The sequence below is a fragment of the Pelodiscus sinensis genome, chromosome 24 (assembly GCF_049634645.1).
Source record: "Pelodiscus sinensis isolate JC-2024 chromosome 24, ASM4963464v1, whole genome shotgun sequence".
Classification (NCBI taxonomy): Eukaryota; Metazoa; Chordata; order Testudines; family Trionychidae; genus Pelodiscus; species Pelodiscus sinensis.
Window position 1 is genome coordinate 344,441 of NC_134734.1, and position 128,526 is coordinate 472,966.

At 58.9% G+C, this 128,526-nt stretch overlaps 3 protein-coding genes and 1 long non-coding RNA gene across 5 annotated transcripts; 3 read left to right on the forward strand and 1 right to left on the reverse strand.

Annotated features, from left to right (window-relative positions):
• The first annotated feature begins 6,615 nt into the window (after window positions 1-6,615).
• LOC142819479 (uncharacterized) lies at window positions 6,616-10,934 on the forward strand. Its single transcript, XR_012897399.1, has 5 exons — window positions 6,616-6,690; window positions 6,922-7,032; window positions 7,676-7,810; window positions 9,481-9,639; window positions 10,588-10,934. It is a non-coding gene; the product is annotated as an uncharacterized LOC142819479 (long non-coding RNA).
• A 4,536-nt stretch (window positions 10,935-15,470) lies between these two features.
• On the forward strand, window positions 15,471-23,853 carry LOC102458082 (phospholipase A2 inhibitor and Ly6/PLAUR domain-containing protein). Of its 2 annotated transcripts, none has more exons than XM_075907340.1 (6): window positions 15,471-15,708; window positions 19,647-19,782; window positions 20,962-21,075; window positions 21,928-22,086; window positions 22,727-22,861; window positions 23,455-23,853. In XM_075907340.1, the coding sequence occupies exons 2-6, from the start codon at window positions 19,722-19,724 to the stop codon at window positions 23,658-23,660; spliced, it is 675 nt and encodes a 224-aa protein (XP_075763455.1). In that variant the 5' UTR covers window positions 15,471-15,708; window positions 19,647-19,721; the 3' UTR covers window positions 23,661-23,853. The 2 variants fall into 2 exon arrangements, with proteins under 2 accessions (XP_075763455.1, XP_075763456.1); XM_075907341.1 differs by lacking the exon at window positions 15,471-15,708 and adding an exon at window positions 16,688-17,433.
• A 5,386-nt stretch (window positions 23,854-29,239) lies between these two features.
• On the forward strand, window positions 29,240-92,213 carry LOC102458237 (uncharacterized). Its single transcript, XM_075908203.1, has 14 exons — window positions 29,240-29,295; window positions 31,324-31,453; window positions 32,436-32,558; window positions 33,076-33,234; window positions 33,751-33,888; window positions 34,648-34,794; window positions 42,711-42,833; window positions 44,123-44,281; window positions 63,691-63,786; window positions 71,410-71,532; window positions 73,399-73,554; window positions 79,626-79,643; window positions 90,369-90,497; window positions 92,032-92,213. Exons 2-14 carry the CDS (start codon window positions 31,393-31,395, stop codon window positions 92,211-92,213), a joined length of 1,614 nt encoding a protein of 537 aa, XP_075764318.1. The 5' UTR covers window positions 29,240-29,295; window positions 31,324-31,392.
• A 2,510-nt stretch (window positions 92,214-94,723) lies between these two features.
• On the reverse strand, window positions 94,724-100,157 carry LOC106732552 (phospholipase A2 inhibitor and Ly6/PLAUR domain-containing protein-like). Its single transcript, XM_075908204.1, has 4 exons — window positions 100,130-100,157; window positions 99,590-99,748; window positions 95,911-96,051; window positions 94,724-95,160 (listed from the first exon to the last, which is right to left on the reverse strand). The coding sequence occupies exons 1-4, from the start codon at window positions 100,155-100,157 to the stop codon at window positions 94,868-94,870; spliced, it is 621 nt and encodes a 206-aa protein (XP_075764319.1). The 3' UTR covers window positions 94,724-94,867.
• Between the last annotated feature and the right edge of the window lie 28,369 nt (window positions 100,158-128,526).

A 128,526-nucleotide genomic window follows, 5' to 3' on the forward strand; every position in this document is an offset into this window, starting at 1 on the left:
TTCTGGCCAGCGATGACCCTCGCTCCGCCCACTGCAGCTCCTCATCACTCCTGTCAGCTTTGCCCGTGCAAACCCCTCCAGCCGCAGACTGAGGCTTGAGGCCCCTACGGGCTTTGGCTTTTCCAGGAGGGTGGGATCCAATTGAGCACATGGCCCCGAGAGGGCGCCAGGCACTGAGATCTGCCCAGCACTGGTGATGAGAGCCGTCTCGTGGGGACTCTGCCCTTCGCGCTTTGGGGGAAAGCCTGGGTGTGAAGTTGCCAGCTGTGGTTTGGGTTCAAGTCATTGGATCAGGTTTGGAACAGCCCCTGGTTCTGCCCCAAGCCCCCTGCACGAGCCCTTTCCTCCATCTCACCGGGCCTGGGTCCTCGCACTGGCAGGAGCTAATACAAAAATGGTGACGAGCCAAAATTCCACCATGGGACACCAAATTCCTGCTTTCAGAGGGAAATTCACTCTCTGGGTGAGTTTCCCAGCTGAGGGCTGAACTTCAGTCCCACAGCAGAAGGTCCCATGGGCTTGACAAGCTTTCAGGGTGATGAAGGAAACTGAGTCACGGAGCACGGACGTGACCTGCCCAAGTTACCCCACAATCAGTGGAAGAGCAGACCCCATGTGTCCCCCATCCCAGCTTAAGCTGCGACTGTCCAGTCCCCCCACCCCTTTCACTGTCCATTCCCCGGCAGGCTGCGCATGGTCAGCAGTCTTTAAGAACCTTTGGATCCCAATCTTGCTGCAGGTGGGGGTGCCGGGTGGGGGTGAGCTCCTCCCCTGCACCGTGTGCACTGACTGGCCATATCCATTTAATAACGACAAATGCAAAGTGCTCCACTTAGGGAGGAACAATCACTTTCACACTGTCAAAGTCAGACACAGGACTCCCAGATTTGTCAGACCGCTCTGTTTATTAGCAAAGCCGCTCTGCTAATGCACCCAGAAAATGTGAGTACCATACAAGGTTCAAACCCCTTGATTTATACAGTCAAAAGAAAGACAAATTAACAAGATTAAAAGGTGGAAAAACTTCACAGGTTAGTATGAGGCTAGTCAAGTATCTTCATTTCCACATCAAGCACACAGCAATCTCCTGTCCATATCTCCCTGGGTATCTCAATTTCTTTCTGCCTAACACCTGGGCTACATCTAGATTGCATCCCTTTTTCGGACAAGGGATGCAAATTAGACGTATCGCAATTGCTAATGAAGCGGGGATTTAAATCTCCCCAACTTCATTAGCATAAAAATGGCTGCCGCTTTTTTTCGGCACAGATCTTTGCCAGAAAAAAGCGCCAGTCTAGACACGTATCTTTCGGAAAATAAAGCCTTTTCCAAAAGATCCCTTATTCCTCTTAAAATAAGGGATAAGGGATCTTTCGGAAAAGGCTTTATTTTCCGAAAGATCCGTATCTAGACCGGTGCTTTTTTCCAGCAAAGCTCCGTGCCAAAAAAAAGCGGCAGCCATTTTTATGCTAATGAAGTTGGGGAGATTTAAATCCCCGCTTCATTAGCAATTGCGATACGTCTAATTTGCATCCCTTTTCCGAAAAAGGGATGCAATCTAGATGTAGCCCAGGTGTTAGGCAGAAAGAAATTGAGATACCCAGGGAGATATGGACAGGAGATTGCTGTGTGCTTGATGTGGAAATGAAGCACACAGCATCCAACCTCCATCTCCCTACAGCTCCTCAGCCCGTTCCCGGTCCCCCATCGGGGCCTGGAGAACACTCGCTCCCTGGCTGTGCTATAAGAGCCGCTCGCACATTTCAGGGCTGTTGTTTGGTCCCCCCACCCCCACGTCTCTGACTGAGCGCGCCCAGGTGCTTCCACCTCCTCTCCTGGGACAGGTCTCCCAGACCTCAGAGCCCTTCTCTGGCCTCTCGGGGTCTCTTTCCTCGAGTGCAGCGCCCCTCACTGGGCACAGTCCATGGGCTGCAGAGGTGCCGAGCCGAGCCAGACAAGGGCCTCCCAGGGCTTGCCAATGCCACGCCTCTTAACATGCCCCCACCGTGACATTCACTTGCTTGCAACAGCCTCGCGTTGTTGACAGAAGCAACATTCCTAGCCAGGACCTGGGCCACCCCTCTGCAAAGGGTTTGACTTCAAGGGTTTTGGGGGGGATTTGTTAGGCCCCTGTCCATAAGTGGATTTAATTTACAGATTCTGCACTGAATTTAGGATTTTCTGGCTGCTAAAAATCTCCTGGCTGCTTTGGCTGTTGAAATCTTGAGGTATGTGCTAAGTTACTACACAGATGGGCAGAGTGTAAAACCTTGAGCAAGACAGAAAGGGAGATTGCCCAGCACTGACTCTAGTATCCCACCACTGACACCAGCATCCCACCACTGACACCAACGTCACCCTCTCTGCTGAGTGATAGAGTAACTTATGACCTTGAAAGCCAGTTTCCCATCATTCTCCACAAGCTCTGACAGCAGGTGTATTTTATACTTTCCATTGCTTAGGCATGTGGACTTTCCCCAACATTGCTGAGCCAGGGCCATGTCAATACAATGGGCCATAAATGAGCTAAGGGTGGTGTGGAAGGTTTTATCCCCTCTCGCCCAATAGCCAGGCAACTTCCTCTTACCAGGCTTTGGCCTCAAGGCCAGGAATGTGTCCTGTAAATATGACAATTGCCCTGAGCTCCTGTGTAATGCTGCTGCACAGCTGAGAGTCGGCTCCCGGGCCTCACCCCTTTGTTACACTCACTCTGCACAGCCACCGCCCCCCAGCCCAGCTGAGTCACACACCACCTGGAGAGAGGCTGTTCTCAGTGGGGCGGGTGGCAGAACAAGGAGCAATGGGCTCAAGTTCCAGCAGGGGAGGTCTAGGCTGGATAGTAGGACAAACTATTTCCCTAGGCGGGTGGGGAGGCACTGGGACAGGTTCCTTAGGGAGGGGGTGGAATCTCCATCCCTAGGGGTGTTTAAGTCTCATCTTGACAAAGCCCTGGATGGGATGATTGAGTTGGGTTGGTCCTGCTTTGGGCAGGGGTTTGGACTTGATGCCTCCTGATGTCTCTGCCTGCCCTGGGAGTCTCTGGTTCTACGTGTCAGGGTTGGCAGTGGTTGTAACAGGGGTGGCAGGACTGTAGGTCGCCTGTATAAAGAGGCATCTGGAGTCTCCTGGTCGGGGTGTACCAGGTTTAATTCCCTTTGCAGACACAGAAGTGCAGCCTTTTGCTTGACGTGGTGAAAGACTTGTCCCCAGGGGAGAAAATCAGCCTGTTATTGGACACAGGCAGCTCCGGCTCCTTCTCTGCCCCCCTCCCCTCTGTCTCCACCAGCCAGCGGTTCCCCCTCTGCCTCCCCTTCCCACTCGCCTGCGCGTCTCCCTGCTCCGGCTGCACCAGGCCACAGCAGGGCAAGCACCTGTCGTCCTCTTGCCTCCCCCGCATCCCACAGGAGCCTGGCGCTGGGGTTGGGAACAGAGCCGTGTCCGGGGCGGCTCCTTCTTCCCATCCTCGGCAGCCCCCGCCCCCTCGGTTCAGTTATTTTATAACCACCCCAGAGCGCCGGGAGCCCTGGGCCACACTGAGAGCAGGAGCTGCCTCACGGGGCAACAGCAGCTTAGCTCCACAGTAAACATGTCATGGGTGCAGGGGTTTTCTGATGGAGCCAGGACTCCTGGGTTCTCTCCCCACCTCCGCATCACTGACACAGAATCATAGGACTGAAAGGAACCTGGAGAGGGCATCAAGTCCAGTCCCCTGCCCTCATGACAGGACCAAGCACCATCTAGATCAAAGTCGTGCGTTGGCCAGCGACTCACACCACGATGAACAGCAGCCTAGCTGAATCTAAGAGTCCTGACTCCCAGCCCCCAGCTCCTCCTGCACTGTAACCACTAGACCCCACTCCCCTCCCAGAGTGGGGGCTTGAACCCAGGAGTCCTGGCTCCCAGCAGAGAGAGACAAGCTGAATTCTCCACCCTTAAATCAATCTCTCAGTGGCCACTTGATACCGAGTAGGACATCTTCCTGCCACCCTCCTATTTGTGGATCTGTTGGTGGCTGACCCGCCCGATTCTGGAGGCGCAGGTCTTATCGCAGAGGGGGCAGGCTGTTGGAGGGCTGTCGGGTAGTTTCAGCCGCTCTTTTCTCCTTCTCCACCTCTCCTCGGCTGCGCTGCAGCAGGATCTCTCAGATTGCACCACCCCTGCGCTGGGGACGTCCCAGTCCAGGTTCTCCCAAATGTCAACACGGAGGCTGCACTTTTTCATGTTTGCCTTCAATGTGCCCTTAAACCGCCCCCTCTGGCCCCAGCGCTCCCCGTCTGAGATGAAGGGTCCTTGAGACCTGGGACATCAGTAAATCAAAACACCTCTTTCCAAAGCCTGTGGCTCATCCCCCCCGTCCACGGTACGGGCTGCGTGCGGAACTCCCCCGGGGCCGTTATGTGGCACAAGATGCCCAGGAAGTCAGAGGGGACTGTCTCACCCGCCCCTTCCGGCCTTAGTGGCTAACACATGAAATAAAATCAGCTTTAAGAACCCAGGCCCCCTGCTCGGCTTCTGCTCTATATATCTGACTGGTGTTCCCCTGTGTCAGCTGGCTTCCTTGGGTGGGACCCCGGAGACACAGAGCGGGAGGGCAAGCAAAGGGTTAAATCCGACTCCCGAGCAGGGCCCTCGGGAAGGAGTGGCACCTGGGAAATTGTTCTTTTCTGGTTATCAGACCTGGGAATCAGAAAGTGATTCCACTTTCCATATGACAGGGGGCTGCTGTGTATATATGTGGGGAGCTGGGGCTGGCAGGCAGAAGCCCCATCCTGCGAGTGAACTCACCTGGCTGAAGGTAGAGATTCCCCTGCACAGAATTTAAGGCCAAGAACATCAGAGCGGCCAGGCTGGGTCAGACCACAGACCCTTCCGGCCCAGTGTGCTGTCTGCCCACAGCGGCCTGTGCCTTGTCCCCTGGAGGAGAGTGAACAGAGCAGGGAATCACCAAGTGATCCCTCCCGTCGCCCACTCCCTGCCTCTGGCAAACTGGAACCGCCTTGTAGAACGGTTTGATTTCCTCACAGCCTGAGTTGGCACACGGTGAGTTCCCTGTCCGGGCCCTGGCACAGAAAGAGGCGCCCCGATGTGACTGGCTGTGGCATCTGTGATCCGACTTGGTCTGGGCTGAGAACTTTCAACAGGACAGTGGCAGAAGCCACGTGCCACGGCCGCAGGCTGCGTCTACAATCGGGGCGGTGCCGGCGTCACTCTGGGGCCACAGCTGGGCCAAGGCAGTGTCCATGGGGCAGACACAAGCTCAGCTCGACGGCTCTTCCTGACCGTCCGGCGCTAAGTTTTGAGCCCCACATCTGACCAGAGCAAACGTCCAGGGATGACCGAGGCATCAGTGAGCAGCTTCCGACTGACAGGGGGATCGGAAAACTGGGATGGGGAGAGGGGGGCACACACAGGGCCCCTGTGTCTGGGGAGCAGGCCCCTGCTTTGAGCTCCTCCACAGCTGGAGATCTGCAACTCCCAGAGCCGGCTGCAACCTTGTGGTGTCAAAGCAGCCTCCCCTCCCATCTCTACTCACCCCCCCACTGGGATGGGATGGGGGGCCTGGAAGGGAATAGTGGGGGGAGGGGACACATGGAGTGAGGGGGTGGGAAGTTGCAGGGTATCTCTGAAATAGAGGGGGATGGGAGGGGCACACATGGAGCTGCTGAGGGGAGTGGGGGTGCAGGGTGCCCCAGCAGGTGCCACGCTCTCAGCCAACGCAAGCAAGGGGGTGGAGACCGCGTTGCCCACTAAGTGACTTCTCTCCAGGGCTGGTCTGGGGCAGGGGGGGAGGGTAGAAGGAGGGGGAGGGGCGCAGTCAGCTGAGGCCAGCAGCTGCTCCCTGGAGCTGGGGTGCTCGCTGCCCCCTTGTGGTGATTCATGAGTATGACTGTCCCTGCTCTCACACCCCTCCCTTTCCGTTTGATGGGAAACAGTCGCGTTCCAGGCACGTCCCACTGTCCCGGCACAACCAAACCCCGACCTTGCCTTCAGTTAGGAGCCAAGGAAGCTGCCTGCTGAATGTGGTGATCCTAGCTCTTACCATGTTGGAAGAATTATTGAACAAACGGACTCACAGACGGCTGGATGGACACCCAGACATGCAAACGCTCTGGAAGTCCACGACACGAGGCTATGGTACGCTCTACGATACCTTGCTAATGCTTTTTCCAACTTGGCTGGATAACATTTATTTTGAAGTGTTTTTCTATTTTGATCAATCTAACTGCCTACACTCATCCAATGTGCTGGAGGTTTCAGCCTTTTATCGACTGAATGGTGCACAGCTGCAGGGGATTGTGGGCGGGTCAGACAACGGGGGGCTATGACAATAGCTATTTAAGGAAAATCCACCTCAGGGTTCAAAGAGGTGAAGCACAAACTGGCGTTGTCGCATGGCCAAAGAGACATCGGCAATGACCCCAAACCGACTCTCCGAAGTTCCCCAGCAGGGTGTTCCTGACTTCCGGCTGCACCCCAGGTGTGTGTGGTGAGATCGCCAGGAGCTGTTGTTCCTGACCCCTGTGCAGGGAGCGGCTGTTCTGCTGCTCACAATATCTCTGTGGGGATTCTTCTCTGACCTCTGCTCCCCCCTCCAGCAGTGCAATTCCTCTTCCAGGGCCGTTTGTCCAGGTGCTGGCTGCATTCGTCCTCTCCCTCCTCTGCGGGCTGCTGGCTACAGGTGATTCCCAGGTGAGCCTCTGGACTCCAAAGTGGTTTGGGTCACACCCATACATGGTGCAGCTGCTGGTGACTCAAACATCTGTACAAAGGGCTTGGGGGGGGGGGGGTCAGTCCTTAAGCTTCCCAAATATCAGGGGAAAGGGGAGAGATTTCACACCAGTGTGACGGTGGGGTGGGGGTAGAGAGGGGGACACCCCCAGGAGAGAGCATCAGACTAAAACGTGTTTTCTTTCCTACCAGCCACTGCTCTGAACTGAGCGCAATGCTCAGGGTCATCCTGCTCGGGCCAGACACCGTCAGCTTGCAGTGCTGAAGACATCTGCTTTGGGTCCGTGGGGGAGAGCACGATGGGTATGTGAGAGGCACCTGCCCACAGGCTGTGTCCAGCGCTGGGCGACTGCGGCCCAGCATCACTGAGGGCTCATCTCAGCAGAGCTCACTGACCCCCCCAGGCTCCCTCCATTTCTGCACCCCCAAGCTCCCTGAGTGCTTTTTTTAGATGGGGGTCACCAAATCTGCATATAGTATTCAAGCTGGGGGCATCCAATGATTTTATATAGTGGCAATATGATATTTTCTATCTTGTCTGGTCCTTTCCTAATGATTCCCAATATTCTGTTAGGGTTATTATTATTATTAATTTTAATTATTATTATTATTAGACAATCTTTCCATTAAATGGCCACTGTTCTTGTCTGTCTGTTATGGGATTTTCAACTTTCACACACATGCATATATGCATATACACCCATCATTCCTGCCTTGGGGTGGGCTCTGGAGTGGCCGAGGGGGTAGGGCATTGGTATGCAGAGTGGTGGATTTGAGTCCTCCCCACCCAGGATGCAATTGGGAAGCCAATACCTGCTGCCCCAGGGATGAACTGGGCTCCCCCAGGAGGAAGGCAAAAAAAAAAAAAAATGTGTAAAACAATCTAGCTCAAAATAGTTGCTCACTGAATAACATTCCCCTTTTGTCCTTCCTCCTCCCCACACAGCTGTGCAACACACAGGCAGTCCGCGGGGTTCTTGCAACACAGGCACATTCAGCGTGAGCATCGGATCCGCACTCACTCTGAGGAGTGTAATTTCCTGTTGCCAGCAAGACAGCTGCAATAGCAGACCACCACCATGTAGGTATTTGTATCCCTGCCGCTCTCTCACTCTGCTCTTGCTCTCTGTCCCTCCTCCAGCAGCTTTCCCCCGCAGGATTCCCACCCGGTGAGTTGCCACCGAGAGGCCCGAGGGGCGGAGGGGCAAGAGAGGGGAACCACTGTGTGCTTCACTCGAGTTAGCTGCCAGGAGGTAAAAGCGCAGCAGGCCGTTCGCAGTCCAAGTCGCAGGTTGAGTTGAAGGCCTGGGGTGGACTCAGGGTGTAAGTTAACCAGCAAACCCACGTGGACGCCTGTGTCACTCCTGTGGCCAGGACTCGAGTTGGAAGTGACTTTCAGGGGAGACAGTGCAGCTGGTGGACGGCATGTGACCGGGTCTTTCTGCACTTCTCCCACTAAGACGTAGCAAGCAAAGCAAAGCTGGGCTGCCGATACAAGCCACCTGGCTGGAACTAGGACAGAGGAGCTATGGGGACCGGGAAGGGTCTCTGAATTCCCATGCTCCGCAGGGTGGAGGTGGTTCCAGGGGAGACAGGGAAGTGGTAACACCCTAGGGCAGGGCAGGACCTACCTCACCCAGCAGCCCGTCTCCAGTTGGAAGGGTTGCTTTGCAGAAGCCTCCACTGCTTCTCCCCCCGACGCTGCTGCCTCTGATAGAAGGCATGCCGGGCACCTGGCAGCCCTACAAACACTCAGCTCCCGGCCTCCCCCGAGCCTCCTCAGCCCCCAACACCCCAGCCCCCGAACCCATGCTTACCTTGTTCCGGCCAAAAGACCTAGTGGAAGCAATGCTTTCCCTGGGTCTTAGTGCTCAACTCTCCCCTGTTCCTAGCCCTGCACTCACTCTTAAAGGGGACATGCTGTTTAATTTTTTTTATTTTACATTTTTTTTTTGGCTTTTTAAGTCCTTGGAGTCCTTTGTTTTTTTGTTGCACAACAACTTGGCTTCCCCTCCGTTTTTTTCCCCTTTCAACAGAATTTTTTCCCGATGTTTTTTTTGGGGGGGTGGGGGAGGGGAGTTGTTCAGTATTTTTGTTTCAACCATCTGGCAACCCTACTTGTCTTAGGAAGGCCCACAAGGACGGGTCCCGAGAAGTCAGCTGTGTCTCGTCATTGGGTGACAAGTGTTTGCCCATGGTGGGCGGGAGGGTCTTTACCAGTCTGAGTGTGAGCTCATGTGACAGCACAGGGGGTGGCTGGGTTCACCTGCCCGGTTGCTGGTGGGGTGCTCAGTGCACAGGAAGAGGCCCCCCCCGCGCTGACAGGTGTAGCAGGACCCCTGGGTCTGGAGGGCACACTGTGGGGGTGTCGCTCAGCACAGTGGGGGCCAGATGGCTGCAGGGTTTGCCCCAGTCACTCTGGCCAGGGGCCAGTTGCAGGTTTCTCAGCGTCAGAGGCTGGATGCTCTGGAACAGCAGTAGGAAAGCAGCCCCCGCATTGTGAAGGAGTGTGACGTGTCTCCCAAGGGGATGTAATAATGGAGTGTGGGGCAGGGGCTGGTCTCAATAAGCCAGGCCCTAGGCCCCTGTGAGAGTCAATGGAGTCACTCTGGTTTAAAACCAGTGTGTGAATGGGTCTGGCTCCTTTTGCAGAGCTTCTTAGCTCTAGGCCGGGCACTCAGCTTCCATATGCCCCCCTCTCCGCCTGCCTGGCTCTCGCCTGGCCCAGCAGTGTGTCTGCTTTGTTCCCAGTGCCTCCGGCCAACACCACCCCGAATGGGCTGCAGTGCCCAGTGTGCTACAGCAAGGAGTCTGCAGAGTGCGAGGGCAAGGAGACCATGCGCTGCACTGGGGCCGAGGACCACTGCATCAGCACGGCTGGGACAGTGATAGTGATTAGCTGTAATACGGGTAACGCTCACCTGCTGCTGGGCAGGGCCGGTTCTAGGCCTGCCTGGAGCTGCCCGGGCATCTAGAAACCCCACAGAGCCAGCTGGAGTCTTCTCTGCCCCAGGGCTCATACGCGGTGTATCGGCTGGGCCGTGGGGCCCGGTGCTGGGCCTACTCCCTGCCCCAGGGCTCATACATGGTATATTGGGTGTATGGACACAGCTCTGCACTGGGGCTATTCCCTGTCCCCAGGACTCATACATGGTCTATTGGGTGTGTGGACACAGAGCTCTGCACTGGGGCTACTCCCTCCCAGGGCCCAGAGCAGGCAGAGGATAAATAACAGCAGCCCTGGTGCTGCTCCGACTTACCTGCCCTAACCCCCTTGTGCTCCCCTTCCCCATGTGCCGGGAAATGAGAATTCTGCCCCTGGCTTCTCTGGGCTGTGGTTCACACCCCAGCACCGAGCTGCTCATGGGGCTGGGATGTGACCATGGACTTTGGAGCTCGCCGTGGGGAGCAGTGCCAAGCAGTGGGTGTTCGGAAGGCGCCGGGGGCGGGGAACTCAGAGAGGGGAGAGGCCTGAGGCTGTTCTGATACAACACCAAAAACTTGGCCCCAGTCAAAAGCTCCGTCTGCACCGGTCCCTCCTTTGGGCAGAGAACACGCGGGCAGGGCCCCTGGCGCGGGGCGAGACAGCCGGGGAGCTGGCGGGGCACGGCTGGACTGAGTAAAGGTGTGCCAGAAGGGTGTGTACAAACCCTGCACCTCTCTACTGGCCCCCCGTGCCTCCCCGCCTGCACCCTGTGGGGCTCAGTGACACCCCCCTCCACGCTCCCGACACCGCTGTGCTGTGTGCACGCAGCCAGAGCCGGGTGGCTGGGAGGACAATCGAGGTGCCGCTGGGAGGTTTTGGGGGGCAGGACCCAGAACTTCCCAGGCTGATCCCACGGCTGTCTCTCTGTGCAGATGTCCCTCGGCCAGTAACACAACTCGCCGTGAGCGGCTGCGGACCAAGTGCGTCTGTGATCTGCAGAAGAATTTCCCTGTATTCTCTGGATTGTACAAGTACAGTGGGACAGTGGACGCTTGCACCAACGCAGCAAACAGCACCCAGCATTTCCCTGGGCCCGGCTCCTTGGCCTGCCTTTTGCCCAGTCTCCTGCTCCTGAGGGATGCCCCTGTGGCACCGGACACAGCCCATGCCCTGGGGAGGGGGGAAGGCAGCTGCTGGGTTTAAATCCCCAGAGGGGAGGCTGCTGGCTGGCGTCTGTGTCTTTACTGAGGGAAATGCACCTAATAAAGCAGGACCCGGAAAGGGAAACGCCCTGGGACGGCGTCTGTCTCATTGGGATCCGGTCTGCACAGCTGGGCTGGGACAGCTCGGATGAGGGTGTCGGTGTCTAAGGCTCTTCTTGTCCATCCGCTGATCCCCTCGGCCCAGGCTGCTCTGCAGGGTCTGCAGCAGCATCGTGCTGCCAAAGCAGCTGCGGGCGATGGAAGGGGCTTGTCCTTGCTGTGGACATGCCACCTCCCCGGGCGATGGAGGGCTGGTTCTCCAGCCACTGGGGCAGAAGCAGCCAGGGACTGTCCTCCAGTTTTCATTGGGCGTCCTCTTCCCGTGCGGATTGATTGCTCCTTGCAAGCCTCCCTCTCGCTCAGTCTCTTCCTCCTGGCTTCACCCCACGCCAACCCCTCTGTCCTGTCCTCGTCCACTAGCTCCCCTTCCCATTCGGTAACTAACCCCCAAATCGTGGTGCTAACATGCCATTCGCTGCACACTCACGGCTCGCTCCACAGGGGGTAACCCCTCCGCCCGGGTCTGACTAGTCCAGTTGTTGCTGGCCCTTCAGGGCGGGGGACATCCACACCTCTGGGTTTGTACAGCCGTACAGAGGGCACCGGCTCTGGGCACAGCCTGACTGCCCCAGGCAGTGAAGAACAACAGGACACAACCGTGTGTCTCCCAAACAGACCGTCACTCCGGGGGACTGTGAAAAGCCACCTGGACAAGGGACGGCTCCGGGTTTGTTCACGCTTCAAATGCTGCAGTGGCCCAGCCGTACCACCTCGGGGCAGATACCGCCCGCCCTGCTGGAAAGGCACCTCCCTCTTGGCGGTACCTGGCTTGGCAGAGGGATTCTCTGTCTGGGGGCTGCGAGCGGAGGGGTGCATGGTCCGCGTGGTGCCAAGGGCTGCATGGGGAGGCCTGTTTTGGGACTGTCATGGTTCTCAGGTCGTGCCCACACTTGGCCCTTGGCTCCTGGGTGGGACCCCCCCACTCCAGTGCGGCAGCCCCTTCTCAGCGAGCCCCCTCCACACCAGGGAGTCCACTCCAGTGCGGCTCTCTGCCTCCTCTGTGCCTGGGCTAGGCTCTCCCTGGCCAGGCCCATGAGCTCAGCGAGCCTTTCCCGGTGGGTTTGTCCATGTCCCGGGCCTGCGGGTGCTGGGCCATGAAGGGTTCCAGCATTCATCTGAGCATCCCATTAAACCTCCCCACCGGCCCGTTGGTCTGGGGGTGCTACACAGAGCCCCAGGTGAGCTGGACCCCTCACTTCTCCCACAAGTACCAGAGCAGGGCCCACGTGAAGTTGGACCCCTGGTCTGTGAGGACTCCTGGGGGAACCCCCCCGCTGAAAAGGGCCAGCAGCGCGTCTGCCATCATGTCTGCCTCGACTGAGGGCAGAGCCACGGCCTGGGGTAGCGAGTAGCAAAATCCACCCCCACCAGGGTGTATTTCTTCCCCGTCCAGGTCGCCCTGCTGAAGGGCCCCCCTAGATCCATCACCCCCTTCTGGAAGGCTCCTCTGTGATGGGCAGGGGCCTCGGACCTGCTTCGCACTTGTCCTGGGCTCCCCCCACCCCCGGCAGGAGCCACGGGCCCTGCAATCCCAGTGAACAGCGTCAAAGACCCAGGTGAATAGAAGTTCTGCAGCAGCTTCTGCCTGGCGCCGGACTCCCTGGTGCCCCGCAAAGGGGATCTCGTGGGCCAGGAACAGCAGCCGGCGGCAGGACCCCTGGGGCACCCCCAGCTGCCTCCTCCCCTCCCAGGATTCCGTTTGTCCATTCCCGGTCCAGGAATCCCTCCCTGCGGCCCTCCCCAGGGACCAGGACCCGGCACTGCCCTGGGCAGCCAGGGCCCTCAGCTTCTCTAGAGGGATCCTTACGCTGCTCCATCTGGAACTTGGCTGCTGGGCTGGTGGTTATGGCCCCGGAAGGTTGTGCCTCAGTTTCCCCGCCCTGGGCTGGAGGCTCTGGGCGGCCACTGTCCAGCCCTACCCCCATTGCTTCCCTTCCCCTCTCTGGGGGTCCTGCACCCCCCGCTGACTCTGGCTCCGGGTGAGGACCAGGCATTCCGAGTGCTCCCTGCCAGTCCCCCAGATCGTCTCTCATTAGCGCCTCCGTGGGCAGGTGATCCTGCACCCCCACCTCTCTGGGCCCCATTTCAGGTGTATCCTCGCCACAGGCACCGTGACCGGGGTCCGAACACGCCCCCCAGGGTCAGGCCGGGATCCGGCGCCAGCTGGGTCAGGCCCCCCTCGGGCTGCGCCAGTGTCACCGCCGCCCCCGTGTCCCAGAGCCCCGGATGCTCCTACCCCACCTCAATGGGGGTGATGTGACGATGGCCCCCCGGGGCTTGTCCCCCCCTCACCCGGCGGATTGAGTACGGCCGCTCGGGGCTGGGGCTTCGCCCCCCCAGCCGGCCTGCCCCACCGGTCCCCTCCCCCCGGTGCAGCCCAGTTAACTGCACCCCCCGGACCGGTGGGTGTCCTCCAGGCGTGCACCCAGCCAGTTGATGCTCCTGGGGCCCTGCCTGGCTCCATCTCCATCCCCCTCTGGCACTGTGCCACCTCGGGCCCTTTGGGCTGCAGAAATTGCATCTCAGGCCCCTCAAGTCCCAAGGGGGGGGGGGGTTGTCCTGGCCTGGCATTCTGCCCCTCCCCCCCCGGGCTGGGCTTCCTGGAGTCCCACTTTCAGGGACACTGGGGTGGGTCTCCCCCCTGTCCCTGACCTGCTGGCCACACACTTGCCCGCCAGTATCCCCGCCCTGCGCTGGTCTTTGGGCTGCCGGTCGGCCAGCCACACCTTGAGGTCTGGGGGGCAAATGTCCTACAGCTGCTCCAGCCCCACCAGGTTGTACGGTGGTTGCCCCTCCCCCCACGTGTGGGGCGATTCCCCCAGCAGGTTGGCCCCCTCCTTGTCGGCGGCACGTGGGGATTTGCACAGGCCCCAGAACCGTGTCCGGTCGCCTCGGGGTCAGCCCCCCCCAGCAGCCAGGCCGGTGTGAACAGCTCCTAGTCCCCAGTCTCAATCCCTCCACCTGGCCGGATGTCACCATGGCCTTGGCCCCAGCAGGGGGGTCAGGTTGCGGCGCCGTCTGCAGGGTCGATCCGGGGCACATCACAAGCCCCCCCCAGGCTCGGAGGTCGGCGTCCACGTCACCCACCCAAAACAGGGGATGCAGCTCGGAGTCCGGCTTCCCCCCAGGGCCCTTCCCCACTGACCCCGGATAGGCCCTCTTGGCCTCTCCTCCAGCTCCAGCTGGTGCTGCTGGACTCGGTCCTCTCGCTCTCTGCCTGTCCACCAGCCTCTGCGCCTCCAGCTCCAGCTCCAGCCACTGCAGCTCCCCCGGGGAGAACCCAGATTGGGGCTCCCCTGGGCTGGCTGGGAAGTCGGCTCTGACGGACTCCAGGCTGCTACACTGACTCCACCCCCCTGCTCCCCCTCTCCCTCCCCGGCTACTCCCTGGCTCTCCAGGTATCCCGGGAGCCCTGCTGGGACCCAGAGCCTGCAGCTCCACCTGGTCATTCTCCACCAGCTGTTAGCTGCTCCTCAGTGAGCCCCCCACGCTCAGCCCCTGCCCTGCCCAGACGGGCCAGGTCGCTCCTAGGAGCTGGGCACAGGCCATTTCCCTGCTGGGTCCTTCAGCGCCTCGCTCGTTTCTGGCCATCGCTCTGCACTGCGCCTGTGCAGCCAGCGGTCTATAGGGTGCACCCCAACCATCCTCTGCCTCCACGTTGTCATGGCTCCCAGGTCGTGCTCACACTTGGCCCCCCGGCTCCTGGGTGGTTGTGAGCCAGACAGGAGAAGTCCTTCTTCCACTCTACTCCGTGCTGATTAGGCCTCAGTCGAGTGTTGCATCCAGTTCTGGGCATCACGTTTCAGGAAAGCTGTGGAGAAATTGGAGATGGTCCAGAGAAGAGCAAGACAAATGCTGACAGGCCTAGAGAACAGGAGCTAGGAGGGAAGGCTGAAGGAATCGGGCTTGTTTAGTCTGGAAAAGAGCAGACTGAGAGGGGCCATGAGAGCAGCTTTCAAGTATCTTAAAGGGTGTCACAAGGAGAAGGGAGAAAAATTGTTCTTGGCCTCTGAGGATAGAACAAGAAGCAATGGGCTTGAACTGCAGCAAGGGAGGTTTAGGTTGGACATTAGGAAAAACTTCCTGCCTGTCAGGGTGGTCAAACACTGGGATAAATTGCGTAGGGAGGTTGTAGAATCTCCATCACTGGGGATATTTAAGAGCACGTTAGACAGACGCCTGTCCGGGGTGATCAGACGGTGCTTGGCCCTGCCGTGAGGCAGGAGGGTGGATCCAATGACCTCTCAAAGCCCCCTCCGGATCTGTCTATCTAGCAGTCCCTGGCACAGCGGGTCCCTGATCTCCAGGCACTGCCCTAGGCTAGCACGTTTCGTTCTTTCTTCCATGCCAAGGAGGTTCAGTTCTCTCCAGGCTGGTGTAGCTCTGAAGTGAGCGAGCCCCATCCGGGGGAATGTCCAATGGCAGCAGCACTTAGGATCTGTGATTAACGCATCTCGGGGCTGATCCCGGTTGCTTTCCCAGAGCCAAGGGTGGAAATTGGCGACGGTAGGAAGCTCCGAGACCCGCGAGAGAAACGAGCAGTAAAATCCCACGGGCCAGCGAAGGGTTAACCTGAGCTCAGTTATTGAGATCATTTGCAGCTGGCTGCCACCTGGGCTCTTATCAGGAGCCACCAGGCCTGCTGGCTGCTTCCTCCATCTATATAAACGAGGTGCCCAGCCTCCGTGCCAAGAGAACCTGCTTCCCATCCCCGCGGGCGCCAGGCTGAAGGTAAGAGCTGGCCCTGCCCCTCCCCGATGGGCGCTGAGCCCCAATCCCCCTGCTGAGGCCGTGTCCTGAGCGGGGGCCCAGCCGTGTTCAACGCCCCCGAGAGACGTGTCCCCGGCGCTGGCGTTTTCACCCAGCGTGTCTGGGTCCTGCAGCATCCCAGCGGGAGCCTGCGCCTGGCTCCCTGCCTGTCCCAGAGCCCTGCCCCCTTGGCGAGGGAATTCCCTCCGCACCTGGAAATGCAGACTCCCTTCCCACCCGTATCTCCCCCTGCCAGTCGGAGGGGGCCGCCCGCGGGCGCAGCCCCCCAAAGGGACCACACGGGGCGCCAGGTCGCTCGTGCCCGGGGGGCAGAAAACGAGTCGACCGACACTGGGGGAGGAATCCCCAAGCTGAGCAACAGAGACGTGTGGACTGAAAGGAAACGCTCCTCGGGCTGCCTGGGGGTTTAACTGCAACTTGTGAGCAGCCCTGCTGCTGCCCAAAGGCTAAATTCCATCGCTGATCTCACCGGGGGCCTATGTACTGCCTGGGAGGATGCTCAGCGTCACTGGATCCGGGGTGGGGCCCGGCCATGCCCAGCACAAGAGGATCCGGGGTGGGGCCCAGCTGTGCCCGGCATAAGGGGATCTTGGGGGGGGGACTCGGCCATGCCCAGCACAAGAGGATCCGGGGTGGGGCCCGGCTGTGCCCGGCATAAGGGGATCTTGGGGGGGGGGGGGCTCGGCCGTGACTGGAACAAGGGGATCCTGGCGGGGGGCTCGTCCATGCCCGGCACAAGGGGATCCGGGACGGGGCCCGGCCGTGCCCGGCACATCCAGGAGCATTTGTAGATCTCAGGAGTGGCCTGAGGGGTGCCTGCCCCGGGTGGTGGGGGGGGGAGAACCTCTCCCTCCCTGGCTGTGGGGGGCCCAGGCATGCAGGACAGAATGGGACGACCCTTTGTGCCTCAGGCAGGGTCCGTGTGGCGCCTGCCAGGACAGGGAAGCCCCTGGGAGGTCGGCAGGCTCCAGACATTGTTCCCGTGGGAACTGTAGGAAAATGCCACCCTCTGGCTGGTTCCCGAACAGCCCTCTTCTGGAACGGGGGGAGGGGAGTGTTTTCAAACACTGAAACCCAGAGCGACAGGGACTGAGCCCAAACAGACCTCGCACGGCCCCTCGCCCGCCACGCCCTCCGCCAAGGACGATCAGCGTCACTCGCGCTGCTCTGTAGATGGGGAAACCGAGGCAGGATGGACAGGGGCCTGCAAGCCGCGCAGCGAGGAACAGCTCATTGGCACGGTGACGCACAGCGCTGGGGTCGGTTCACTAGGCCCCGCTGCTCTGTCTGCCGGTTTCAGTTTCTCTTGGTGTGAGTCTAAGTGACCCCTGGGAGGGGTTTTTGGGGTTGCACGTGGGCTGGGGAAGTCTGGGCAGGGGAAAGAACTCAGCCTCCCCACCTGGCTCCTGGTCTCAAACCGGAGTCAGTCCCGGAGTGAGGACAGGTTGGTTCCCTGCACCCTGGATTCTGGATTCTTCCTTTTTTCAAATTTTCACATGGGGAAAAATTGTCCTCACCGGACGGGGGAAAACACTGCGCCTGCAGATTGTCCATGCCCAGGGAATCCAGCGGGCAGAATTCCCGCGTCGAGCCAGGTCTGCTGCCAAGGCTGCGAGATTTCGCCCGGGGCTGGACGGAAGCAGCCGTCTCTTGTGTTCCTTTATCTGGCAGATAAGAGAGGGCGCGGTAAGAGTCCCCCGGGAAGGCAGTGTTCCCTGGGAACCGGGCGCTCGTGAGCTGCTCAGCAGAGCCCAGAGCTGCCCAGCTGAATAGCAGAGCGCCCGCAGCTCGGTTTTGTGGGTCTCCGGGGGCCCATTCACATACAGATTATTCTGCACATGGTCGGGAGGGATTAGAGGGAACCGCTGCTCTGCAGTGGAAAGTGACAGTTTCAGTTTTCCCTGTCTCCCAGCACTAACTGGAGTCAGATTTAAAGTCTCAGGAACCTAGTGGAACTCTCAAAGAGCACCTAACCCCCTTGGTTTCGGTGGGAATTAGGAGCCTCACTCAGTTCAGCGTTTTAACATTTTCACCTCTAGGTACTTTGGAAAAGTTTATCCTAGGTCTGGCTCATCCTAAATTCCCAGATAGTTTCCTCCTGGAAACTTAGAGGGTCCTGGATGAATGAAAGGATTGTTTCCAGACATGCTTTCTACGACCATCGCAATGCAAAGGGCCCATTTTGCTTCAGCTTTGAAATAGCAGGAATGTGGCTATCAGTAGGGTTCAGAGTTAACCTGCTGTCAGAGGTTGCTTTTAGCTCCCAGCACCTCCTGCAGCTGAGTCTGTCTCAATTTCCCCTTGGTTCGGCCAGTGACTGTTTGGTCCTGAGTCCTTGCTAGGACTTCACCTGGAGGGGTTGCGTGCATGAACGCACCCCCCCCCCTGCCAGCAGCTTTGGGCTTTATTAATGACCTGGAGGAAGGGATGGGTTGCACCCTCAGCAAGCATGTGGATGACACTAAGCTGGGGGAGAGGTGGATATGCTGGAGGGCAGAGATTGGGTCCAGAGTGACCTGGACAGATTAGAGGGTTGGGCCAAAAGAAATCGGATGAGGTTCAACAAGGACAAGTGCAGAGTCCTGCCCATGGGATGGAAGAATCCCAAGTATTGTTACAGGCTGGGGACCGACTGGCTAAGCAGCAGTTCTGCAGAAAAGGACCTGGGGGTTACAGTGGATGAGAAGCTGGATGTGAGTCAACAGGGCGCCCTTGTACCAATGGCAGATTAGGGGCATTAGGAGGAGCGTTGCCAGCAGATCTAGGGAAGGGATCGTTCCCCTTTATTGGGCTCTGGTGAGACCACAGCTGGGCTACGTCTACACGGGCATGATTTTCTGGAAATGCTTTTAATAGAAAAGTTTTCCGTTAAAAGCATTTTCGGAAAAGAGCGTCTAGACTGGCACTTTTTGTGGAAAAGCGTCCGTGCCAATCTAGACGCGCTTTTGCGCAAAAAAGCCCCGATCGCCATTTTCACCATCAGGGCTTTTTTGCGGAAAGCAAATCTGAGCTGTCTACACTGGCCCTTTGCGCAAAACTTTTGCGCAAAAGGGACTTTTGCCCGAACGGGAGCAGCACAGTATTTCCACAAGAAGCGCGGATTTCTTACCGTAGGAAGTCAGAGCTTTTGTGGAATTCAAGCGGCCAGTGTAGACAGCTGGCAAGTTTTTCCGGAAAAGCGGCCGATTTTCTGGAAAAACTGGCCAGTCTAGACACAGCCCCTGGAGTACTGTGTCCAGTTCTGGGCCCCCCACTATAGAAAGAATGTGGACGCTTTGGAGAGGGTCCAGTGGAGGCAACCAAAATGATTTGGTGGCTGGAGCTCATGACCTATGAGGAGAGGCTGAGGGGTTTGGGTTTGTTCAGTCTGCAGAAGAGCAGAGTGAGGGGGGTTTGAGAGCAGCCTGCAACTCCCTGAAGGGGGGTCCAGAGAGACAGGAGAGAGGCTGGTCTCAGTGGGGGAAGGGGGCAGAACAAGGAGCAATGGGCTCCAGTTGCAGCGGGGGAGGTCTAGGTTGGAGATTAGGAAAATCTATTTCCCCAGGCGAGTGGGGAAGCGCTGGGCTGGGTTCCCTAGGAAGGGGGTGGAGTCTCCATCCCTAGGGGTGTGAACATCCCAGCTGGACCAAGCCCGGCTGGGCTGATTGAGTTGGGCTGGTCCTGCTTTGGGCAGGGGGCTGACTTGATGGCTCCGGAGGTCTCCGCCAGCTCCCATTCTATGCGTCTATGATTTGGGCTTCTGCTGCTGTGGATTCGGAGCCATAAGGAGAGGTTGGGAGCCCCTGCTCCGTGCTGCGGCCTCAGCTTCCTGCTGGGCTGGCAACCGCCCCGGCCATCCGCGCTGGAGGGGCTGCTTCCCCTGGGGATCCTGGAGTCTCCTCTTCCCGTTATTCCCCCAGCTCGCGCCAGTGGTGGCTGCAGAGTCCGGGGATCCGTGGCCAGCAGGAGCTCCGGCCCTCGCTTTCCCGCTCGCCATGCAGGGCTCCCTCGCGCTTGGCCTCCTGGCCGTGTTCCTCGCTGCAGTGAAAGGCCAAGGTGAGTCTCCCTGCCAGGCGCTTCACAACAGTCCTATTCGCCCTGGCTCCAGAGGTCACCCCCATCTGCCCCACTGGACCCATGGACTCTACTGGAGTCACTCCAGATTTATCCCGTGTCACCCCACTGGCTTAACTGGAGTCACTCCGGATTTATCCCGTGTCACCCCACTGGCTTAACTGGAGTCACTCCGGATTTATCCTGTGTCACCCCACTGGCTTAGCTGGAGTCATTCCTGATTTATCCCAGTGTCACCCTATTGACTTAACTAGAGTCACCCCTGATTTATCCCAGTGTCACCCCACTGGCTTAACTGGAGTCACTCCTGATTGATCCCAGTGTCACCCTATTGACTTAACTGGAAACACTCCTGATCTGCTCCAAATGTGGGCTCAGATGGTATGTCTAGACGACAGGCTTTTGTCGACAGAAGTTTTGTTGACAGATACTGTCGACAAAGCGTCTGTCGACAAAGAGCGTCTAGACGACAGCCAGTTCTGTGGAGAAAGCAAGCCGCTTTGTCGACATAACAGTGTGGACGCAAAGGACAGTGTAGATGCAATAATGCCTTCTATCAACAGAACTCTGCTGACGAAAGGCGTTATTCCTCGCAGAATGAGGTTTACTGCCGTTGACAAAACTGCTGAGTTCTGTCGATGTTATGTCAACAGAACTCAGCGGCAGTGTAGACGCAGGTCTAGTTATCTCGACAGAAGTCTAGACACAGCCAGACTGTCTGGCCACACTTCAGCCAATACTCTGTAACCCTCTGATAAGGCCATGTCAGGTGGACACTCTGGAAAATTAACCCCAGAATGAGGTTTTGAAATGGGTGAAACCCATCTCACTTGGAATGCATGTGGCTTTCCTTCAGTTTCTTCATTCACCTCCAAAGTGAATTAAACGGAATTGAATCAAGGCCACTTTAATCCCAACAGAAAGTGCCCACAGAGGAGTTTAACCAACCCAGTTTAAATGCACCTTTTGGTGAATGCAGATTAAAAATGGACTTCAGTCACTTTCCTTCAGCACCACTGTGCAGTTCAGTGAGTGTTTACACTGGGGTTTAAGATGGTTTTTTAAGTAATGTGGATTGGTGAATTAAGCCTTAGGGACACACAAGAAGGGAGGGACCTTTGCACCAGAATGACCCTGGCCCGGGGGCGTTTCTCCCTGCAGATGTCTGTTCGAGTTGCACTGGGTCCCCCGAGCAGTGTTTAAGCAACATGCAGAATTGCCCTGTTAACTTCACCGAGGGGGCCTGCGTCTTCACGCTGGAAAACACCTTCTCAGGTGAGTGAGCGGGGCCTGGCGCTCCCCGGCCCACCCCAACCGGCCTCGTTTTCAGGCCCCCCCTGCTGCCCCTCACTCCCAGGGGCTTAGCCGAGTTCAGGGCCATGCCGGGCGCTTCCACTAGCGGGAGACATAAATGAGGTCGGCCCGGTCTGGTTTTAAGTGTGGAAGGGGCTGTGGTGTGGGGGGAGGAGGCTGCGTTGTGTGGGGCGTGTGGTGTGGTGGAGAGGGCTGTGTTGCGTGTGGTGTGCGGGGAGGAGGCTGCATTGTGTGGGGTGTGTGGTGTGGAGGAGAAGGCTGTGTTGTGTGTGGTCTGGGGGGAAGGGGCTGCGTTGTGTGGGGTGTGTGGTGGGAAGGGACTGCATTGTGTGGTGTGGGGAGAGGGGGTTGCCTTGTGTGGGGTGTGTGTGGTGTGGGGGTCAGGGGCTGCATTGTGTAGGGTGTGGGGGGAGCGAGCTGTGTTGTGTGTGGTCTGGGGGGAAGGGGCTGTGTTGCGTGGGGGGAGGGGGTTGTGTTGTGTGGGGTGTGTGTGGTGTGGGGGGACGGGGCTGTGTTGTGTGTGGTGTGGGGGGAGGGGGCTGTGTTGTGTGGGGCGTGTGTGAGGGGAGGGGGCTGTGTTGTGTGGGGCGTGTGAGGTGTGGGGGGACGGGGCTGGGTTGTGCGGGGCGTGTGTGGTGTGGGGGGAGCTGAGTGTGTGTTGGTGGGCTGGAGGAGTTGCGGGGGGCTGATGGGGAGGGTTGCACACTGAAATGGGGGGGTGTGTTGGGGCTGTGTGTGCGGGCTGTGTGGGGTGTGGTGCTGACAGGGGTGCGGGGCGCATGCAGACCACGGTTGTTGTCGTTCTGGCCCCAGGCGAGCAGGACACGGGGTTGGTCTATGCCGCGTGCGTGCAGAACAGAACCGCCTGCCGTGCCAGCCTCACCAGCCTGACCGTCGAGCCGGACAAACAAGTGAGGAGCAACACCGTGTGCTGCCGGACCAGCAAGTGCAACCAGCAACTCACCCTGGCTGGTAGGCACCCGGCGCAGCCCCGCCCGGCCCAGTGACTGGGAACGGCTCAGCCAGGAGCTTCCGGGCACTGATCCCCGGCCGCTTGGCTGCTTGGATTCGATGGAAGGAGGGAGGGACCTGGGCCCCCGTGACAGGCCTGGAGAAGCTGTAACCAGACGGGGCGCTTGAACGGGCTTGGCTAAACTCCTCGGTGGGCCCGCTCCGTCGGGACTAAGTGGCCTCGTTTCAGTCGGGTTGATGCACGTTGGAGGTAAATGAAGAATTCCTGCAGCAGCCTCTGCACAGAGCCGGGTGGCGCTGGCCACGGCCGGAGAGCAGGATGCTGCGGGAATCCAGAGGCGAGGTCACGAGACCAGTGTGCCCTGTCAGCTGAGCGCTTGGGTGGCCCCACAGGAGAGAGTCAAATGCCTCCCCGCTGATTAGCAGACTGAGCAGAGCCCAAGGCCTGTTCCTATTAGTGGTGCACACGCCTTGGTGCACAGAACAAAATTTATTCCACACATATGGTGGGGGGAAGAGGGCACATTAGAGACACTGGAGAAGTGTAGCCGTGCGAATGGATAGGTCAGTCGATTCACTCTCAGGAGCTTCTTTATGTCCTGAACTTGCGACCCATGGTGCTTTCTCCAACTGTCCCCAGTGCCGCAGAGAAGCGCGCAGAACAGCCGGCAGTGCCCAGCCTGTGTGGGGGAGACAGCGGAGCAGTGCAGGAGCGACGCCAGGGTCTCCTGCTCGGGCCCTGAAGACCGTTGCTTTGACTTTGCGGGGACGCTCGGTAATTCCTCCAATCGCAGCGTGGCCGGAGCTCGGGGCCTGGGCTGCTGCTGCAGCACGGCCGAGACCCACAATTCCCGACCCCTGGAGCTGGCGCCGTTCACCACCCGACACCGCTCTTTTCACGGATCCGTGCCTCTGCTTTTCGGCCCCACAGGGTCCTGAGAGTCGGCACCTGGAGCCCTGGGGGTTTCTGGGTTGTCCCGGCTCTGGGGCGGGAGTGAGGGCCGGCGGGTCAAAGCAGTTGAGGCCAGTGGAAGCATTTTGGGAATCTGTCGAATTTGTCAATTCTCTTCTGCCCTGAAGCCCCCCAAGGATCGGACTCCAAAGCCCATTTCTGTCGGGTTTTATAGCTTACAGAAGCCCCCGTAAACCCCTGAAAGATTTCCCGTCAGCCCGGACGCCACGCGGCTGTCACTGCTTGCTGCTCCCCAGAGCCCTTCATCTGGGGAAATCGGGGCTTTCAGTGACGCGCCAGGCTGGGAACGGACTCCCCGAAGGGGCTCTCGGCAAAGCTCTGCCACCCAGGCGGGCGTGGGGGGGGGAGAAGGCCGGAGCTGCCTCCAGTCTGACCCCGTTCATTCCCGTCCGCAGTGAACTCCACCACCACGCAGGTCTGGAGAGGCTGCGCGACCGAGAGCATCTGTCAGCTGCAAATCAACGAGACCTTCTTCTACTCCAACCAGACCTACACGCTGACCAGCACCCGCTGCACCAACAGGGCCCCTCCCACCGTCACTCAGGCCCTGGCGTCCTCCCCGCTGCTGGCCGGGCTGCTCCTGCTGAGACAGCTGCTCTGATCTGCCCTCAGTCTGCACGGCCCTGGAGAAACCGCCCCACGGGGAGCTCTCAGGAGTGGGGGGCTGCGTGGGTGCCAGGCGCCATAGGAGGGGGGAGATCTTGCATAATTCTCCTGCGCGAGTCACGCAGGGCAGCTGACCCAGACGCCTGGAAATCGGCGAACCCAGTGGGCCGAATAAAAACGGGGTTGAAACCATGGAGGTGTCTGCTTGTTTGTTGTGATGGGGAGGCGGCCGAGGGACTTTCCCGGCGCTGCTTCGGGAGGAGGTGGGGGGCTTTGCATGCCCCTGTCAGAACGGGCCATCCCGGGCCAGCCCAGCGTCCTGTCTGCGACTGTGGTGGGTGTCGGACGCCACCACGGGAACAAGGAGAACAGGATGGCTAGCGAGGGATCCGCCCTCTGGTCCGGCCCCAGCGGCTGCGCCGCTCGGTCTCCGTCCCTGCCGGAGGGACACGCACATTGTGACAAATGGGAAAAGCAAACGCCTCCGTGTTTTGGGCGCCGACTCTTACACGCGGTCGGCAGCCCACATTGGAGGTTTGGCGGCTGGGCTCGTTCAGTTCAGAAATGCTGCCCCGGCACCTCACTCGGCCAGTCTCATTTGGCCAGGCTCGCTGGCTAGACTACAACTCCCATGATGCAACAGGGCTCCTCCTCTTGGAGAGAGGTGCTGCTTCATGGGAGTTCAGTGTCCCCTCCTCCCACTGCTGACTCCATGTTGCAGCCAACAATTTTAGTTACTAGTCACATCTTGTGTCATGTGATTACGTTACGTCGTGCATGTGCGAATCAGAGTTAATTTGCAGGGGTATGAAAGTATTCGACAGGTCCCTCCCACAGCCCACGCGGCGGGACCTGCTGAGCGAGGCATTAGCCATAACGAGAGGCGCTGAAATGTACGAACTGTAGGTTGCCACCTGCAGGGCCTTAGCTGAGCTCTTAGGCTACGTCTAGACTACAAGCCTCTTTCGAAAAAGAGTGTCTAGATCACAAGCAGATTTTTCGAAAAAGCGAGCCGCTTTTCCAAAGACAGTCTGGAGGCTCTCCAGAGACGAAAACCCTGGTGAAAACCGTTCCCACCATTCGAAAGGCTCCGTGAACAAGTGTGAAAAAGCGGCTCGGTCCCAATTCGGGGGAGATGATGACCCTGCAGAATTGTCAACCCAGGCGCCTGGGACGGGTCATAAGAGCCCTCCCCAGGCCATTTCCTCGTCTGTTTTCTAAATCGTGTCCCTGGCAAACAGCCTAACAAACGGGCCCCGCACGCACTAACCCCCGCCACACCCCACCGCCTTCGAACCCATTAGATGCCCTCAGCCCAAGCTGGGAAACCAACTGGCTTTTGGCCAGACTCAGGCAACGTGGGTGGTTTGGCTTCAGGAGTTGGCATCCAACCCTCAAGCGCCTGCAGGCCTTTAGAAAGTCGATACACACCAAAGTTGTGGCTGCAATAAAGGGCAGCCATGATCACGAGGCGTGGAGGGGTTGTGGATTTTTTGGGTAGTAAAACAGCAGATAAGAGCGATAGTAAAATAATAGGAAATAAAAAAGACCGGCTCCTTCTGGAGCTCCAGCAAAGGGGAGAAACAAACAACGAAACCAACCACCCAAACAACAAGCAAAGCTCTGAACCGACAGGCGGCTCTGAGTCATCTGCCCGCCACGTCAATAATTGTCCGTGAAAACTCGGGGAGACGCAAGAAGCAGCTGCACCGTGTGCAAAGCCGACGTGTTTAACGCGTTTCACAAGCGGCACTAGGGAACGGCCGAGCACTGTCCCAGGACTGGCTCATGTTGCATAAGGGGAAAAGGAAATGAAACAAAACATGCGGCTTAGTGCGGGCTCCAAACAAGAGCCAGGCTTGGTCCTGTTTGTCATTTTGGATCCCTTTGGGATTGGTCCTGCCTTGGGACTTGATGGCTCCTGAGGTCTTGGCCCGTCCTACGATTCTATGATCCTAGCGAGCTTTGAAAGCAGAAGCTGCAAGTGGAAACGGGGGCGGTTGACTGTGTCCCTTTAAGGAGGAATTTCTGAGGTGCTAATGGCTTCGGGTCCAAAGCTGGCCAGAAAGCCTCCTTGCCGTGGGGGAGGAGAGCCTTGCCCATAAACAGAACTGAAGGGCGCTGCAGACCATGAACACGCCTGGTTAGCAAACAAGCTACCGGAAATCAAAAGGCTCCAATTCTGAGCGTGCCGGAGGCTTGTTGGACTTGCCGTCCAGCCGGGACAGCGGGCAATAAGGAAGAGCCAGGGCTGGCTCAGTTCGGTGAGGGATGGTTTTGCAACATTGCCAAGAGGAAGTGCTGGGAGCCGGAATCCTGAGTCCCTGCCTGGACCGTACTCTCACTCGGGGGGTGCAGGGCCCGGGCCATCCTCCACCCCCAGGCCCCATCCCGCCTCTTCCCGCCCCTGCTCCTCCTTTTCCCTCAGACCCCTCCCCCAAGGGATGCGCCCAGGGCCCTGCTGGGGTCTGGTGCCGGCAGCAGGGGCCAGTCCCCCCATTCCCCATGAGGGAACCCCACAGGCTGGCCTGCACCCCCGAGGCCACCTGAACCGTTCTGCCAGGCTCCTCAGAAGGAGACTCTGTCCCCCTGGTGCCCAGTATCACCCGATTCAGGAACAGGTCTCGAGATGGGGAAAGGAAACGAAGAGACGACGAGCAGCCCGGTGGTTCTTCAGAGATGAACCAAACTGCACAGAGAGCACCATGGCCCGGACTGTGCCCACACCAGCTCATGAGGCTCTCCATCTACTCTTCTTAGTCTCCAAGGGGCTGGGAAGGGGTCCCATACCGGGAGAGATTAGAGAGATGGGGACTTTTCAGTGTGGAAAAGAGGAGACTAAGGGGGGGGACATGAGAGACAGGTCTATAAAATCATGAGTGGTAGGGAAAAAGTGAATAAGGAAAAGTTATTTCCTTGTTCCCGTAACGCAAGAACGAGGGGTCACCAAGTACAATGAATAGGTATCAGGTTGAAAACAACCAAAAGGAAGTTTTTCTTCACTCAGCGCACAGTCAACCTGTGGAACTCCTCGCCAGGGGATGTGGTGAAGGCCAGGACTTTAACAGGGTTCAAAAAAGAGCTCGATAGATTCATGGAGGTTAGGTCTATCAGTGGCTATTAGCCAGGATGGGCAGGGAGGGTGTCCCTAGCCTCTGTTAGCGGCTGGGAATGGACAACGGGGAGGGATCACTGGATAATTCCCTGTTCTGTTCACTCCCTGGCACTGGTGCTGTTGGAAGAGAGGACACGGGGCTGGATGGGCGCTTGGTCTGACCCAGCCTGGCCGCTCTGGCGTTCTTACGATGCCACAGGACCGCTCCGAGTTACAGAGGAATGCGGCCACCGCTCCGAGTTACAAAGGAACGCGGCCACTGCTCCGAGTTACGGAGGAACGCGGCCACCACTCCGAGTTACGGAGGAACGCGGCCACCGCTCCGAGTTACGGAGGAACGCGGCCACCGCTCCGAGTTACGGAGGAACGCGGCCACTGCTCCGAGTTACAGAGGGACGAGGCCACCGCTCCGAGTTACGGAGGAACGCGGCCACCGCTCCGAGTTACGGAGGAACGAGGCCACCGCTCCGAGTTACGGAGGAACGTGGCCACCGCTCCGGGTTACGGAGGAACGCGGCCACCGCTCTGAGTTACAGAGGAACGCGGCCACCGCTCTGAGTTACAGAGGAACGCGGCCACCGCTCCGGGTTACGGAGGAACGCGGCCACCGCTCTGAGTTACAGAGGAACGCGGCCACCGCTCCGGGTTACGGAGGAACGCGGCCACCGCTCCGGGTTACGGAGGAACGCGGCCACCGCTCTGAGTTACGGAGGAACGCGGCCACCGCGCCGAGTTACGGAGGAACGCGGCCACCGCTCCGAGTTACGGAGGAATGCGGCCACCGCTCTGGGACGTTTGCAGAACACGACGTCCGGGAGCATTTCTGTCCGACAAGAAACCGCTTATCAACAGCTGGGGCCGTGGCCTCCTCCGTCCTGTCCTGTGCTCCATTATGGGCCCCCTTCCTATTGCGTGTCTGTCCAATCTCCCTCTGGGGCTTGGCTTGTTGCTCTCGGCTGTGGGATTGGGGTAAACCAGCTGTGGCAGGCGGGGGCTGGCTGGTCCGGGAATTCTGTTGCCGCATGTCAGGGCTGGTGAGTAAAGGAATCGGTTACGGTGCAGCTAAGCGGGACCAAGTTTCACTGTCTAAACCTGGGTCCCAAAGGACGTTCTTTGGGGACCGACTCCAGGGATCAGCACCAAACTCAGCGGCCAGGCCTCAGCCCTGGGCCGATGGTGCTGGGCAGGAACTGGAGTGCCCCCGGCTGGCCCGAGGCAAGTTCCTCTGTCTTATGGGCACTGGTGAGCTCTGTGTGCCTAGCGGGGCCCTCTGCGTTTGGAGACTGTTAATAAAAGTGTGTGTGTGTGGGGGGACTATTTCTGGGTCACTGGTGAAAGACCCGGGAACCTGCAGAGTGAGAAGAGCCCTCGAAAGGGGTCAGAGGAGAGCGTGTGAACCTCAGAGGAGTAACGAGGTGTGGCGTAGTGGGGGGCTGTCTGCTCTGTGACCTGGGGTCCCCCTGCGTGGTGCGATTCCCACTGTCTCACCCACATGTGGATTGGCCATGACGCCTCGCCCCAGCCTGGGCAGTTAGCAAAGCTCTTCCCAGGGGGAGAGGCAAAGGGAGGGAGGCGGAGACAGACACCAGGTGTCAGGGGCAGGGGCATGGCTGGAAAACATGAAGGGAACAACCTGAGCTGAGGATGGAGGGTCTGGGTGGGGGGGCGATGGACCCCTAACCTCAGGGCTCTGGGGCATCCTGGCCTTGACTCCTGTAGCCACATCCCGTCTGTGCTGGGCTGTGCCCTGGAGAAGCAATAAACCCCCTGTTCTACTGGCTGGAGAAGTCTGTTCTTGCAGCTACGGGTCTGCAGGACCAGGGGGACCCCGACTTGGCGTCACACAAGGGTAACACAGCGATTCCCTAGCGACCCTTCCCCAGGCGGGTGCAACCTCACAGGCAAGAGGCCCAGTCAGATGCGACGCCTCGAATTGGGGCGGGTAAGACCTGACCCCAGTGCCCAGCACCCAGGCGCAGGAGGAGGAAGTCACCAAGCTGTTTTGGGAGTGGGAGGGGAGCAGAGTAATGGAGCCAACACTGGGGCCACCCTCTTTCCTTGGGACGGTTTCCCTGGAGCCCCGTTTGGTGCCACGGCCGTGGGAGCCAATAGCAGCAGATCCCTCGCGCACCATTCGGCTCCACTCCACGGGGTCGATTGGCTTTGCTGCGGCGCTTCCATCCTCTAATGACCTGGCTCAACACCTCTGCTGTGTAAACAGTCGCACCTCTCCCCTGAGCAACCCCTCACCTCTTATCTCGGGCAGGAACCGGCAGAGGTTGTAAAACACAAGCTGATGGGTAGAAAAAGAGCCAGTCTGGATTGCACCTAAGGAGGGAGCGCCCGGGCACCAGGAGTGTGAAATTTATTGTGTTTCAGTAAATCATTCACTCCTGCCTGGGTTGGATTCAATGTTTGGGCGGTATAGAAAGGAAAGGGACGTGCTGGCTGGCTTAGTGTGTCTCTTCCACGTGAGAGAGAAGTCGGAGGGAACACGACCGCCGTGCGGCTGACGGTAAGAGGTTCTAAGCCATGGCCAATGAAGCCCGTAAAGGATGGCAAGCCGCTGTGTGCGCCAGCTCGTCTTGCCAACCCAGCGGCGCTGAGAGAGCCGGGCCGAAGCGGCTGTTGTGGCAAAGGAAAAGACGCTGCAACAACGAACGTGGGTGAACCAAGGAGGGAGATTTTCAAAGGCAAAACCGGCAGCGCGGCGGCCAGTGTCCAATGCATCTCGCTGGGAGCCGGGTCTCCAAGTCCCTTCGGTTGCTTTGAACGCCCCCGGGCGAGGGAGCAGAGAAGGACCCATGGATGGAGCAGGTCTGGGTTGTCAGAAAGTCTGCGGCCGCCCCCTACCCTGGGCAGTTCTGGGGAGGGAGGGAAGGGCCAGGCTGCCATGGAGGAGGAACAGGACAGTAGCCAGAAACCGGAGCGGTTTGCGGCGCTGTGGTAGCCGGGTGGTGCCAGGGTATTAGACAGACGTGGTGGGGGAGGGAAAAGCTTTAATCAGACCAACTTCTGCTGCGAAGAGGCACAAGCCCCCAAGCTCTGTGGCAGGAGAACAGAGCAGGATCTGGGGGCCATGTTGTGCGCTGGCCAAGCGGGCGTGTGGGGCCAGCAAACAGCTGCTCTGATTCCCTCGCTCGAGGGACCCGACGGAGCGCCTGCCTGAGGGGCGAGGGAGGAGGGGAAGGAACGCAGAGGGAGAGGTCAGCTAGGGGGCTAACGGGCCACGGCAGGGGAAGTTCCTTCTGGACCCCTGCGAGGTGACATGTCGGCAGGGGCTGGGCGGGTTTGGAGCCCCCCGAGACCGGACGGGCTCTGACTGCGCCGTGTGGATCCAGGGACGGGACGGAGAGTCCCTGTCGGAGGCTCAGTGGGCCCCTCGGCTCGCTGCGCCTCCACAGGAGAAAAGCCAACAAGCCGCTGGGGAAGGAGACCATGTGGAAAACCCTGGAGTGTCCATCCTCAGAGCAGCAGGGAGCTCGGGCCCGGGCGCACCCCGGGCAGCACCGGTCGCCGCATTTCAGGAGGGACAGTGCAGCTCCAGAGCACAGAGGGGTGAGGGAGTTGAAAACTGGGACCCCCGGAGATCCCAGCAGTCGGACTGGGACCTGCGAGTCCCATAGGACCTGTCACCAACATAGCAGAGAGGGTGAAATGTGCTTTCTGCAGGTGCGACGGGGGTAAGAAAGCCGACTGCGGTAACACGGGGAGCCACTAGGCAGCAGCTTGTGCTAAGCAGCGTTTCAGCACCACAAGGCACGTTCTGAGTGCTAACCAAGGGTTGACTAGAAAGAGATTTGCCCTCTGGTCTCACGATTTCAGCAAGATTTGTTTTATACTTTTTGTAGACACCGGGTCTGGCTTCGGTCTCCGTGCAGCCTGTATTAACCAATGGGGTTTTCTTTGGGTAGCAGCAGGAAGGAAAAGCTCTCTTGCGGGATCTGTGGGATCTAGGCTTTTGTCGGGGCGAGAGGATCGCAAACACAATGTGGGAGTGGGATTAAAAACCCATCCACATGCGGGGATCCAACCAGAGCTCCCACCCTGGTACGTCCGGGGCACGACGGAGCGGAGAGACATTCTCGCCCCAAAACTTTTCTCCACCAAAAAGGTGTTGGGGGAGACTGACCGGTTCCACGCAGTTGTGTTAATTTTGCCATGCTGCTGTGGGAGCAAAAGGAAATCCCAGCTGATATCTGGAAAAAATGGAACCGCTTTGTCGTCACACCGCCGGGACGAAACGTTTTGACCTTTTTCAACTCAACATGTCATTTCAAAGCGGACGGAAATGTTTCTATTTAAAGAGTTTAAACGATTTTTCAACCCAAGCTCATTTGCATTCGACTTTTCAGCCAGACGAGAATTCTGGCTCAACCAATAGCTATTGTTATTTCCTGATCTTTTAGACTGGCCACGGCCTACAAAAGTGGTTATTTACACAGCTCAGTTATCTGCTGGTAAACCTCCTCTCCCCCCCCCCCATCTCGCTGTTAATTCCCTTTCCTGTCAAATTTTGTCGTGACTCTCTCCCCTCCGGCAGAGCTCACTGTGCCAGCCGTGAGAAGGCTCCGTTCAGCTCCCAGCTCGGCCCCGGACTCCTCCCAGCACCATGGGGGTTTCCTTGCTCCTTTGCCTCCTCCCTGCTCTGCTAGCGACAGCCAGTGCCCAAGGTGAGTCGTCCGCGGCTGCAGCCACTTGACTTGGACCCCATGCGCCCCTCGGCTCCCCAATCAGGGCCCCTCGCACACGTGCAGGGCGCTGGGACTAGCCCTGGGGGCACAAGGGCCTGTCCACACGGCGGTTATGGCAGCGGCTTGGCCACGGCACTGGAGCGGGGCCGGCAGAGCCCGTAGTGCAGACACCGCCTGCCCCAGTGGAAGGGGGTTTCCCTCGCTGGAGGGGTCACCTCCCGAGCCAGGGTAGCCAAGTACGGTAGCTCCATCCCCCTGTTTAGTGCAGCCCAGGCCTGGGGGTCACCACGCCTGGATACCGGCCCGAGGCTCATTTCGGCAAAGGCCCCGTGCTGCGGCGGCGGTGGCTGCACAAAGGCGACTCCATCTCTCCATACGGTTAGAGAGTTGTGCCCCTGAGTGTCAGTCTGTCTGCGAGTCCATTTGTCCAAGAACTCCTCCTAAATGGAAAGAACCAGAGCCCCCCCATTGGGGGGCAGCTTCCTCTTCTCTGGCCCGAAAGCCAGGCACGTTTGGTTGTGCCAGGACAATGGGAAGTGCTGAGAATGGGACTGGTTTCCACGGAAATGGAGGGGCACAAAAGGGAGGGATGTGATACTGAGCGTGCTCACTGGGGGCAGCTACACCGCCAGGGCTGGGGCTTCACCATCTTGCCACCAGACCAGGTCCATAGATGCTTGCCCCAAACCCCTCCCCCCGTGAGTACCTGCGCCACGGGAATGGCATGTCAGGTGGGTGGAACTAGTGAGTGTGGGTGGAGTTTGGGAAGAGCACCAAACCATTCCCCTGGCCCCGGCTGCCCCTGTGGCGGAAACGATGCGACTCGCGAGGGTCCCGGAGGCAAGGGGGCCCTTTCGCTCCTCGGCTTGTTGGCAGCAGGGGAGACTGGGGCAAAGGGACGTGTCCGAGCTGGCACTGCCAGCCCACAGGGGGAAGGACACGCTTGCTCTTCTCTCTCCAGCGGGGACCCTGACATGCAAAATGTGTTTCGGCTCGACGGAGACCTGCAGTTTGCTTTACGGGACCTGCCAAGACGACCCGGCGACGGGCGGCTGCCTCTCCGTGGCAGAAGAAACTTCCCTGAGTAAGTGACATTGCCCTCACCCCGGCCACATCTCACCCTGCCTCTGTCCCCTGTGGGGCCACGGTGCTACTGACGGGATTTCATCCGCTGGGCTCCCAACCCCACCCAGGCCGGCTGCGCAGCAGCAAGAGAAGCTGCACCGGAGAGAAACGCACTTTCTGAGGGGGGTGGAAAAGGAGATTGCGGGGTGGGGGGATCCCTTGGGCCCTGCTGGCCACTCCTAAAGCCAGTCCGACGCCCTGGGCCACCTGCTCAGACCTGGGGCCCTTCCTCACACCTCACTGCCCCCTACTCTCCACTCACAAACCCTTTACCTCAGCCGGGCTGACACGATTCGGGGTACAGTTTAGGCCTCGGCTCCTCTTCACCCTCCTGAATTGTGGCCCCAGAATCAGACCCGGGATCCCAGCTGCGTCGCCCCAGGGCCACACAAGGAGGTAAAATCCCCCCCTCGCCTCCACACGAGGGTCCCTCCCACCCTCCCATTTCCCGTTTTGCTTTTCCGCATGTGACAAAGACGGGACGGTGAAGAAGTTCTTCTCCAGACAATGTTTCCGTGGCTATAACAATCAACTGAACGTCCCCCTCACGTTCTCTGTGGGGAACGGCCAGCGCGTGATTATCAACGTCACACAATGCAACACCACCGATCTCTGCAACTCGGCCTTACCGCAAGGTACGTTGTGGGTCTGTCTGTGTTTGTCTCAAAAGGCTGGCACAGGGCAGATTCACACCCCGGGCACTGCGCACACCCCTCCCCCTTGCTACAGTCAGACTGTTCATGTGGCACAACCGTATATGTTCCCCATTTTCCCCTTTATTGCCCCAAAGTCCATTTCCTCCTGTGTCACTTGTCTCCAGTGAGATCCCTGTAGCGGGCGGGTCACAGGCGGGGGTAGAACAGTCGGGGCCCGTTTGTCATCAGACGGGTGGGGCTGCATGCGAAGGATGGAGCAGCCGCCGGGACAGGCTCAAATCTAAACTTCCCGGCACCTATCGGCTCCCCCTTCACTCTCGCCGGGATCCAGAACTGAGCCAGTGCAGCCGTCGCCGACTGTTGTGTCCCAGACAGACGGAGAAATGCCCCCGGCTGCAGGGAGGGGCCTGCACATGCTGGGCGAGGCAGGGCCCAGCCCCCAGCTGGGACGAGGTTTCACCCACCCGGTAACCGTCTCTCTGTCTTTGTTCTCAGTGTCCCCGGACACCACCCCGAACGGGCGGCAGTGCCCAACCTGCTTTGCTCTGAACTCCGATACCTGCAACAGTGTAATCACCCCCTGCACAGGGCTGGAGACCTATTGCCTGGATTCCACTGGCGAGCTGTCTGATGGTAAATGCTGCCAGCTGGTCGCAGGGCGGGGGGAGGGGGGGTGCCTGGGAATGTCCCTCCCTGAGAGCCCCCTCAGAGCCGGTGGGACCTGGAGTCTGTGCTGAGCCCTGGGCGGGTGGGGCGGCCAAGAGGGTTTCTGGCCAGAGGCAAGGAGAGAGGAATTGGGACTTTTCCCTCCCAGCTCAGCTTCCCACCACCCAGAGTGGTGCCGCCCTGCTCCGGGGGTGATGGCAGCGGGGTACTTGCCAGGGGAGGGTTGTGATGTCAGGGATGCAGAGCTGGGAAGGGAACCCAGGAGTCCTGGCTCTTCCCCACCCCCCACTGCTCTAACCACTAGTCCCCACCCCCTTGATGTCTAAGGTGGAGCTAAGCTGCTGTTGCTTCGTGAGGCAGCTCCTGCTCTCAGTGTGTCCAGGGCTCCCGGCACTCTGGAGTGGTTATAAAATAACTGATCCGAGCGGGGGGGGGGGCGTGCCGGGGGCGGGGAGAGCCGGCGTGTTCCCCGGTGGCGCCGCGCTGGGGAAGGAGCCGCCCCAGCCACAGCTCCGTTCCCAACCCCAGCGCCAGGCTCCTGTGGGATGCGGGAGAGGCAAGAGGACGACAGGTGCTTGGCCTGGTGCAGCCGGAGCAGGGAGACCCCAGGCGGGCGGGAAGGGGAGGCAGAGGGGGAGCCGCCGGCTGGTGGGGACGGGGTGGGGGAGGGGCAGAGAAGGAGCCTGAGCAACTCGCCCCGAAGAACAGGCTGAATTTCTCCACCAGGTTCTTCTTCGTCACCATTTGCTGCAAAGGGCTGCGCGTCGGCGTCTGCAGAGCGGGTTAAACGGGGAACCACCCTGGTTACTGCAGCCTACAAGCTTGAGTTCTCGCAGGGGAGCATCAGGCCAGCGAAGGCAGAACCCGCTACAGGCTCCAACCCCTAAAAACAGCCAACCCCCTAGCACTGTAGGCACCCTGCCCACAACATCCGACACCGTAGCACTACAGCCACCCTGATAATGCTACAGCCACCCCTCCCACAACACCTACCCCGTGATGCTCTCCTGGCCCTCGGCCTGCCAACACCTGACGCCAGCAGAGAAAGGCCTGACGTCCCAGCTGCACCCCCCCCCCCAAATCTCACCAGGGTGGTGCTGAGGGACCGGTGCCCAACAAAGCGACTGCCCTGTACGTGTGATGTGTCTGCCCCGGTGCCTGCCCCCGGCCGGGCGGTCTCTGTGCACAGCGCGTTCTCTGAATAAATCCGGACCCTACGCGTGAGCTCTGGGTGTGGTGTGAGGCTCAGGGGACCTGGCCTCAGCTCGGCCCTGCCAGACGTGGGCGCTGCCCACGCGGGAGCCGCACGGAGCTCGTTTGGCGCCTGCGCGTGAGCGGCCGCGTGTGTGCGGGAAAGGCCCGCTCCAGCCGTGAGGCAAGGCCAGACCACGCACTGCCAAGGCCCGGGAATTCCCCTCCCTCCCCCGCGCCACCACAGGCTGTTTGCTCTACAGCAGCCCTGCCTCCTTCAGTGTCTGGGGGGGGGGCACCCCAGGCTGTATTTCCCACCCCCCTCCATGCCTGCGCCGCACTGAACCCCCGACTCCTCCTGGGCCTCTCTGCGGGGCACCCAACACGATATCCGAGGGTGACACGAACAGTCCTGGCTTGGTCTTTGCTAGGGCCCCATGGGACCTGGGAAACTGAGGCACAGAGGGCCCCCCCCCCCATATGCAGGAAGTCCTGAGATGCATCTCCCCGGGGACATGGCCACACTCCTCTCTGCAGCTAGAGCCGGGCTAGGGGGTCCCTCTCCCCGAGCTGGGCCCGGTCCCGCCCAGCCACAGTGTGGATGTCCCCCAAGGGGCTAACAGGCCTCCCATGGCTGGGGAGAGGAAGAGCTGCAGGGCCGGGGGGGGAGCAGTGGGACCCCTGGGGGCAGCAGCCTGGCTGGGCCGCCGGAGGCAGAGGCTGAGCAGGAGTGGCAGGGCAGGCGCCGATTCCCCCCTTGAACCGCGGCACTTTCCCGCCAGCCCGTTCTCCCAGGGCGCCCCGGCAGCCCGGCGCGAGAGAGCTCCAAGGCGGGAACCCAGGGTTGGTGCGGCCTGGGCCGCGGACGAGACCCCTGCTCTGTCGCCGGCGGGCAGCGCGGCTCGTCCCCTCGCGGGACTCCTCCGGCCAGCGGGTCGAGCTGTGACCTTAGCACTGCGCCTGCGGACAGGGCGCCGACTCCGCACCCACAGCTCCAAGCAGCCCGCTGTCCCAAAGGCTCCCTTCATCCCCGTGGAGCGAGGGGGGCAGAGCCCGGGACGTCACGCACTATTTCGAAAGAACGGGCTTGGTCAAAGACGCGGAACAGCTATTGTGGGATACCGGAGGCCACTGTCTAGATGCACCCTCAGAGAATATCTTAGTGCCTCTCTAGAACTCCATGGTACACCCACAGCTGGAATCCTGCGGGCAGATGTGGACATCATCTCAAAAAAGCTCTCTCGGCTTTGGAAAAGGTTCAGAAAAGAGCAACCAAAATGATGAGGGGCTTGGAACGGGACCCCCAAAAGCTGGGACTTTTCAGCTTGGAAAAGAGGAGACAAGGGGGGATATAATAGAGGTCTAGAAAATCTTGACTGGTGGGGAGAAAGTGAATAAGGAAAAGTGATTTACTTGTTCTCATAACACTAGAATGAGGAGTCACCAAATGACTAGGTAGCAGCTTGAAAACAAACCAACGGAAGCTTTTCTGCACACAGCACACAGCCAACCTGTGGAACTCCTTGCCAGAGGATGTTGTGAAGACCAGAACTTTAGCAAGGTTCAAAAAAAGAGCAAGACAAATCCATGGAGGGTAGGTCCATCAATAGCTACTAGCCAGGCTGTGCAGGGAGGGTGTCTCTACCTCTGTTTGCCAAGGGCCGGGCGTGGGCAACAAGAGGGATCCCTGTTGTGTTCGCTCCCTCTGGGGCGCCTGGAGTTGGGCACTGTCGGCCAACAGGACCCTGGGGGTATGTCTACACTACCCCGCTAGTTCGAACTAGCGGGGTAATGTATGCATACCGCACTTGCTAATGAAGCCCGGGATTTGAATTTCCCGGGCTTCATTAGCATAAGCGGGGAGCCGCCATTTTTAAATCCCCGCTGCTTCGAACCCCGTGTAGCGCGGCTACACGGGGCACGAACTAGGTAGTTCGGACTAGGGTGCCTATTCCGAACTACCGGTACACCTCGTTTCACAAGGAGTAACGGTAGTTCGGAATAGGCACCCTAGTCCGAACTACCTAGTTCGAGCCCCGTGTAGCCGCGCTACACGGGGTTCGAAGCAGCGGGGATTTAAAAATGGCGGCTCCCCGCTTATGCTAATGAAGCCCGGGAAATTCAAATCCCGGGCTTCATTAGCAAGTGCGGTATGCATACATTACCCCGCTAGTTCGAACTAGCGGGGTAGTGTAGACATACCCTGGGCTAGATGGGCCTTTGGTCTGACCCGGTTTGGATGCTCTTGTGTAATTGTGTTTCTCAACAACACGAGCCAGGCCAGGCTGTAAAGTAAACTGATGCGGGGGGGGGGGGGGGGGGGGGGGGCGTTCTTTGGTTTTTAACAACACCTAATTCAGTGAACCTGCCTGAAGCTATTTCCCTCTGGCTTTGGAAAAGGGCGTCAGTGTCTGATCTGAACCAAAACACGTCCCTTTCCAATTGGGAAACACCCACCGAGCCAGCCCCTCCCGTCCTTCAGCGACTTTTCAAGTGGGCAAAAAAGAAACACGGGGGCAGGGATGGGGATGGTCCTTGTTCCTCAACCCTGGTGCTGGCGGGTGAGGGCGTCGGGGAGGCCAGAGGAGCTCTGTTGGCCCCAGTGCGCAGGACGGAAGAGGGTCTGTTCGGCCCTGGCGGGGCCATAAACCCGTCCCGCCCTGCAGGCGGGCGTCAGCTGGGAAAGCCTCATGACTGGCTCGTGGCCCTAAGTCGAGCCCGTCAGACTCGTTAGCCGCCGATCCCTGGTACACAAAGGCTCCTTGACCCTTCCAGGAAGAGGCGATGTTGTCCTGGCCGGGTTATTTGGCTACATTTCCCTATAACGCCTACTCGCGCCATCCAACGCCCCTGGGGGACACAGCTTTGGTGTCTCCAACAAAACTGGGCGGAGGCCTGATAACCCCCCGGGACTGAGGCATCGGTCGTCTCAGGGAGAGGCTTTATCACACACAGCTTCTACCTTACGGGCCCTGAGCCACACAGCTCCACCTGCAAGTCTCTGGGCAGGCCCAGCCTTTTCAATGGCCCAACAGAGCAGCCGCTTTGCAAAGCGCCATTGCAAAACTGTCTTCTGCCAGCTGCACCTGGCGCTCCTGCACGGGTAGAAATAACCCCCAGGTTCTCCATCGTGCTGTTCGCCGGTCGCCCTCCCGCTGCTCTCTCTCCAGCCTCCTGGAGATCCGGCCCCTGCATTCGGCCCGGACGCCCCACCTGTCTCTACAACCCAGGGAGCAAAGCCGGCCCGGCACGCAGCCGAATCGCGTGTCTCCACTCGGGTATCGTGACCGAGCTCCCCCCGCTGGGGGTGGTGTCGTGCTCCTGGCACCCAGCTGGACGCAGCCCCCTCGATGCGGGGCGAGGAAGAGAAATCTGCCACCCAGGAATGTTTACACAGGTTTACACAAGGCCAGGGATGTTAACAAGCTGTGCTGAGAAATGGGAGGGGTGCGGCCGTCATGGCACCTGCTTCAGGCCAGCCTTAGCTTCCTTGTGGGGGGCTCCTGGGGTCTTCCCTTGGCCTCAACTGGCCCGCGGGAGTCAAGGGAGATGGATTTGCCCCTGACGTGCATTTCCCACCCCCATGATCTGCCCCATCGCCGGGTCCTTGCGCCTCCACTGTGCAAACAGCCGCACCCCGGCCCTTGTGACTCAGTGCGTCACCCCTGCTATTTGTGGCACGAACCAGCAGCCTTCTTGGGAGAAGTTCTATAAAACCGGGCGAGGGGCTGAGAGGCCATGTGAATTGCACGGAACGTGGGAGTGCCCGGTATGTGGGTCGCAGGACACGCTACGTTTCCGTGAATCATTCCCGGTCACTCCCGTCTATATATGAGTCCACGTCTACCCTTGGGCGCCACACAGAGGAAAGGGGCCGTGCGAGGCCGTCGGGGCATCCCCGCGGTATTGGTGAGAACTCCGAGCAGGGTGGTGAAGGTAAGAGTTTGTAACACAACGAGAAACGATGCTTTGCAACCGTGCACGGTCTGGGGACGGCCCGGAGAAGATGGAGACTCGTTTTGCAGCAAACTCCCTTTGGAAAGCGTCAGGAGGCGGCTTGAGCTATGATAAAGGGGCTCAGGTTTTGTGATGGAAAAGGAGCCGCACTGCTGGAGTGGCGGGTGACGAAGGAGGGAGATTTTCAAAGGCAAAACTGGCTGCACAGTGGCCAGTGTCCAATGCAACTCACTGGGAGTCAGTTCTCAAATTCTCTTTGGCTGCTTTGAACGCCCGGGTGAGGGCGGGGAGAAGGACCCATGGACGGAATGGGTCTGGCCATGCGGCAGGAGGGATCCTAGGCAGTTCTGGGGAGGGAGGCGATGGACGGGCTGCCATGGAGGAGAAACTGGACAGCAGCCAGAAAACGGAGCCGTTTGTGGCGCTGTGGTAGCCGGGTGGTGCCAGGGTATTAGACAAACATGGTGGGGAAGGAAAAGCTTTAATCAGACCAACTTCTGCTGGGGAGAGACACAAGCCCCCGAGCTCTGTGGCCGCAGAAGGTCTCCGTGTCGCTTGGAGCCGGCCTCCTTCCCCCGCCGCGTCTCGCTAGAAAACAGCAGGAATTCCAGGGAAGTTTGTGGGATGGCAAAAGCTTAAAAGCGGAGGCCCCCCTGCTCTGCTCGGAGCCAGCGTCCAGGGCACTCAAAGGACCTGGGAGGGTGTGATCAGTGAGGGGATGACAGTCGCAGACACCGAGGTGAGTCGGGAACTCCAGAGACCTGGTCGGGGCAGGGCTCAAGGGCAACAGGATGGCAGATGAAATTCAGGTTTGGTCGCGCGTTGGGGGATGGTGAGTTTGAAGCGCCCAGGACTTGGCAGGTTCTAACTCAATCGAGGGGAACCAGGGAAGGGACCCGAGTGTCCCCGGAGGAGGAGCCGTGCTCATCTCGGCTCGCCGCGCCACTGCCGAAGAGAAAGGCCAAGAAGGATGTTTGGCTGCCAGAGGGGATGGAGAACTACATGGAAATACTGTGGTGCTCTCTCCGGACCGGCAGGATGCTCTGGCCCTGGGGTGGGCAGTGCCGGTCGCCCCGTCTCAGGAGATCTGGAGCCAATGTGGATGGGGGAGGGGAAAACCGGCCCAGGGCAGAACCCTACAGCCGGACTGGAATCCTGCTGGTACCGCCGGCCTCACTGCTACAGTCGTGGGAGCGGGAAAAGGTGCTTTGCTGGGTGGGCAAGAAGAGACTGTGGGGCCACGGGGCAAAGCACATGACAGCAGCTTGTCAGAAATGGCAGCAAGAGAGAGCAAGTGTTTTCCTAAAGAAAGGTTTAAATACTCGAATGTGAGGCAGGGATAGGAAGAGCGTTGAAGTCTATTTAGAACAGCAGTAAATGAGTTTTTACCTGGTTCAAGTGAGATTTGTTTCCTATTTTGAGTGGCAAAAATAGCATCTGACGTTTGTGCACATAGACGTTACATTAACCAAACTATTGATTTAAGCCGCGTGAGGGACCATGTCTCTTGTGGGATTTGCAGGATTTAAGGTTTTTGCAGGTGGGAACGAACTAAACATACAAGAAACAGGGCGGGAGCGAGAGGGATTAATATATAGTCCCACACGGGACCCTCCCCGAACTCCCGTCCTGCTATTTCTGGGAATGTGTGAACCAGAACTGAGCAGGGAGACATTTTTCAACCCAAACTTTTCTCCATCAAAAATGCAAGTTTGGGAGGCTGACGGAAGTTGCACATTTGTGTCTATTTTGCCACATTGTTTCGGCTGAAAAATAAAAGTCCTAGAAAGGACAGCCTGAGACACGGAAACGAGACGCAGCTCCCGACACTTCCAGGAGACGTTTTGATTTTTTTCCCTCAACGTTTCTTTGCTTTGCAAAATGGAGAGCACCAGTGATATTGAATTTTTGAGCTTTTAGAGCCGCCAGTGAGCCCAAACCCGGATCTCTGTGCAGCCCTGTTCCCTGGAGTTACCCCCATCCTGAGTCTCGGCTGCAATTCCCTTCCCAGCCTCCTTTCCCTCTGGACTCTCTCCTGCTCCCCTCCGGCAGAGCTCGCTGCACCAGCCGTGAGAAGGCTCCGTTCAGCTCCCAGCCCGGCCCCGGGCTCCTCCCAGCACCATGGGGGTTTCCTCGCTCCTCTGCCTCCTCCCTGCTCTCCTAGCGACAGCCAGTGTCCAAGGTGAGTCGTCCGCGGCTGCAGCCACTTAACCCTCCTGGACTTGGACCCCTCGCGCCCCTCCCTGACCAGGGCCCCTCCCGCACGTGCAGGGCGCTGGGACTGGCTCTGGGGCACAAGGGCCTGTCCACACGGTGGTTACAGTAGCAGCTTGGCCATGGCGCTGGAGCGGGGCCGGCAGAGCCCGTAGTGCAGATGCTGCCTGCCCCAGTGGAAGGGGGTTTCCCCCCTTGAGGGGCTCACCTACTGAGTGAGCGTGGCCAAGCCAAGCCACTCCCGAGTGGGCTGGCCCAGGCGTGGCACCCGCCTGTGGATTCTTCCTCCCCCCGTTGGGCTCTGCGGTTCTATCGACGTGTCGCTATCACGGCCCAGGCCCGGGGGACGCCTGAGTGGACACTGGCCCATTTCGGCGCAGGCCCCTCGGCGCGGCGGGGGCGGCGCGAAGGGGAGGAAATGACACTGCCCCAGCCCGGAGCGTCGCCGGGACCCGGCCTGCCCCGGGCGCTAGCAGAGGGCTCTGCAGCCAGCTCCCGCAGCCCCCTCGGGTGCACTCGATCCGGCCCCACCCACTTGTGTCTGTGCAGCTTTTCCAAACAGCCCCCCCCGGCTCCTTCCCCGCCAGGGGCTGCCCCCTCCCACCCGCACCCCCTGCTGCCGTCTGGGCGCTGCCCTCGGCTGGGACGATGGAGGCCAAAAGAGCCTGGAGCGCGTCAGCGTTTCCCACGTCCTACGTCGCCTCCCTCGTCCTGTAAGGGCCCGACCCTCCCCTCTTACTGCTCCTAGGCCCGTAGGACCCGTTCCTGGTCCCCGCCACCTCCCTGGCCAGCTGCCATGCCAATGGCGCTTTCCCAGCACACCCCAGCCTGCTTGCGCCGTAGATTCCTCCTCCTCCCTGGCTGCCTGTCCATGTCTCGGGAGCTTCTGTTTGCCTGTAACCTCCCTGCAGGTTTCTTTGCTGTGCCATGCTGGCCGGCGGCCACGTTTGTTCTTCCCGCACATTGGGAGTGTGAGACACTGGGGTGGGGCGGGGGAAGGGCGCACACGGAGCCCCAGGTGTGAGGTGGGGGGTTATCTGGGGCTTGGAGGGCACCCGACTATTTCGTGACAGGCATGGGGGCGGCCAGGAGCCCCGGGCGGGGCAGTGGACTCGGCTAATGTACCTGGAGAAGCGAGCGACTCTGGTACCGCGAAACCCTGCACGAGGGGGGCCACTTCAGGGTGGGCGGGGCCTATTCTGTGGGCGGAGCTCTGGAAAGGCACCATCCCCTTCACCTGCCCCCAGTGCTGCCCCCCTGGTACCTCTGTCCCTGGCTGCAATTGTGGAGTTCCGGAGGGTCCCGGAGGCCATCGGGCCCATTCGCCCCTCGGCTTGTTTGGAGCAGGGGGAGAGTCGGGCTCAGGGACGTTCAGAGCTGACACCGTGACCCCAGTAAGAAGGAAATACTCGCTCTTCTCCCTCCAGCGGGGCCCCTGACATGCGACGTGTGTATCGGCCCAACGGCGGCCTGTGATCTCTTTGAAGACACCTGCCAAGACGACCCGGCGACGGGCGGCTGCCTCTCCGTGGCCGAAGAAACTTCCCTGGGTAGGTGACGTTGCCTTCACCCCTGGCACATCTTACCCTGCCTCTGTCCCCTCCCTCGGCTCCAGGGCCAGGCCTAGCACCGCCCCTCCCGGGTCCCCAGCACCTGGCACAGCACAGTCCGGCCGGGCACAGCGCTGGGTCGATTCTGGCAACGTTCCAGTCTCTGACGCAGCGACTGGCAGGCCGGGCAGACTGGAGGCCTGGACCCGCTGGTCAGTTGCAAAGCTCCCATCGACTTCAGGGGGCCGATGTAACCCCCTCCCCCTGAAGCTGTGCCCAGGAGAAATGCACTTTCTGAGGGGGGTGGGAAAGGAGATGGGGGGATCCCTCGGGCCCTGCCGGCCGCTCCCAAAGGCCCGTTTGTCACCCTGGGTCCCCTGCTCAGGGCTGGGGCCCTTCCTCACATGCTTTTCCCCCTTGGCCTTGGAGAGGCCAAACAAACCTTCTCCCTGTTCAACCCCCAGCACCTCAGGGCAGCAGATTTCACCAGTTCCCTTCAGTTCCCGCCGTGTGTCCTTTGACGTGGGAACCCGAGTTACAGACCCAGTTTGGTTCTTCCTGCCACTGAATAATGCACAGACACCGTCAGCTTTAAGATGGTCTGACATTATCTATTTACCTCTCTGCACCCGCCCCCCGCCCGCCTCTCTACACCCCCCCCACACAGCTACCCGCCTCTCTACAGCCGCACGCACCCTCCCGCCCGCCTCTCTACACCCCCCCCACACAGCTACCCGCCTCTCTACAGCCGCCCGCGCCCTCCCGCCCGCCTCTCTACACCCACCCACCCACCCACACACAACCGCCAACCGCCTCTCTACAGCCGCCCCCGCCCACGTCTCTACACCCCACACCCCTAGCTACCCGCCTCTCTACACCCGCACACACCCTCCTGCCTACCTCTCTACACCCCCACACCCAGCTACCTGCCTGCCTATACCCACACGTATCCACCCGCCGGCCTCTGACCACACTGCAGACACTTTCCCAGCACGGTCCCCAGTGGGTTTAATCAAATCCCCATCCACACTCAGGCTCTGGCCTCACTGTGATTAATGTCACCGTGACCCCAAGTTTAGCCCTAATCCCCGTCACCGCCCCCTGTGCTCCGCACACAAACCCTCTGACCTCAGCCTGGCTGACCCGGGTGGCCTGAATATTGGGCACCAGGACAGGTCCCAGCCGCGTCACCCCAGTAGCCGCACAAGGAGGTAAAATTCCCTCCAGGCCCCTACCCGAGGGGCCCTCCAAGACTCACGTTTTTGGTTTTGCTTTTCTGTATGTGACAGACGGGAGAAAGGACACATTCTTCCGCAAGCAATGTCTCAGCAGCTACAAAAATCCCATAAAAAGCCCCATCTCTTTCACCGTGGGGGCTGACCAGTACGTGAGGCTCAACGTCACACAATGCAACGACAAAGACAAGTGCAACTCAGCCACACTGCAAGGTACATTGTGGGTCTGTGTGCGGCATCCCTGTTTCAGGCCATGAGCACACACATAACTGGAGAGCAGAGGGTGGCTCATGTCTTACCAAGCCAGGCTGGCAGACGGGTGCAGAATGGCTTCACACTCTGACACCCCCTACCCCATGTGACAGTGGAATTGTTCATGTGGACAAGACCCAGCATAACTGTAGTTGTAAACGTTTCTCCCCTTCTTCTCAGCAAGTTTGCAGGTGACACTAAGCAAGGGGAGAGGTGGATACACTGGAGGGCAGGGATAGGGTCCAGTGACACAGATACATTGGAGGATTGGGTCAAAAGAAATCTGATGAGGTTCAACAAGGACAAGTGCAGAGTCCTGCCCTGGGGACGGAAGAATCCCAAACACTGTAACAGGCTGGGGACCGACTGGCTAAGTAGCAGTTCTGCAAATAAGGACCTGGGGGTTACAGTGGATGAGAAGCTGGATAGGAGTCAACAGTGTGCGCTTGTAGCCAAGAAGGCTAATGGCACTTTGGCTAGAGGGATAAGAGGGAAGGTTCTTTCATGGGTTGGTAACAGGTTAAAAGGCAGGAAACAAAGGGTAGGAATCAATGGTCAGTTTTCAGAGTGGAGAGAGGGAACTAGTGAACATAAGAACGGCCGTACTGGGTCAGACCAAAGGTCCATCTAGCCCAGTATCCTGTCTGCCGACAGTGGCCAGCACCAGGAGCCCCAGAGAGGGTGGACCGAAGACAATGACCAAGCAATTTGTCTCCTGCCATCCCTCTCCAGCCTCTGACAAACAGAGGCCAGGGACACCATTTTATCCCCTGGCTAATAGCCTGTTATGGACCTAACCTCCAGGAAATTATCTAGTGGGGTCCCCCAAGGGTCAGTCCTGGGACCGATCCTATTCAACTTATTCATAAATGATCTGGAGAAAGGGGTAAACAGGGAGGTGTCAAAGTTTGCAGACGATACCAACCTGCTCGAGATAGTTAAGACCAAAGCAGACTGGGAAGAGCTTCAAAAGCATCTCCCCAAACTAAGTGACTGGGCAACAAAATGGCAAATGAAATGTAACGTGGCTAAATGTAAAGCAATGTGCATTAGAAAACATCATCCTAACTACACGCATAGTAGTGTCCCTTGGCCTGCTCCCTCCCTGGCGCAGAGCGGTGCCCCCGGTGGCAGCGTCTCCATCCTAACCTCAGGGCTTTGTCTCCAAGGCTTGACCCAGCCTGGCCTGCAATAGGCTCCCCGCCGGGAGCTGTCCGTGGTGCTGCTGCTCCCTCAGCCAGCTCCAAGGTGACACTAACTGCTGTGCCGTCTGCAGCCCCTTTTATATGGCCTTCCTGGCTCCTGATTGGCTGCTGCCCCTGCAGCTGCTCTAGCCTGCTTGGAGGACCTCTCCGCTGCCTTTTCTCAGTGGCAGAACACAAGTCTCCAGCAGGGGGTCTCAGAGCCTGGTCCATCCCATCGCAGCTATTAGCCGGGCTGGGAGGGGCGGGTGTCCCTGGCCTCTCCTGGGCAGAAGCTGGCAATGGGCGACGGAGGGGGGGGGTCACTGGATAGTTCCCTGTTCTGTTCCCTCCCTCTGGGGCAGCTGGCCTTGGCCACGGTGGGCAGACAGGACACGGGACTGGAGGGGCCTTTGCTCTGACCCAGTGCGGCCGTTCATGTCCCTAGGAGCGTTGCCAGCAGACCCAGAGAAGTGATCGGCCCCCTTTAGTCAGCCCTGGGGAGGCCACATCTGGAGAATTGTGTCCAGTTCTGGGCCCCCCACTACAGAGAGGATGTGGAGCATTGGAGAGGGGCCAGCGGAGGGAAAGCAAAATGATTTGGGGGCTGGAGCACATGCCCTGTGAGGAGAGGCTGAGGGATTGGGGCTTGTTCAGGCTGCAGAGGAGCAGAGTGAGGGGGGATTTGAGAGCAGCCTCAACTCCCTGAAGGGGGTTCAGAGAGGCTGGAGAGAGGCTGTTCTCAGTGGGGGCAGGAGGCAGAACTAGGAGCAACGGGCTCAAGTTGCAGTGGGGTGGGGGTTAGGTTGGAGATTAGGACAAACTGTTTCCCTAGGCGGGTGGGGAAGCCCTGGGCTGGGTTCCCTAGGGAGGGGGTGGAATATCCATCCCTAGGGGTGTTTAAGTCCTGTCTGGACCAAGCCCGGGCTGGCTGATTGAGTCGGGGCTGGTCTTGCTTTGGGCGGGGGTGAGACTGGCTCCCGAGAGCTCTGCCAGCCCTGATATTCAATGATTCTTTATTGCCCCAAATTCCATTTCCTCCCGTGTCATTTCTGTCTCCAGTGAGATCCCTGTAGTGGGCGGGTCACAGGTGGGGGTAGAACAGTCGGGGCCTGTTTGCCACCAGATGGGCGGGGGCTGCATGCGAAGGAGGGAGCAGCCGTCGGGACAGGCTCAAATCTAAACTTCCCCGCACCGATCGGCTCCCCCTTCACACTCGCCGGGATCCAGAACTGAGCCAGTGCGGCCGTCGCCGACTGTTGTGTCCCAGACAGAGGGAGAAATGCCCCCGGCTGCAGGGAGGGGCCTGCACATGCTGGGCGAGGCAGGGCCCAGCCCCCAGCTGGGACGAGGTTTCACCCACCCGGTAACCGTCTCTCTGTCTTTGTTCTCAGTGACCAAGAACAACACCTTGAACGGGCTGCAGTGCCCAACCTGCTTTGCTCTGAACTTTGCTGCCTGCAACAGTGTAATCACCCCCTGCACAGGGCAGGAGACCTATTGCATAGATTTCACGGGCAACTGGTTCCAAGGTAAATTCTCCCAGCTGGTCACAGGGTGGGGGGTGCCCGGGAATGTCCCAATGTCCCGCCCAGGAGCTCCCCCGAGAGTTGTTGGGACCCGGAGTCTGTGCAGAGCCCTGGGCGGGTGGGGTGGCTAGGAGGGGTTTTGGCCGGAGGGAAGGCGAGAGGAATTGGGATATTTCCCTCCTAGCCAAACAGCCCGTCCCTCCCCAGTGATGCCGCCCTGCTCCGGGGGCGATGGCAGTGGGGTACTTGCCAGGGGAGGGTTGGGATCTCAGGGATGCAGAGCTGGGGAGAGAACCCAGGAGTTCTGGCTCTTCCCCTCCCCCCACTGCTCTAACCACTAGTCCTCTCCCCCTTGATGTCTAAGGTGGAGCTAAGCTGCTGTTGCTCCGAGAGGCAGCTCCTGCTCTCAGTGTGGCCCAGGGCTCCCAGCACTCTGGGGTGGTTATAAAATAACTGAACCGAGTGGGGGGCTGCCGGGGGTGGGGAGAGCCGGTGTGTTCCCCGGTGGCGCCGCGCTGGGGAAGGAGCCACCCCGGCCACAGCCCCATTCCCAACCCCAGCGCCAGGCTCCTGGGGGGCGGGGGAGAGGCAAGAGGGCGCCAGGCACCTGCCTGGATGTGGCCTGGTGCAGCCAGAGCAGGGAGACCCCAGGCAGAAGGGAAGGGGAGGCAGAGGGGGAACCGCCGGCTGGTGGGGACAGAGGGGAGGAGGTGGAGAAGGACCCAGAGCTCCCGACCGCTAAGAACAGGCTGAATTCCTTGAACAGGTGACTCACCAACACCATTTGAAGCACAGGGCTGCGCGTCGGCGTCTGCCCAGGAGATTAAGCCCAGGAGCAACCTGACTGTTGCAATCTACAAGTTTGTCTTTTATTGGGTGACCGCTGTTAAAGCACAACCCATACCCACCAACCCATCTACAGCCCCCACGACGCCTCCCCCGACTACCAACACCATTCCCCCCCCTGCAAACGCCACCAGTCCCGCTGCAAACGCCACCAGTCCTGCTGCGAACGCCACCCTTCCCCCTGCAAACGCCACCAGTCCTGCTGCAAACGCCACCAGTCCTGCTGCAAACGCCACCCTTCCCCCTGAAAACACCGCCAGTCCTGCTGCAAACACCACCCTTCCCCCTGCAAACGCCACCCTTCCCCCTGCAAACACCGCCAGTCCTGCTGCAAACACCACCCAAAAGACCACCCCCCCCCCACGTACAAGCACCACCAACGGAGGGAGCCCGGCTCTGGGGACAGTCCCCTTCGCCCTCTACCTGCCCGGCCTCATGGGGCTGCTGCTGGTGAAGCTGCTCTCCTGACCCCCCACCCTGCACGAGCCCCACAGCGCCTGGTGCCTGTAAATCAAGCCCAAAATCCCAGCTGCACCCCTCCCCCAACCCATCTGTGCCACTGGGGTGACACAAGGGGCCGTGGCATCCCCAACCCTGCCCCGCGTCCGGCGGGCGTCTGTCCCGGAACCTCCCTGCTGGCTGGGGGCTCTCTGGGCTGGAGCGAATCCTCGGAATAAATGGGAACCCTCCCGAAAAGCCCTGGCTGTGGTGTCGTGCTCAGGCTGCCCACGCAGGGCCCGGCCACAGGCGGCTGGCGTGTACCCGGCTCCCTGGGCGCACGGACACAGTCGGCGTTCGGAATCTGCACCCCTGCAACAGCACATGGGCGGCTCACTCCAGCCGGGAGATGCTGGGGGAGGCCGGACACACATCCCCGGGGCAAACTTAATTCACCCCCCCCCTTGCCTCTTCACATTGCAGTACAGCCCGTGCTGACGACTGTGGCAGGGACAGTCACAGGGATCCTCTGCCGACTGTCACCTGATGGGCTGAAATACCACCTGCCTGCCCTGAAGGGCACCCCACCCCCCGGTCCTGCTGGGCCAGACCCCTCAGCTCCTAAGACATCAGAATGGCCAGACTGGGTCAGACCAAAGGCCCAATCAGCCCCGGGTCCTGTCTGCCCACAGTGGCTAAGACCATGTGCCCCAGAAGTAAGGAACCCAACGGGGAATCCTCATGTGATCCCTCCCCCGTCACCCATCTCCGGAGAGACACCATTCCTACCCAGCCTGGCTAATAGTTATCGATGGACCTCACCGCCATGAATCTATCTTTTCTGAACTCTGTTAAAGTCCTGGCTTTCACCACATCCTCCGGCAAGGAGTTCCGCAGGTTAACTATAGGCTGCGTGAAGAAAAATATCCCAGTACCTTGTACATGTTGGCTCCCTCCACAGACACTGGGAACAGCTCAGCTCAGTCACAGGGACGTGCCACGGTGCCCAAGTGGGCAGACCCGATGGGACCTTAACCCCCAAATAAATCAGCTCAACTCTGCATAGAGTTTTATCCACCGCACGCTCATATGGGTCACCCTCTTTTGTGCATAACGAGAGATGCGGAGCGGCTCACCCCCCCACCCTGCGCCCAGACACCAAGTCCCGCACTGGGTTTTTAACAAACACAAGAGGGGTTGTTAAGTATAAAAGGCAGGAGCTGAGTGGTTGCAAGCAACAGCACACGAAGCAAAGCAAGTCACTAAGCAAAGTCAAACCAAACATCCCAACAAAGCCCCAATAACAGGAGCGCCCTGACCCTCCCGACAGGCCAAGTCAGGGTGCCGACAGGCAGCAGAGATACTGTAAATTACCCAGCGCGTACAAGGGATCGGGAGAGGAAGTTGTATCTTAGCGGGAGCGTCACTGTCTGGCCTTGGGGGGACCGGGACGTCCTGCTGTTCGCTGAGCTGGCCCGGTAGAGTCTGTGCCATACCGGCCCCGTGCTTCCTTCACAATCAAGCCGGGCGCTGCCTTTGTCCCTGAACGGATCTTGTGGCCATTGGGCAGTTTGCCGGCTGGCTGTGCAGGGCTGGGGTGTGACGACGCGTCGGGATTTTCCCATCTCCTGCACCCCGAAATGGCATGAACAGACTTCACCAGCCAGTAGAATGGAGGTGGTTTATTGCTCCTCCAGCACAGCGCAGCACAGATGTAATCTGGTTACAGGAACTGGGGCTAAGAGTCCCAGCCCCCCTCCCCAGTTCCTTCTTCCCTGCCTTCCAGCCAGGAACTAACTCCCCCTCTCCCAGCCCTGCCCACAGCCAGGGCAGCATCCACCTCTCTTTGTTCCTCTCCATGGGGGGCCGCAGGTCAGACAGGTTTTTGAGTCACCTTTGCATAGTGAGGTTTTCCCTGCTGGGTCTTGCTCCAGACAGCAGGGGTCACCACAGCCCAGCAAGTACCCCCACTACGTCACATGGGGCAACACACAGGCAGAGTGTGCGCCCCCCCCCCACCTCTGTCAACTTCTAACCACAATAGCTAGCGGGGCGTGGTGGCGGGATACATCGTGCACATCGATCCTCACCCCCCGGGTTTTATTCAGAGGCCGAGATGAAACAAGGGGGGCGGGGGCCTAAGAACCGTCTAGCAGGCGGGGTCAGTTTCAGTCCGTGGGCCCTAACCGAGAGCAGGTTTTGACCAATCCGGCAGGTTCCAGGGTGGGGCGACTATCGCAAGAGAGCTGGGTGACCCCCCCGAGGGAGGTTCAGCCCCCCCTTCGGGTGTGCGGGGGAGGGGGGGCGCCTTGCAGGGCCCCATGACAGTGACCGAACCCGTCCGACCAGTTAAGGGAAGGGACGGAACAAAGGAAGGGAGCGTTGGGGGAGGGGCAGTTTTGGGCTGGAACCATGAAGGGGACACACTAAGGAGGGGGCTGGAGTCTAGGGGTCCAGGCACCTCCATCTCCAGGGGGCTGAGGCGTCCTGGCCCTGACTCCTGTGGCCACGTCACGTCTGGGCTGGGCTGTGCCCTGGGGGAGCAATAAACCCCCCTGTTCTACTGGCTGGTGGAATCTGTTCTTGCTGCTGTGGGGGTGCAGGATCGGGGAACCCCGACTCGCGGTCACAATGGTGTCAGGAGTGGGATACACTGCATCCATGGATGGAGCTTCCAGCAGCAAGTGACTGGGCGCAGTAGAAGGAAGGGGCTTGCAAGAGCCAGACGTGCTGGAGACAGAGCAAAGCGATTCCTGGGAATCGGGGGACGCTGCAGCCCGGGGCGGCCAGATGCTCTGAGACGCTCGTGTCGGCCCAATGGAAAGACGTGGGGGACATGGACGGTTCCTCAGCTCCTTTGAGCGGGTCTGTGAACTGCACCATCCCCCAGCTGACCGGCTGCAACAGGCCACGCCTGTGCTGGATCAGGAGGCCGCAGGGTGCTCAGTCAGCTGGAGGCTCTGCCGCCGGGTGATTACGAACGGCTCAAAGAGGCCCTGCTGCTCAAGTTCAGGCTGACCCCCGAGATGTACAGGAGGAAGTTCCGGGGGCTGCAGAAGGAGCCAAGGGAGACCCATGTGGATCTGGCCTCCCGCCTGGCGCAATCCTGCCGCAAGTGGGTGTGCGGGTCGGAGCCCAGACCACAGAGGACCTGCGCAAGCCGATGATGCCGGAGCAGTTCTGTGAAGCCTGCCCGCCCAGCCTGAGGCTGTAGCTCAAGGACAGGCAGCCAGAGGACCCCCAGGAGGCCGGGAAGCTGGCGGACGAGTTCAGAGAGATGGTCCGGGGGTGAACGGGAGACCTGGAGTGAAAGGGAATCCCGGAGAGAAAGGGAATCGCGCAGAGACTGGTTCTGGGCCGAGCAACGGAGAAAATCACCCATGAAGTGAGCCCAAGAGACAAGGACCAACCGTCTGGGCCCCAGAGGCCCAGCCAGGGCCCGGGTGGAGCCGGCCTGAAGGGACCCGCAGGAACTAACCTGCCATCGCTGTTGGCAAAGAAGCCACAAGAGGGCTCAGTGCACCAGGAAACAGGACAGGTCCCAGGACCGGGACTTGCCAGGGTTAACTGGCTGGGGCTGGGGGAAGGGCAGGCTGCCCCAGAGGAGGGGCCAGCAGGCAAACCTCAGCTCAAAGCGGGGGGAAGGCGGCTCAGGCCGACCCCCCCCAGAGAACCGACGCTCCAGAGACAGGTCTCTCCGTGTACCGGGTGGGGGCAGGGCAGCCCCTGCGGAGCGAGAGCCTCGGGCCCCAGGAGGTGGGTGGCAGGGAGGTGGCGGGTTTCTGGGATATGGGGGCGGAGGTGACGCTGGCCCGGCCTGAGTTAGTGGCCCCAGACCACATGGTGCCCAACACCCAGCTGACCCCGAGGGGCATAGGCGGGACCCCGTTTAAGGTGCCCGTAGCCCGGGTGCATCTGAAATGGGGGCCAAGGAGGCCCCAAGGAAGTGGGGGGGGTCACCGGCACTTGCCCACGGAGGTGCTGATGGGGGGGGACCTAGAGGAGGGGCCAGATGGACCCCACAGAACCCTGGTCACCACCAGAGCCAGCGAGGGGCTGGCTACCCCGACCCAGGGGATGGCTCCCTGCAGGGAGCTCGGGGCTCTTTCCTAGCAGACACGGAGCCCAGCCAGGCTGCAACTCCAGACCCAGGCAGCGTGGAGGGAGGTACGGAGGGGGGGGGGGGGGGGCGACAGGTCCCTGTCCCTGCTCCAGCTGCTGAATTCCAGGCTGTGGTGCAGACGGATCCCTCCTTGCAGACCCTGAGGGACCGGGCCGGCCTGGGCGCAGCTCAACCCCTAGCGGGAGATTGCCAGGAGAGGTTGCTGTGGGAGAGGGGACTCCTGTACCGGGAATGGCTCCCCCAGGGAAGGTGGGGGGATGGGGGCTCCAGTGACAGCTGGCAGTTCCCCGAAAGTATTGCCGCAAACTATACCTGGCCCATGACTTCCCCTTCCCGGGACACCCGGGGATCCGGAGCACCCGGCTGAGGCTGCTCCAAAACTTCTACTGGCCGGGGATGTTTGCAGCCGTGCAGTGGTTCTGCTGGGCCTGCGAGTGGGGAAGGCCCAAGACAGGAGCAAAGCTGCTTTGAGGCCCCTACCGATTAGAGAGGAGCCTTTTCAGACGGTGGCGAAGGACATTGTGGGACCCTTCAGCAAAGCGACCCGGACGGGGAAGAAATACATCCTGGTGGTGGTGGACTTTGCCACCCGCTACCCCGAGGACGTAGCTCTGCCCTCTAGCCAGGCAGACACGCTGCTGACCACTTTCAGCAGGGTGCGGTTCCCCCAGGAGGTCCTTACGGACCAAGGATCCAACTTCATGTCGGCCCCGCTCCGGTGCTTGTGGGGAAGTGCGGGGTCCAGCACCCCTGGGCCCCGGTGTAGCACCCCCAGACCAACGGGCTGGTGGGGAGGTTCAATGGGACTCTGAAGCAGATGCTACGGACCTTTATGCACCAGCACCCGCAGGACTGGGACAAGTACCTACCCCACCTGCTGTTCGCGTACAGGGAGGTGCCCCAGGAGTCCACGGGGTTCTCCCCATTCGAGCTGATGTACGGGAGGTGGGTGAGGGGCCCCCTGGGCTTGCTGAGAGACGAGTGGGAGGGGAAGGTCTCCCCGGAGGGCGAGTCGGTGGTGGAATACGTCCTGGCTTTCCGGGAAAGACTTGCTGAGCTCATGGACCTGGCCGGAGAGAACCTGAGCAGGGCCCAGAGGAAGCAGAAGGTCTGGTACGACCGCAATGCACGGTCCCGCGCCTACGCTACTGGGGACCAAGTCATGGTCCTAATCCCCGTGCAGAAGAACGAGCTGCAAGCAGCCTGGGACGGCCCCTGCAAGGTCGTTAAGCAGCTGAGCGAGGTGACTGCGTGGTGGAGCTGACGGGCCGGACGCGCGGCCGGCGGTGAGTCACGTGAACATGATGAAGCCGGACTGGGGCCGGGAGCACTCGGTGCTGGCCTGTGCCGGCCCTGGGAGGAGCAGGGGGAGAGATGTGATGTAGTGTCGGTACGTAGGTATGGTTGGGCTGTGGATGACCCCTACTGGCCTTTGTCCCTGAACGGATCTTGTGGTCATTGGGCAGTTTGCTCAAGGGCAGCCATGCCGGCTGGCTGTGCAGGGCTGGGGCAACACACAGGCAGAGTGTGCGCCCCCCCACACACCCACACCTCTGTCAAAATCCAACCACAATAGCTTTAGGGGTGCACGGGGAGGGATAAATAGTGCAATCGAGTCTGTTCTTGCTGCTATGGGGTTCAGGATCGGAGGAACCCCGACTCGCCGTCACAGGGTGTCCCAGAAGGGAGGCAGGCCCAATGAGAACAGCGGGGTGTGTGTGTGTGTGTGTGTGTGTGTGTGTGTGTGTGTGTGTGTCCAGTCTGGAGCCCCCAATCTCTGAGCTTTGCCAGGGAGCTTTGTCCAGTTAAACAAAGCAGATCAACTGCGTGTTAAGCGGTGGTGCATCTTGTCAGCCTCAAGAAGGTATCCCTGCGGGTGTGGTCCATTGGGAGTGTCTGCGATTCCTCTGGGGATTAAAGTAGAGACATTAGCACTATTGAATGGGTCTTGTCCTGCCTCCCTTCCCGGGGGATGGCTTTCCGTTGATGGGCTAGACTGGTGGGGAAGGGGAATAACCATGTCCAGTGCTGTGTTGATGCGCCATTCCCAGATCTGAATGTAGATTGGGTTCTTAACAGAATATCAAAACCTGCCTCAGAAATTTTCATCCTACAGTCCCTCCTCTTACCCTCAGGGTTCATAAACCCGCCAGGTTAAATACAATAATTTAATGTTGTAGCTTACTCCGGAACTGTTGGTAGAGCACTGGTACCGGTAGGAATGTTGTCATCGAGACACCCACAGAATTTGGCAAAACGACACCCAATTCCATTCTCTCATTCCCCGAGATGGTGCTGCCCGAGATCAGAGCTTTAACCTCCACTGCCAGGGTTTGAGGACTTGGTATTAGCTTGGTTCACGGTTCCCCCATCTGAGTGTACCTCAGTCGGCCTGTCCGGCTTGCACCACCAACTCCTCAATTTCTGCAAGATCAATAGACCCTCCTCTTGGTACTAACTGCCATAGTGCCACTCCAGATCCCACGTTAGGCTACCTGTCACTGGCGGAACACGGTAGAGCCGCGTCCCGTCAACGGTCGGGTTGCTCATCGCGGGACCATCATGCACATGGATAGATGTGTTGAGGGGCAGTGCTGTGCTGTTTACACTGGCCCTCTTGCGCAAATGATTTGCACAAGAGGGCTTGTGCCCGAACGGGAGCAGCATAGTATTTCCGCAATAATACTGACAATCTTACATGAGAGCGTCAGTGTTCTTGTGGAAATTCAAGTGGCCAGTGTAGACAGCTGGCAAGTTTTTCCAGAAAAGCAGCTGATTTTGCGGAAAAACTTGCCAGTCTAGACACAGGCGTATTGTGCTGACTTCTTCATTAGCCTGCTGTTTCCCCAAAATTACCTACGCTTTTATTTTGTAAACCAGCTTCCGAGGGATTGGGTAAATTAGTTCCCTGCTCAATGCCTAAGGTAAAGGTGGCATGCCTTCATTTTCTCTTATACCACAAACCAGGTTTTTAGTCTGTGTGTTGTGAAGCTTCAAATTTATTTACAGGTAGCAACTGTATATACTGCGATAGTGATTTTCCTTAGCACAAGGTGTTTACCAATTACCATTCCAGCCCAAAAGGCTTTCTCTCTCTGATAGAGTATCTTGTGCAGCATTAGTACTACATTTATTTCCATATTTAGCAGTAACATTAGTCTTAGATTTCTTTCAAGTAGGGCCTTATGAATATTTTACTATATATTCCATATCTTTGATTTGGACAATTTACTATAGGACAGTGTGTTCTATCCTCTTGAAAAAGTGGAATAACAAGCCCTTTTTATCAGTTTAGTATTATTTATAGAAGATTCAGACTGTTCCTTAACAGCCAGGCATTCACACACACTTGCCTTCAGATTTAAAGTCAGGAGCAGCCCAAAGACTTAGCCTTGAAAGAGAGACAGTGCCATTTCAGAGTTCTGCTTTTAAAGCACACAGCAAGAATACACGCCTATGGTGGCTTCTCTTTGAAGTGTAGGAGGTGTTTTATGTAATAGAACAATTTTTCTTAGAACCACCTCAAGGGTTACATGCCCCAAGACAAGCATTTGTGTCTGGCACAACATGTCTTCTCAATTTGCAATTTCAGGTGAGAGGGCGCTAGCCAAGACAAATACAATCAATTCATTTGAAACCTACCCAAGAGATTTACAAAGCATTCTCTGGCATGCATTTGACTAAGTTTAATAGAATCCCTTCATTTCCATTTAGCAACTTTCCCCAAAGAAACAAGTTTTGTTTGTTTGTTTTTAATAGCAGCTTTTCTTTATCCCTTTAGGACAATTGCTCAATTCCTCCTACAAGTCCCAGAATCAACTCCTCACACCCTTAATCACTTGCTTTCTTCCTCAAAAGAAAACTTTTCTCCTTCCCAGTAATTTAACTTTCCAATGCCTGTATTACTGCTTTCCTTATTCTTCTATGATGCCCACACAGAGCCCAAACCTCTGACCACCCACCCTCTCTTTCACATGCTATTTCCTTTCTATTGTTTATATACCTGAGCCTGCTTTTCTGCTGAATGGCACCTTTTCAGGGATACAGGTTTTATCCATTATTAGTTTAGTAAAAAGGGTGGGGCTTTTAACTAGCCCCCACACCTTCTGGTTCCTTTCTCTGGGTAAATCCAAATGTTTATTTCTACAGTCAGCTAACAATTATTAAACTGCTTAGTACATGTTTTCCTTAATAGTCAAACCACAGTAGTATTTATTTTGATTGAAATTAAGGGTTTGTAAACCAATAAATATTTCATCAATGTGCTTAAAGGTCTGCATGGTATTGTCAGACCCTGGGCTATGTTTAAACTCTTGCAATATTTGTTTTAAAGATATAGTACACCTTTTCTTTTCTTTTCTTTTCTTTTCTTTTCTTTTCTTTTCACGAGGGGTTTTTCCTGAATCTTTGCACCCATGCGCTCAATTTGTTTTTTACTAGCAATTTTTAGTATTATATGCAGGGCTCGCTGACCTGCAGCGAGCCCGGTTTGCCAGCCACGTGGTTCAGCACGCTGCGCATATGCAGACCACGCTACGCATGCGCTGTTTGCGCTGCGGCACCGTGCCCGTGGCGAGTAGATTACCTTAATTGTTGAGCCCTGATTATATGTTATATGCTTTTAAGGCCCTTAAAGGATCTTGAAGGAAAGGAAGAATGGGGCACCAATTTTAGTTCCGTTTTGGCTTGCCCCTCATATGACTATGGTTGCAATGCAGTGAACCCCATTTTATCTTTAAACTTGCCAGGGCCACCGTTGTCTATTTCTGTCCTCACTCTTTGGGCATTGTAAAAGCGCTTGCAGTGTGTTGTTTAACAACATGAGACATTGCTTTACTGTTTTGCAGGTTTTTAACAGCCCTTTCCAATTTCTCATTTTCCTGAGAAAATCATACGTCCGGACAACCAGTGTTGCTTTCCCTGTTCTAATTTTTATTATTTATTATTATTACCTCATTTTTCAGCTTTAAGCAGCTATTTTCTGCTCCTTTCATTTGAGGATCCGCAGCATCACTATTACTGCTTTGTTCACTTTATTGCCTTCCTGATTATTTCACCATTTGACCACCTCTTCCTTTGCCGGCTGTGACATACTGGCTATGTCTAGACGGGCATGATTTTCCGCAAATGCTTTTAACAGAAAAGTTTTTCCGTTAAAAGCATTTGCGGAAAAGAGCGTCGAGATTGGCACGGACGCTTTTCCGCAAAAGCACTTTTTGCAGAAAAGCGTCCGTGCCAATCTAGACGCGGTTTTGCACAAGAAAGCCCCCATCGCCATTTTTGTGATCAGGGCTTTTTTGCGCAAAACAATCCCAGGTTGTCTACACTGGCCCTGTTGCGCAAAAGCATTTGCACAAGAGGGCTTTTGCCCGAACGGGAGCAGCCTAGTATTTGCGCAAGAACACTGACAATCTTACATGAGAGCGTCAGTGTTCTTGCAGAAATTCAAGTGGCCAGTGTAGACAGCTGGCAAGTTTTTCCACAAAAGCAGCTGCTTTTGCAGAAAAACTTGCCAGTCTAGACGCAGCCAGTACTGTGTTTTTAAAATGGCTGCCTGCCGGGGTTTGTGAACTTGTACTCAAAATATTCCAGTGGGTCGGCTTTCACCTTCCTCTTGGGTGTCAGGGTTCAATCACTCGACTGCTGGCCGTACAGTCAGTCTCCACTTAGGTCAGTCTTATGGGGATGCGCGTCCCCCCGGCTGTAAACAGCTTGCTGACTGAGGATGTGCGTCTCCCCCTTGGATCTTGTGTTCTCAAGTCCCACGGATGAGTTGTCAGCCCTTTTGGGGAATGTGTGTCTCCCCCTCTGTATACAGCTTGTACCACAGTCTTAATTCACACACAGACACTTGGCCGCCTTTGCACAGCCTGCCGCCTTGTGTAGCCAGACAACCCTCGGCTGAACGTACAGCTCAGTTGCTCCCTGGTGGATCGTCCAGTCCCTCCGTAACACACCCCTTAGCTTCAACAATACACAACCCTCTTGTACTTGTCCCCTCTTTATGAGTCCCCTTCAGGCCTGACTCTTGTGCTTGTGTGACGTAGTGGGGGTACTTGCTGGGCTGTGGTGACCCCTGCTGTCTGGAGCAAGACCGAGCAGGGAAAGCCTCACTAGGCAGAGGTAATGCCAAACTTGTTGAACCAGTGGCCAGACACCCCCCATGGAGAGGAACAAAGGAAGGTGGATGCTGCCCTGGCTGGGGGGCAGGGCTTGGAGAGAGTTAGGGAGTTCCTATCTGGAGAGCATGGAGGAGAGCCTAGGGGAAGGGGCTGGAGTTTAGGGGCCCAGTCTCCCCCATCTCAAGGGGGCCTGAGGCATCCTAGCCCAGTTCCTGTAACCAGATTACATCTGTGCTGCGCTGTGCTGGAGGAGCAATAAACCACCCTCAATTCCACTAGCTGGTGCAGTCTGTTTGTGCCATTTCGGGGTGCAGGAGACGGGGAACCCCCAACGCGCCGTCACAGCTTGATTCTCACACATCCAGGTTTCTCTCTGTCCCAAATTTGGAACAGAACCAGGATGTGTCTGCGGGGAAGAAAGATGTCCGCCCCCAGCCTAATGAGGTGGTAAAGTGAACACTCACCCCCCTTGGATGTCAGTCTCTGGCCCCATTCAGCTCACAAGCCCCGTCTCATGCCGCCAGGGCGGTGCCGAGGGGCTGGTGTGGAACCGAGTGTCTGCCCCGGTGCCTGCCCCCGGCCGGGCTGTCTCTTTGCACAGCGCGTTCTCTGAACACATCCGGACCCTACACGTGAGCTCTGGGTGGGTGTGGGGCTCAGGGGGCCTGGCCTCAGCTCGGCCCTGCCAGACGGGGGTGCTGCCCACGCGGGAGCCGCACGGAGCTCGTTTGGCGCCTGCGTGCGTGGGCAGCCACGTGTGTGCGGGAAAGGCCCGTGGTCCTCGGCCCCTGTGCGGCAAGGCCGGACCACGCACTGCCAAGGCCCGGGGAATCCCACCCACGTCTTGGCTTCTGCCACCTCAGGCTGTTTTCTCTACAGCAGCCCTGCCTCCTTCAGTGTCTCTCCTGCCTCTCCCAGAGAAGGGGGGGCACCCCAGGCCGTATTTCCCATCCCCCTCCATGCCTGCGCCCCACTGAACGCCCGTCGCCTCCTGGGCCTCTCTGTGGGGCGCCCAGCGCGGTATCCGAGGGCAACATGAAGAGTCCTGGCCTGGTCTTTGCTAAGGCCCCCTGGTTTCGCTAGGTCCCTCTGGGGCACAAGGGCCTGTCCACACGGCGGTTACGGTAGCAGCTTGGCCACGGCGCTGGAGCGGGGCCGGCAGAGCCCGTAGTGCAGACGCCGCCTGCCCCAGTGGAAGGGGGTTTCTCCCTCGAGGGGTCACCTCCCGAGCCAGGGGGGCCAAGCCGAGGGGAGCGCTCCCCTGGGCCAGCCACATCCACTCCGGGGGGGCAGGCCCAGGCGTGGCACCCGCCTGTGGATTCTTCCTCCCCCCGTTGGGCTCTGCGGTTCTATCGACGTGTCGCTATCGCGGCCCAGGCCCGTGGGACGCCTGAGGGGACACTGGCCCTTTCGGCGCAGGCCCCTCGGCGCGGCGGGGGCGGCGCGAAGGGGAGGAAATGACACTGCCCCAGCCCGGAGCGTCGCCGGGACCCGGCCTGCCCCGGGCGCTAGCAGAGGGCTCTGCAGCCAGCTCCCGCAGCCCCCTCGGGTGCACTCGATCCGGCCCCACCCACTTGTGTCTGTGCAGCTTTTCCAAACAGCCCCCCCCGGCTCCTTCCCCGCCAGGGGCTGCCCCCTCCCACCCGCACCCCCTGCTGCCGTCTGGGCGCTGCCCTCGGCTGGGACGACGGAGGCCAAAAGAGCCTGGAGAGAGTCAGCGTTTCCCACCCCCGCTCTCGGGGCTCCTCTGCATCCCAGGCTGCTCCTGAACCCCTCCCTCTGTTTAGACTGGGGGGGGGGGGGGAAGTGCTGAGTCCTCCCTAAAGGTCTGTGCCCGTCCCGCGCCCTGTTCTGGGTGTGGGCACCTGCGATATCTGCAGCCTGTAGGGCCGACTCAGGCTCCCGATCACACACGGCCGCCCTGACCTGGTCAGGCACCACATTCAGAAGCTGCTCCAGGGGGAGCAAATCCAGCAGTTTCTCATAATCCCCATTTACCTTCGCCCCCATCACCCACCTTTTAACAAAGCCCGTCAGCTTCTGGGCACATTCCAGATAGGAACAATCATTGGCCATCCTAAAACTCCTGAACTTAACCCGGTGGGATTCAGGGGTGACCCTGAACCGCCTCAGTGCACAGTCCTTAAACCGCCCATCATCCAACGCTTCCTCCTGCCCTATGGCATTGATACCGCCCGGGCCTCGCCAGTCAGTCTGGTCCTCAGGACAGGCCTGCGCTGCTCGTCTGGGATCCGGTTCACGTTGCAGATGCGCTCGAAGGTGGCCAAAAACTCCTCGATAGCGTCGTTATCGCTGTAGACGGGACAGATCCTCTCCCAACCCTTGTTGGCAAGCGGGGCTGGGCTCGCAGGTTGCTGGACCCTTCGTTGTGCCTCCAGTATCTGGAGTTGCACCGCTGGGAACTCGCCTCGGTTCGCCGTGCGTGGGCCCCTCTCTCTGCTTCTGCCGGATCCTCTCTCTCCTGTGCACGTCTCTCTGCCAGGGCCCTCTCGGGTTCTAGCTCCATTTCCCTCGCTGCCTGTTGCCTCTTGATTTCCTCTGCAGCCGCGTCCGTGGCATCGGGTGGGGGCCGCTCCTTGGCCTGCAGGTCCCCCTGTCAGCTGCTGCTTAGTGGTTTTCTGTAGGAAGCCAATGCCCCTCTGTGAGCACAAACCCTTCAGAGCCTCTCTGCTCAGGCCTCATACTGGTGCTGACTCATTGCAGCTGCTCTTTACCCAACCGCACTCTCAGTACCACAAATCAAATGCAGACAGCGTGGGGGTCCTGATCCCAAAGTAACGGGTAACGAGTGGGGTCCCCCAAGGGTCAGTCCTGGGACCGATCCTACTCAACAGGGTTGGGATGTCAGGGATGCAGAGCTGGGGAGGGAACCCAGGAGTCCTGGCTTCCCCCTCCCCCCACTGCTCTAACCACTAGTCCCCACTCCCTTGATGTCTAGGGTGGAGCGAAGCTGCTGTTGCTCCGTGGGCAGCTCCTGCTCTCAGTGTGGCCCAGGGCTCCCGGCGCTCTGGGGTGGTTATAAAATAACTGAACCGAGCGGGGTGCTGCCGGGGATGGGGAGAGCCGGCGTGTTCCCTGGTGGCGCCGCGCTGAGAAGGAGCCGCCCCGGCCACAGCTCCGTTCCCAACCCCAGCGCCAGGCTCCTGTCGGACATGGGAGAGGTGAGAGGGCGCCAGGCGCCTGCCCTGCCGTGGCCTGATGCACCCAGAGCAGGGAGACCCCAGGCGGGTGGGAAGGGGAGGCAGAGGGGGAACCGCTGGCTGGTGGAGACGGGGGGGGGGGGGGGGGGCAGAGAAGGAGCCGGAGCGACTCGTCCCTAAGAACAGGCCGATTTCCCCAACAGGTGCATCTTCATCACCATTTCATCACCATGCCCCCCAACCCCTCCTCACGCAGGGGAGAGGTTCTAACCCATCCCCCCACCTCCCCTCAGACACCCCAGCGCTCCCTGTGCCCCCCAACCCCTCCTCACGCAGGGGAGAGGTTCTAACCCATCCCCCCACCTCCCCTCAGACACCCCAGTGCTCCCTGTGCCCCCCAGCCCCCCTCACACAGGGGAGAGGTTCTAACCCATCCCCCCTCCCCTCAGACACCCCAGTGCTCCCTGTGCCCCCCAACCCCTCCTCACGCAGGGGAGAGGTTCTAACCCATCCCCCACCTCCCCTCAGACACCCCAGTGCTCCCTGTGCCCCCCAACCCCTCCTCACACAGGGGAGAGGTTCTAACCCATCCCCCCTCCCCTCACACACTCCAATGCTCCCCGTGCCCCCAGCCCCCCCACACACAGGGGAGAGGTTCTAACCCATCCCCCCACCTCCCCTCAGACACCCCAGTGCTCCCTGTGCCCCCCAACCCCTCCTCACGCAGGGGAGAGGTTCTAACCCATCCCCCACCTCCCCTCAGACACCCCAGTGCTCCCCATGCCCCCAGCCCCCCCCACACAGGGGAGAGGTTCTAACCCATCCCCCCACCTCCCCTCACACACCCCAGTGCTCCCTGTGCCCCCCTCACACGGGGGGAGTTTATAACCCATCCCCCCACCTCCCCTCAGACACCCCAGCGCTCCCTGTGCCCCCCAGCCCCACCTCACACAGGGGGGAGGTTATAACCCATCCCCCCACCTCCCCTCAGACACCCCAGTGCTCCCTGTGCCCCCCAGCCCCCCCTCACACGGGGGGAGTTTATAACCCATCCCCCCACTTCCCCTCAGACACCCCAGAGCTCCCTGTGCCCCACCCAGCCCCCCCTTACACAGGGGAGAGGTTATATCCCACTGTGATATAGTAGGGGGTGCTGTACTCGGGGGGGGGGGGGAGCTGTCTATTCTTGTAGCCCTGTTGCTGCGTGCGCTGTGGGTGACCCCTACTGGCCTCTCTCTCTAAGCACGGCCCGGCGGGGGTCACCCCAGGGCTCTCAGCACACCATGGCCCAACCGTTTCTCACTGGGCCAGGAAAGGAGGCTGAACAAAGGCAGGGTGTGGCTAGGAGAAGGGGAGGTAGAGGGTGGGGAAGCCTGCCGGGAGCAGACTAAACCAGTGGAGGGCGGGGGGGGGGGGGGGGCTTCAGGGGCCTGTGAACCCCTTCCCCCAAGGGAGCTAGTGCTGTCGGCCTATCCTCTTATGCCCATATCAGTCCTACTGAGCTGTATCTCGGAGAAGCGATAGACCCTCTCTATTCTACTGGCTGGCAGATTCCTGTCTTGCTGCGGACGGGGCTGTAGGGTTGGGGGTCCCTGTCGTGCCGTCACATGGTGGCAGCAGTGGGATGCACGGCCCCTGTGGATGGAGCTTCCAGCAGCATTCGACCGGTGAGACTGCACCCGGGGAACGGCGGGGAGATGGCCTACACCCGACTCCTGAAGGCAGACCTGGTGGGGCTGTGCAGAGAGAGGCCTGGCTATAGGGAAAGCAACCAAGGGCCAGCTGATTAGCCGGCTGGAAGAGAATGACCGTTCCAGGGCCTGGATCCTGTCCCAGCGGGGAGCAGCCAGACCCCCCGGGAGCGTCTCAGACTCTCAGACCGGAGGGAGGCCTGGGGTCCGCTGGAGAGACGCAGTGCCCACCAGGCCACGCTCCGTCAGCAGAGGTTCATCCGGGGTCCCTCCCGGCAGAGCTGCGACGGCTGGAGATCGAGCTGCGGCTAAAGGAACTGGAGGAACAGGAGGAAGAGAAGAAGCGCCAGGCCCGAGACAAGAAGCGGCAGGACCGTAGGGAGGAAAGGCAGGACCGAGGGAGGCAGCGGCAGCATGAACAGGCCAGTAGGGGTCACCCACAGCGCACGCAGCAACAGGGCCCCAAGGGTAGACAGCTTACCCCAGGGTATGTCTACACTACCCCCCTAGTTCGAACTAGGGGGGTAATGTATGCATACCGAACTTGCTAATGAAGCCCGGGATTTGAATTTCCCGGGCTTCATTAGCATAAAGCCGGCGCCGCCATTTTTAAAAGCCGGCTAGTGCGAACCCCGTGCCGCGCGGCTACACGTGGCACGGGCTAGATAGTTCAGACTAACAAGCCATTCCGAACTATCTGTACACCTCATTCCACGAGGCATACAGATAGTTCGGAATAGCTTGCTAGTCCGAACTATCTAGTCCGTGCCGCGTGTAGCCGCGCGGCACGGGGTTCGCACTAGCCGGCTTTTAAAAATGGCGGCGCCGGCTTTATGCTAATGAAGCCCGGGAAATTCAAATCCCGGGCTTCATTGGCAAGTTCGGTATGCATACATTACCCCCCTAGTTCGAACTAGGGGGGTAGTGTAGACAGACCCCCCGAGTGTACGGCATCCCCCACAGCATCACACCCATCTCCCCAACTCCCAACAGGCTCGCCCCCCAAAGGACCAGCCGTAGGGCAGTTTATACCTCAAATCTCATCCAAACCAGCCCCCCCCCCGGCCAATCAGAGGAATCCCCGGCCATTCAGGCTCTTGTCAGCAAAGGTTTTGTGTCTCCAAAATTACAAACTGATCGGGGAAAAGAATTTGGAAAGAAAACATCAAGCAGCTGGTTAACCCCCCGCCAGGTGCTCCAGCCCCCGAATCATTTTGGTCGCCTCCGCTGGCCCCTCTCCAATGCGTCCACATCTGTTCTGTAGTGGGGGGAGGGGGGCCCAGAACTGGACAGAACACTCCAGATGTGGCCTCACCAGAGCCGAATAGAATGTTAGGAATTATTAAGAAAGGGATAGAAAATAAGACCCAGAATATCTTACTGCCCCTGTATAAAACTATGGTACACCCACATCTTGAATACTGTGTACCGATGTGGGCTCCTCACCTCAAAATAGATATTTTGGCCTTGGAAAGGGTTCAGAAAAGGGCAACTAAAATGATTAGGGGTTTGGAACGGGTCCCATATGAGGAGAGGCTAAAGAGACTGGGACTTTTCAGTTTAGAAAAGAGGAGACTGAGGGGGGATATGATAGAGGTCTATAAAATCATGAGTGGTGTGGAGAGGGTGAATAAAGAAAAGTTCTTCATTAGTTCCCATAATAGAAGGACTAGAGGACACCAAATGAAATGAATGGTGTGACGGCGCGTTGGGGGTCCCCCGTCTCCTGCACCCCGAAATGGCACAAACAGACTCCACCAGCCAGTGGAATTGAGGGTGGTTTATTGCTTCTCCAGAATACAGCATAGCACAGATGTGATCTGGTTACAGGAACTGGGGGCTAAGAGGCCTCAGTGCCCCCTTGAGATGGGGGGATCCCAGCCCCCCTCCCCAGCTCCTTCTCCCCTGCTTTCCCGACAGGAACTAACTCTCCCTCTCCAAACCCTGCCCCCAGCCAGGGCAGCATTCCACCTCCCTTTGTTTCTCCCCATGGGGGGTAGCTGGTTCAACCGGTATGGAGTCACCTTTGCATAATAAGGTTTTCCCTGCTGGGTCTTGCTCCAGACAAAAGAGGTCACCACAGCCCAGCAAGTACCCCCACTACGTCACAAATGGGTAGGAGGTTTAAAACTAATAAGTGAAAATTCCTCTTCACACAGAGCACAGTCAACCTGTGGAACTCCTTGCCAGAGGAGGCTAGAACTATAACAGAATTTAAAGAGAAGCTAGATACATTCATGGAGGTTAGGTCCATAAAAGGCTATTAGCCAGGGGATAAAATGGTGTCCTTGGCCTCTGTTTGTCAGAGGCTGGAGAGAGATGGCAGGAGACAAATCGCTTGATCACTGTCTTCGGTCCACCCTCTCTGGGGCACCTGGTGCTGGCCACTGTCGGCAGACAGGACACTGGGCTAGATGGACCTTTGGTCTGACCCAGTACGGCCGCTCTTATGTTCTTATGAATAAAGGGAACAATCACTTCTCTGGATCTGCTGCCAATGATCCGCCTAAAGCCCCCCAGTACGCCATTAGCCTGCTTGGCTACAAGGGCGCCTGGTTGGCTCATCTCCAGCTTCTCCTCCACTGCAATCTCCAGGGCCTTTTCGGCCAAATGGCTGGTGAAGCAGCCGGTTCCGAGCCTGTAACAGGGGTTGGGATTCTTCCCTCTGCGTTTGTCCTTGTTGAATCCCATCCGATGGCTTTCGGCCCAAACCTCCAATGTGTCTGTGTCGCTCTGGCCCCTGCTCTGCCCTCCTGTGTATCCACCCCTCCCGCTGACTTAATGCCATCCGCAAACCCGCCGAGGGTGCAAGCCGTCCCCTCCGGCAGCTCATTCCTGAAGATGTTGAACAACCCCTGGAGCGTCCGCGTGATCCTGACTGCGAACCAGACAACAAGCCGTTGATCACGACCCATTGGGCCCAACTGCTTAGCCAGCTTCCTATCCCTCTTACCCTAACCCTTGATCCTTCTAGGAAGAGGAGATTTAGTCCTGGCCGGGTTTATTTGGCAATCCTACATTTCCCTATAACCCCTACTCGCGCCGTCCAACGCCCTGGGGCACAGAGCTTTGGTGTCTCCAACAAAACCGGGCGGAGGCCTGATAACCCCCCGCAACAGACGCTTCCGTCGTCTCAGGGAGAAAGTTTTATCACACAGGCTGTGTCTAGACTGGCAAGTTTTTCTGCAAAATCAGCCGCTTTTCCGGAATAACTTGCCAGCTGTCTACACTGGCCGTTTGAATTTCTGGAAAAGCACCGACGATCTCCTGTAAAATCATCAGTGCTTTTCCGGAAATACTATGCTGCTCCTGTTCGGGCAAAAGTCTTTTTCCGAAAGACTTGCGCAAGAGGGCCAGTGTAGACAACGCGGTATTGTTTTCCGCAAAAAAGTCCCGATTGCGAAAATGGCGATCGGGGCTTTTTTGCGGAAAACCGCGTCTAACTTGGCCATGGACGCTTTTCCGCAAAAAGTGCTTTTCTGGAAAAGCGTCCTGCCAATCTAGACGCGCTTTTCTGAAAATGCTTTTAACGCAAAACTTTTCCGTTAAAAGCATTTTCGGAAATTCATGCCAGTGTAGACGTAGCCGCACAGTTTCTACAATACGGGCCCTGAGCCACACAGATCGACCAGCAAAAGGCCCAGCCTCCCCCTTGCGTTTTCAACGGCCGACCAAAGCAGCGGCTTCAGAGAAGCACCAATGCAAAATTGTTCTGTGCCAGCTGCGCCTGGCGCTCCTGCACTGCTAGAAAAAAAACCAAGCTTTCCATCGCACTGGTTCCTGGTCGCCCTCCAGCCTCCTGGAGATCCAGCTCTAGCATTCGCCCCGGACACCCCTACTGGCCTATACAACCCCAGGGAGCAAAGCTGCCCCGGCACGCAGCCGAATCGTGCGCCTCCGCTCGGGTATCGTGACCGAGCTCCCCCCGCTGGGGTGCCGTCGTGCTCCTGGCACCCAGCTGGGCGCAGCCCCCTTGACACAGGGTGGAGAAGAAAAATTTGTCACTCACGAATGTTTGCACAAGGCCAGGGATGCTGATAAGCTGTGCTGGGAAAAGGGAGGGGAGCGGCCGTCAGGGCCCCAACTCCAGGGCCACCTCAGCTTCCTAGTGGTGGGTTCTTGGGGCCTCCCTTTGCTCTCAACTGGCTCTTGACCTGCAGGAGGCAAGGGAGACGGATTCTCCCCAGCCGTGAATTTCCCACCCTCTGTGCTCTGCCCCATCGCCGGGTCCTTGCGCCTCCACTGTGCAAATAGCCGCACCCCGGCCCTTGCACCTCCACTGTGCAAACAGCTTCACCCCGGCCCTTGTGACTCAGCGGCGCGGTGCCCCTGCTATTCTTGGCACAACCCAGAAGCCTTGATAGGAAAAGTTCTATAGACCCAGGCGAGGGGCTGAGAGGCCATTTGAACTGCACGGAAAGTGGGAGTGCCTGGCAGGACACGCTACGTATCCGTAAATCATTCCCGGTCACTCCCGTCTATATATGAGTCCACGTCTACCCTTGGGCGCCACACAGAGGAAAGGGGCCGTGCGAGGCCGTCGGGGCATCTCCACGGTATTGGCGAGAACTCCGAGCAGGGTGGTGAAGGTAAGAGTTCAAAACACGAGAAACGATGCTTTGCAACCGTGCATGGTCTGTGGACGGCCCGTAGAGGACGGAGACTCGTTTTGCAGCAAACTCCCTTCGGAAAGCGTCAGGACGCGGCTCGAGCCACGATAAAGCGGCTCAGGTTTTGCAACGGAAAAGGAGCCCCACTGCTGGAGCGGCGGGTGAACGAAGGAGGGAGATTTTGAAAGGGAAACCCGGCAGCCGGTGTCCAATGCAACTCGCAGGGAGTCGGGCCTCAAACTCTCTTTGGGTGAGGGAGCAGAGAAGGACCCATGGACGGAGCAGGTCTGGGCTGTCGGAAAGCCTCCAGCCGCTCCCTGGCCGTGGGGCAGGAAGGATCCTAGGCAGTTGCCCCGTCTCAGGAGGAATAGCGCAGATCTGGAGCCAATGCAGATGGGGAAGGGGAAAACCTGTCCAGGGCAGAGCCCTGCAGCCGCGACTGGAATCCTGCTGGTACCACCGGCCTCGTTGCTACAGTCGTGGGAGCAGGAAAAGATGCTTTGCTGTGGGGTGGCTGGGTGGGCAGGAAAAAGAGACTGTGGGGCCACGGGGCAAAGCACATGACAGCAGCTTGTCAGAAATGTCAGCGAGAGAGAGCAAGTGTTTTGCCAAAGAAAGGTTTAAATACTGGAATGTGAGGAGGGACAGGAAGAGTTGAAGTCCGTTAGAACAGCAAGGAAACGACTTTTTACATGGGTCAAGCGAGATTTGTTTCATATTTTGAGAGGTAAAAATAGCATCTGACGTTTGTGCACATAGACGTTACATTAACCAGACTATTGATTTTAAGTAGCTTGAGGGATCACGTCTCTTGTGGGACTTGCAGGATTTAAGGTTAATATACATACAACAGGGCGGGAGCGAGAGGGATTAATATATAGTCCCACACGGTTCCCTCCCCAAACTCCCGTCCTGCTATTTCTGGGAATGTCTGAGCCAGAACTGAGCAGGGAGACATTTTTCATCCCAAACTTTTCTCCATTGAAAAAGGCAAATTTTTGTCTATTTAATCACATTGTTTTGGCTGAAAAAAACGGTCCTAGAAAGCCCCTCCCTGAGAGACGGAACCGAGATGCAGCTCTCCGCACGCCCAGGAGACGTTTTCATTATTTTCACCTCTAAGTTGCTTTTCTTTTCAACCCTGAGAGCACCAGTGATAGTGAAGCCCATTTGCGAGGGTATTAAATGGCTAAAAAGGAAGCAAGACCATTTTCTTGCCTTTTCAGGGGGGTGAGAAATTCGATCAAGCCAGGAGGGACGTCTGAACTCCTAGAGCCGCCAGTGAACCCAAACCCCGGATCTCTGTGCAGCCTGTTCCCTGGAGTTACCCCCATCCCCAAGCTCACCTGTGATTCCCTTCCCAGCCTCCTTTCTGTCCTGACTCTCTCCTGCTCCCCTCCGGCAGAGCTCGCTGCACCAGCCGTGAGAAGGCTCCGTTCAGCTCCCAGCCTGGCCCCGGGCTCCTCCCAGCACCATGGGGGTTTCCTCGCTCCTCTGCCTCCTCCCTGCTCTCCTAGCGACAGCCAGTGTCCAAGGTGAGTCGTCTGCGGCTGCAGCCACTTAACCTGCCTGGACTTCAACCCCTCGCGCCCCTCGGCTCCCCGACCAGGGCCCCTCCCGCACGTGCAGGGCGCTGGGACTGGCTCTGGGGCACAAGGGCCTGTCCACACGGCAGTTACAGTAGCAGCTTGGCCACGGCGCTGGAGCGGGGCCGGCAGAGCCCGTAGTGCAGACGCCGCCTGCCCCAGTGGAAGGGGGTTTCCCCCTCGAGGGGTCACCTCCCGAGCCAGGGGGGCCAAGCCGAGGGGAACGTTCCCCCTCGGCCCAGACGCATCCACTCCGGGGGGGCTGGCCCAGGCGTGGCACCCGCCTGTGGATTCTTCCTCCCCCCGTTGGGCTCTGCGGTTCTATCGACGTGTCGCTATCACGGCCCAGGCCCCAGGGACGCCTGAGGGGACACTGGCCCTTTCGGCGCAGGCCCCTCGGCGCGGCGGGGGCGGCACGAAGGGGAGGAAATGACACTGCCCCAGCCCGGAGCGTCGCCGGGACCCGGCCTGCCCCGGGCGCTAGCAGAGGGCTCTGCAGCCAGCTCCCGCAGCCCCCTCGGGTGCACTCGATCCGGCCCCACCAACTTGTGTCTGTGCAGCTTTTCCAAACAGCCCCCCCCGGCTCCTTCCCCGCCAGGGGCTGCCCCCTCCCACCCGCACCCCCTGCTGCCGTCTGGGCGCTGCCCTCGGCTGGGACGACGGAGGCCAAAAGAGCCTCGAATGAGTCAGCTTCCCACATCCTCTGTCACTGGGTCACCTCCCTTGTCCCATAAGGGCCCCACCCTCCCCTCACCCCCTTATTGCTACCGGGCCTGTAGGAACCGTTCCTGGTCCCCGTCTCTCCCTGGCCGGCTGCCCTTCTGTTTGCGCTTTCCCAGCGCACCCCGGCCTGCTCACGCCGCAGATTTCTCCTCTCCCTGGCCAGCTGCAATTAGGGCCAGGTGTCCGGCACTGGCCCAGGCAGGCCGGTATTTGCAGCCTCCGTCCGGTAAAAAAACCAGGAAATATCGGCCATGGAAAGTGTTTTGTATTTTCTGGGTCTCTTGGATGGAAGGCCACATCTGGCCAGGGGGATAGGGGGTGGAATTCGTTTTTTTTTTTTGCTCAACAAGTTTGGTCTCCCATTTTTTTTCCCCTCAACCAATTTTTTCCCCGCCATGTTTGGTATTTTTTGTGAAAGCATCTGGCAACCGTAGCTACAATTCCAACTGTGCTTCCCTGAGCACACCCCGGCCTCCTGGAGCCGTGGCTTCCTCCTCTCCCCCGGTCGCCTGTCCACGTTTCCACAGCTCGGGAGCTTCCCGTGTGCGTGTAACCTCCCTGCAGGTTTCTCCGCTACGCCACGCTGGCCGGCGGCCACGTTCGCTCTCCCTGCGCACTGGGAGTGTGAGACGCTGGGGTCGGGAGGGGGAAGGGAGCACACGGAGCCCCGGGCGTTAGGTAGGAGGTGGGGGCTTATCTGGCAATCCTGCAATAGCAGGGACATGGAGGGCACCGAACTATTTCGTGACAGCCACGGGGGGCGGCCAGGAGACCCGGGTGGGGCAGCGGACTCGGCTCATGTTCCTGGAAAAACGAGTGACTCTGGTACCGCGAATATCTGCACGAGGGGAGCCACATCGGGGTGGGCGGGGCTTATTCTGTGGGCGGAGCTCTGGAAAGGCACCACCCCCTTCACCTGCCCCCAGTGCTAACTCCGCCGTAGCTCTGTCCCTGGCTGCAGGGTCTCAGAGGCCATCGGGCCCATTCGCCCCTCGGCTTGTTGAGACTCGGGCTCAGGGACGTTCAGAGCTGGCACCGTGACCCCAGTGAGAAGGAAACACTCGCTCTTCTCCCTCCAGCGGGGACCCAGACGTGCAACGTGTGTTTCGGCTACACGGCGGCCTGCGATTTGTTCCAAGCGACCTGCCAAAGCGACCAGGCAACAGGCGGCTGCATCTCCGTGGCAGGGGAAACTTCCCTGAGTAGGTGACTTTGCCTTCACCTCAGGCACGTCGCACCCTGCCTCTGTCCCCCGTGGGGCCCCGGCGCTACTGACGGGATTTCATCCGCTGGGCTCCCAACCCCACCTGGGCCGGCTGAGCGGCAAAGCCACGCCGGGGAGAAACGCACTTTCTGAGGGGGTGGAAAAGGAGACGGGAGATGGATCCCTCGGGCCCTGCCGGCCGCTCCCCAAGGCCCGTCTGACGCCCTGGGCCCCCTGGTCAGGGCTGGGCCCTTCCTCACACACGTGTTTGCCTCTGCCTGGGATGTAAAGTCAGGATGGTTTCTCCCTTGGATGTGGAGACGCCAGACAAACCTTCTTCCTCCCTGTTCAGCCCCCAGCGCCTCAGGCCGGCGGATTCACCAGGGCCCTTCAGTTCCCGCCGTTTGTCCTTTGAGACTGAAAGCTCGATTCATAGACCTGGTTTTATTCATCCAGCCACTGCTTAATGCACAGACACCGTCAGCTTTCATGTGGTCTGTCGTTATCTATTTACCTCTCTGCACCCCCCCACACCCGCACACACACACACCTGCCCGCCTCTCTACACCCGCACCCGCCCACCCGCCCGCCTCTCTACACCCGCACCCGTCCACCCGCCTCTCTACACCCACACGCACGCACGCACCCGCCTGCCTCTCTACACCCGCACACACACACACCCGCCTCTCTGCACCTCCCCACACCCACACACACCCGCCTGCCTCTCTACACCCACACGCACGCACCCGCCCACCTCTCTACACCCGCACCCGCCCACCCGCCTCTCTACACCCGCACGCACCCGCCCGCCTCTATACACCCGCACCTGCCCACCCGCCCGCCTCTATACACCCACACCAGCCTACCCGCCCACCTCTCTACACCTGCACCTGCCCACCCGCTTGCCTCTCTACACCCGCACGCACGCACCCGCCCGCCTCTCTACACCCGGACCCGCCCACCCGCGTCTCTACACCCGCACGCACCCGCCCGCCTCTATACACCCGCAACTGCCCACCCGCCCGCCTCTCTACACCCGCACCTGCCCCCCCGCTTGCCTCTCTAAACCCGCACGCACCCGCCCGCCTCTATACACCCGCACCTGCCCACCCGCCCGCCTCTCTACACCCGCATGCACCCGCCCGCCTCTCTACACCCGCACCCGCCCACCCGCCTGCCTCTCTACACCCGCACACACCCAGCTATCCGCCTCTCTACACCCGCACGCACGCACCCGCCCGCCTCTCTACACCCGGACCCGCCCACCCGCGTCTCTACACCCGCACGCACCCGCCCGCCTCTATACACCCGCAACTGCCCACCCGCCCGCCTCTATACACCCGCACCTGCCCACCCGCCCGCCTCTCTACACCCGCATGCACCCGCCCGCCTCTCTACACCCGCACCCGCCCACCCGCCTGCCTCTCTTCACCCGCACGCACCCGCCCGCCTCTATACACCCTCACCTGCCCACCCGCCCGCCTCTCTACACCCGCATGCACCCGCCCGCCTCTCTACACCTGCACGCTCCACCCACCTGCCTCTGAGCACACTCAGGACATTTTCCCAGCACAGTCCCCAGTGGGTTTATTCAGGATCTGGACTCACTGCGATTAAAGTGGCCGTGACCCGAGATTGAACCTCACTGCCCCCTTCTCTCCACACACAAACCCCCTAACTTCAGCCTGGCTGACCCAGTGTAGGTGCAGTTTAGGCCTCGACTCCTCTTTCCCTTCCTGAATTGTGGCCCCAGAATCAGACACGGGATCCCAAGAGGCGCACAAGGAGGTAAAATCCCCTCCCTGCCCCCCCGAGGGTCCCTCCCAGCCTCCCATTTTCTGTTTTGCTTTTCTGTGTGACAAAGATGGGACCAAGGACACGTTCTTCTCCAGCCAATGTCTCAGCGGCTACAAGAGTGACATAAAAGTCCCCATCACGTTCTCTCTGGGGAACGGCCAGTACGTGAGGAACAACGTCACACAATGCAACACAGATTTGTGCAACTCAGCCCTACCTCAAGGTACGTTGTGGGTCTGTTTGTATTGTCCCTATTTCAGGCCATGTGCACACACACTTAATTGTACTAAGAATATAAGAACGGCCGTACTGGGTCAGACCAAAGGTCCATCTAGCCCAGTATCCTGTCTGCCCACAGTGGCCAGCGCCAGGTGCCCCAGAGAGGGTGGACCGAAGACAATGATCAAGCGATTTGTCTCCTGCCATCCCTCTCCAGCCTCTGGCAAACAGAGGCCAGGGACACTGTTTCTATCCCCTGGCTAATAGCCTTTTATGGACCTAACCTCCATGAATGTATCTAGCTTCTCTTTAAACTCTGTTATAGTCCTAGCCTTCACAGCCTCCTCTGGCAAGGAGTTCCACAGGTTGACTACACGCTGTGTGAAGAAGAACTTTCTTTTATTAGTTTTAAACCTGCTCCCCATTAATTTTATTTGGTGTCCTCTAGTTCTTCTATTATAGGAACTAATAAATAACTTTTCTTCATTCACCCTCTCCACACCACTCATGATTTTACAGACCTTTATCATATCCCCCCTCAGTCGCCTCTTTTTTAAACTGAAAAGTCCCAGTCCCAGTAGCCCTCTTCATATGACTCCGGCGGTTAAAACGTGGTTAACTGACCAGTCGAGTAGTCGATGGATTTTCCATCGACTACTTGACAGGCACGTCCGCATCCCTCCTTTGAAATGGACAAGCGGCTCTGCTGGGCCCCCGCTGGGGCTCTTGTACATTTCCAGGGAGGAACCCGGCACTCCGCGTGCAGCCTGGGGTCGTGGGAAGTCTCCCTGACTCCGGGCTGCATGCAGGGGCCAGCTTTGCAATGTACAAGAGTCCCCAGCGGTGGCTCTCGTGCATTTCAAAGTCAATGAGAGGAATCGGGACGTTTCCCTCCCAGCCCAGCTCCCCCCCAGCGATGCCGCCTTGCTCTGCGGTGATGGCAGCGGGGTACTTGCCAGGGGAGGGTTGTGATGTCAGGGATGCAGAGCTGGGGAGGGAACCCAGGAGTCCTGGCTCCCACCCCCCATTGCTCTAACCACTAGTCCCCACCCCCTTGATGTCTAAGGTGGAGCTAAGCTGCTGTTGCCCCGTGAGGCAGCTCCTGCTCTCAGTGTTGCCCAGGGCTCCTGGTGCTCTGGGGTGGTTATAAAATAACTGAACTGAATGGGGGGGAGGGGAGCCGGCGTGTTCCCCGGTAGCACCACGCTGGGAAAGGAGCCATGCCAGCCACAGCTCCGTTCCCAGCCCCAGCGCCAGGCTCCTGTGGGGGGCAGAGGAGGCAAGAGGGTGCCAGGTGCCTGCCCTGCCATGGCCTGATGCAGCCAGAACAGGGAGATGCCCAGGTGGGTGCGAAGGGGATTGTCAACTAGTCCTGAACATCCTTAAATTGGACACCACGAAGCAGGCTGAGAGGGGTATACTAGCTCTCTGGGTGCCCCTTGCTAGTGCCTAAGAACAGGTCGTTACAGCCCTTTGGAAGGGACTAGCTCAGAGCCCATTAACGGGTGGCTCGTGTGGGTTATCCAGCCAGGCTGGCAGGGGGCGGGAGGTGGATTCACACTGCAGCAGATCCTGACACCCTGTCTCCTTGCTACAGTGGAATCATTCCTGTGGACAAGCCCCAGCACAGCTGTAATTCTTACCACCACGTCTGCAGGGGAGAAAGTGACAAGCGAAGAGTTATTTACTCCTTCCCAGAGCACAAGAACAAGGGGTCGTGAAGGGAAATGAACAGGCAGCAGGTTTAAAACAAACCCAAAAAAGTTTTTCTTCACACTAACACACAGTCAACCTGTGGAACTCCTCGCCAGAGGATCTGGTGAAGGAAAAGACCATATCAGGGTTCCAGAAAGAGCTAGATACATTCACGGTCCATCAATGGCTAGGTAAAGGGGTTGGGGCGCCCCCTGGTTGAATGCCTGTGCACTCTCTGCTGAAGGAGGGTTTCTGGGGCTCAGCCGAGACACACAATCTGTGTGCCAAAGAAACAACCCCCTTCCGGGCCACACAGCAAACAGGGCCTCTCCCTGCGCCCTTGGTAGTGTCCCTCCGTCTGCTCCCTCCCTGGAACAGAGCGGTGCCCCCAGGGGCGGCAGCGTCTCCATCCTTTCCTCAGGGCTTTGTCTGTAAGCCGGGACACAGCCTGGCCTGCAACAGGCTCCCTGCCAGGAGCTGTCCATGGTACCTGCTCCAAAGAGAAACTAACTTTTATATGGCCTTCCTGGCTCCTGATTGGCTGCTGCCCCTGCAGCTGCTCTAGCCTGCTTGGAGGACCTCTCTGCTGCCTTTTCTCAGTGGCAGAACACAAGTCTCCAGCAGGGGGCCTCAGAGCCTGGTCCATCCCATCGCAGCTATTAGCCGGGCTGGGAGGGGCGGGTGTCCCTGGCCTCTCCTGGGCAGAAGCTGGGAATGGGCGACGGGCGGGGGGGGGTCACTGGATGGTTCCCTGTTCTGTTCCCTCCCTTGGGGCCAGCTGGCCTTGGCCACGGTGGGCAGACAGGACACGGGGCTGATGGGCCTTTGCTCTGACCCAGTGCGGCCGTTCATGTCCCTAGGAGCGTTGCCAGCAGACCCAGAGAAGTGATCGGCCCCCTTTATTCAGCACTGGGAGGCCACATCTGGAGAATTGTGTCCAGTTCTGGGCCCCCCACTACAGAGAGGATGTGGAGCATTGGGGCCAGCGGAGGGAAAGCAAAATGATTTGGGGGCTGGAGCACATGCCCTGCGAGGAGAAGCTGAGGGATTGGGGCTTGTTCAGGCTGCAGAGGAGCAGAGTGAGGGGGATTCGAGAGCAGCCTCAACTCCCTGAAGGAGGGTCCCAGAGAGGCTGGAGAGAGGCTGTTCTCAGTGGGGGCAGGAGGCAGAACAAGGAGCAATGGGGCTCAGGTTGCAGTGGGGGGGAGGGGGGAGGTCTAGCTTGGAGATTAGGACAAACGATTTCCCTAGGTGGGTGGGGAAGGTCTGAGCTGGGTTCCCTAGGGAGGGGGTGGAGTCTCCATCCCTAGGGGTGTTTCAGTCCTGGCTGGACCAAGCCCGGGCTGGCTGATTGAGTCAGGGCTGGTCCTGCTTTGGGCTGCGAGTGCGATTGGATCCCTCCCGAGGGCTCTGCCCGTCCTGGGACTTGGAGATTCTTTATTGCCCCAAACTCCATTTCCTCCTGTGTCATTTCTGCCTCCAGTGAGATCCCTGTAGCGGGCGGGTCACAGGCGGGGGTAGAACAGTCGGGGCCCGTTTGCCACCAGAGGGGCGGGGGCTGCATGCGAAGGAGGGAGCAGCCGTCGGGACAGGCTGAAATCTAAACTTCCCGGCACCTATCGGCTCCCCCTTCACACTCGCCGGGATCCAGAACTGAGCCAGTGCGGCCGTCGCCGACTGTTGTGTCCCAGACAGACGGAGAAATGCCCCCGGCTGCAGGGAGGGGCCTGCACATGCTGGGCGAGGCAGGGCCCAGCCCCCAGCTGGGACGAGGTTTCACCCACCCGGTAACCGTCTCTCTGTCTTTGTTCTCAGTGACCCCGGACACCACCCCGAACGGGCGGCAGTGCCCAACCTGCTTTGCTCTGAACTTTGCTGCCTGCAACAGCGAAATCACCCCCTGCACAGGGCAGGAGACCTATTGCCTGAATTACTTTGGCTTTCTGACCCAAGGTAAATTCTTCCCGCTGGCCGCAGGGTGGGGGGTGCCTGGGAATGTCCCGCCCCAGGAGCTCCCCCGAGAGCTGGTGGGAACCGGAGTCTGTGCGGAGCTCTGGGTGGGTGGGGCCACCAAGAGGGGTTCTGGCTGGAGGGAAGGAGAGAGGAATTGGGATGTTTCCCTCCCCACCGAACACCCCGCTCCAGGGCTGATGGCAGCGGGGTACTTGCCAGGGGAGGGTTGTGATGTCAGGGATCCAGAGCTGGGGCGTGAACTCAGGAGTCTTGGCTCCCACCACCCACTGCTCTAACCACTAGGCCCCACCCTCTTGATGTCTAAGGTGGAGCTAAGCTGCTGTTGCTCCGTGGGGCAGCTCCTGCTCTCAGTGTGGCCCAGGGTTGCCAGCGCTCTGGGGCGTTTATAAAATAACTGAACCGAGCGGGGGGCTACCTGGGACAGAGGAGCCGGCGTGTTTCCCGGTGGCGCCGCGCTGGGGAAGGAGCCACCCCGGCCACAGCTCCGTTCCCAACCCCAGCACCAGGCTCCTGTGGGATGGGTGGGGAGGCAGGAGGGCGCCAGGCGCCTGTCCTGCTGAGGCCTGGTGCAGCCGGAGCCGGGAGACCCCAGGTGGGTGGGAAGGGGAGGCAGAGGGGGAGCCGCCGGCTGGTGGGGACAGAGCGGGAGAAGAGGGGTGGAGAAGGACCTGGAGCGACTCGCCCCTAAGAACAGGCTGATTTCCCCAACAGGTGCATCGCGTTCCCCATTTCAAGCACAGGGCTGCGCGTCGGCGTCTGCACAGGAGATAAAACCCGGACGCAACCTGACTGTGGCTGCCTACACCTTTCAGTTTTATTGGGGAAGCTCTGGTCCAGCACAACCAATACCCACCAGTCCCAGCATCCCATCTACAGCCACCACGACACCTCCCCGCTCTGGAACCGCCCGGGCTGCTAACGCCACCCTTACTGCCACAAAGACCAGCAAACCCACCATGCACTCTGCAGATACAAGCACCACCAAGGGAGGGAGCCCGGCTCTGGGGACAGTCCCCTTCGCCCTCTACCTGCCCGGCCTCATTGGGCTGCTGCTGGTGAAGCTGCTCTCCTGACCCCCCGCCCTGGCTGGGCCCCGCAGCGCCTGGTGCCTGTAAATCAAGCCCGAAGTCCCAGCTGAACCCCCCGTGGCCCCGCCGGGCTGCTGGGGTGACACAAGGGGCCGTGGCATCCCCAACCCCGCCCAGCGGGCGTCTGTCCCGGAACCTCCCCGCGGGCTGGGGGCTCTCTGGGCCGGAGCGAATCCTCGGAATAAATGGAAACCCCAAAGAAAAGCCCTGGCTGTGGTGTCGTGCTCAGACTGCCCACGCGGGTCCCGCCCGCAGGCAGCTGGCGCGTATCTGGCTCCCTGGGTGCATGGGTGCACGGACACAGTCGGCGTTAGACAGCCGCATCCCTGCAGCAGCACGCAGGCGGCTCACTCCGGCCGGGAGACGCTGGGGAAGGCCAGACACACATCCCCGGGGCGAGCTTCATTCATTTCACATTGCGCTACAGCCCGTGCTGACGACTGTGGCAGGGACAGTCACAGGGACCCCCCGCCGACTGTCACCTGATGGGCTGAAATACCACCTGTCTGCCCTGAGGGGCACCCCACCTCCCGGTCCTGCTGGGCCAGACCCCTCGGCTCATAAGAGCATCACAACGGCTGTACAGGGTCAGAGCAAAGGCCCATCCCGCCCAGTGTCCTGTCTGCCCATGTTAGCCAGGGCCAGGTGCCCTAGTGGGAGGGGACACAACAGGGAATCCTCACATGATCCCTCCCCCATCACCCGTCTCCAGAGTGACACCATTCCCACCCATCCTGGCTAACAGTCATTGATGAACCTCATCTCCATGAATCTAGCTCTTTTCTTAATCCCTGTTAAAGCCCTGGCCTTCACCACATCCTCTGGCAAGGAGTTCCACAGGTTGACTGTGCACTGAGTGAAGAAAAATATCCCAGTAGGTTGTACGTGTTGGCTCCCTCCACAGACACTGGGATCAGCTCAGCTCTGGGAAGGCTTCAGTCACAGGGACGTGCCACGGTGCTCAGGTGGGCAGGCCTGAAGGGACCGGAACCCCCAAATAAATCCATCTGACGCTGCTTAGAGTTTTAGCCACCACACGCTCATATGGGTCACCCTCTTGTGTACATAACGAGAGATGCGGAGCGGCTCAACCCCCCACCCAGCGCCCAGACACCAAGTCCTGCACTAGGTTTTTAACAAACACAAGAGGGGTTATTAAGTATAAAAGACAGGAGTTGAGTGGTTGCAAGTGACAGCACACGGAGCAAACCAAGTCACTAAGGCTACGTCTAAACTTTACGCCTTTTGACAGTATCTTTCGAAAAAGCCTGTCGAAAAAGAGTGTCTAGACTACCATCAGTTCTGTCAAAAAAGGAAGCCGCTTTTCCAAAAGAAAGTCTAGATGCTCTCTTTCAGAAAAGCGCAGTTTGCATTCCATAGCACGTTTTTTCGAAGGAACACTTTGGAAGGAAGGCGTTATTCCTCATAAAACGAGGTTTACTGCAGTCCACAAAACCGCCACGTTCTGTTGATTTACTGTTGACAGAAAGCGGTGGTTGTCTAGATACAGGTACAGTTTTTTCGAAAAAACCTTGTAGCCTAGACAGACCCTAAGCAAAGTGTCGGGAATAATTCTGGACAGCTGGATCAGGTGAAAATAAAAAGTCCGAGTATTATCACACCCAGCGCTGCTGGCGTGCCAGCCAGGGGTTAACCTGGTGAACACTGGTTAAACAAAACATTACAATGGGTTATATAGGCGGCAGATAGACGGAGGAGAAGCAATGATGAAATGAGCACGTAAGCCAATAACGTGTGAAAGGTCACAAAGCATCTCACCCCCGTAGCGCTACAGCCACCCTGCCCCCAACACCCACCCCGTAGCGCTACAGCCGCCCACAACTCCCACCCCCATAGCCACCGCCACTGCACCCCAACACCCACCCCCGAAGGGCTTATCTGTCCTTGCTTAGATCCTTCCCGTGTTACTTTTCCTTATCCGGCACTGTGTGCAGAGGCAGCATTCCCAGCTTACACGGCTCTTTTAGTTCACAGTCCTTTTTCTTAAAGATGTAAACAAGTCCATAATCCTCCGGGTGAGTCCTGCTCCCCGCCGGCCAATTCTTCCCCCTCTTCCCCACCCAGCTGGCTGGTTCTCTTCCTTCCGATCTCCTCCGGCCAGCCCTGCTTCCCGCCGGCTGCCCCCCATCTCCTCCGGCCAGCTCCGCTGCCCCCGACCCCACTCCCCAGCCCTGCTGCCCGTCCTTCCCCTCCTCCCGGCCAGCCCTGCTCCCCTCCCAGCCGGAGCCCTTCTCCCTCCCGCATCAAGTGTGTCCGGTGGTTTTTTTTTTGAAGCTACCTGGGAACCCTAGTGCTATAGCCACCCTGCCCCCAACACCCACCGCACCCTGCGGAGGCAGCCTGGGTTCGGGGAAAGTCCCCTTTGCCCTCTGCCTGCCGGGCCTGAAGACGCTTTCCTGACCCCTGGCCTGCCCGGGCTTCCCAACACCTGACACCGGCAACAAAAGGCCTGACGTCCCAGCTGCACCCCCCCAGAACATGCCGCCAGGGCTGCGCCGAGGGGCTGGTGCCCAACCGAGCGTCTGCCCCGGTGCCTGCCCCCGGCCGGGCTCTCTCTGTACACAGCGCGTTCTCTGAACACATCCGGGCCCTGCCCGTGAGCCCTGGGTGTGGGGCTCAGGGGGCCTGGCCTCAGCCCGGCCCTGCCAGCCGGGGGCGCTGTCCCACGCCGAAGCCGCACGGAGCTGGTTTGGCGCCTGTGCATGTGGGTGGCCGCGTGTGTGCGGGAAAGGCCCATGGTCCGGGAGACCCGCAGCACTGCCTGCGCCAGACGTGAGGCAAGGCCAGACCACGCACTGCCAAGGCCCAGGGCATCCCACCCCTGCCCCCAGCTTCTGCCAGCACAGACTGTTTTCTCTACAGCAGCCTGCCTCCTTCAGTGTGTCCCCTGCCTCTCCCGGGAAAGGGGGGGCACCCCAAGCCATATTTCCCAGCCCCCTCCATGCCTGCACCACGCCGAACGCCCGTCGCCTCCTGGGCCTCGCTGCGGGGCGCCCAGCACAGTATCTGAGGGCGACACAAACAGCTCTGATGTGGTCTTTGCAAGAGCCCCGTGGCACCAGGGAAACTGAGGCACAGAGGGGCCCTCGCACAGGGAGTCTGGAGATGCATCTCCCCAGGCACATAACCCCACTCCTCTCCACAGCTAGAGCCGAGCTAGAGGGTCCCTCTCCCCGAGGTAGGCCCGGCCCCGCCCAGCCGCAGTGTGGATGCCCCTCAACGGGCTGAGAGACCTCCCATGGCTGGGGAGAGGAAAAGTTGCAGGGCCAGAGGAGGGGGGCAAAGCCAGCCTGGAATGCAGCTGAATGGGGCGTCTCCGCTCAGGTATCATGACCGAGCTCCCCCCACTGGGGGTGACGTCGTGCTCCTGGCACCCAGCTGGGCGCAGCCCCCTTGACACGGGGCGGAGAAGAAAAATCTGCCACCCATGAATGTTTGCACATGGCCAGGGATGCTGATAAGCTGTGCTGGGAAGTGGGAGGGGAGCGGCCGTCCGGGCCCCAACTCCACGGCCCCTCAGCTTCCTTGTGGGGGGTTCTTGGGGCCTCCCTTTGCTCTCAACTGGCCCTCGGCCCCCGGGAGTCTAGGGAGATGGATTCACCCCAGCCGTGAATTTCCCACCCTCTGTGCTCTGCCCCATCGCCGGGTCCTTGCACCTCCACTGTGCAAACAGCCGCACCCCGGCCCTTGTGACTCAGCGGCGCGGTGCCCCTGCTATTTTTGGCACAACCCAGAAGCCTTGATAGGAAAAGTTCTATAGACCCAGGCGAGGGGCTGAGAGGCCATTTGAACTGCACGGAAAGTGGGAGTGCCCGGCAGGACACGCTACGTATCCGTAAATCATTCCCGGTCACTCCCGTCTATATATGAATCCACGTCCACCCTTGAGCGCCACACAGAGGAAAGGGGCCGTGCGAGGCCGGCGGGGCATCTCCGCGGTATTGGTGAGAACTCCGAGCCAGGTGGTGAAGGTAAGAGTTCGTAACGCAATGAGAAATGATACTTTGCAACCGTGCATGGTCTGTGGACGGCCTGTAGAGGACAGAGACTCGTTTTACAGGCAAACTCCCTTTGGAAAGTGTCGGGACGTGGCTCGAGCCACGATAAAGCAGGTTTTGACATCAAAATGGAGCCCCACTCCTGGAGTGGCGAGTGAATGAAGGAGGGAGATTTTTAAAGGCAAAACCAGCAGAGCAGCAACTCGCTGGGAGTCTGGCCTCAAATTCTCATTGGCTGCTTTGAAGGCCCCGGATGAGGAGCAGAGAAGGACCGATGGATGGAGCAGGTCTGGGCTGTCGGAAAGCCTCCAGCCGCTCCCTGGCCGTGGGGCAGGAAGGATCCTAGGCAGTCGCCCCGTCTCAGGAGGGATAGCGCAGATCTGGAGCCAATGCGGCTGGGGGAGGGGAAAACCTGTCCAGGGCAGAGCCCTACAGCCGTACTGGAATCCTGCTGGTACCATCGGCCTCGCTGCTACAGTCGTGGGAGAGGGAAAAGGTGCTTTGCTGTGGGGTGACTGGGTGGGCAGGAAGTGACTGTGGAACCACGGGACAAAGCACATGACAGCAGCTTGTCAGAAATGGCAGCGAGAGAGAACAAGTGTTTTCCTAAAGAAAGGTTTGAATGCTGGAATGTGAGGAGGGACAGGAAGAGTTGAAGTCCGTTAGAACAGCAGTGAAATGACTTTTTACATGGGTCAAGTGAGATTTGTTTCCTATTTTGAGAGGTAAAAATAGCATCTGACGTTTGTGCACATAGACGTTACGTTAACCAGACTATTGCTTTCAGGCGCGTGAGGGACCATGTCTCTTGTGGGATTTGCAGGATTTAAGGTTTTTGCAGGTGGGAACCAACTAAACATACAAGAAACAGGGCGGGAGCGAGAGGGATTAATATATAGTCCCACACGGGACTCTCCCCGAACTCCCGTCCTGCTATTTCTGGGAATGTGTGAACCAGAACTGAGCAGGGAGACAGTTTTCAACCCAAACTTTTCTTCATCAAAAATGCAGCTTTGAGAGACTGACGGATTTTGCACATTTGTGTCTATTTAACCACATTTTTTTAGCTGAAAAAAGAGATCCTAGAAAGCCCCTCCCTGAGAGACGGAAACGAGACGCAGCTCTCCGCACGCCCAGGAGACGTTTTCATTATTTTTCACTTTTCAAACCTGAGAGCACCAGTGATATTGAAGCCCATTTGTGATTATTCTTCCAGCACCATGGGGGTTTCCTTGCTCCTCTGCCTCCTCCCTGCTCTCCTAGCGACAGCCAGTGTCCAAGGTGAGTCATGCGCGGCTGTAGCCACTTGACCCTCCTGGACTTGGACCCCTCGCGCCCCTCAGCTCCCCGACCAGGGCCCCTCCCGCACGTGCAGGGCGCTGGGACTAGCTCTGGGGCACAAGGGCCTGTCCACACGGCGGTTACAGTAGCAGCTTGGCCACGGCGCTGGAGCGGGGCCGGCAGAGCCCGTAGTGCAGACGCCGCCTGGCCCAGGGGAAGGGAGTTTCCCTCCCTGGAGGTGTCACCTCCCGAGCAAGGGTGGCCAAACTGAGGGGAACGTCCCCCCTCGGTCCAGCCGCACCCACTCCGGTGTGGGTTGGCCCAGGCCCGTGGGACGCCTGAGGGGACACTGGCCCATTTCGGCGCAGGCCCCTCGGCGCGGCGGGGGCGGCGCGAAGGGGAGGAAATGACACTGCCCCTGTCCCGGGCGCTAGCAGAGGGCTCTGCAGCCAGCTCCCGCAGCCCCCTCGGGTGCACTCGATCCGGCCCCACCATCTTGTGTCTGTGCAGCTTTTCCAAGCAGCCCCCACCGGCTCCTTCCCCGCCAGGGGCTGCCCCCTCCCACCTGCACCCCCTGCTGCCGTCTGGGCACTGCCCTCGGCTGGGACGACGGAGGGCGTCAGCTTTCCCACGTCCTCTGTCACTAGGTCACCTCCCTTGTCCCATAAGGGCCCCACCCTTCCCTCACCCCCTCTTATTGTTACCCGGCCTGTAGGAACCGTTCCTGGTCCCCGTCTCTCCCTGGCCGGCTGCCGTTCCCGTTGTGCTTTCCCGAGTACACCCCGGCCTGCTCGCGCCGTAGATTTCTCCTTTCCCTGGCCAGCTGCAATTAGGGTGGCCAGCTGTCCGGCACTGGCCCAGGCAGGCCGGTACTTGCAGCCTCTGTCCTGTAAAAACCCCCAGGAAATACCGGCCATGGAAAGTGTTTGGTGTTTTCTGTGTCCCGTGGACGGGAGGCCGCTTGGGGCATCCTGCGCCTGCCACGTCTGGCACGGAGTGGGGTGGGGGGAGGGATTTAAAGGCACAGTGACTTCTTGTGTGTGAATTTTTTTTTGTTCAACGAGTTTGGTCCCCCCCATTTTATTTTTCAACCAATTTTTGCCCTGCCATGTTCGGTAATTTTGGTGAAAGTATCTGGTAGGGTTGCCAGATGGTTTCAACAAAAATACCAACCTCTCCCCAAAACAGGGACAAATTCTGTTGAGGGGGAAAAAAGAGCAGGGGGGAGGAAAACCAAAGCTGTTGAGAAAAAAAAAACCGACTGTAAAAGAGCATTAAAGCAACACACCCTTTTAAGAGCATGCAGAGTCAGCAGAGTGTCAGGTACCACGTGGTCTGGGGCTGCGACCTCGGGCCTGGCCGGCGTCACCTGTGCACCCGTGTCCCAGTAACCCATCACCTCCCTGCCATCCGCCTAGGGCCAGGAAGAGCACGAAGACCCCGGGAAGGCATTGCTTCTCCTTGCTCAGGTCTTTAGCCGTTTTGCCGGTGGCTATCTTGTTTTCTTGGTCAAGCCAGACGGTAGCTTCCCTGCAGAACCAGGGGGGTTTCTCCTCCTCCCTGGTTGTCTGTCCATGTCTCGGGAGCATCCCATTTGCCCGTAACCTCCCTGCAGGTTTCTCTGCTAAGCCACACCGGCCGGTGGCCATGTTTGCTCTTCCCGCACCCTGGGAATGAGAGATGCTGGGGTGGGGAGGAGGAAGGGGGCACACAGAGCCCCAGGCGTGAGGTGGGGGGGGTTAGCTGGGGTTTGGAGGGCACCCGACTATTTCGTGACAGGCACAGGAGGCGGCCAGAAGCCCCGGGCGGGGCAGTGGACTCTGCTAATGTTCCTGGAGAAACGAGTGACTCTGGTACCGTGAAAACGTGCATGAGGGGGATGCACATCGGGGTGGGCGGGGCTTATTCTGTGGGCGGAGCTCTGGAAAGGCACCATCCCCTTCACCTGTCCCCAGTGCTGCCCCCCTGGTACCTCTGTCCCTGGCTGAAATGAGCCATTGCGAAGGGTTCCAGACTCAAACAGGCCCATTCTCCCCTCGGCTTGTTTGGAGCAGGGGAGCCTCAGGCTGAGGGACGTGTCCGAGCTGACACTGTGACCCCAGTGAGAAGGAAACACTCGCTCTTCTCTCTCCAGCAGGGACGCTGACGTGCGACGTGTGTTTCGGCTACACGGCGGCCTGCGATTTGTTTCAATCAACCTGCCAAAGCGACCAGGCAACAGGCGGCTGCATCTCCGTGGCAGAGGAAATTTCCCTGGGTAGGTGACATTGCCTTCACCCCAGGCACATCGCACCCTGCAGTGGGGCCAGGGCCCTACAGAGGGGATTTCACTCGCTGGGTTTTCAACCCCACCCGGGCCGGCTGTGCCAAGAGAAACGCACTGTCTCAGGGGGTGGAAAAGGAGACGGGAGATGGATCCCTCGGGCCCTGCCGGCCGCTCCCCAAGGCCCGTCTGACGCCCTGGGGCCCCTGGTCAGGGCTGGGCCCTTCCTCACACACGTATTTGCCTCTGCCTGGGATGTAAAGTCAGGATGGTTTCCCCCTTGGATGTGGAGTCGCCAGACAAACCTCCTCCCTGTTCAGCCCCCCAGCACCTCAGGCCGGCGGATTCACCAGGGCCCTTCAGGTCCCGCCGTTTGTCTTTTGATGTGGGAACTCTGAAACGCTGAATAATAGACCTGGTTTTGTTCATCCTGCGCCTGCATAATGCACAGACACCGTCAGCTTTCATGTGGTCTGTCCTTATCTATTTACTTCTCTACACCTGCACACACCCACCCACATGCACCCACCCGCCCGCCTCGCTCCACCCACTTGCCCACCTTGCTACACCTGCACGCACCCGTCCGCCCTGCTACACCCTCAGGCACCCACCCACCTCGCTACACCTGCACGCACCTGGCCGCTCGCCTTGCTACTCCTGCACGCACCCGCCTCTCTACACCTGCATGAACGCTTTGCTACACCCGCACCCACCCGCCCGCCTCACTACACCCGCACACACGCCTCGATACACCCACATGTACCCGCCCGCCTCGCTACACCTGCACTCATGCCTCGCTACACCCGCACCCACCCGCCCGCCTCACTACACCTGCACACATGCCTCGATACACCCACATGCACCCGCCCGCCCACCTCGCTACACCTGCACTCATGCCTCGCTACACCCGCACCCACCCGCCCGCCTCACTACACCCGCACACATGCCTCGATACACCCACATGCACCCACCCGCCCACCTCGCTACACCCGCACTCACGCCTCGCTACACCCGCACCCACCCGCCCGCCTCTCCATACCCACACCCGACCAGCTACCCACCTCTCTACAGCCGCACACATCCATCTGTCTATCTCCGCACATGCTCACCTGCCTGCCTGACTCTGACCACACTCAGGACACTTTCCCAGCACTGTCCCCAGTGGGTTTATTCAGGATCTGGCCTCCTTGCGATTAACGTGGCCAGGACCCGGCATTAAACCTCACCGCCCCCTACTCTCCACTCACAAACCCTTTAGCCTCAGCCTGGCTGACACAATCTGGGGGGCAGTTTAGGCCTCGGCTCCTCTTCACCCTCCTGAATTGTGGCCCCAGAATCAGACCCAGGATCCCAGCAGCCGCACAACGAGGTGAAATCCCCTCTCTGCCCCGCCCAAGGGTCCCTCCCAGCCTCCCATTTTTGGTTTTGCTTTTCCGTATGTGACGAAGACGGGACCCAGGACTCGGTCTTCTCCAGCCAATGTCTCAGCAGCTACAAGAGCGACATAAAAGTCCCCATCACGTTCTCTCTGGGGAACGGCCAGTACGTGCGGAACAACGTCACACAATGCAACGACACGAATTTGTGTAATTCGGCCCTACCTCAAGGTACGTTGTGGGTCTGTTTGTATTGTCCCTATTTCAGGTCACATGCCCACGCACAGAGCTGGGCTAAAGATGTGAAAATGTGGTTAATTGGTTGGTTGAGTAGTCGATGGAGTTTCCGTCGACAGGCACGTCCGCATTCCCCCTTTGAAATGTACAGGCACCCTGCTGGGCCCCCGCTGGGGCTCTTGTACATTTCCAGGGAGGAACGCAGCACTCTGCGTGCAGCCTGGGGTCGTGGGAAGTCTCCCTGACTCCGGGCTGCATGCAGGGGCCAGCTTTACAATGTACAAGAGTCTCCAGCAGGAGCTTTTGTGCATTTCAAAGCCATGGAGAGAAGAACTGGGAAGTTTCTGGGGGCGATGGCAGCGGGGTACTTGCCAGGGAAGGGTTGTGATGACTCGGATGCAGAGCTGGGGAGAGAAACAAATAGTCCTGGTTCCCACCCTCTACTGCTCTAACCACTAGTCCCCTCCACCTTGATGTTTAAGGTGGAGCTACGCTGCTGTTGCTCCATGAGACAGCTCCTGTTCTCCCCAGGGGCAGGGAGAGCCGGCGTGTTCCCCGGCAGCACCACACTGGGAAAGGAACCGCCCTGACCATAGATCCATTCCCAACCCCAGTGCCAGGCGCCTGTGGCACAGGGGAGAGGAAGGAGGGTGCCCGGTAACTGCCCTGCTTTGGCCTGGTGCAGCTGGAGCAGAGAGGTCCCCAGACGGATGGGAAGGAGATCGTCGATTAGTCCTTAACATCCTTAAACTAGACAGCACTGAGCAGGGTGTGTGTGTCGGGCTGTGCGTGTGCCCCTTGCTGACGCCTAAGAACAGGTCGTTACAGCCCTTTGGAAGGGACAAGCTCAAAGCCCATTAACAGGTGGGCGCAGGGAGGATTCACACCCCAGCAGGTCCCGACACCCCGTCTCCTTGCTACAGTGGAATCATTCCTGTGGACACGCCCCAGCACAACTGTAATTGTTACCACCATGCCTGCTGGGGAGAAAGTGACGAGCGAAGAGTTATTTACTCCTTCCCAGAGCACAAGGACAAGGGGTCATGAAGAGAAACGAACAGGCAGTAGGTTTAAAACAAACCCAAAGAAGTTTTTCTTCACACTAACACACAGTCAACCTGTGGAACTCCTCGCCAGAGGATGTGGGGAAGGAAAAGATCATAACAGGGTTCCAGAAAGAGCTAGATACATTCACAGTCCATCAATGGCTAGGTAATGGGGTTGGGGCGCCCCCTGGCTGAATGCCTGTGCACTCTCTGTTTAGGGAGGGTTTCCAGAGCACAGCCCACCGGCTGAGTCACACAATCTGTGTGCCAAAGAAACAAACCCCTTCTGGGCTACATAGCAAACAGGGCCTCTCCCTGCGCCCTTGGTAGCGTCCCTCCATCTGCTCCCTCCCTGGCACAGAGCGGTGCCCCCGGTGGCAGCGTCTCCATCCTAACCTCAGGGCTTCGTCTCCAAGGCTTGACCCAGCCTGGCCTGCAATAGGCTCCCCGCCGGGAGCTGTCCGTGGTACTGCTCCCTCAGCCAGCTCCAAAGTGACACTAACGGCTGCTCTGTCTGCAGCCCCTTTTATATGGCCTTCCTGGCTCCTGATTGGCTGCTGCCCCTGCAGCTGCTCTAGCCTGCTTGGAGGACCTCTCCGCTGCCTTTTCTCAGTGGCAGAACACAAGTCTCCAGCAGGGGGCCTCAGAGCCTGGTCCATCCCATCGCAGCTATTAGCCGGGCTGGGAGGGGCGGGTGTCCCTGGCCTGTCCTGGGCAGAAGCTGGCAATGGGCGACGGGGGGGGGGGGGTCACTGGATGGTTCCCTGTTCTGTTCCCTCCCTCGGGGCAGCTGGCCTTGGCCACGGTGGGCAGACAGGACACGGGGCTGGAGGGGCCTTTGCTCTGACCCAGTGCAGCCGTTCATGTCCCTAGGAGCGTTGCCAGCAGACCCAGAGAAGTGATCGTCCCCCTTTAGTCAGCCCTGGGGAGGCCACATCTGGAGTATTGTGTCCAGTTCTGGGCCCCCCACTACAGAAAGGATGTGGAGCATTGGAGAGGGGCCAGCGGAGGGAAACCAAGATGATTTGGGGGCTGGAGCACATGCCCTGCGAGGAGAGGCTGAGGGATTGGGGCTTGTTCAGGCTGCAGAGGACCAGAGTGAGGGGGGATTTGAGAGCAGCCTGCAACTCCCTGAAGGGGGGTCCAGAGAGGCTGGAGAGAGGCTGTTCTCAGTGGGGGCAGGAGGCAGAACTAGGAGCAATGGGGCTCAAGTTGCCGTGGGGGGGGGGGGTTGGGTTGGAGCTTAGGACAAACGATTTCCCTAGGCGGGTGGGGAAGCCCTGGGCTGGGTTCCCTAGGGAGGGGGTGGAATCTGCATCCCTAGGGGTGTTTCAGTCCTGGCTGGACCAAGCCCGGGCTGGCTGATTGAGTCAGGGCTGGTCCTGCTTTGGGCTGCGAGTGCGATTGGATCCCTCCCGAGGGCTCTGCCCGTCCTGGGATTTGGAGATTCTTTATTGCCCCAAACTCCATTTCCTCCTGTGTCAGTTCTGCCTCCAGTGAGATCCCTGTAGCGGGCGGGTCTCCGGGCGGGGGTAGAACAGTCGGGGCCCGTTTGCCATCAGACGGGTGGGGGCTGCATAGGAAGGAGGGAGCAGCCGCCGGGACAGGCTGAAATCTAAACTTCCCGGCACCTATCGGCTCCCCCTTCACACTCGCCGGGATCCAGAACTGAGCCAGTGCGGCCGTCGCCGACTGTTGTGTCCCAGACAGACGGAGAAATGCCCCCGGCTGCAGGGAGGGGCCTGCACATGCTTGGCGAGGCAGGGCCCAGCCCCCAGCTGGGACGAGGTTTCACCCACCCGGTAACCGTCTCTCTGTCTTTGTTCTCAGTGACCCCAGACACCACCCCGAATGGGCTGCAGTGCCCAACCTGCTTTGCTCTGAACTTTGCTGCCTGCAACAGCCAGATCACCCCCTGCACAGGGCAGGAGACCTATTGCCTGAATTACTTTGGCTTTCTGACCCAAGGTAAATTCTGCCCGGCGGTCACAGGGTGGGGGGTGCCTGGGAATGTCCCGCCCCAGCAGCTCCCCCGAGAGATGGTGGGACCTGGAGTCTGTGCAGAGCCCTGGGCGGGTGGGGCCTCCAAGCGGGGTTTTGGCTGGAGGGAAGGTGAGAGGCATTGGGATGTTTTCCTCCAAGCCGAATCCCCCCCCCCCCAGTGATGCTGCCCTGCTCTGGGGGTGATGGCAGCGGGGTACTTGCCAGGGGAGGGTTGTGATGTCAGGGATGCAGAGCTGGGGAGAGAACTCAGGAGTCCTGGCTCCCACCCCCATTGCTCTAACCACTAGTCCCCTCTCCCTTGATGTCTAAGGTGGAGCTAAGCTGCTGTTGCTCCGTGAGGCAGCTCCTGCTCTCAGTGTGGCCCAGGGCTCCCAGCGCTCTGGGGTGGTTATAAAATAACTGAACCGAGCGGGCGGCTGCCAGGGGCAGGGAGAGCCGGCGTGTTCCCCGGTGGTGCCACGCTGGGGAAGGAGCCGCCCCGGCCACAGCTCCATTCCCAACCCCAGCGCCAGGCTCCTGTGGGGCGCAGGGGAGGCAAGAGGGTGCCAGGCGCTTGCCCTGCTGTGGCCTGGTGCAGCCAGAGCAGGGAGATGCCCAGGTGGGTGGGAAGCGGAGGCAGAGGGGGAACTGCTGGTGGGGATGGGGGGGGCAGAGAAGGAGCCGGAGCGACTCGCCCCTAAGAACTGGCTGATTTCCCCAACAGGTGCATCTCGTTCCCCATTTCAAGCACAGGGCTGCGCGTCGGCGTCTTCACAGGAGATTAAACCCAGACGCAACCTGACTGTGGCAGCCTACACCTTTCAGTTTTATTGGGGAACCTCTGGTCCAGCAAAACCAATACCCACCAGTCCCAGCATCCCATCTACAGCCACCACGGCACCTCTTCCCTCTACAACCACCATCCCTCCCCCTGCAAACACCACCAGTCCTGCCACAAAAACCACCCATCCAGCCACAAACACCACTACGCCTGACAAAAAAACCACCCATCCAGCCACAAACACCACTACGCCTGACAAAAAAACCACCCATCCAGCCACAAACACCACTACGCCTGACAAAAAAACCACCCATCCAGCCACAAACACCACTACGCCTGACAAAAAAACCACCCATCCAGCCACAAACACCACTACGCCTGACAAAAAAACCACCCATCCAGCCACAAACACCACTACGCCTGACAAAAAAACCACCCATCCAGCCACAAACACCACTACGCCTGACAAAAAAACCACCCATCCAGCCACAAACACCACTACGCCTGACAAAAAAACCACCCATCCAGCCACAAACACCACTACGCCTGACAAAAAAACCACCCATCCAGCCACAAACACCACTACGCCTGACAAAAAAACCACCCATCCAGCCACAAACACCACTACGCCTGACAAAAAAACCACCCATCCAGCCACAAACACCACCAGTCCTTCCACAAAAACCACCCATCCAGCCACAAACACCACTACGCCTGACAAAAAAACCATCCATCCAGCCACAGACACCACTACGCCTGACAAAAAAACCATCCATCCAGCCACAGACACCACGAAAAACACCATGCACTCTGTAGTTACAAGCACCACCAAGGGAGGCAGCCCGGCTCTGGGGAAAGTCCCCTTTGCCCTCTACCTGCCCGCCCTTATGGGGCTGCTGCTGGTGAAGCTGCTCTCCTGACCCCCATCCTGGCTGGGCCCCGCCACGCCTGTAGCTTGTAAATCAAGCCCGAAATGTCAGCTGCCCCCACAAGACCCGCCAGGCTGCTGAGATGACAGGAGGAGGCCGCTGCCCAGCGTCTGGCGGGCGTCTGTCCCGGAACCTCCCCGCGGGCTGGGGTCTCTCTGGGCTGGAGCGAATCCTCTGAATAAATGGGAACCCTCCCGAAAAACCCTGGCTGTGGTGTCGTGCTCAGGCTGCCCACGTGGGGCCCGCCCGCAGGCAGCTGGCGTGTGCCTGGCTCCCTGGGCGCACGGACACAATTGGCGTTAGCAGCACGCAGGCGGCTCACTCCGGCCAGGAGACGCTGGGGAAGGCTGGACACACATCCCCGGGGCGACCTTAATTCATTTTGCAAGGACCAGACAGGATAGAAGTGGTGGTAAGAGATAACAGACAGATCAAAGTTAGTTACTAAAGGAAATTAAATGAAATGCACCAGTTAAGTTTAATACCCTTAGAAACTTGTTCCGTGCAACTTCTGCTGTAGTTCTCATTTTTTCTCACAAACCGTGAAGTGTTCCAACTTGGGCCTGATCCTCCCCCCTGTTCAGGCTTAGATATTTCCCGCAGGCAGCTTGGGTGCTAATCTGGGGTCTCTGGATGTTGGGCAGACACCCCCATTGTTCACCTGGGATTTTACGACACCTTTTCCTATGAAATAGCTGAGGCATTTGGCCTCGGCAAGTCCTATTGCACACTTGGCTGGGTTCACTGTAAGGCGGGCCTGCCTTAAGGAATCTAGCACAGCTTCCGCCTTTTCTAGGGGAGTCTCCCAGTCAGGGGTATGGATTATTACCTCGTCTAGGTAGCTGCCGCGTAATCGGTAGGAGGGCGCAGGGCAGGGCCACGACATTTTGGCACCTGAGGCAGGGAGCTCAAATGATGCCTCACTTGGACCAAAACTTTGAAAGGTCCCAACCCTGCCTCCTTCCTGTTCTCCTCTCCTGGGACTGCTCTTCTACCTACATACGCACCAGCAGCAGACACAATTTTCTACACTCTGGGGCCGAGTGGTGCGCCCCCCCCCAACATGGTCTGGCACCTGAGGCGGCCGCCTCAGTTTACCTCATGGTAAGGCCGGCCCGGTGAGGGCGTAGGAGCTTGTTGGGGGGTGGCTGGTGCCCCATGCAGGCCGAAAGGGAGAACAGTTTGTTGCACTAGGCCCTGCTGGCCAGCCCCTGATCGCCCCATGGGCCAATGTTTGGGAAAGGGAGACAGGCCAGCAAAGGAGCCCCCTAGTCCCTGGGCACCGGCTGAGCCAGGGCACCTAGCCATGAGCCCGAGAGCAGCCACTAGGGTGGCCAGATGGTTTCAGAAAAAATACCCAACACCACCGACAAAAAAACACACCAGGAAAAAGTTTGTTGAGGAAAAAAAAAGGAGCCTGAGAGTTGTTGAGCAAAAAAAAAAGAAAACCACCGTGGCCCCTTTAAAAGCCAAGTAGCGAGGTGTTTTGCCTCCCTGCACCAGGCCAGAACCTGGTAAGCACTAGGGTGGCCAGGCTGCCTCCGTACTGAGCCAGACAGCCCGGGATTTTCACCTCCTGGCCGGGAAAAATCAGAAAGTACCAGACATGTTTGGTGTCCGGTATTTTCTGAATTTGTTTACTGGACAGGAGGTGACAATAGCGGACTGTCCGGTTCAATACCAGGCACCTGGCAGCCCTAGTGGCCACAGTGAAGCTGCCCTTCCCTCTCCTCGGCCCTGCAGACCCCACAGAGGAGCCGGGGGAGCCTCTGGGTCTGCCTTAGTGCGCTGCCAGGCCCTATCTGCCACCGCGCAGGCCCGGACCTTTCCCCCTCCCATCCCGCCTCTGTGCCAGGCTCCCTCCCACCACTGGGTTCCAGCCCCATGGAAGGTCCCGGCAGCTGCTGGATCCAGGCATGGCTCTGTGCCGCCTCCCAGTGGGAGAGGAGCCCAGGTGCAGGCACAGGCCTTCCCGCTGCTGCGGGGGGGCAGAGTGACCCAGGGGAGCCCCCACTGCTCCTGGGAAGGGTCATTTCACCTTGTCGCTGCTGGGAGGGGAGGGGAGGCTCAGCCCCCGTTCTGGGACCCTCTAGCAATGGGAAGGGGTGTGACGGGCTGGATCATAGACGTCCCTTTGGAGCTGTCCCCAGCTGTTCTGATCACGCCACTGACCCCCACCTGCCTGCCCTCTGGGGCTCCCCACCAGCTTCTCTGGGCTGCGCCAGGCAAGGCACAGAGTTGGGGTCCCCACTCCCTGCTGAGCAGCACGGACCCTGACTCCGCTCAGCTCCAGGAGGGCTCAGCACCTGGGAAACCAACCCCCAGAAGGGCCTCAGCCCCCGATAAATCCCTCTCACCCTGGGTAAAAGGGGCACATGGAGAAAGCCTTTGTCAGTCATGGAGAGAGACGCACACTGGTGCTCACCTCCCCGGCAACACTTATTTACACTGGTCTTGATAATAAACAAACGGACTTTTATTAGGTGTAAGAAGTAGGCTTGATGTGGCTGCAAGTGAGACGAGGCAGATCAAAATGAGTTACTGCATTGAAATGCACAGAAACGACCCCGGGTCACTAGTTCTAATCCCCTAAGAAACTCGATAAATGCAAATCGGGAGCCACGGGGCCCGGGCAGGGCGGGGGGTCAGGAGAGCAGCTTCACCAGCAGCAGCCCCGTCAGGCCGGGCAGGCAGAGGGCGAAGGGGACTTGCCCCGGAGCCAGGCTGGTGCCGCTGGTCGTGGCCGTGGTGGGTAGGGGAGTGGATGGTAGGGAGGTGGTGGGCGGGGGGGTGGTGGTGGGTGCTCTCTCCGCTGGGACGGAGGTCGCCTGACCAAAGAGGTATCTGGAGTTCCCGGCTGTCAGGAAGGTTCCGGATTCAATGTCCTGCGCAGACGCCGAGGCGCAGCCCTTGGCAGCGAACGGGGAAAGGCTTGATCCTGAAAGGGAAAATCGGCCTTTTATGGGGCACTGGCAGCTCTGGGTTCTCCTCCACCCCCTCCCCTCTGTTCCCACCAGCCGGTGGTTCCCCTTCTGCCTCCCCTTCCCACCCGCCTGGGCATCTCCCGGCTCTGGCTGCACCAGGCCACGGCAGGGCAGGCACCTGGCGCCCTCTTGCCTCCCCCGCACTCTGCAGGAGGCTGGCGCTGGGGTTGAGAATGGAGCTGTGGCCGGGGCGGCTTCTTCCCCAGCGCGGCGCCACCGGGGAACACGCCGGCTCTCCCCGCCCCCGGCAGCCCCCCGCTCGGTTCAGTTATTTTATAACCTCCCCAGAGCGCCGGGAGCCCTGGGCACACTGAGAGCAGGAGCTGCCTCACAGAGCAACAGCAGCTTAGCTCCACCTTAGACATCAAGGGGGAGGGGACTAGTGGTTAGAGCAGTGGGGGAGGAGGAGGAGCCAGGACTTCTGGGATCCCTCCTCAGCTCTGCATCCCTGACATCACAACCCTCCCCTGGCAAGTACCCCGCTGCCATCACCGCAGAGCAAGGCGGCATCACTGTTGGGGGGTGTTTGGCGGGGAGGGAAACGTCCCAATTCCTCTCGCCTTCCCTCCAGCCAGAACCCCTCTTGGTGGCCCCACCCGCCCAGGGCTCCGCACAGACTCCGGCTCCCACCAGTCCTTGGGAGAGCTCCAGGGGCAGGACTTTCCCAGGCAGCCCCCGCCCTGCGGCCAGCAGGCAGAACGTACCTTTAATGATCTCCCCAGTGAAGTCGATGCAGTAGGTCTCCTCCCCGGTGCAGAGGATGGCTTGGCCGGTGCAGGCGCTGGCGTTCCGAGCCAGGCAGGCTGGGCACTGCAGCCCGTTCAAGGTGCTGTTCTCCTGGGGCACTGAGAACCCAGAGACACGGTCACGGGGGTGTTGACCTCACTCAGACTGGCGGGCGCCCCCACTGCCCTGCATTGCCTAAGCCCCGGGGCGTCGCTCCGTCCGTCTGTCACCCGGAGCCTCTGCACCCCCCCGCCGATGGGTTCTGGCTTTTCCGGGAGTTCCCGGGCTCCCAGAGCTGGGGCCCTGCTGTGTTTGGGAGATGTCAGAAATGCCCTCCCGCCGTCTGATATGCCCAGGCACCTCCGGGCCTTGTAATGCGCCAAACAGTCATAGAACGGGAAGAGACCTTAGAAGGTCAAGTCCCGCCCCCTGCTCTAGGCAGGACCAATCCCAACTAAATCAACCCAGCCAGGGCTTTGTCGAGACTTAAACACCCCTAGGGATGGAGACTCCACTACTTCCCTAGGGTATGTCTACACTAGAAAGTTAGTTCGAACTAACGGACGTTAGTTCGAACTAACTTTCCTATGCGCTACACTAGCGCTCCGCTAGTTCGAATTTGAATCGAACTAGCGGAGCGCTTAGTTCGAACTAGGTAAACCTCATTTTACGAGGACTAACGCCTAGTTCGAACTAGCTAGTTCGAACTAAGGGCTGTGTAGCCCTTTAGTTCGAACTAGTGGGAGGCTAGCCCTCCCCAGGTTTCCCTGGTGGCCACTCTGGCCAACACCAGGGAAACTCTATGCCCCCCTCCCGGCCCCGGACCCCTTAAAGGGGCACGGGCTGGCTACGGTGCCCGTGCCAGGTGCAAGCCTGCCAGCACCCAGCTAGCAGACCCTGCACCTGGCACGGCACAGAGCCACCCACCCGATGCCCCCCAGCCCACCCCCTCTTGCCGGGACCAGGCTGGCGGCTCCCGGGAGCTTGCCCTGGACCGCAAGAGGCGGGCACCTTCCTGGGCTAGTGCGGACATCGTGGACCTCGTCCACGATCTCCGCACTAGGCACAGGAAAGTGGCCGTCTAGGGCAGGAGAGCTGCCAGCCTGGCCACCCAGGACCAGGTGTGCATGAAAATCAAGGGGGTCCACTGAGACCCCCGACCCTGAGCCCTGAGCTTACAATGGCCGTCCTGGGTCAGACCAAAGGTCCATCTAGCCCAGTAGCCTGTCTGCCAACAGCGGCCAACCCTAGGGACCCTGGAGGGGATGGACCGAAGACAATGACCAAGCCATTTGTCTCGTGCCATCCCTCTCCAGCCTTCCACAAACCTTGGGCAGGGACACCACTCCTACCCTCTGGCTAATAGGACTCCATGGACCCAACCTCCATGACTTGATCTCACTTCCCTTTAAACTCTGTTCTAGTTGTAGCCTTCACAGCCTCCTGCAGCAAGGAGTTCCACAGGTTAACTATTTGCTTTGTCAACAACAACAACTTTCTCTTACTAGTTTGAAGCCTGCTACCCATTCCTTTCCTTTGGTGTCCTCTAGTCCTTCTTTATGGGAACTCAGGAAGAACTTTTCTGAATGCACCCTCTCCACCCAACCCCTGCTTTTAGAGACCTCTATCCTGTCCCCCCTCCGTCTCCTCTTTTCTAAGCTGAACAGTCCCAGTCTCTGTAGCCTCTCTTCATCTGGGACCTGTTCCCAACCCCTGATCATGTTAGTTGCCCTCCCCTCTCCCAGCCTTTCTCTTCCCCTCTCCCACCGCCTTTTCCCAGTCTCCCCCAGTTTTTTTCAATAAAGACAGAGTCAATGTTGGAAGAAACGTTATCTTTATTTTGTACATCAATAAGAAGGGGGGCTAGGGAAGGGCAAGTGGAAGGAGGTGAGGGAGGAATGGGGTACGAGCCCCCGATGGGGAGGACTGGGCTGGCTCTGCGGGCTTCTGGGGGTGGAAGCTCTCCTGCAGCCCCCCAATTACTCCCTCTCCCCAGATGGCAGCCTGCGGCAAGTGCAGCCGGGCTGATGGCCGAGTGGTGTGATGTGCCCAGTGTGGGCACTCAGGGCACTCCAAGCCAGAACTTCTTTGCAAGCGGGGCACCCCTTAGAACTGTGTGTCCGGGGTGGGGGTCGGGACCCTTTAAGCGCAGCCCTCGGCTAGCCTGAGACAGTATCTCCATGCTCTAAGTCCTCCTTTTATGCCCTGCCGGCACTGCTTCCGGCCATCATTAAGCCCTGTTCAGAGTCCACTCAATGTGGACTTACTAGTTCGAACTAGCAAAACGCTAGTTCGAACTAGTTTTTAGTTCTAGATGCGTTAGTTCGAACTAGCTTAGTTCGAATTAACTAATTCGAACTAAGTTAGTTCGAACTAGCGCTGTAGTGTAGACGTACCCCTAGGGAACCCAGCCCAGGGCTTCACCACCCTCCTAGGGAAATAGTTTTTCCTAATATCCAACCTGGACCTCTCCCACCACAACTTGAGCCCATTGCTCCTTGTTCTGTCACCTGTCACTACTGAGAACAGCCTCTCTCCATCCTCTTTGGAACCCCCTTCAGGAAGTTGCAGGCTGCTCTCAAATCCCCCCTCACTCTTCGCTTCTGCAGACTAAACAGACCCAACTCCCTCAGCCTCTCCTCATAAGTCATATGCTCCAGCCCCCTAATCATTTTGGTTGCCTCCACTGGACTCTCTCCAATGCGTCCACATACTTTTTGTAGTGGGGGGCCCAGAACTGGACTCAATACTCCAGATGCGGCCTCACCAAAGCTGAATAAAGGGGAATGATGACATCTCTGGATCTGCTGGCAATGCTCCTCCTAATGCCCCTAATCTGCCATTAGCCTTCTTGGCTACAAGGGCGCCTGTTGACTCATCTCCAGCTTCTCATCCACTGTAACCCCCAGGTCCTTTTCTGCAGAACTGATACTTAGCTGGTTGGTCCCCAGCTTGTAACTATGCTTGGGATTCTTCCCAAGTGAATGCCTTTGCTCAAGCCCAGGGTAACAGTGTCGAGCTTGCAAATGAATTCCAGTTCTGGCTCCCTCTCTGGAATTGGGGGGTGAAATTGCTTTGTACAATGGATGCTTTTACATCCATGACTGAGTGGTCCCCCACAGGTTTGTGTGTGACCATTTGTGATTGTGTCCAGTTCTCCTTTGGCCCAGAGACTGGCCGGTCTGGCCACTGTCCATGGCAGAGGGGCATGGCTGGCACTGGATGTCCTAGAGCACATTGGGGCATGGGCAGGTGTAGGAGCCCCTGATGTGGTGGCTGATGGGGTAGGGCCCATGGTGGTGTCGCTGGTGGAGATGTGTGGGCAGCGTTAGCACCGGGGTGTGTTGCAGGGGTGGGGCCCTGGGCAGGTGTGTGTGAGGTGTGACGTGTGGCTGCTGGAAAGGATTTGCTTCAGGTCAGGGGCTGTCCTGTCCCCAGGCCTGTGAGGGGAGCGGTTCCCTGGCCCGGCTGTAGATTGTCAATGATGCCCCAGCGGGGTGTGAGCTGGGGCCAGGCCCCTCTCAAGGGGCTCTCACGACCTGATGTCGCATCAGCCAGGGACACCCGGAGAGCCAGACTCACCCCGTTCAGCGCTGACTCATTGTGCAGGTGAACAAGCCCTTGAACCGGGGCCCCGGGAGCCCAACGCGAACTCACCGGCCAGCAGAGCGGTGTTGCACTTCTCCGTGGCGTTGCATCGCGAGGTGTTGAGCCGCAGGTACAGCCCGCGCCCCACGGTGAGCGTGAGGGGCCCCTTGATGCCGCTGTTGTAGTTGGGCAGGCAGCCTTTGACGTAGCCCGTGGCCGGGGTCCCGCCTGCGTCAGAGAGAACCAAGGGAGGGGCTGGCGCGGCGCCTTGCGCTGGAGCTGGGAGGTGATTTCACCTCAGCGTTTGGCTGCGGGGAGCCCGGCCCAGTCCCGGGGCCCGGTTCCAGCAGGAGGGGGTGCAGCTGGGGGCTCGGTGGAGCCGGGGGGCTGGTCGCAGAGTTAGAAACCTGCCTCGGAGCCAGAGACTCCAGGGCTGCGTCGATGCAGCTTGGCCCAGTGGGGTGACCGGGGACCTGTCTGCCAGCACCCGCCCGGAGCAAATCTCCACTCGGGGGCCCCTGGGTGGAGTGGGGAGGGTCTGACCCCGCCTGGGAGCTGGGAGCAGTCGCCAGACAGACTCCGTCTGGGAACGAGGCGAATGTTTCTCACCGTGAGGGGAATTAGCCCTTGGGCCCATACCCCTGGGACTGGGGTGGCTTCTCTGCCAGGGACCGAGTGGGAAGCCAGGCGGGATGGTTTCCTCCAGCTCTAGGGACGAGCGGGGGCAGGTCTCTGGCCTGTGCCGGGCAGGGTCGCACGAGATGCTCACGAGGGTCCCTGTGGCCCTGCAGGCCGGGAATCGGTGGCCGTGTGCAGTGCTGGGTTAACTGGGCTAGCCGTGCCCTGGTGTGAGCATCCGCACGGCTGCACCCGCAGGGGTTGGAGGCACAGATGTAGCTGGAGCAAAGAGCCCTGGCACGCAGCCAGCAGCGGCTGGGGAGCCCGGCTGGAGCGGTAGCGGGGGGGCTGCCTGAGCTGGGGATCCCCAGGGCCAGGCGTGCTGACTGCAGGGCAGGGCAGCGGGCTGGGAGGACGGCAGTGGGGACCTCACTCGGGACTGCTCAGTCACAAGGGTGCTGGGCCAGACAAGGCAGGTGGGGTTCTCTGGTTCTGGGAAAGGAGGGTTACAATCGGAGGGCGCCTGTGGCCGTGGCAGGAGAGATATTCCATAGCAGCCCCCAGCCGGCTCCAGTCCTGATCTTGACACGTTTCCGGGGGGGGGCTGCTCATGGCAGGTGTCTGCAGTGGCCAGCCGTGGGGCTCTGGCTGGGGTGGGCCCGGCGTGACGACGGAGAATTTCCCAGGGACGGACCAGCGGGTTGCGCCCACGTAATCAGGGCCTTGCCAGTCTCCGTATTTAGGGCTTGGGAAGGAATTTTCCCCCAGCTCAGATTGGCAGAGACCGGGGGTGGGGGCGGGTTTCACCACATTAGAGTGTACAAAGGGAGCTGACTGACACACCGGGCCTCTGGGAAAGGCGGGGGATTGGCTCCTCGTTCCCAGAAGGGGCGGGGCCTCAGGTGGAAGGGGCGGGGCCAAGGCAGGCGATTTAAAGGGCCGGGTGGGAGGCGGGGCCACCTACTCAGCGTGGTTTCTCCCGCCAGCGAGCGGCAGCCTCCGGCGCCCTTCCTCACCGAACAGGTCCCTGTGGTCGTCCTGCAGGCGGCTTCCGTGCCGGAGCACGACTCACAGGTCAGGGCCCCCGCTGGAGACAGAGAAACCGCAGACGTGTCCCTCGTCCTGCGGGGCGGCAGTGACGCGGCCCTGAGCCCGACCCCCCCTCCAACCCAGCCCCTCTCTCCTGCCGAGGCCCCGGTTGCAATTTCAGCCACGGGGTCAGGTTGGGGTGTGTGATCCGCAGGGTATTACCCCCATGCGTGGCCACCCCAGGCCTGCAGGGGACATACACAAGCAACACCCCCGCCCTCAGCCCTTGTCCACTGGCCCCGCGGTGTCTCTCGTGGCCAGGCTCCGTCTGGGCGCAGCCCACACCAGAGCCTCCCGCCCGGGGGAGGAGAGCCAGCCTTTCTGAGGGGCGCCCCCTCTCCCAGTGTGGAGCCGCGGTGGAGCGTCCGCTCTCCCGTCCCCCCGGACAAGCTGGTGCCTGGGTCAGTCCCACCGTGGAGCGTTCCGGACTCGACTCCCACCCACCGGATCTCGCCCTGCCCTTGTGTGCTGGGATGCAGAGCCCTCTGCTGCTGCTCATGGCAGGCCGGGTCCCTGGTGATACTCCGGGCCCAGGCAGTGTCATTTCCTCCCCTTAGTGCTGCCCCCACCGCACCAAGGGGCCTGCGCCGAAAGGGGCCCCTGGGGCAGTACCCAGTCAGGGCATCCCTTGGGCCCAAACGGGGGGTGGAGCTACCATGGTCGGAGGCGGGGGAGGGTAAAAAATCCACCCCCTGAGCTCCACAGCGAGGCCAACAGAACCCCAGAGTAGATGCGGCTGGACCGAGGGGGGACGGTCCCCTCGGCTTGGCCACCCTCACTCGGGAGGTGACCCCTCCAGGGAGGGAAACCCCCTTCCACTGGGGCAGGAGGTGTCTGCACTACGGGCTCTGCCGGACCCATTCCAGCACTGTGGCCAAGCTGCTACTGCAACCGTTGTGTGGACAGGCCCTTGTGCCCCAAAGCTAGTCCCAGCGCCCTGCACGTGCGGGAGGGGCCCTGGTCGGGGAGCCAAGGGGCACGAGGGGTCGAAGTCCAGGAGGGTTAAGTGGCTGCAGCCACGGACGACTCACCTTGGGCACTGGCTGTCGCTAGGAGAGCAGGGAGGAGGCAGAGGAGCGAGGAAACCCCCATGGTGCTGGGAGGAGCCCGGGGTCAGGCTGGGAGCTGAACGGAGCCTTCTCACAGCTGGTGCAGCGAGCTCTGCCGGAGGGGAGCAGGCGAGAGATGAGGCCGAAATGAGAACACAGAGGGAATTCCAGCCAGAGAACTGATTTTTAGTTCCCTGGAAGTTCTAAAAAGTCGGGAAAAAATCAGGGCCGCCCTTATTTCTTGCGCAACTGAACCGTCGAACAGAAAAGGCTTTTCCTTCCTTGTCGTGCGCGTAACAGAGAGGGGCTTGCAATGAACGCTGCTGGCAGCTGTGACATGAAATCTCTACTACTGGAAATGTCACCACAAAACAGTTCAGCTTTTTTTCCTCCTGGAGCAAGGCAGAAAAAGGGAGACAAATTCGGAAACGTTCACTCAGCCCAAACCAGCATTTTTCAGTGGAGAAAGACTGTGGTCAAGAACAGTGGTAGAGATGTAGCCGTGTTAGTCTGGTACAGCTGAAACAAAAAACAGGACCGTGTAGCACTTTAAAGACTAACAAGATGGTTTATTAGATGAGGAGCTTTCGTGGGCTAGACCCACTTCCTCAGATCAAATGGTGGATGAAAATTGTCACAACCATATATACCAAAGGATACAATTAAATGTGTTCACTTTTTAAAAATTGTTTCCTTTGGTATATATGGTTGTGATAATTTTCTTCCACTATTTGCTCTGAGGAAGTGGGTCTGGCCCACGAAAGCTCATCACCTAATAAACCATCTTGTTAGTCTTTAAAGTGCTACCTAGTCCTGTTTTTGTGGTCAAGAATGTCTCTCCACTCCCTCCCTGAAACAACAGCACCAGAGCCCCGGGGTGGAGCTCACGCCCGCTTCCGCATTGTGTCTGTTGGAGAGAGTTTGCAGGTCTGTCTGTCTGTCCAAGAGTCCGTCTGTCTGTGAGTCCCTTTGTCCAAGAACTCCTACATGGCCAGAGCGAGGACACCTCCCTCCAACCCCCGCCAATTCAGCAGGCAGCTTCCCCTTCTCCTCCCTTAAAGCAAGGTCGGGCTTTGGTTGTGCCAGGACAATGGGAGGTGCCTGGAATTTGATTGTTTTCCATAACAGGGAAGGAGGGGGAGTCTGACACCTGCAGCCCATCCTGAAGGACCCAAGCGGCACCAGGCAAACCTCCTAGTACAGATATAAGCTGACGTCAGACACAGCTTTACCATGAAACGTATAAAACAAATCTTGCATGAACCATGTCAAGTATTTCACTCCTGATGGACTAGACGTCGAATCCCTTTCTGTCCCTTCCTCGGGTATTGAAACCTCAATTTCACAACCCCCTGCGTTAGGTTCCTGCAATTCTGTTTACGACCAGCTGCGGCCGTGGGATTCCCCCGTATCGCTGCCGTCCCGTCGCCCGTTAACCCGGCTGTGTCCGACCTCCCTGAAGGTCCCACTCACCGCAGTGAGTTGCCTCCTCTGTAAATGTCAGCACCTCCTCACTCACGCACCTCCCCACCCTCACCCCGCAGGTCTTTGGAGAGCCTTTGAGGTTGGCTCCGAGCAGAGCTGCGAGGCCGCTGCTTTTCGGCTTTTGCCATCCCCCCGAGTTCCGGTGAATTGCTGCTGTTTTTGAGCGGGACGAGGCGGGGGACAGGGGCCGATGCCATGAGCCCTTCTGCAGAGCTCGAAAGCTTGTCCCTTCCCCCCTAACACTGGGAGTGGCCTGGCTACTGCACTGTGCACCCTGTCTTCTGGCTGTTGGCCTGTTTCTCCTCCGTGACGGCCCATGGCCGCCTGTCCCACGGCTGCTACGATTCCACTGCCCTGTGCCGAAGGCTCCTCGACACTCCAGTTGCAACGACCGGTTCTTCTCTGCGCCCCAAGCCTGGGACGTTCCAGCTGACGGGAGCCTGCTGCCAGCTCCCAGTGAGTGCCTGGCTGCTTCTGCCTCCGGAAATCTCCCTCCTCCATGTGCACTCCATTCCCTCATTGAGGCGCCTTTTCCTTCGCAACACCCGAGCGCTGGATCCCTGCTCTGTCATTGCCCCGGTGCTCTACAACGGGAGCTCGCCTGGGAAATGCATCTCCCTCCTTGAAACAGGGGTCCTCCACCAGCGGCCCGTGTCTCCCGGGCGACACGGAGCTTGTCCAGAGCGTGGCTTTCCAAAGAGCTGGGGAAAAGCCCTGGTGACATCAGGACACACGAACTGCGTGTGAGACGGCTTCTTTGAACCGCTGCGGGGCCTGTGCACATTGACAGCTCCGTTCGTCTAGCTCAGTACTGGAGGGATCCCAGAGAAGCAACGCCACATCTAAGGAACATGCCCGCGTTTCCGGAAAAAAATCCAAAAAAGTGGGAATGTTCTTTCACCATCCCCGTAAACCTCATTTGACGAGGAAGAAGGGATGTGTCGAAAGAGCAGGGCGTTCCGAAAATTGGTGCCGTGTGGACAGGCCACATTTCGGAAAAGCCTCTTCCGACAGAAAAGAGGGAAAAGATGTGCAAATTGCGCTTCACATTTGTGTATTTTTTCCCACTTTTCTTTGTAGTCTGGACGTAGCCTTCTATCCCACCTGATCTCTTTCATCGAGCCCTGGCGGAAATGAGGAAGCTATTTCTCCGGAGCGACCTGCACAGATCCCTTTCTGAGCGTACATCTGAGTCGATCGGCAAGGCGTTTCTCAGGGAGGTGCAATGCGGGGAACACAGGACACATCGGACCCCCCGAGAGGGTAAAGAGGTCGGGGAAGAGAGCAGGCCGCTGCGCAATGTTGCGGCAGATTGTGCAAGATTATGAAGAACAATTTAACGCGGCATGAAAAGCTCTTACCTTCAGCACACGGCGCACCCCCAGGTTTCCTGCAGAATCATGCACGGCTCCTTTATATACCCCAAATCCAGGACCGACCCATGGTTCTATGGGGAGCGCCTGTGAATGATTTACTGAAATGTCGTCATTTACCCGACCCTCATACCTGGGCGTGCCCTCTTCAGATACGCTCTAAAGCTGACGCCCCAATAAACCTGGTATTCTCTACAGTGCCAAAGGACTGGGTTTGCATACCGCTCCCGCCACCTCTCTCTCACCCGCTGGCGTGTGGGTTGTAGCTCTCCTCGTAAAGGCTGCCGGTTTGCACAGAGGTGGGGGCGATACTCCACTCAGTCACAAGCAGAGGGGTGCGACTGTTTGCACATGCTGGGCCTGCAGACCCGGCGAGGGGGCAAACCGCAGAGCAACGGAAAACTCCCAGCAGGTGCAAACCAGGCCCCAGGGCCAGTAGACACCAGCCCGAGATCTGGTTCCGCTCGAGCCATGGCCAATGGACAATTCCTGGACCAGTAACGGCCTTGAGGCCCCGACGTTGGCTCCTGTAGGGCAGCGCCTCTCCCATTCCCCAAACAGACAAGTCACTTCGGTGGCATTGACGTGTAAACATGCAGTGGGGGCGGGTGTTCTTCTCCGCCCCATAGCCACAGTCCTGTGCCAAGCTGGCAGGAGATGTGACGGGCAGCAGGGAGGGTTTTTGCGGGTATGTCAGCAACAAGACAGTCAAGGAGGGGGTGTGGCCCTGTGACGGGGCGGGCCAGCCCTGCACTGGCCAATGGAGTAGCAAACTGTCCTTTTTTGAACCCTTTCCAAGGCCAAAATAACTTTTTTGAGGTGAGGAGACGACATCTGTACACAGTACTGAAGATGTGGGCGTACCATAGTTTGATACTTCCCCTCCTCCTTCTTCCCCTGGCTTCCCCCTTCCAGCTCCCTCCTCCCAGGTTTCCCCCTCCCCTCTCCCACCCTCTCTCTTCCCCTCTCCCACCTCCTTTCCCCAGTCTCCCCAGAGGTTAGTCCCCCCCCCCCAGTTTTGTTAAATAAAGAGAGTTTCTATTATTGAACACACGTGTCCTTTATTTTGTACATCAGGAAGGGGCGCTAGGGATGGGTAAGTGGAAGGAGGTGAGGGAGGAATGGGGTACAAGCCCCTGATGGGGAGGACCGGGGAGGCTCTGCGGGCTCCTCGGGGTGGACACTCTCTCACAGGGACTCCTGGATCCTGACAGCCCCCCGATTGACCCCCCCCCAGATGGCAGCCTGCAGCAAGTGCAGCCGGGCTGATGGCCGAGTGCTGTGATGTGCCGAGTGGGGGCACTCAGGGCACTCCAAGCCAGGACTGCTTTGCTGTCCCCCATCGAGGTAGACAAGCGAGCGGGGAACCCTGAGAACTGTCTGTCCGGGGTGGGGGTTGGGTCCCTTTAAGCACAGCCCTCGGCTAGCCTGAGACAGCAGCTCCACGCTCTAAGTCCTAACCTGATGCCCTGCCAGCACTGCTTCTGGCCAACCTTAACTTCGGTTCAGGGTCCATTCAGTGTGGACATGCTATTTTGAATTAGCAAAAAACTAATTTGAATTAGTTTTTAGGTCTAGATGCACTAATTTGAATTAGCTTAGTTCGAATTAACTAATTTGAATTAAGTTCATTCGAATTAGTGCTGTAGTGTAGACATACCGCCAGAATCTCTCCCGACCTTCACAAGTTTTCAAAGATAATGGCCAAAGGCTCTGCAATGACATCAGCCAACTCCCTCAGCCCCCTCGGATGCCTTAGACCCGGCCCCATGGATTTGGTCTGTGCAGCTTTTCTAAATAGTTCTTAGCCTGTTCCATCTCCACCGAGGGCTGCCCACCTCCGCCCCATGCCGTGTTGCCAGGGCAGCAGTCTGGGAGCTGACCACGTCTGTGAAGACTGAGGCGTGAGCTTTCCCCAGATCACCTATCAGGGGTCACCTGCCCTGCCTAGCCCCGCACAGTTCGGCCCTGGGGTCATAGAATCATAGAATCATAGAATAATAGGACTGGAAGGAACCTCGAGAGGTCATCGAGTCCAGCCCCCCGCCCTCAAGGCAGGACCAAGCTCCGTCTACACCATCCCTGACAGATGTCTATCTAACCTGTTCTTAAATATCTCCAGAGAGGGAGATTCCACCACCTCCCTTGGTCGAGCCTTTAGCCACTGGCCCTGAGGCCTAGTCCTTTGCACACAGGCCCTGAGGCTAGTCCAGGCTCTGGGAGGATGGGGTATGGGGGCCCGGGCCCTCCCGCTCCACTGGGCCCCAACCCAGGGCCCTATCAGTGGTGGGCGGTTCCCACCACCGGCTCAGTGGGGAGTTCTCCCCGAAACGTGCCAAGTCCACCGGGGCTTTTCCTGCCCCCTGCCCTGGGTTCCTTCCTACCCCAGCCCCCGGGCTGACGTCTGGGGCAGCAGCGACGGGGGCATCATCATCAGCTGGGTGGGCCGCCCACCGTCGTCGGCGTTGCGGTCGAGCTCGGCCCGGGACTGTAGCGGTGGAGGCGGCTGGCCCAGCGGCTCTCTCTCTGGTGGCAGGCCCAGGTGGGGGTTCAGAGGCTGGGCAGGAGCTCCTCCCTCCCCGGCAGCCAGCCCCAACTGAGCTGTCTCCCTGGCCTTTATACCTGGCCTGAAGTTGGAGCATGCTCAGTACTGCCGCGGGGGCAGGGCCAGCCCAGCGGGCCAGTTTGCTTCTCCATTGGCCAGTGCGGGGCTGGCCCGCCCCGCCCCGTCACAGGGCCCTGCCCCCTCCCTGACTGTCTTGTTGCTGACATACCCACAGAAACCCTCCCAGCTGCCCGTCACGTCTCCTGCCAGCTTGGCACAGGACTGTGGCTATGGGGCGGAGAAGAACACCCGCCCCCACTGCATGTTTACACGTCAATGCCACCGAAGTGACTTGTCTGTTTGGGGAATGGGAGAGGCGCTGCCCTACAGGAGCCAACGTCGGGGCCTCAAGGCCATTACTGGTCCAGGAATTGGCCATTGGCTACAGCTCGAGCGGAACCAGATCTCGGGCCCTGGGGCCTGGTTTGCACCTGCTGGGAGTTTGCGTTGCTCTGCGGTTTGCCCCCTCGCCGGGTCTGCAGGCCCAGCATGTGCAAACAGTCGCACCCCTCCCCTTGTGACTGAGCGGAGTATCGCCCCCCCCCTGTGCAAACCAGCAGCCGTTACGAGGAGAGCTATAAACCACACGCCAGCGGGTGAGAGAGAGGTGGCGGGAGTGGTATGCAAAGCCCAGTCCTTTGGCACTGCAGCGAATACCAGGTTTATTGGGGCGTCAGCTTTAGGGCGTATCTGAAGAGGGCACGCCCAGGTATGAGGGTCGGGTAAATGACGACATTTCGGTAAATCATTCACCGGCGCTCCCCATAGAACCATGGGTCGGTCCAGGATTTGGGGTATATAAAGGAGCCGTGCATGATTCTGCAGGAAACCTGGGGGTGCGCCGTGTGCTGAAGGTAAGAGCTTTTCACGCCGCGTTACATTGTTCTTCGTAATCTTGCACAATCTGCCGCAACATTGCGCAGCGGCCTGCTCTCTTCCCTGACCTCTTTACCCTCTCGGGGGGTCCAATGTGTCCTGTGTTCCCCGCATTTCACCTTCCTGAGAAACGCCTTGCCGATCGACTCAGATGTACGCTCTGAAAGGGATCTGTGCAGGTCGCTCCGGAGAAATGGCTTCCTCATTTCCGCCAGGGCTCGATGAAAGAGATCAGGTGGGATAGAAGGCTATGTCCAGACTACAAAGAAAAGTGGGAAAAAATACGCAAATGTGAACTGCAATTTGCACATCTTTTCCCTCTTTTCTGTCAAAAGAGGCGTTTCTGAAATGTGGCCTGTGCACACAGCGCCAAATTTTGGAACGACCTGCTCTTTCGACACATCCTTTCTTCCTCGTCAAATAAGGTTTATGGGGATGGTGAAAGAACATTCCCACTTTTTGGGATTTTTTTCTGGAAATGCGGGCATGTTCCTTAGATGCGACATTGCTTTTCTGGGATCCCTCCGGTACTGAGCTAGACGTACAGTGCAAAAAAGCCGTCTCACAGGAGGTTCGTGTGTCCTGATGTCACCAGGGCTTTTCCCCAGCTCTTTGGAAAGCCACGCTCTGGACAAGCTCCGTGTCGCCCGGGAGACACGGGCTGCTGGTGGAGGACCCCTGTGTCAAGGAGGGAGATGCATTTCCCAGGCGAACTCCCGTTGTAGAGCACCGGGGTGATGACAGAGCAGGGATCCAGCGCTCGGGGGTTGCGAAGGAAAAGGCGCTCACCGAGAGAACGGGGCGCACACAGAGGAGGGAGATTTCCGGAGGCAGAGGCAGCCAGCGTCCACTGGCACTCACTGGCAGCCGGGTGGCAGGCTCCCGTTGGCTGGAACATCCCAGGCTTGGGGCGCAGAGAAGAACCGGTCGATGCAACTGGAGTGTTAAGGAGCCTTCGGCAAGCTCCCTCGGCACAGGGCAGCGGGGAATCGAGGCAGCCCTGGGACAGGCGGCCATGGAGGAGAAACAGGCAACAGCCAGAAGACAGGGTGTGCAGCGCAGTAGCCAGGCCACTCCCAGTGTTAGGGGGGAAGGGACAAGCTTTCGAGCTCTGCGGAAGGGCTCATGGCGCCAGCCCCCGTCCCCTGCCTCGTCCTGCTCAAAAACAGCAGCAATTCACCGGAACTCGGGGGGATGGCAAAAGCCAAAAAGCAGCAGCCTCGCACCTCTGCTCGGAGCCCACCTCAAAGGGTCTCCAATGACCTGCACGGTGGGGGTGGGGAGGTGCGTGGGTGAGGCGGTGGTGACATTTGCAGAGGAGGCAACTTACTGCGGTGAGTGGGACCTTCAGGGAGGTTGGACACAGCGGGGTTAACGGGCGACGGGACGGCAGATGAGGCCGAGTCTTGATTGTTGCAAGGGAACGTGCAGACGGCAGCGATACGGGGGAATCCCACGGCCGCAGCTGGTCGTAAACAGAATTGCAGGAACCTAAAGCAGGGGGTTGTGAAATTGAGGTTTCTATACCCGAGGAAGGGACAGAAAGGGATTCGACGTCTAGTACAACAGGAGGAAAATACTTGACATGGTTCATGCAAGATTTGTTTTATACGTTTCATGGTAAACAAGTGTCTGTCGTCAGTTTATATCTGTACTAGGAGGTTTGCCTGGCGCCGCTTGGGTCCTTCAGGACGGGCTGCGGGTGTCAGACTCCCCCTCCTTCCCTGTTATGGAAAACAATCAAATTCCAGGCACCTCCCATTGTCCTGGCACAACCAAAGCCTGACCTTGCTTTAAGGGAGCAGGGGAAGCTGCCTGCTGAATTGGCGGCGGTTGGAGGGAGGTGTCCTCACTCTGGCCAGGTAGGAGTTCTTGGACAAAGGGACTCACAGACAGAGGAAATCTTGGACAGACAGACAGACCTGCAAACTCTCTCCAACAGACACAATGCGGAAGCGGGCGTGAGCTCCACCCCGGGGCTCTGGTGCTGTTATTTCAGGGAGGGAGGGAGTGGAGAGACATTCTTGACCACAGTCTTTCTCCACTGAAAAATGCAGGTTTGGGCCGAGTGAACGTTTCCGAATTTGTCTCCCTTTTTCTGCCTTGCTCCAGGAGGAAAAAAAGCTGAACTGTTTTGTCGTGGTATTTCCAGTAGTAGAGATTTCATGTCACAGCTGCCAGCAGAGTTCATTGCAAGCCCCTCTCTGTTACGCGCATGACAAGGAAGGAAAAGCCTTTTCTGTTCGACGGTTCAGTTGCCCAAGAAATAAGGGCGGCCCTGATTTTTTCCCGACTTTTTAGAACTTCCAGGGAAGGAAAAATTGGTTCTCTGGCTGGAATTCCCTCTGTGTTCTCATTTCGGCCTCATCTCTCTCCTGCTCCCCTCCGGCAGAGCTCGCTGCACCAGCCGTGAGAAGGCTCCGTTCAGCTCCCAGCCCGGCCCCAGGCTCCTCCCAGCACCATGGGGGTTTCCTCGCTCCTCTGCCTCCTCCCTGCTCTCCTAGCGACAGCCAGTGCCCAAGGTGAGTCGTCTGCGGCTGCAGCCACTTAACCCTCCTGGATTTCAACCCCTCGCGCCCCTTGGCTCCCCGATCAGGGCTCCTACCGCACGTGCAGGGCGCTAGGACTAGCCCTGGGGGCACAAGGGCCTGTCCACACGACGGTTATGGTGGCGGCTTGGCCACGGTGCTGGAATGGGGCCGGCAGAGCCCGTAGGGCAGAATCTGCCTGCCCTGTGGAAGGGGGTTTCCCTCCCTGGAGGGGTCACCTCCTGAGCGAGGGTGGCCAAATCAAGGGGAACGTTCCCCCCTCGGTTCAGCTGCATCTACTCTGGGGTTCTGTCGGCCTCGCGGTAGAGCTCAGGGGGTGGATTTTTTACCCTCCCCCACCTCCGAATATGGTAGCTCCACCCCCCATTTGGGGCAGCCCAGGCCCGAGGGACGCACTGACTGGATACTGCCCCAGGGGCCCATTTCGGCGCAGGCCCCTCGGCATGGCTGGGGCAGCACGAAGGGGAGGAAATGACACTGTCCGGAGCATCGCCGGGGACCTGGCCTGCCACCGGCGGCAGAGGGCTCTGCATCCCAGCACAGAAGGGCAGGGCGAGATCCGGTGGGTGGGAGTCGAGTCCGGAACGCTCCACAGTGGGACTGATCCTGGTACCAGCTTGTCCAGGGGGACGGGAGAGCAGACGCTCCACCCGGCTCCACACTGGGAGACGGGGCGCCCTTCGGAAAGGCTGGCTCTGCTCCCCCGGGCGGGAGGCTCTGGTGTGGGCTGCGCCCAGATGGAGCCTGCCCACGAGAGACGCCGTGGGGCCAGTGGACGAGGGCTGACGGGTGGGGGTGCTGCTTGTGCACATCGCCTGGAGACATGGGGTGGCCACGCGTGGGGGTAATACCCTGCGGATCAGTCACGTGGGGCAGGGACCGGCCTTTTCTTCTGCTTAGCCATGTTCTTTCCCTTCAATTCCCACTCCCCACAGGTAGGGAATGGGGCGACCAGAGACCCTTGGTGGGCGGGGGGGAAGGCCCATGATATAGGGCAGGGCTGGGGAACTGTTTTTGGGTCGGGGCCACTGACCCACAGAACAGTTAGTCGGGGGCCGCACACAAGTGAGAAGTGGGAACAAACCTTTCACTGTGGCCCCGTCTGAGAAGGTGAAAGACCCTCCCCACATTCCCCTCGCGCGCCAGGGGCCCAGCCTACTGCATTCTGTGCGCTCCAGCCCCCGGGGAGGTACCAGGGGGGTGGGAGCTCCAGTGTGGGATCCCCAGTGCTGGTGCAGTGTTCCCTGAGCCTCGGGGGCTGGATCCAGGCAAGCCGAGGGTCGCATCCAGCCCCTGATATAGGGGAGGGGAAGCAGGGGGCACTCCTTGCTTCTAGCATGTGGGGAGAAGGGGGCGAGATCCATGGGATGGGGGTGGGGAAATGGGGGGCACAGTGTCCCTGGCATGGGGGGAATGGGCAGGATCATGGTTTGGGGGGTGGGGAATATGAGGCCTTTGGCGCGAGGCGGAGGATGGGGGGTTCGCATGGTGTCCCTGCAATAGAAAGGGGTGGAGGGCACATGAGCGGTTTGTTGGGGTAATGGGGGGGCTGCCAGCAGCCCCATGTGGTGCACTGGACACGGCCGACACTCACTGTGGCGCGAGCGACTCCCTGGTACTGCGAACACCTGCACCATGGGAAGCACATCTGCGCTGGGCGGAGCTTACTTGGTGGGCGGAGCTTGGGAAAAGCACCAACCCTTCATGCACCCCAACCTGACCCGGTGAAGGAGGGGGGCTGGGTTGGAGGGGGGGGTCGGGCTCAGGGCCGCGTCACTGCTGCCCCGCAGGACGAGGGACACGTCTGCGGTTTCTCTGTCTCCAGCGGGGGCCCTGACCTGTGAGTCGTGCTCCGGCACGGAAGCCGCCTGCAGGACGACCACAGGGACCTGTTCGGTGAGGAAGGGCGCCGGAGGCTGCCGCTCGCTGGCGGGAGAAACCACGCTGAGTAGGTGGCCCCGCCTCCCACCCGGCCCTTTAAATCGCCTGCCTTGGCCCCGCCCCTTCCACCTGAGGCCCCGCCCCTTCTGGGAACGAGGAGCCAATCCCCCGCCTTTCCCAGAGGCCCGGTGTGTCAGTCAGCTCCCTTTGTACACTCTAATGTGGTGAAACCCGCCCCCACCCCCGGTCTCTGCCAATCTGAGCTGGGGGAAAATTCCTTCCCAAGCCCTAAATACGGAGACTGGCAAGGCCCTGAGTACGTGGGCGCAACCCGCTGGTCCGTCCCCTGGGGAATTCTCCGTCGTCACGCTGGGTCCACCCCAGCCAGAGCCCCACGGCCGGCCACTGCAGACACCTGCCATGAGCAGCCCCCCCTGGAAACGTGTCAAGATCAGGACTAAAGCCGGCTGGGGGCTGCTATGGAATATCTCTCCTGCCACGGCGACAGGTGTCCTCCGATTGTAACCCTCCGTTCCCAGAACCAGAGAACCCCACCTGCCTTGTCTGGCCCAGCACCCTTGTGACTGAGCAGTCCCGAGTGAGGTCCCCACTGCCGTCCTCCCAGCCCGCTGCCCCGCCCTGCAGTCAGCACGCCTGGCCCTGGGGATCCCCAGCTCAGGCAGCCCCCCCGCTACCGCTCCAGACGGGCTCCCCAGCCGCTGCTGGCTGCGTGCCAGGGCTCTTTGCTCCAGCTACATCTGTGCCTCCAACCCCTGCGGGTGCAGCCGTGCGGATGCTCACACCAGGGCACAGCTAGCCCAGTTAACCCAGCACTGCACACGGCCACCGATTCCCAGCCTGCAGGGCCACAGGGACCCTCGTGAGCATCTCGTGCGACCCTGCCCGGCACAGGCCAGAGACCTGCCCCCACTCGTCCCTAGAGCTGGACGAAAACAATCCCCTCCGGCTTCCCACACGGTCCATGGCAGAGAACCCGCCCCGGCCCTGGGGGGATGGGCCCAGGGGCTAATTCCCCTCATGGTGAGAAACATTCACCTCATTCCCAGCCCGAGTCTGTCTGGCGACCACTCCCAGCTCCCGGGCGGGGTCAGACCCTCCCCGCTCCACCCAGGAGCCCTCCAGTGGAGATTTGCTCTGGGTGGGTGCTGGCAGAGAGGTCCCTGGTCACCCCACTGGGCCAACCTGCATCGACGTAGCCCTGGAGTCTCTGGCTCCGAGGCAGGTTTCTAACCCTGCGACCAGCCTCCCGGCTCCACCGAGCCCCCAGCTGCACCCCTTCCTGCTGGAACCGGGCCCCGGGACTGGGCCGGGCTCCCCACAGCCAAACGCTGAGGTGAAATCACCTCTCAGCTCCAGCGCAAGGCGCTGCGCCCAGCCCCTCCCTTGGTTTTCTCTGACACAGGCGGGACCCCGGCCACGGGCTATGTCAAAGGCTGCCTGCCCAACTACAACAGCGGCATCAAGGGGCCCCTCACGCTCACCGTGGGGCACGGGCTGTACCTGCGGCTCAACACCTCGCGATGCAACGCCACGGAGAAGTGCAACACCGCTCTGCTGGCTGGTGAGTTCGCGTTGGGCTCCCAGGGCACCGGTTCAAGGGCTTGTTCACCTGCACAATGAGTCGGCGCTGAGCGGGGTGAGTCTGGCTCTCCGGGTGTCCCTGGCTGATACGACAACAGGTTGTGAGAGCACCTTGAGAGGGGCCTGGCCCCAGCTCACACCCCGCCAGGGCATCATTGACAATCTACAGCCGGGCTGGTGAACAGCTCCCCTCACAGGCCTGGGGACAGGACAGCCCCTGACCTGAAGCAAATCCTTTCCAGCAGCCACAGGTCACAGCTCACACACACCCGCCCAGGGCCCCACCCCTGCAACACACCCCGGTGCTAACGCTGCCCACACATCTCCACCAGCGACACCACCACGGGCCCTACCCCCCGTCAGCCACCACATCAGGGGCTCCTACACCTGCCCATGCCCCAATGTGCTCTAGGACATCCAGGGCCAGCCATGCCCCTCTGCCATGGACAGTGGCCAGACCCGGACAGTCTCTGGGCCAAAGGAGAACTGGACACAATCACAAATGGTCACACACAAACTCAGTCATGGATGTAAAAGCAGCCATTGTACAAAGCAATTTCACCCCCCAATTCCAGAGAAGGAGCCAGAACTGGAATTCATTTGCAAGCTTGACAGTGTTACCCTGGGCTCGAGCAAAGGCATTCACTGTTTGGTGCATTACAAAGCCAATTTCCCCTGCCTCTACTATCCGTGTTTGCACATCCAAAGCTCTGAATGGGACAGATCCAAGCTCATTAGCATGGGGCCTACAATTGGTGGGTACTTCTTTTGCTGCTGTACAGATCTCGCTTTCTTTTCTTTCCACTCCAGTGCCTCTGAGGAAGTGGGCTGTGCCCACGAAACCTCACGAACCTCGATACGTTTGGTAGTCTCTGACAGGCCCCAGGGCCACCCACTATCACTAAAGAACAGTTCACGTGTGTCAGACGGCTAGGCTGTGGCAGGCTGCAGAGGGTAGAGTCAGACCTGGGCAGCCTCCTTGGCCCTCCACCTCCCAGCATTGAACTGCTCACGTGGACAAACCTCTGCCCCAGCCCTGAGCCCCCCCCACACCCCAAACACCTCAGCCCAGGCCTTGATCTGAGCCTTCAGCCCTACCCCCCTTCCCTCAAACCTCTTCCCCAGCCCTGAGCCCCAAAACCTGCATCCCCAGCCGCAGAATGTTTATGGAAATTTCCACTACAGGCATCTGATGAAGGGGGTCTTTGCTCCAACACTTCGGTTAGTCTCTAAGGTGCCACAGGACTTCTCGCCGCTTTTGCAGATTCGGACTAACACGGCCACCCCTCTGATACTGGACAGAATGTTTCTTGTAACTTGCCTTGCCAAGGATCCAGTGTCCCCCAAACTCCTCTTCCCCCACCCTCCTGTCCTGGGCCAGAGCTCTGAGTGTGCCACCTTCTGCCCCAGGCTCGATCCCACCTGCCTTGTGTCTGCCTGGCCCCTCCCCCCACTGGGTATGGCTGTGTCACGCCCCCCAGCATGCTGGGCAGGCGGGAGCCATGGACCAGCTGTGGGCGCTGAGAGGCCCGGAGGCGGCAGGGCAGATCAGACGGCGGGAGGGCGTTTCTGACATCTCCCAGACACAGCAGGGCCCCGGCTCTGGGGGCCTGGGAATGCCCGGAAAAGTGGGAACCCATCGGAGGGAGCAGGGAGAGGCTCCGGGTGACAGACAGACGGAGCAATGCCCTGGGGCTTGGGCAATGCAGGGCAGTGGGGATGATGAGGATCAAACTCCACTCCGTGACCATGTCTCTGGGTTCCCAGTGCCCCAGGAGAACAGCACCTTGAACGGGCTGCAGTGCCTGGCCTGCCTGGCTCGGAACGCCAGCACCTGCACCGGCCAAGCCATGCTCTGCACCGGGGAGGAGACCTACTGCATCGACTTCACTGGGGAGATCATTAAAGGTACATTCTGCCCGCTGGCCGCAGGGCGGGGGCTGCCTGGGAAAGTCCTGCCCCTGGAGCTCTCCCAAGGACTGGTGGGAGCCGGAGTCTGTGCGGAGCCCTGGGCGGGTGGGGCCGCCAAGAGGGGTTCTGGCTGGAGGGAAGGCGAGAGGAATTGGGACGTTTCCCTCCCCGCCGAACACCCCCCAACAGTGATGCCGCCCTGCTCTGAGGTGATGGCAGCGGGGTACTTGCCAGGGGAGGGTTGAGATGTCAGGGATGCAGAGCTGGGGAGGAAACCCAGGAGTCCTGGCTCCCCCCCGCACTGCTCTAACCACTAGTCCCCACCCCCTTGATGTCTAAGGTGGAGCTAAGCTGCTGTTGCTCCGTGAGGCAGCTCCTGCTCTCAGTGTGGCCCAGGGCTCCCGGCGCTCTGGGGAGGTTATAAAATAACCAAATCGAGTGGGGGCTGTCGGGGGCGGGGAGAGCCGGCGTGTTCCCTGGTGTTCCCGGCCACAGCTCCGTTCCCAACCCCAGCGCCAGGCTCCTGTGGGGGGCGGGGGAGGCGAGAGGGCTCCAGGCACCTGCCTTGCTGTGGCCTGGTGCAGCCAGAGCCGGGAGATGCCCAGGCGGGTGGGAAGGGGAGGCAGAGGGGGAACCGCCGGCTGGTGGGAACAGAGGGGAGGGGATGGAGGAGAACCCAGAGCTGCCAGTGCCCCATAAAAGGCCAATTTTCTCTCAGGATCAAGCCTTTCCCCGTTCGCTGCCAAGGGCTGCGCCTCGGCATCTGTGCAGGACATTGAATCCGGAACCTTCCTGACAGCCGGCAACTCCAGATACCTCTTTGGTCAGGCGACCTCCACCCCAGCGGAGAGAGCACCCACCACCACCCCCCCGCCCACCACCTCCCTACCATCCACTCCCCCAGCCACCACAGCCACGACCAGCGGCACCAGCCCGGCTCCGGGGCAAGTCCCCTTCGCCCTCTGCCTGCCTGGCCTGACGGGGCTGCTGGTCATGAAGCTGCTCTCCTGACCCCCCGCCCTGCCCGGTCCCCGTGGCTCCCGATTTGCATTTATCGAGTTTCTTAGGGGATTAGAACTAGTGACCCGGGGTCGTTTCTGTGCATTTCAATGCAGTAACTCATTTTGATCTGCCTCGTCTCACTTGCAGCCACGTCAAGCCTACTTCTTACACCTAATAAAAGTCCGTTTGTTTATTATCAAGACCAGTGTAAATAAGTGTTGCCGGGGAGGTGAGCACCAGTGTGCGTCTCTCTCCGTGAATGACAAAGGCTTTCTCCATGTGCCCCTTTTACCCAGGGTGAGAGGGATTTATCTGGGGCTGGGGCCCTTCCTGGGGTTGGTTTCCTGGGTGCTGAGCCCTCCCGGAGCTGAGCGGAGTCAGGGTCCGTGCTGCTCAGCAGAGGGTGGGGACCCCAACTCTGTGCCTTGCCTGGCAGATCCCAGAGAAGCTGGTGGGGAGCCCCAGAGGGCAGGCAGGTGGGGGGGGTCAGTGGCGTGATCAGAACAGCTGGGGACAGCTCCAAAGGGACGTCTATGATCCAGCCCGTCACACCCCTTCCCATTGCTAGAGGGTCCCAGAACGGGGGCTGAGCCTCCCCTCCCCTCCCAGCAGCGACAAGGTGAAATGACCCTTCCCAGGAGCAGTGGGGGCTCCCCTGGGTCACTCTGCCCCCCCCCCCGCCGCAGCAGCTGGGAAGGCCTGTGCCTGCACCTGGGCTCCTCTCCCACTGGGAGGCGGCACAGAGCCGTGCCTGGATCCAGCAGCTGCCGGGACCTTCCATGGGGCTGGAACCCAGTGGTGGGAGGGAGCCTGGCACAGAGGCAGGATGGGAGGGGGAAAGGTCCGGGCCTGCACAGTGGCTGATAGGGCCTGGCAGCGCACTAAGGCAGACCCAGAGGCTCCCCCGGCTCCTAGCAGCCTCCTCTGTGGGGTCTGCAGGGCCGAGGAGAGGGAAGGGCAGCTGCACTGTGGCCACTAGGGCTGCCAGGTGCCTGGTATTGAACCGGACAGTCCGCTATTGTCGCCTCCTGTCCAGTAAACAAATTCAGAAAATACCGGACACCAAACATGTCTGGTACTTTCTGATTTTTCCCGGCCAGGAGGCGAACATCCCGGGCTGTCTGGCTCAGTACGGAGGCAGCCTGGCCACCCTAGTGCTTACCAGGTTCTGGCCTGGTGCAGGGAGGCAAAACACATCGCTACTTGGCTTTTAAAGGGGCCATGGTGGGTTTTTTTTTTTTTGCTCAACAACTCTCAGGCTCCTTTTTTTTTCCTCAATAAGCTTTTTCCTGGTGTGTTTTTTTGTCGGTGGTGTTGGGTATTTTTTCTGTAACCATCTGGCCACCCTAGTGGCTGCTCTTGGGCTTATGGCCATGTGCCCTGGCTCAGCCGGTGCCCAGGGACTAGGGGGCTCCTGTGCTGTCCTGTCTCCCTTTCCCAAACATTGGGCCATGGGGCGATCAGGGGCTGGCCAGCAGGGAGCACCAGCTGGGCTCGGCTCCCCAGAAGCCGCTCGGGTGCGGGAATGTCCCCTGGAACACACAGCGGGGAGCTCCTCTTGCTGAGCTGGTTCCAGCCACACGACTTTGCCATACCGGGTCGTTCCACCCGGGCGCCCGATAAACCCCAGGCTTGGGGGGCGGGACCCCTTCCTAGCCTGTGGGCCGAGGGTCTCCCCCTGCTGCAAAAGAGTTGCTCTGAAGGCAGGAATCCTTCCCTCTGTTTGGCACCGGAGAGGCCACATCTGGAGTGTTGCGTCCAATTCTGGGCCCCTGTCATGGTTATGAGGGTTAGCCAGCAGCCTGGGGACTAAGGGGTTAACTCCACCTAGCCAGGTGGAGTAGCCAATAGGAATGGAGGTAGGAATTTCAAAGTGGGACAAAGAAATTTTTGGTTTTTCCCTCCTTTGTTCTGGGCAGTTCTTAGCAGCCATTGTGAGGGACAGACACTATGTCTCCCTCCGAGCAAAGACTCTTCATTTTCTGTAAGTAGGGTAAAGTTTCGATCAATCCGTTAGGTTTCATTGTTTTATGGCTTGGGTATGGGATCTGCTCTGGGCACTTTTTAAAAGATGTTTGTGCTTTTCTTTGTAACTAAGTTCTAGGCCCATGGGCTACGTGTACACTGGCATGATTTTCTGCAAAAGCTTTTAACGGAAAAGTTTTTCCGTTAAAAGCATTTGCGGAAAAGAGCCTCTAGATTGGCAGGGATGCTTTTCCGCAAAAGCACTTTTTGCAGAAAAGCGTCCGTGCCAATCTAGATGCGGTTTTGTGCAAGAAAGCCCCGATTGCCATTTTCACGATCAGGGCATTTTTGCGGAAAATAATACCGCGTTGTCTACACTGGCCCTGTTGCGCAAAAGCATTTGCGCAAGAGGGCTTTTGCCCGAACGGGAGCAGCTTAGCATTTCCTCAAGAACACTGACAATCTTACATGAGATCATCAGTGTTCTTGCAGAAATTCAAGCGGCCAGTATAGACAGCTGGCAAGTTTTCCCGGAAAAACTTGCCAGTCTAGATGCAGCCATGGAGTTTCTCCATGAGTAAGTTCTAAGTCCATGGAATTCTAGGCCCATGAGTAAGTTTTAGGCCCACTAAGTTCTAGGCCCATGGAGTTTTTCCATTTGTTACTTTTCCATCTAGTCATTATGCTTGCAACAGGACTAGTGCAGTAATAATACAAGTTTTCTCTTTTCCTTTTATTAACCTGGTATTGGTTAATGGTGGTGTCCTGTTTTTTACTTTAGCGGTGAGATTTTCCCAAATGGTCTCTCCCCTGGTTTCCTTATTAATTTAGGTGGTGGCAGCGGAAGTTTTATTCCCAAAACCTAGAGTTTTAAGATTTCGGGGGGGATGTTTTATGCCAAAGCCTGGTAGATAAGGTTTTGGGGTACACTTGCTGGCCCCCACTTTGGTATTTATCATGCCAGAGTGGGGAAGGAGCCATGACAGCCCCCCACTGCAGAAAGGATGTGGACGCATTGGAGAGGGTTCAGCAGAGCGCGATGGAAACGCTTCGGGGGCTGGAGCACATGACCTACGAGGAGAGGCTGAGGGATTTGGGCTTGTGCGGTAATGACTTTTGGCAGGTGAATGAGGGATGCAAGTGTGACACACATCCCAGACCCCACCTCGATGAGCTAGTTGACCGCCTGGGCAATGCCCGTTTTTTCACCACCCTCAATTTAACAAAGGGCTATTGGCAGATCCCCTTGGCCAAGGAGGGAAAAGAAAAAAACCGACATTTTCTCACCCAAGGTCCTAGTCCAACAAACTGTTCTCCCTTTCGGCCTGCATGGGGCACCAGCCACCCCCCGACATGCTCCTACGCCCTCACCAGGCCGGCCTTACCATGAGGTAAACTGAGGCAGTCGCCTCAGGTGCCAGACTGTGTGTGTGTGTGGGGGGGGGCACCACTAGGCTCCAGAGTGTAGAAACTTGTGTCTGCTGCTGGTGCATATGTAGGTAGCAGAGCAGTCCCAGGAGAAGAGGAGAACAGGAAGGAGGCAGGATTGGGACCTTTCAAAGTTTTGGCCGAAGTGAGGCGTCATTTGAGCTCCCCTCCTCAGGTACCAAAATGTCGTGGCCCCGCCCTGCGCCCTCATACCGATTACGCGGAAGCATACCTAGACGAGGTAATAATCCATACCCCTGACTGGGAGACTCCCCTAGAAAAGGCGGAAGCTGTGCTAGATTCCTTAAGGCAGGCCCGCCTTACGGTGAACCCAGCCAAGTGTGCAATAGGACTTGCCGAGGCCAAATGCCTCAGCTATTTCTTAGGAAAAGGTGTTGTAAAATCCCAAGTGAATAAGCTGGAGACCAGCCAGAATGGGCTCTGGCCAAATAGGAAAAAACAAGCCCACGCATTCCTGGGTGTGGTGAGGCTCTGCAGATGGTTCATGCCCCGTTTTGCTACCAGTGCAAGTCCCCCGAAGGGCCTGATAAAAGCCCGGGGTCCTGATACAGCAAAGCAGTCTGACATAGCGGAGGAAGCATTCTCAGATCTGCACGTGGCTCTCTGCAGTAACTGGGACTCATAGCTCCTGGCTTTGACAAGGAGTTCATCCTCCAGACAGCTGTGTCCGAGGCGGGCTGGGAGCTGGGTTGTCAGAGAGGGTCGGAGAGGACGAGCGCCCAGCCCCCTAGCTCTGTAGCAGACTCCTCCGAGGAGAACAGAAATGGGACGTGGTTGAGAGGGGATGCCCCAGTCCTACCTACCGGGCTGACAATTTACCCTCGGGAGCGACTGTGTACCCTTCAGCTGATGCAGCGCAACAAGAACGCGAGCGCGACCAGACGGTTTCTGACCCTGCCACCCTCCAGTTCTCCATACAGCACCAGGCCAGGAGCCACCATGGCAATGCAGAGGGTCTGTGACAAGTGCACTGCACGAGGACCCACGTTGCCCTACCCCACAGTGTTGAGTGTCGGGGGAGGGGGGCAATATGTGACAGGGTCAGGCCAGAAGGATACAAAAGAGGGATGGAAGGGAGGCATATTAGCCTCAGCCTGAGTAAATCTCTGTTCCCAGCGTAACTGTCAGGGGCTAGTCCAGAACCAGCAAGAACTTGCCATAATCAATCAGGACAATTAGCACCAGGAGCTAATTATGTGGGCTTGCAGAGTCAGGTGAGCCACGGCTAGTAGGAACACCTGGGGCCAATTAACAAACCAATTGAGACTCGTTAAAAAGAGCTTCCCTGCAGTTAAGGCGCGAGGAGGTGAGAGGACGGAGGGAGAGCTGCAGGGAGGTCAGGAGGAACAGGCCCCGGGGATACCAGTAGGAAGAGTGAGAAAAGGAAGGTGCTGGGGAAGTAGCCCAGCGTTTTGTAGCTGTCTAGTTGCAGGTGTTGGAGATGTTTATAGGCAGCTGTTACTACAGGGCCCTGGGCTGGATCCCAGAGCAGAGGGTGGGCCCAGGTTTCCTTGGGGAAAAGGCTGGTGGGGGGAAAGAAAGGGGCCTATCCAGCCCTGGATCATTTGGGGGTCCACCGAGACTGTGGCATTTTCTATCCCTCTGCACCTCATGCTGGCCGATGGTCAGAGGAGCACAACACAAAGAGCCTAAGGGTCAAAGACCCTAAGGGTCAAAATCTCTCTCTAGAGGGAAACTGGACAATGGGTGTGGCTGCCCGACACCCAGAGACCCCAGATTAGCACCCAAGCTGCCTGCGGGAAACATCTAAGCCTGAACGGGGGGAGGATCAGGCCCGAGTTGGAACGCTTCGTGGTTTGTGAGAAAAGAAGATGAGAACTACAGCAGAAGTTGCACGGAACAAGTTTCTAAGAGTATTAAACTTAACTGCATTTCGTTTAATTTTCTTTAGTAACTAACTTTGATCTGTCTGTTATCTCTTACCACCACTTCTATCCTGCCTGGTCCTTGCAGCCACTGAAATCCTGCCTTCTATACTCAATAAAACCACTTTTCTTTGTTAACAAACCCAGTGTAAAGAATCGCTAATTGCGGGGACAAGAGCGGGGCACGTCGTTCTCTCTCACTGATAAAGGGGGGACCGTGTTATCAGCTTCCCCTGTAGGAACTTTACACAGGGTAAGAAAGATTGATCAGGGATTCTGGTCCAAGTGGGCTGTGCCCTTGGGAGCTATGACGACTTCTGTTGACTGGGCCTTCCCTGAGCTGAGCCGTGTTGAGTGCCTGTGTCACTCGGCTGCGGTCCCGGACCCCAGCACTGTGCCACGGCTGGAGGAGGCCAGAGGGCCTGGCTCAGCTGACATAGTCTGGGGCACCCCAAAGGCAGGTCAGAAGGCTGTGCGGTGTTTCTAGCCCAGCAGGTGACAGTCCCAATGGGATCTCTGTGACCCGACCCATCCCAGTGGCAGTCGTGCAGGGTCGTGTGCAGCTTGAGCCCTGGGTTCCCGCGGTGAGTTTAAGCGAGTGGGAAGAGCCGTGGGTGAGAACAGCCCAAGGGGCTGATGGTTTGTTATTCTCTGTTGGCCTCTTGCAGGTCAGGGAGCAGGGGCAGGCAAGTCAGCAAGTGCAGAGCAGGCTGGGAGACAGCAGCCCAGCGAGATGCGGCAGGGCCCTGGCTGGGAGAGGGAGAACGGACCCAGCACAGAGGGGATTCAACAATTTGCAGACTGACAAGCAAATAGCCGGGGGAAAAGCTTCCCGTGAGCAGGTCTCGGCCCCGCAGCAGAGAGAACTGGGAGCCCCAAAGGAAACCCCAAATCCAGCGCATTTGAGGGCCCCAGACTTAATAAACCTTGAAAAAGATTAAGAATTGGAGGCCCAGAGGGCAGCTCAAAAGCCTGAACTGGCTACCTGGGCCTGGAAGAAGCAACAACCCAACACAGCAGGATCCAGCTCCCCACAAACCTGCAAGGGGGAGCAGCTCTGCCCAAACATCCCATCTCCTTTTGCAGACTGGGACCCTCCCCTCCATCCCCAAGGAGCCCAAGATGGTGACACTGGCGGCCAAATTCGCCAGGAGAGCTCTGGCCGCTTCCCGGGAAGTTGCCTGGGAGGGTTGTTGCAGACGATGGTCAATGTCAGAGTTTGGTTGTAACAGTCTCAGATGACACCGGAAATCTCCAGGGGGCCCTCTAGAAGCCGGAAGCGAAGGGCTGGGTGGGGCAAGGTGGCCTAGATCCAGCTGGCAGATCTGGTAGACAAACGAGTCAGGGACAGGCCTGGCAGGCCGTGAAGGGACCTGCGAGTGGGTTGTTCAGGAACAGCTCCTGAATGCGGCTACAGACCTTGCGAAACAGAGTTTGTGGGGCAAACAGGGAAGGAGCAGAAGCGCCTGCTGCCTGTGCTGATCATTTTGAACAATCCCACCCCCGGCTGGGGTAAATCACAGGCAGGGGGTGTCAGTTGGGTGGGAGGTAAAGGCCCCGCGGTACCCCTGGGAAGGAGGATGGGGGGGAGGCCGGGCCTTGTCCTCCCCCAATTCACCCCAAGACCTCTGCACAGCCAGAAGAGCCCAGATGGGCCGTCGCCGGGTCCCACAGAGCAGGGGGAACAAATCCCCAGGGCTGAGTGGACCCGGTAGCAGGTAACTCAGGAAATGCTGCTCCCCAGAGGCCAGGGGTTCCCAGGCAGCAGCCGCTTCCCACACTGGGTTGGGGCAGGTCAGTGCGCAGCCAAGCAGGGAGTATCTGCCTGCTGCCCGAACGCACGGCCAGGAACTCCAGAGCGAGGGACACGGGGGCCGAGATTTCTCTCATGGGGGCACCTGCCGGGGACACTGCAGTGCTGGGATTGGCTGGAGGCTGTAAGATCCCTGCCCCTTTGGCTGCGGCACAGGTGGGAGGAGCCGGGCTGAGTGCTGCTGTGTCACACGACGTTACACCACGTCTTTTGGGAAATTACTTTATGATGCGGCTGAATCTGTCCCAAGAGCTGTCAGCAGCACCAAGGGAACAGGGCTGAAGCCCAAGGAGGGGAAGGAGAAGCCGTAGAGGCGGTTGAGGAAATCCGAGAGCGTCTCTTTAATTCCTCTCCAGGACTGTGACTCAATTTGCCGCGGGGGGTGGGGTGGAGGAAGCCAGCCCCTGTCTGTGGACATCTCTTGGGGGGGAAGGGAGTTTTGCTTAATAACGGGGAGTGGAGGGGGGTCCTGTCCAGGCTGGGCACTGCCAGGCAGGGGCAGTTGAGCAGGGGGTAGATCCTGCCCCAGCCTGCACAGAGACGTGTGTCTCGGACGGGGGCCTTCAGGGGGAAGTCGGGGCCCAAGAAGCCGCTGTGGGGAATGAGGACCCCAGGGGCTTGGTAGCTGGAGGCTGTCCCTGTTCAAAGGGGGAGGGGGACCTGGGTTCCCAGGGCAGGGTCTGTCATGGCTGGGAGCTGGCCAGGGGGCAGGTGGGCCGGAGGGGGCAGTGCAGGATTGGCTCCCCATTGATTGCAGGGAGGTGTTGCCCAGGGCAGGTGCTAGTTCTGCAATCCCAGGTACCTCTCCTGTTGTTCTGGTTTTCCAGGGGGGTCGTGATGCAAGAGCGCAGGGAGCGAGATTGCAGCCAAAATGTTTTCAGGCATCTGGGGATCCGGGGACAGAGACCTAGAACTCGGCAAACACCCCTGCGAATGGCGTCACAGGGATAATGAGGCTGGGCGGGGGTGTAACCGGAGCCTAACAAACATTGTAGTCAGGAGGTCTCCGCATTAAACACCCTCCCAAACTCCAGCAGTGATCACGGGGGTGTGCGGGTCACCACCAGGCTTTATGAAAACTAGTTTATGAATATGAATAAGCATGACTCTAGCATGCTTTCCCCAAGCTATGCCATGTAACGTGCCATTGAAAAGTTACAGGCGGCTGAATGTGCCTGTTCTGTCTGTCCACCTGTAGCAGTCCTGGTGGGAGTTAGCGATATGAAACACGCACCGCGTCTACTGACTTAGCCCTGCGAAGCGGGACCATAAGAGCTACGGAAGGGAGACAGAGGCCGGTATCTGGGGACACTGCTCTGGGAATAGTCTCGCTTCCCCTCTGAGCCTGGACTGGGCTGGGTCCCACCGGGACATGGGGACGGACACCTGCTTCCAGAGCCCTTTGCGGGGCTTGAATGTTCCCCTGGAAATGGGACTAAGGTTGAGTTGAGCGCAAAGGGATCCTGCCTGGGGCAAAATGTCTCTCGAAGGGGGAAACTGGCAATGGAGGCGGCCGCCAGAGGCCCAGGGTATGTCTACACTACACAGGGTATGGCTGGACTACATGTTTTTTCTGGGATTCTGGAGGAACGCGTTGGCTCTTCCTCATTCTTTTGCACAAGAGAAAATGCGCTCTTTCAGAAGTCCCTGTATTCCTAGTTCCTCTAGCGCCCTGTATTCCTCATTTGGAAGCCGTGCTATTCTTCGTTCCAGTCGAGGCGAGCCAAATGTCCGAAAAGCCTCTTCCGACAAACGAATTGGAAAAAGCTGCGCAAAATGCGGAGCTTTAAAAAAAAAATGTAATCTAGCCTTACCCACAGTTTTTTTCAATTACGTCCACACTGCAATCACGTTCTTCTGAAAGAAAATTGAAAGAACAGAGGGTTTTTTCCAACTGTGGTTAACCTCTGTCTACATGGAAGATGCCTTTTTGCGAAAGAGCTCTTTCAGAAAAAGGCGTGTGTGGACGGGGAAGAGGGAGTTCTTTCGCAAGAAGAGGAAAGAGGAAAAAACACAGGTGCCCTGGTGGCCGCTCCATCCATAGTAATCACAGCTTACACACGAGAGAGCGTCCATTCAGTGTGGACGCTATCTGTTGAAAAAGCAGATCGCTTTTGCAGTGTGGATGCTCCCGTTTGGAAGAAGTTTCCCCGAAAGATCTCTTCGGGAAAAGCTTCTTCTGAAAGAAGCCTGAAGTCTAGACGTAGCCACACAGACCCCAGATTAGCACCCAAGCTGCCTGCGGGGAACATCAGACTGAACAGGGGGAGGATCAGGTCTGAGGTGGGAGGTATCCCAAGTGATGAGAACGACAGTTCGGGTATGAAGCTGCCTGGAGCAGGTTTCTGAGAGTATCAGGCGCAACTGGCCAGTTTTGTTTTCTTTTGCTTAGTGACTGACTTTGATCTGTCTGCCACTTGAAATCAAACTATAACGGTTAATGAAATTACTTGTGTTTGTGAACAGACCCCTTGTACAGAATTCTTCCTTGGGGGGGGAGGAGAGCTGGGCATGACTCTGACAGTGATAAAGGGGGGAGCATGTTATGAGCTTGCTCTGTATGAACGTTCTACGGAGTAAGGCGGATTGATCTGGGGTTCTGCTCCCACTGGGCTGTGCACCTGGGAGCTGTGATGAGTTCCTCGAACTGAGCCGTCCCTGAGACGGGCTGTGTTGAGTGCCCGTGTTTCTCTGCTGAGGGCTGTGACCCCAACTCTGTGCTTGGGCACGAGGAAGCTGGAGATGTTGGCTTAGCAGCAGGCAAAAAGGCAGGTCGGTGGGCTCTGTGGTGTTTTCAGCCCATCAGGTGACAGTCCCAAGGGCATCTCTGTGACAAGACCTATCACATCCCCACCCCTCCCCTCTTGCATCCCACACTCGTGCCCAGATGCCCGTTTTGCAATGAGATGCATCCAGGATCCATCTCTTCCCAGTTGAGTCACTGGGCCCCAGAAGCGAATGTCACCCACTCCGGTCCCTCTCTTTGCTCACAGGCAGGGCGGTGCTAATCTCCCTCTGGCTCCTTGAATAAGCCATTGTGGGTTTTTGGCAAGAATCTGGCTAGGTGCCCACAAGTGATCTGAAATGTGGGCTGAGCTGGGTGGCACCCGTGGAGAGGTAGGGCCCCTGCCTGGGTATTTATCAGTTGATAAGAGGTGGCTCTCGGGAGCAGGGATGAAATCTGCAGAGGTGACAGACACAGAGGTGAGTCGGGAACTCCAGGGAGATCTGGTCAGGGCGGGCTCGTGGGCAACGGGAGGGCAGATGAAATTCAGGTTTGGTTGCACGTTGGGGGATGGTGAGTTTGAAGCGCCCAGGACTTGGCAGGTTCTAACTCAGCTGAGGGGAGCCAGGGAAGGGACCCGAGTGTCCCCGGAGGAGGAGCCGTGCTCACCTGGGCTCGCCGCGCCACTGCAGAGGAGAAAAGCCAAGAAGGACGTTCGGCTGCCAGAGGGGATGGAGAGCTACATGGAAATACTGCGGTGCCCTCTCCGGACCGGCAGGATGCTCTGGCCCCGGGGTGGGCAGTGCTGTTGGCCCGTCTCAGAAGGGACAGCACAGATCTGGAGCCAGTGAGGATGTGGGAGGGGAACACTGGCCCAGGGCAGAGCCCTTCAGCCGGACTGGAATCCTGCTGGTACCACCGGCCTCGCTGCTACAGTTGTGGGAGCAGGAAAAGGTGCTTTGCTGTGGGGGTGGGTGGATGGGCAAGAAGAAGAGACTGTGGGGCCACGGGGCAAAGCACATGACAGCAGCTTGTCAGAAGTGGCAGCGAGAGAAATCAAGTGTTTTCCTAAAGAAAGGTTTAAATACTCGAATGTGAGGAGGGGGTGGGAAGAGAGTTGAAGTCCAT

Excerpts from the sequence above, each read along its gene's own strand:
- LOC102458237 (XM_075908203.1), top strand. The coding sequence starts at position 31,393 with ATGGGGGTTTCCTTGCTCCTTTGCCTCCTCCCTGCTCTGCTAGCGACA. Across the intron at positions 31,454-32,435 it reads AGCGACAGCCAGTGCCCAAG|CGGGGACCCTGACATGCAAA; the intron begins GTGAGTCGTCCG and ends TTCTCTCTCCAG. Across the intron at positions 90,498-92,031 it reads CTTTGGCTTTCTGACCCAAG|CCACAGACACCACTACGCCT; the intron begins GTAAATTCTGCC and ends CCATCCATCCAG.
- LOC106732552 (XM_075908204.1), bottom strand. The coding sequence starts at position 100,157 with ATGGGCCCAAGGGCTAATTCCCCTCACG. Across the intron at positions 96,052-99,589 it reads CAACACCGCTCTGCTGGCCG|TGCCCCAGGAGAACAGCACC; the intron begins GTGAGTTCGCGT and ends CTGGGTTCTCAG. Across the intron at positions 95,161-95,910 it reads CACTGGGGAGATCATTAAAG|GATCAAGCCTTTCCCCGTTC; the intron begins GTACGTTCTGCC and ends TTTCCCTTTCAG.
- LOC102458082 (XM_075907340.1), top strand. The coding sequence starts at position 19,722 with ATGCAGGGCTCCCTCGCGCTTGGCCTCCTGGCCGTGTTCCTCGCTGCA. Across the intron at positions 19,783-20,961 it reads CGCTGCAGTGAAAGGCCAAG|ATGTCTGTTCGAGTTGCACT; the intron begins GTGAGTCTCCCT and ends TTCTCCCTGCAG. Across the intron at positions 22,087-22,726 it reads CCAGCAACTCACCCTGGCTG|TGCCGCAGAGAAGCGCGCAG; the intron begins GTAGGCACCCGG and ends AACTGTCCCCAG.